Source organism: Scleropages formosus, chromosome 23 (genome assembly GCF_900964775.1).
Source record: "Scleropages formosus chromosome 23, fSclFor1.1, whole genome shotgun sequence".
NCBI lineage: Eukaryota > Metazoa > Chordata > Actinopteri > Osteoglossiformes > Osteoglossidae > Scleropages > Scleropages formosus.
In genome coordinates this window covers 3,919,760-4,060,956 of record NC_041828.1, presented here as the reverse complement: position 1 = coordinate 4,060,956, position 141,197 = coordinate 3,919,760, and the positions used below count along the sequence as shown (strand labels likewise).

At 44.8% G+C, this 141,197-nt stretch overlaps 9 protein-coding genes across 16 annotated transcripts; 4 read left to right on the top strand and 5 right to left on the bottom strand.

The window, feature by feature from the left end:
* Positions 1–17,407: 17,407 nt before the first annotated feature.
* On the top strand, positions 17,408–20,154 carry cart4 (cocaine- and amphetamine-regulated transcript 4). Its single transcript, XM_029248520.1, has 3 exons — positions 17,408–18,129; positions 18,761–18,841; positions 19,782–20,154. Exons 1-3 carry the CDS (start codon positions 17,968–17,970, stop codon positions 19,887–19,889), a joined length of 351 nt encoding a protein of 116 aa, XP_029104353.1. The 5' UTR covers positions 17,408–17,967; the 3' UTR covers positions 19,890–20,154.
* Positions 20,155–26,697: 6,543 nt separating this feature from the next.
* jtb (jumping translocation breakpoint) lies at positions 26,698–31,723 on the bottom strand. Of its 4 annotated transcripts, XM_029248030.1 has the most exons (7): positions 31,583–31,723; positions 31,111–31,252; positions 29,734–29,884; positions 29,406–29,446; positions 28,793–28,878; positions 27,789–27,868; positions 26,698–27,490 (listed from the first exon to the last, which is right to left on the bottom strand). In XM_029248030.1, the coding sequence occupies exons 3-7, from the start codon at positions 29,820–29,822 to the stop codon at positions 27,334–27,336; spliced, it is 453 nt and encodes a 150-aa protein (XP_029103863.1). In that variant the 5' UTR covers positions 29,823–29,884; positions 31,111–31,252; positions 31,583–31,723; the 3' UTR covers positions 26,698–27,333. The 4 variants fall into 4 exon arrangements, 3 of the variants coding, with proteins under 3 accessions (XP_029103863.1, XP_018615340.1, XP_018615339.2); XM_018759824.2 differs by lacking the exon at positions 31,111–31,252; XM_018759823.2 differs by lacking the exons at positions 31,111–31,252; positions 31,583–31,723 and having other exon boundaries at positions 29,734–30,692.
* Positions 31,724–36,200: 4,477 nt separating this feature from the next.
* Positions 36,201–41,351, top strand: LOC108938853 (zinc transporter ZIP1-like). Its single transcript, XM_018759816.2, has 3 exons — positions 36,201–36,647; positions 36,827–36,957; positions 39,968–41,351. The coding sequence occupies exons 1-3, from the start codon at positions 36,524–36,526 to the stop codon at positions 40,697–40,699; spliced, it is 987 nt and encodes a 328-aa protein (XP_018615332.1). The 5' UTR covers positions 36,201–36,523; the 3' UTR covers positions 40,700–41,351.
* Positions 41,352–42,299: 948 nt separating this feature from the next.
* On the bottom strand, positions 42,300–44,274 carry LOC108938882 (zona pellucida sperm-binding protein 4-like). Of its 2 annotated transcripts, XM_018759851.2 has the most exons (9): positions 44,052–44,274; positions 43,765–43,952; positions 43,598–43,695; positions 43,364–43,521; positions 43,097–43,289; positions 42,875–43,022; positions 42,730–42,805; positions 42,536–42,652; positions 42,300–42,454 (listed from the first exon to the last, which is right to left on the bottom strand). In XM_018759851.2, exons 1-9 carry the CDS (start codon positions 44,266–44,268, stop codon positions 42,351–42,353), a joined length of 1,299 nt encoding a protein of 432 aa, XP_018615367.2. In that variant the 5' UTR covers positions 44,269–44,274; the 3' UTR covers positions 42,300–42,350. The 2 variants fall into 2 exon arrangements, with proteins under 2 accessions (XP_018615367.2, XP_029104117.1); XM_029248284.1 differs by having other exon boundaries at positions 43,598–43,952.
* A 944-nt stretch (positions 44,275–45,218) lies between these two features.
* Positions 45,219–54,158, top strand: hdac1 (histone deacetylase 1). Its single transcript, XM_018759819.2, has 14 exons — positions 45,219–45,356; positions 47,344–47,456; positions 48,529–48,646; positions 48,869–48,943; positions 49,639–49,777; positions 50,370–50,511; positions 50,646–50,738; positions 50,939–51,047; positions 51,802–51,942; positions 52,131–52,239; positions 52,370–52,500; positions 52,828–52,974; positions 53,153–53,198; positions 53,402–54,158. The coding sequence occupies exons 1-14, from the start codon at positions 45,305–45,307 to the stop codon at positions 53,427–53,429; spliced, it is 1,443 nt and encodes a 480-aa protein (XP_018615335.1). The 5' UTR covers positions 45,219–45,304; the 3' UTR covers positions 53,430–54,158.
* Positions 54,159–55,108: 950 nt separating this feature from the next.
* Positions 55,109–60,545, top strand: tdh2 (L-threonine dehydrogenase 2). Of its 3 annotated transcripts, XM_029248386.1 has the most exons (9): positions 55,109–55,234; positions 55,680–55,923; positions 56,695–56,737; positions 57,208–57,278; positions 58,057–58,206; positions 58,351–58,523; positions 58,714–58,804; positions 58,937–59,206; positions 59,906–60,545. In XM_029248386.1, the coding sequence occupies exons 2-9, from the start codon at positions 55,773–55,775 to the stop codon at positions 60,049–60,051; spliced, it is 1,095 nt and encodes a 364-aa protein (XP_029104219.1). In that variant the 5' UTR covers positions 55,109–55,234; positions 55,680–55,772; the 3' UTR covers positions 60,052–60,545. The 3 variants fall into 3 exon arrangements, with proteins under 3 accessions (XP_029104219.1, XP_029104218.1, XP_029104217.1); XM_029248385.1 differs by lacking the exons at positions 56,695–56,737; positions 57,208–57,278 and having other exon boundaries at positions 59,909–60,543; XM_029248384.1 differs by lacking the exons at positions 56,695–56,737; positions 57,208–57,278 and having other exon boundaries at positions 59,906–60,538.
* A 592-nt stretch (positions 60,546–61,137) lies between these two features.
* On the bottom strand, positions 61,138–67,027 carry txlna (taxilin alpha). 2 transcript variants are annotated; one of them, XM_018759928.1, is made up of 11 exons: positions 66,966–67,027; positions 66,040–66,192; positions 65,673–65,930; positions 65,509–65,600; positions 64,479–64,649; positions 64,203–64,397; positions 63,924–64,043; positions 63,067–63,141; positions 62,765–62,857; positions 62,581–62,676; positions 61,138–62,119 (listed from the first exon to the last, which is right to left on the bottom strand). In XM_018759928.1, the coding sequence occupies exons 2-11, from the start codon at positions 66,182–66,184 to the stop codon at positions 61,820–61,822; spliced, it is 1,545 nt and encodes a 514-aa protein (XP_018615444.1). In that variant the 5' UTR covers positions 66,185–66,192; positions 66,966–67,027; the 3' UTR covers positions 61,138–61,819. The 2 variants fall into 2 exon arrangements, with proteins under 2 accessions (XP_018615444.1, XP_018615445.1); XM_018759929.1 differs by having other exon boundaries at positions 65,673–65,927.
* A 3,614-nt stretch (positions 67,028–70,641) lies between these two features.
* On the bottom strand, positions 70,642–82,175 carry LOC108938915 (importin subunit alpha-7). Its single transcript, XM_018759919.2, has 14 exons — positions 82,064–82,175; positions 79,430–79,563; positions 79,050–79,145; positions 78,698–78,809; positions 78,475–78,569; positions 78,250–78,381; positions 77,717–77,805; positions 77,154–77,253; positions 75,689–75,852; positions 75,517–75,595; positions 75,283–75,408; positions 74,941–75,068; positions 74,063–74,241; positions 70,642–73,941 (listed from the first exon to the last, which is right to left on the bottom strand). Exons 1-14 carry the CDS (start codon positions 82,065–82,067, stop codon positions 73,754–73,756), a joined length of 1,626 nt encoding a protein of 541 aa, XP_018615435.1. The 5' UTR covers positions 82,068–82,175; the 3' UTR covers positions 70,642–73,753.
* An 18,889-nt stretch (positions 82,176–101,064) lies between these two features.
* LOC108938881 (zona pellucida sperm-binding protein 4-like) lies at positions 101,065–102,901 on the bottom strand. Its single transcript, XM_018759849.2, has 8 exons — positions 102,670–102,901; positions 102,400–102,587; positions 102,237–102,334; positions 102,008–102,165; positions 101,745–101,937; positions 101,526–101,673; positions 101,377–101,452; positions 101,065–101,306 (listed from the first exon to the last, which is right to left on the bottom strand). Exons 1-8 carry the CDS (start codon positions 102,899–102,901, stop codon positions 101,191–101,193), a joined length of 1,209 nt encoding a protein of 402 aa, XP_018615365.2. The 3' UTR covers positions 101,065–101,190.
* Positions 102,902–141,197: the final 38,296 nt, after the last annotated feature.

Below are 141,197 nucleotides of genomic sequence, written 5' to 3'. Positions count from 1 at the left end.
ATGTCTTGCCCTCACTTATGGATGCTGGTGGCACAAGGACCTCCATCACCCCTTCCTGTCCCCAGGGGAGGGAGCACACAAGCAATGTGCTCAGTAAGTGCTGGATGGCTGTTAATTAGGGTGATCTTTGGGAAGGATGTGCTCCCACTGTTGGACCTGCAAGCCCCTGCGGCAATCCCTGCCCCAGGAACTGAGATTCCACATGTAGATCCAACCTCCCGTTGCTGGCATGAGTGAATGTCCCTTGGCACCCATCCAGCCAGGCCTTGCTCTCCTCCTTGTCTTGGGACACAGAGCTGTCAAAGCCTCCTGCCTTTGAGAGGTAGACCTCAGGTCTGGAATGCGGTACACACCACGGTAACGTATGGAGAGGGGCGGTGGCGGTCTTGGTAAGGCGATTCCGTACTGAACATCCTCTCGGTTTGTGATGCTTGTATCTCCCAAGGTCACACCCCAAAGTCAATGCAGTCATCGAAGGGGAATCTCAGCCCGACAATTTCTCACCCACACTACTTGAGGAAGACCCCTGTGGCGGTCCAAGAGGACTGCGTTCCCACTGTTTCCTGCTGACCTCATAGTAGCAGGAGAGGATGTGGGCTGTCCTGCTACTGCTGGAGGTGGCCCATCCTCTTAATGTGAGGATGTGAGAGAAAACAAAGACACTGTTGTCGCTTCCAAGACCAAGACCAAGGCCCTTCGCTCAAAGTCAAATTATGCTTTAATTGTGGCTGTAGGTGGTCCTGCTCATGTGACCCAGGTTCATAACCCACCTCCTGCTGCAGTAGCCTTCATGAAGTTACCTACCCTGAATTGCTCCAGTAAAAACTAAATGTATAAATGGGTAAATCACTGTAAAAGCTCACCATCGTGAGTCTTTAATGTAAACATTGATAATTCAAGCCATAATGACTGACTTTATGAGATGTTGTGCTGTTTTAACAATTCAGATTTCCAGCCTTCTAGCAGTAGCAACTTTGGCTTTGTTGGAGCAGGAGGTTTGACTTTCCTTGTGTTGTGTTGTAGAGGAAAAAGTACCTGGTAAAAATTCCATGGCAAAACATTTCATTTTATATGCGCATGGGAAACAAGTCACATCCGTGAGTCATTGTGGCAGAACACTTTTTATTAGGCGTAGCAGTGAGGCCCCATGTTTGAATGAACTTAAGAGTTGTGTTGCGGGAGGACCCCTCCCCCATCACACCCCGCCAGTCTCAGCCCTGCCTGTCCCCGCCCCCTCCCTCGCTCTCCCACGCAGCTTCATCTCCGGCAAGCCTGGGCTGCATGCTGAGCACTTCCACTCATCTCCCACAGCCCAAGCCTGGAGACACCATGCGGACGCAGTCCCAACGCCTGCTCTGCGTCTGCCTGTCCTGGAGCCTGTTGCTGCTGCAGGTGCTGCGCACTGCCACCCAGGGTAAGTGTCCCACCGCGCTGTTTATCCTCAAACTAAACACCCCGGCTTGGAGGATCCCATCCTTGCACAAGACTGTTTGGAGAAGGATTTTTTTTCACTGAAGCATTTCAGCTGAGTTAAGCTTGCTCGGTGTGTGTATGTGTGTGTGTATGGGAGGTAATCTAGCAGTGTTCCAATAAGGTTTGGATGCTTTTTTGCTCATGTCAAGATCGTTACCTGACACCTGAAATTTTGCTCGGCCAACATCCGATGAGGACGTGTGTATCGTGGTAGAGATGCTGTCCTGTTTGCTGTCTGCCGTTCACATGTTGGTGGTTAGAAGGGCTGGGATGAGTAATTCCTACTCAGGTTCTGCTCTTTGTCCTGCTCCGAACGAACCCCTCTCAAGTGTCTGCCCTGGGGCAGACCCAGGTGTGTATGCGCGTCCGTACCATTTGCTGCACGCCACTGAAAGTGTGATTTCTAGGACAACAGGCTCTTGTGAAAGTGCAAAACTTGGACGCAGAACTGCTTGAAACATAAATCGTTCTTCTCGCACGCTTGGCTTGCACTTGACGGATTGATGCCGGCCAAAGGTTGGCTGGAATTTGGAAATTATCTACTTGTAAATCTGTCACTGAATTTGCTTCTTGCTCTCACACCCCGTTCCAGTGTGGAGCAGGATGGATCTGAGCCATACAGAAGTCCAGGGCTTTAAATGAGTCTCCCAGAAGATCTGCACTGATCTTCTCCATTAAGAAAACATGTCCATTAAACAAGCCGGTCATCTTTCATCACCTGCTACAGCTTTGTCGAACGTACTGCTGTAATAGGTGCTTTAATGTGTGATGCTCTAATGAAGGACTGCGACCTTCCACCCGCAGAATTTTGATTTATGTCTGAATGTCTCATGATAAGGTGGCACAGTAAGCAATTCTGATGCTTCACAGCTCCTGGGTTGTAGATCCACAACTCAGTCTGCGTAGAGTTAGCATTGTCTGTTTTGTGTGGGTTTTCTCCCAAAGTCCAATAACATGAGTTTCATGCGAAATGGTGATTCTGAAATGACCTTAGTGTGGGTACGTATGAGTTAGACTGGCATCTTGTCCAGAGCGTATCCTGACTCATGCCCCATGTTTCCCAGATAGCCATGCTTCCATGGACTGCCTCGACCCAGAAATGGACAAAAGGTTTTTAATGGTGAATGGAAAGATGGTCTCATGATAACTGAACCAATGGCAGAGAAGAGAGTCCGACCCGTGAAGGTCATTTCACCAGATTTGTATTTCACATCCAAGACAAAGGAATAGGCCCTGGAGGAGAATAACCTGTTTTCATTGCATTGTAACCATTTCAGTGTCAGCTTGTGTTTCTGTTCATGGTATAGCAGCACCCAGAAGAGTGTGTGTTCACTACAAACTCTGAAGGCCAAAGAGACAAGGCCTCGTTGACCTATGCTGAGGTCCGGAAAGTGTATTGTTTTGATGTCACTCTAAGGAGGACACAGCGGAATCACAGATCATTGCTTCCTTGTCTGTTTCAACTTGCTGCAAGCCAAGATATGCCAAACCCACATAACCCAAGATTCTCAAAACGGATCGGATGTCACAGCTGACAAGAGAATGGAAACTGCGGGTGGAGGGGGTTGGTGGACCTGAGCCTGAGAGTCACATATGACATGCGGGGGCTGCTGTCCTGGAAGTCATGCCTGTGTTAATACAAGTGGCGTTTGATGAGAATGCTTCACCATGTTCTCACGCTGCAAGTAATGGACCCATGCAGTATCTGCAGGGACATGATAGTGTCACAAGAAGAGCACTTGAGTCTGAATCGGATTTAATTTTCCTGACTGTCAGGGCCCTCCACTCCGCACACAGTTTCGGCATCTAATTATGTCAACAGTGGAGTTTCTGGATCCACAGGGATCATGTTGCGTCTCTGCTGCAAACTCTTGCTTGCATTCCTAGAGATGTAAGGTCTTGTTTTCATTATGTGGAGGATTAAGGACAGAAAAGAAAAACACTGAAATAGCAGAGCTGAAGGTCATTGATTCAGGACGAGGCCTTGGTGAAAGACCACAAAGACTGATGGGGTCAAAACGTCACACATGGATCAAGCTCTGCTTCTGTTTTCCATGAGTTGCTGTCCCAGCTTGCCTTATCTCAGTATCCCTTCCTGTGTCTGCAAACTGAGTTCAACCTGCCATGGTCTCTAAATTTATTGGGGTTACCTTCAATGGACTGAACCACTTCCTCAAGGAGCCCAGACAGCATGACCCCTCAAGGTTAAGAATTTGACCAAAGGGTTCCAATAGATGACTATTAAGGTCATTTTTTCTTTCTGAAAAAGAAACCTAGTTTATTTCGTGTCATCGGAAGGAAATGAGCACAACCTCTTTTCCTTGTAGGTTGGATGCTGGAAGTAGGATAGTTTGTGGGTGACCGGATGGATGTCTTTTTAGAGCTCTAAGTTCTTGGATGAGCTCTTTTCCTCTGCTCCCTGGAGGTCACGGTTGGTAGGTCAGAGCAGATGGAGATCTAAACGACCCTTTAACTGCTGTGTGTTGTGGGATGACCTTCATCTCAAGGGGCTTCCATTTCTTAGATGTTGGACAGCCAAGCAGGGCAAAGACCATGGGGCTTAAGTTAGCATCTGCAAATTACTCATCTGTCATTGTGGAACAACAGCAGTAACTCACAGATGATCTTCTGACCAGTCTGAGACCCAACCCATGTTTCCACTGCCTTGAGCTTTGCTGCATCTTGGGTGACCTCTTTGGATCCCCATGTCTTGTTCCACACATTGAGACCCCTCATGTCAAGAGAATTGGGTCTGTGCCAGTTCCCAGGCTAAGCCTGAGTCAGCATGAGCCTGACTGTACTGTGTTTCACTCACTGTGGGACGGGGTGAACTTGGAGTCACTGGCAATCTCTGCTTTACTCATCAGCTTAGCAAGTTTTATCATGATTCCCTACTGCATAACACAGTTCTATGCCAGCAAGGAGTTGAACAGCTGGAATAAAATATTGCATATCTCTACCATTAGGAATACGTTGCTGGCTCTGTTTTGAAATTAGTTGGCGGTAGAGTAAATATCATAGTCTTGAATGTTGACAATATGTCTCTTATGTTCTTACTAGGCACCTCTTACAGTACATGTAGTCCATTGATGTGACATTCTCATCCACATTTCTTTGCTTGGAGACAACAGAGCAGAATAACAGACCTGACTGGTAGCTTTTGGGGTGGAGTTTGAGTTTCTTGGCCAAGCTTGGCCAAGGGGTAGCGTCAGTCACCAATCAGTCAACCAATTATAGCCAATTATCAAAATAGCATATATTACCACCCCCTTTCCCACTCCTCCCCTTTTCAGGTTCACACCAAGAATTCCAATCTCAGCCATCAATTGACCATAAAACAGAATAGCATAAAAACTAGTTAGCATTAGAATGTTCCTTGTGATAGGCAGGTCTCCAGTTTATGGGTGTGCCCTAATTCACAACCGATACTTCCAGGATAAGCTCTGGACCACAGGAACCTAGTATTAGGTCATTGATAATGAATGAATGATATTGTTATTCCTTTCAAATTCTTTTGTAGCCATAGCACTGTGGAGTTCTATCTTTGTTCCTCGTATTTCTGTCATCATCTCTGTGGGACTTTCTCTTGGCTTCATTATTTCTGGAGTATTATGCATGTCTGAGTAAATATGTGTCCTGTACAGGCTTTTATGTTTTTCTAAGTGCATTTCCAGTGCTGACAGTATCCTCACAAGCCCTTGCATGCAATTTCTTGGAATCTGGCTGGGCTGTAATTCAATGCCCATCAAGCAATAGCGGTTAAGACTGACTGTAACTTAGCAGTATGACCTTGAGCTCAATAACATCCTTGATGACCTACAGAAACCTCTGCTGTCAATGTTTAACCTCTGAACTTTGACCTCACAGACTTGGATGATGATGATACGGTATATGAGTATGGGGGAACTCCACTGCCAGACTTCGAGTCCAACACCACCATTGAGTTCACCTTCTTCAGTGAGTCCAGGGGTTGGGGGACCTTGTGCCATGTACTGCAGCCTCTTGGTCCTTTTCCCTCCGCAGTCCAATAATCAGTTTCTTTCACCAGGCAACGTCAGCAACTTCTACGATGAATTCCACAAAATCTTGTACGGGACTGAAGATGTAACACAGAGAACAGAAGAAGTGGAAGAGGAAGGACAGGATGCTGGCTGGGGACCAGAAAGTGGGGTATGATGCCCTTTTGCTCCGTTTGCTGCTTTCCATGGTCATCATTCAGAAAGGCTGCATTTGTCTCAGTGTAGACTCAGCATTTCCACGTTAATTTTGCATCTTCTCACTAAGGCCAACCTTCAAAAACTTAGGGCTAACTTTGCTGGAGGTTCATTTAGTCTAACTGCATCCCTAAAGTCCCCTCTGTAACTGCAGCGGAATATCTACTCTTGTTATTTCCATGAAAAAACTTTCTCCACTTGTTTCTGGGAACTGATCTCCAAGAGGGACGTTATACTCCTACACATGTTCATAACCTCTTAGCAAACATTTAGCATTATTGAAGAATCAGTTTTTCCTTTTTCTCATCTGGACTTCAAAAGTCCGAATGTAACTAAAGGGTGTCACAATAACCCTATGCTATTTCAAACAGGAAATGGCTCCAGTTTGGGTTTATAATGATCGCACGGCATCATCTGGGCAGGAGGATCTTATTAAGGTTATGGATTCCTCTGATGGCCCCATATGGTGTGTCTCAAAATTGCTGTCTGGGAAACTACCCCTGTTTCTAGAGAACTGCATCAAAAACATTAACTCCCAACAGCTGATCCAAGCTGTGTGTCTGTGAGCGAGTGTGTAAGAAGGTGATATGGTGTGTGTTATTCCCTTCAGATTCTTCAAGGGAAACATAAACTCAATGGGACATTGTGTTAATTCTTCTTTACATATGTGGAAAATCCCCAACTGCAGAGAATTAGACCTCCGTGGTAAATATTAGTAACATTGGTTTCTTCTACACAAACAGCACATGAATCATCAAAACGTTTATCGTGTCTTAAATGCCTGTTGTTCACTGTTTTCTGCACACAGTATATAACAATCCAATAGATTTAACCATATTAACGCCTTTCAATGTAGAGCTCAAAAGAGCCGAAATTCACTAAATTACAGCACTGATCACAGACTGGATCGATGGTACAAACACGTACAGCCCCGAGGAAAGAAAGTCATTGGGCACCATTAACCTGATGGCAGTATCCTTCATTTTCAGAATATAGGCTAGAATAAAAGTCATAGTGCTTAGAGCTGCCACCATCCATTCCAAGGACCCAGGTTCAGCTGTAGTATCCTTGATTAAGGTAATTACCCTGCTCTAACCCAGTTATATCACTGTAGCCTAATCACTGTAACCTAAGATTGGAGAAAGTTACCAAATAAGATACAAGAACTTCCCATCTATGAAAAGCTTGTGTCCTTTTTTTTTATGTAAAACCCTTCAAGACCGTGCAGGTGAGCTCCAAATCCTGCTTAGCCCCAAGACCCCCAGCACAGGTGTGGGGTTACGTGAAATTGATCGGACTCACCCTGTTGTGAGAAAGGAAGAGATCAGTGACAGTGATGGCATTCAGCGCTGGCTTTGGTGATGTCACCACCAAGATATCCAAAGGCAGATGTGACTCAGAGCGAAATGAGGGTCCTCCATTGTTCAAATTACAGTTTCCCTGAAACATTTCCTAGCTTCCAGCATGACCGCAGCGCAGTCTGACAGAGCTGTGTATGGCAGCGTCGGGCCACACGGCTTCCGGTCACATCTTATCACCGCAGCAAGAACAGTTTGGCATTTTCCACACTGACTGCAAAAATGGCTACAGCAGAATTTTTTTCCAAACATCTACATTCTTCTTACTAATTCTCGGCTGGCTGGTAACGTAATATTAACGCTCTTTCAAGGAAGATGTCCTGGGTGCAAATCTCCTTCCTGCTACAGTACCCTTAATGAAGGTACTTACCCTGAAGTGACATAGTGAAAATTACCCTGCTGTGTAAATGGGTAAAGCAGTGCTAGTGGTTTACCAAACCTTACATTATAAGTTGCTTTTAAGAAAAGTCTCGAAAAAGGAGAACTTAATAGCAACAGTCATTTTCAATTGCTTTTATGTGTGCTTGCAATGTTAGACCTTTGTCGTATATTAGCAGTCATTTTTGCAAAAGTGATGCACAGAATAAAGTAGAACAGAGCTGAATTAAAAATGTACACTACTCTAGCTGGAAGCTTCTGCAAAGCCCCTAGGCAAGACAATGCAACAAAATGCAATACAGTATGATGTCATTTTATTCACTGTGATGTCATGTGGTGTCATGTGATGCCATTCTCACTTGACCCTGTTGGTCTTGTGCTTCCCCCAGGCCTCAGGGACGTTCCCTCCCAGCATTCTCCTGGGTCTCAGCCTGATGGCGCTCTGGCTTGGCCAACACCTGTGAGCAGGTCCCATAGAACAGCACGGCGGAGGTGGGTTCAAACCCCTGTGAAGGGGTTTAACTGCCAGGGGAGGGGGATTGTATAACCTTTGTTCAGCTGGTTCATTTCCTGAAGCTGAGATCTCAGGAAGAGTTAAAGTGACCTTCCAGATGGCAGGGTATAAACACACACACACACACACAACTCCCTTTGCAGGTGCTGTAGGAGTTAACCTAGCAGTCTTGTCATCAAAAGGCTGCAGTTTCAAACCCCAGGAGGAGAATCAGGGCTTTACTCAATTGCCTCAGTTTTAAGTCTGGATAAATACCCAGCATGCACTTGAGAATCAGCTTCTGGACTTTGTATGCTGCCAATATCTGCTGAGCAGATCTCAACTGCTACACTCCCTTTGCAGATCCAAGTAGGAGCACCTGGGGGGTAGGGTTAGAGGTGGGGGTGGGGGTCCGTGTCTGAAACACTGGGAAGGGAGCCAGCTCCCGTGTTTGGACTCAAGTTGGATCTTGGCCAGGTCCTGGATCCTGGCGCAGCCATGCTGATGTAATCAAGGCCATATTTAACCCATCAAATAAGAGTAAAAATCTCATATCATCATGAACTTTCCAAAAAGACCGTTAACTCACATATCCACAAATAGCTGGACAAAGTTGACATGCAAATCTCTGTTCTGCCAAATTAATGATATTTTTGGAAGTGCTTACATTGGTTATGAAAACTGAGCTTTTTAAAGACATGCAAGAGAGTTTTGCACATATATTAATGGAAAAAAAAATAACCAAAGTGGTGGAAACTGGTGATAACAGTTTTCAGGAAGGAAACCATCATATTGAGAACAAATTCCATTAATTCACTTTTGTTACAGTACAGGGGAGGCTTTGTGCACAATGGAACGTTGGGTGATGTGGACATCATACTTATTTTATTTACCTTCTTGTAAAACAGCCAGACAAGTAGTTAAGCATTTGAACTAAAGAGACACACCAACATAAGTGTGTTTTTGGGGTCTTTTTTCCTTCCAGATGTGTGTCACTATGACGGCGGCAACAAGCTTGGCCTGTTGGGGGCTCCGAGGTGAATGGGTCACAGGGACACCAGGACGCCCTCTGGAGTAAACAGGATCACACATGCATCTCACGGACGGGGCCAGCCAGTTGGCCCATGTCACACCGCCCTGCCCCGACACCCCTCACACCCCTTGCCCTCCCCGTCCTATTACGCTCCTCGTTGGGTCTGCTACCGTTCAGCTTCTCGGGATGCTTCACCTATCCGCGATGACCATCCCAAGAGAAAGACGAGCAAAGAAACAGAAACAATTATCTATTTTTGCCCTTGTCGCCCCAGAAATGCTCTCATTTTCTTCACGTGAGCCAGGTTATTACCAGCCGTCACTCTCTTCTTCGATGATCATCAGTGTGGCTCCACACATGTGACTTTGGACCCCTCGACTTGCTCCCGAACTCTGAAATCCATCCCCAGTCATCATGACGAAAAAACCCTGCACCACTGCTGTCTCCTGGACTCAGGACTCACCCTTGTCTCCCTTCAGGAGTCCACAGCAACAATGCTGTATTTATTATCTTTCATAAACACTTTTATAAACACTTAAACATCAATAATCTCACCAAAAACAGCAATGACACAGAGCCTCTCACTGCTACCGCATGTAAATGTCACTACACTTATAAAAAAATTTGCTTTTCTGAAGAAGATGTACTCAGACAACTTTATATGCTGTATAGTCTTTAATAAATATTTTTAATAGAAGTGTCTGATTTAATTTATTTTAAGGTGTATTTTCAGGGAGGGGGTGCGGTGGCGCAGTGGGTTGGACCACAGTCCTGCTCTCCAGTGGGTCTGGGGTTCGAGTCCCGCTTGGGGTGCCTTGCGACGGACTGGCGTCCCGTCCTGGGTGTGTCCCCTCCCCCTCCGGCCTTACGCCCTGTGTTGCCGGGTAGGCTCCGGTTCCCCGTGACCCCGTATGGGACAAGCGGTTCTGAAAATGTGTGTGTGTGTGTGTGTATTTTCAGACTGAGGTTCAGTGTTACGATTTTATAGCATCTAAAAGATGCAATAATAATATGAGCTGTAATAACAGAGCACAGCAGGTAATTCTTTTATATCTGTGATTCATTGAAACCTGTTCTGTCATAGCGCTTTCATGCTATTTTTATTTACTACCTGAGGGGCAGCAGGGGGCAAAGTGATCAGTGCTATTGCCTTACAGTCGGAAGGTCCCAGGTTTGAATCCCTGGTCCTGCTGCAGGACCCTGGATCAAAGTACTTATCCTAACCTGATAGAGTAAAAATTCCTCAGGTGTATAAGTGGGTAAATAATTTTAGGCTGCTTGATATGTGAATCTTCAAGCTATTTAAGACAGCTTTAAATGCAGAATAACTGTTTAACCTAAATTTAACAATGGTGCCTCAAACACTGGTGTAAAGAATGTGATAAATTTGGTTAGACTTTTGTTCACGTTTCATATGTTACAACTTTACATTTTCGTGTATAAATGTATACATATATAGGCTACATGCACACACTATATGTGTGTGTACATATACGTATATATAAGTCAATTTAGACACAAGGGGAATGGCAGCAAAGGCATCAAAGACAAGGAATTGGGAAAATGAAGGAGATCGGAGGACGTGGCCAGAAAGGGTTGCGATGGACTTGGTGCAGCCCTGACTGATTGTCTTAATGGATCCGGTAGCAAGAGAGGGGCACTAGTCGATGGAATGGAGATACCTAGAAGCTAATGGAGATGTGTGAAAAAAAACCTGCAAAGCATTATGGGAACAAATTCTGAAAGCATTTAAATGCGCCGTCAGAAGAAAGCAGGTCATGGAGATGAAACAAGGGGTGAATCGTGAGAGGGTAATGGGCAGTGCAGTAAAGGGCAGAGAACTATGAGAGCAACAATGAGGTAAGGAAAGACATGGAAAAACACAAAGCATTATGGGAAGAATGGGGGGTAGAGATGCATTTCTGCTCTATATTAAATATGTTCTGGCTTCTGATAAAGCCAGTTGCTTATTAAAATTCATTATTATTATGGCAACTCCTTTCAAGTTTTGTGCTAATTCCATTCACTGCTGATAACAAAACTGCTGTAATTAGTGTTGCAGAATTTTTAAAAAAAAATCTCTTGTGCTGATAGCCATTCATAAGGGGATCGTTTGGTAGAAACCAGCGCTAACATTTAGTCGGGAATTCAGGAGCGACAGCATTGCTTTGGTGAAAACCCTCTGGGTTTGGTAGAAATCTGCAAGCATCATGCTCTGCTACATAGTGTCTGGAAACATGGAAGCCATTAGATGCAGCTCTTTGCCGTTACAAGCCTGAGAACATTCAGCAAACGTTTCACCACTGCAGCGTGCTGCCCAAAATGTTTCTGAGAACTGATCGCAATCACTCTGCTCTGTGGGAAAAAGAGTTCTGCTGTAGAAACGTGTATTTTGCAAACAAAATGAGATATGAAGAAGTAAAGGGCTGTGAAAATCCCAGGAATGAAACGCATTTGAGAAGGGTTATTTTACAATGACCACCAACTGCCCCACCGTCCCTCTGTATCTACATATGGCGAAACTGTCTGTCGGACCCTCAGCCACTCAGCTGAGGGCAAATGCCTGTGTTGTGCTGCCTGCTTTTTCTCCCTCTTTTCCTACTTCCTGGGCAGATGCTGCTCCCAGATCACACATACACAGGTGAACATGGCCCATTTTGGGAACATGACTCAGCTGCTCTCTTGGCTCTTGAGCAGAAGCTCTGGGTTGCCATGTCAGCGCTGGTCTGGGGAGACAGGAGTGAGCAAACTGTCCTCCTTTCAGTCTGCTTTAGTACAATTGCCTCTCGGTGACTAATATGAATGAGATATTCCTATTTTGTTCAGTGACTAATATTAATGAGGTATGTCTATGCCACTCAGTGACTAAAATTAATGAGATATGCCAGTATTACTCAGTGACTAATATGAATGAGATATGTCTATTTTACTCAGTGACTAATATTAATGAGGTATGTCTATGCCACTCAGTGACTAAAATTAATGAGATATGCCAGTATTACTCAGTGACTAATATGAATGAGATATGTCTATTTTACTCAGTGACTAATATTAATGAAATATGTCTATGTCACTCGGTGACTAATATTGATAAAATAGCCCGTATTACAATGACTAATATTAATGAGATATGCCAGGGTAACTCAATGATTAATGTAAATAAGATATGTCTATTTTACTCAGTGACTAATTAATGAGGTATGTCTATGCCACTCAGTGACTAAAATTAATGAGATATGCCAATATTACTCAATAACTAATATGAATGAGATAGTGACTAATATTAATGAAATATGTCTATCTCACTCAGTGACTAATATTGATAAGATATGCCAATATTACTCAATGACTAATATGAATGAGGTTAGTCTATGCCACTCAGTGACTAAAATTAATGAGATATGTGAGTGTAACTCAATTATTAATATAAATGATATATTTCTATTTTATTCAATGACTAGTTAATGAGGTATGTCTATGTCACTCAGTGACAAATATTAATGAGATATGCCTATCCTACCTCTGCATCACTGAGTGAGTAATATTAATCATATATGCTTGTCCTATTACTTCGTTCTTAGAGATTAATATTAACAATATATACCTACCCTATAACTCTGCCTGTCGGTGACAGATGTTAATGCAATATACCTGGTCTACTTTCCTCAGTGATTTATATTAATGAGCTATTCCTGCCCTATTTTAGTCAGCAACTAATAATGAAGTAAAGCTGCCTCTCTTTGACTACAAACTAATCTTCCACTGCCTGACGTACATTCAGCCCCCTCTAACTGGCACTAATAAGGATCACAATGAATCCATTTTCACTTCTTCTCCAATAAAGATCATTCTCAGTTAAATAAGTACCGCATTCAAAATGAGTGAACCAATATGGATTTTTATAAATTTGCCATAATTAAAATTTGCTTATGCAGAGTTGACAGCACAGTAATTTGGTGCCACATCTTTGTATTTTCCAGATTAAATTAAATGCATATCTGTTCTTTATGTACAAGATATTGCCGGCACTAAGTACTGGGCCATTGCATGAAGTGAATCATGTCTTTGTTCTGCTGAGGGTTTTATTTTTTTGCCCCAGTAGCCATATTTGTCACTCTTAACAAAAAGGTCAGCTGAACACAAGCCCAATGTAACGTGAACTTTCAAGACGGCATCTCTAACCATGTCCCAGTTCAACAGCACCTAGAAGATGCCATGAAGATATGATTGTGCTGTGTTTTGTTTTGCCCATCTCATTAGGCAAAGGATTGAGTGCCATTGCTTTTCTCCAGTAAGAGCTATCGCAGCCAATGCTTATTAAATAAGAACATCTGTAATGTTTTTTTCAGTGCAGTCGATTGCATTTGGAAAGGCACCGACGATTCAGTCTCCAAATAAAATGACCAACATCCACCAACAAGTTTCTCCATGATGTAAGTGACTGAGTCTGGCATCAGCAGAGGGGCAAAAATCTGTTTAACTGCACCCTCCGGACATGTCCCCACTGCCACGCTGAAACTGTCCCCCACGGCCCCACCGTCCAAAGGCCTGACGGACACCAACTATTTGAGTCCGAGGTCATCGCCTTTCGGTTTTAAAGTTGGAGAAATTTTCAGTGCGCAACACCACGTGATGCCGGTGTCAATGCTTCACCTACAGCCGTCAGGGGACAGAAGCGCTGGGAGCAGGATGTATTTGAATAACAAACAGAATAAGGTCAAGGATGACACAGAGACAGATTTTTTATAGTAACAGAGATAAATGGAGATTGCACAGCGGCATTCATTCCTCGTCCTCAACGCCATCGTGCACATCTCATCCGTATTCAGCGTATTTAAATGAGTTCTCCTGCCATTCAAGCCCAAAATGTTATTTGAAATAATTTCTGGAGATGTATGCAGAACGAAGGCCAACACACAGGGGGGGTCCGAGCTCAAAACCGTGCACATAATTATAGTGGTGCTCAAAGAAGTTTTCCAGAACTAATATCACGACTAGCAGGCTGCAGGGGGTGGGGGTGGGGGGGGGGTCTATTATACCTTTGAGTGTTTTCAGCAATAGGGTCGGGTACCCGAATCACCGGAGTAATACATACAGACACAAAATACTGCAAATATCACCCACTGTATATCATAATTGCGACTTAGTGCAGTTTTACCACGGTAAGCATTTAACATTTACCGAAGCGGTTTATTTAAAGTTTGCAGAGCACGATTGCCACCCTTCCACCTAGCGTGGTTTGAACCCTCAGCCTTTCGGTGCGCAGTTTTAACCAGTTTTCAGCCCGCTGCCCTGGGATGCATTAAAAGGACGGAAGATGAAAGCTCTTTGAAAGACTGTCGGGTTGAAAGGCGCTCGAGTCCAGCGGGAAGTGTGTCGGAAGAGGCGGTAAATGCGAACGCCTCCCCAAGGGTCCTCCTTGAGACGTGCAGAACTCACTATCACAGTGCTTTCTGGGCATCGTGACACTTCTGGCACCACGGTGGGATGACAGTCACTCTCTATGAACCTTGCCGTATTATTATTATTATTATTATTCCCGATGCTTTTCTGCCAGGTGGACTCAAAATGTTATTGAATGTTAATTAATTGCTAATTAATTAAATGTTATTTGCACACAAAGCTTCACACACTGATGTACCCATTCATACAGCTGGGTAATATTTACTGTATGAGTTCAGGGTAAGTACCTTACTCAAAGGTACTAGAGCAGGAGGTGTGCTACCTGGAATATTGAGCAATCTTACTCATTTTACTGTAATTAGAAAATATTGTCCCCCCACACTTCTCCTAATGGTGTTTCTGCCAAGATTACTTCTTTCTTGTGTGTATGAAAGCAATTTCTTCCCCCGATCTTTTAAACTCCGCTCAAAGAGCCCCCTCATGTATAATGCCCCTTTAGCCCGCATCCAAGAACCAGTCCTGGAGAGGAGCTGTTTTTGATGTGAAAGCCATTGGACTGTGAACGCCCCCCCGCCACTGCATGCTTTAGATGCCATTGCTGAGGTGGGCCATGACTTTAAACCATCAGCGGATGTCATTTCAAACCAACATAACTGTATGTATGCTTGCGCAAATAATTTGTGTCACTGTGTAAGAAGAGTGTGCTATAAAAATAGATTAACTTCAGTTGAATTTGTATTCCATCCATCCATCCAGTCAGTGAACATACTCCATGTGCAAAAACTGGAACACCTGACCCTGCGCTGTCCATGAGGATGTTGTCAACTTAATGAGATGTCCAACAAGGGCGGAGGCCGAGCCACCGTGGGGTCCAAATGATGCCTGACTCACGAATTCCTCCGTGGCCTTGCTCTGACACGCTGTTCATGGACGTCCATAAAAGCGGGGGTGAGTTGTGGAGGTGAATTTTGAGCGAGGCCGCTGCCACGGAGCCCCGGAAGGGGTGAAAAATGAAAAAGGACCCTCCATTTCCAGGATGACTGTCTGTTGCATCAGGCCTTGGAACTGATTCGTTGGCCCCCCGCACTGATCCCCCATCAGCTCAAGGGGGGAGGGGTGATGCTGGTCCTCATATGGGCGAACGCTGGATGTGGGCTTCCCGATTCTTCAGCGGAATGAAGAGTGCGGTGCTGACCATCAGGCCACGGTAAGCCCAACGAGGTGCAAAGAGAACCTCTGAGTTCACACCAATGCATTTCCTCCTACCAATTACTTGAAAGTAACGTAAATTTGGGAAGCTCAGCACAAGTTCCATTTTCCCTCCAATTTCTGTAATTGCTATAGCCATTTTTTTGCTCATCATTAAGATTCTTTTTAACAGCAATAATCACTGGACCTCTGGTTGCCCCTCACTGATGCTGTATGGCAGGAAGAACCAACTAAGTGACTCACAATCCAGTACAGCAAACAGGACTTTTGTAAACTGTTTATTAAAGACCGTCAAATTAGAAGCTAATAACTATCATTTTAACGCAATCATATACAACATTAAAATCTTATAGCTAACAATAACTGGCCGCTAAAGGAGCTGAAGCCAAAACAATGGAAAAGGCAGTTGGTAAGAAAGTGAGCTAATAAAAGTGTGAGGAGCCTGTCAATATTTACTTCTCTCTGTTAGTATCTTTCATCACCTTGGTTTCATTAATCCTTCGCTTCTATGTGTGCTGAGTGGGTTAAGGCAAATTCCAGCATTGTCAAATACCCTGGACCCTCTGGGAGAATCTTCTGGTTTAAAAAAATCCTCTGCTCAAACCAGAGTGCGATTCGTCGATTAAAACCCAGCCTCTATTTTAAGCGTTGAGGAACGGCTGCGGGAGAGCAATTTTCAAACTTTACTCGAAATAAAAGTCCGGAAATTTCTATTAAAAGAAGCTTTCGCTAGGTGACGCAAACATGCTTTGTTCACGCAATTCCCACAAAGAAAGATGTTGTCTGAATTCAATCTGCTTTTTTAACAATCTGTTTCTTAAATTTAGGGCAGGATTAATTGGAAAAACATGTATGTTTAAAATACCTCGGAGGCCTTCTTGCAGCACGGGGTGGGAAATTCGTACCGTTTCTATCCCATTCAAGGGGATGTGGATTATGACTCGACTTCTGTCCTGTTTCAACGTTAAAACCCTCAGAGTTTCGAAAGTGAGCCCTAATACACTTCAGATGAGCCCTAAAGCACCGACAAGACGGAGAACAGCGATGAAAATGCCAGCAGTGCAACTGTCCATGTGTCTCCGTGTTTGGCGCTTTGGAGAACATCACCCTTAGGAATCAGAGCAGAGCAGTTAAGAAATTAAGAGCAGATGTTTGCAGAAGATCATCGCCTTTGCTGAGAAGGGTTTGAGAAGGGTGTGCTATGAAACAGAGCATAAAGTCATCAGAGTTCACAGTGTATGGACATCTCTCCTTCTGCTGTTAGTTTTGCAGTCCTGGTAGACTCTTCCGGAGGTTTCCAAACGAAACGTGGATCTGCCGTGTCCCCCGGACAGACTTAGGAACCGTGTGTAGAAGATGCCTGGTCACGCAGTCGGAGGCAAAGTTGAGGAACAGCAATCACGCTTGCGATTACGGCCAATTTCAAATCTAGACAAAGACGGGAGGTAAGGGGTCCTATGAAGAAGGGCGGTGACTCGGGCTCAAACGATGAAGCGGAAATGGAAGAAAAGCATCATCGCAACTCCAAAGAAAGGTCCCCAACGAATAAAGTGTGGCCTGTATGTACTGTGGAAACTGGTAACCAGAGATCCTAGAAAAAGCCACTCACTCTTCATCAACTGAAAGAATATATGAAATATAACATTGATATGATTAGGGCCCATAGGGAAAACTTCAGAGGCCCACGACTGCCAGTGCTTTTCAAAAACAGAAACCCTAGAAAACACAAATCAAAGCCACGTTACGCCAATGTAGACAAGTCATGTAAAAAGTGGGTGTATAATTTTACGTGCACTTTTAATATACGAAAGCAAGAATTCTTTACGGCGATGACATCTGGGGCCTTTTTGCACCGGAATACACCGGCGGTATCTCTCATAACCTGTTTTTCTTTTTTTTTTTTTTTTTCTAAATTTTTTCTCCGAACAAGCAGTCGACTATCTTCGGGCATCGTTCCTCCCGCTCATCCCTTTACGATGACCTGCCCAGACTTCACGCTCATCACCGCTACGGCCAGCACCACCTTCAGCTGCGGACAGCGATGACCGAGCGATGACTGAGGGATGACCGAGGGATGACTCTGGCCACCTGCGCACGGACCGAGAGGGACCTGCTCCGTCACGTCGGAAGGCAAACGAGGTCCAGGCATCTGAGCAGACCGAGCGATGGCGTCACCGGCGCGGCCCTGGGTGGGAGCGCGCGCCTCGACTTCGGTATAAATAGATAAAGTTTCCAGGCAACAGCTGGGGGATGCAGTCACTGCACCTGGAGGCTCGAGAGCGCGGAGCGCACGGGAGACACACGACGAGAGCGCGCGCCGAGCCCCGGGCTGTCACGTGTTGACGGGTCCGTAACGACTGCGGTGTCTCGAGGCGGCGGCGCACGCGGACTCCTCTGCGCAGCACCATGGAGCGCGTCAAGGTGAAGGTGAGAGCGGCCGTGTACCTGGGCGTCTGTCTGTCCGTCTTCTCGGCGCTCTGCCGCGGACAGGGTCACGTGGCTTCGGACCCCGAGCCGTCTTCGCAGGAGGACCCGCCTCACGTGGGATACATGGCGGCCAGAGAGCTGGTAAGTCGGAACTGAGCCCGGCAGGCAAGCAAAAGTAGAACCTCATAATAATAATAATAATAATAATAATAATAATAATAATAATTAGTGTTTTATTATTGTTGTTGTTGTTGTTCTTCAAGCCTCCGTCCAGGTAAGGTACAATGTAAGGGTCGAAAACAAGCAACGTAAGTAACTAAAATAGGATACATGATGAAACACACGTTCCGATCAATTAAATACATAATAACAAAAAAGCAAACAAATGACTCGGTGAAAATTTTTTTTAAAAAAGTAAAAGTAATTTCCGAAACTGTATGTGAAGCAGTACAACACAGTAAAACCAAAAAAAAAAAAAGAAAAAAAAAAGAATGGTTCCATTTCTAATGGACCGTGATTGACTAGCAGTTCAGCGCTCAGACTGATCAGATTCATTTAGAATCTATTGTAATATTTCATATTCGCTCTGCGTATCTCCGCACTGCTTATCGCTGAACTACGCTCTTTTTTTTACATGAAAAAGTAGGAAAAAAGGTTTTTTTTTTTTTTTTTTTTTTCGCAAGAGAAAATGATGGGCGAATGAAATCCGTCCGTCTGGGGAGGTGTGTGTTTCGCTCCTCAGTAAGTCACACACTCACACACTCTTCCGCAGGCGGAGGCGCTCGGGGGTTTGCTGGAGGGAGAGCAGGACCACCGGATATTTTTGGAGAAAAAGGCCAGTGTGATCCCGCGGGTAAGAGCGCATCATCATCATCGCCGCCATCATCATCATCATCATCATCATCCTCATCCTCATCCTCAACCGGCCGTTCGCGTCACTCCGTGCGCACTGAGCGTTTAAAGAACTTCGCGCATCTCTTATTAGCCTCAGTTACTCTGTTCACTCCTGAAATGTCTTTCCTCGGACATTGTGACGTTTGAACGCACGGCAAGTGAATTCAAGCTGAGTGTCTTTGAACTTCATCTTCCAAACTTCGCTATGGATTTCATTCCCCCCCCGGAAACTTTCCACGTACCTGTTGCGCATGCATACTTGCGTCATTCGGAACGCCGGCTTAGGACACATTTTGTCCACGTTAGTCGGGCGTCACCTGGGGGGACGAATTTTGTCCATGTTAGTTGGACATCATTCCTGGGGGGGGGGGGACATTTTGTCCATGTTAGTGGGACATCATTCGGAAGATGCATTTTGTCCATGTTTGTGGGAGATCACTTGAGGGGACACATTTTGTCCATGTTAGTGGGACATCAATCGGGGGGGGGGGGGTGGGACATTTTGTCTATGTTAGTGGGACATCATTCGGAGGGGGGGGGGACATTTTGTCCATATTAGTGGGACATCATTCGGAAGATGCATTTTGTCCATGTTTGTGGGACATCACTCGGAGAGGGGGGGACATTTTGTCCATGTTAGTGGGACATCACTCGGAGAGGGGGGGACATTTTGTCCATGTTGGTGGGACATCACTCGGGGGGGGGGGATATTTTGTCCATGTTAGTGGGACATCACTCACGGACACATTTTGTTAATGTTAGTGGGACATCACTCACGGGACACATTTTGTCCATGTTAATGGGACATCATTTGGGGGGGGGCATTTTGTCCATGTTAGTGGGACATCACGTCTTACACTGTGCAGAAGGGTGACAGCGGCGCGACTGTGTTTGCGCAGTGCGACGTGGGCGAGCGCTGTGCCATGAAACACGGGCCGCGCATCGGACGCCTCTGCGACTGCCTGCGAGGAACTGCGTGCAACTCCTTCTTCCTGCGCTGCTACTGATCCTCGGACCGCAGAGTCCACCTTCCCTTTGTCCTTGTCCACTCCTTCCAGCATCTGCTCTCCGTGACCCGTCCTAATAAACGAAAACCATCCGCTGGTCCTCCCCGTGTAGCAAGTCTGGCTTTTGTTCTCTCTGCATGTGCAACTTTGTCTTTATATTGTCTGATGCTCCTTACCTCACGGTACCATTGAATGTTTGGTTAACCGATTTATTTTTGTTTAGAAAATAAAATTCTAGAAAGCAGAATGTCATGTGTGAACTGTTTCCGTGCCTTTCGTTCCGATGAAAAAAATGTGTCAACTGAATAAAGTGTGAAGATTTTCACTCCACGGCACAGTGAGAATTTCTTTCGCTTTTTCTCCGAAAGTCCATAACAAGCTGATATTGTTCAGACGAAAAAACATTATTAACACGTTATTACAGCTGTTTCGCATCCGATTATGAAGCCGGAGGCACCAATTTAACTCCGAAACATGTTCAGCCGGCCAGATAACATAAAAGGGCTCCCAGATAGGAAAGGTTGGGTGGAATTTAAATAAAAATCAGGTCTCATGGGCACGTGCTATCGGCTGCTGGCTGAACTTTAGGACGCGCAGAAGATTCATTATTCTGCTGATAATAGGGCAGGAGGTGAGCTCAAAAAGGCGCCTTTTGTTGCCGGGCTCGGAAAGTACCGCGTTTGACCTTCGCGCGCAAAAAGCGGCGGGTTGGAGGTCCTCGTTGGAGAACGTCGTTCAGATGCAGACTCCATTTCTGGAGACGGTCTTTAAATGAAGTGTCACTCATCACCCCTTTGTATCGGACTAAGGCGTAAAGGCGCAGCATCGCCTTCCGCGGGTGGCGTAGCGGTTGCAGGTATAGCCTCGCACTCGCAAAGCGGCCGGATCGCATCGCTCTCCTGCCGTAGTGCCGTTGCTCGAGGAACTTACTCTGAATCGATGAAGTAAGAACACCTTGGATGTGCGTCACATGGACATTAAACCAGTCTAAAAACAGACCTGATTATTCTAGAAGCGACGGCAAGATTAGGCCGGGACGTCTTTAGTGGCGTTTTTACATAACACAAGATATCCCTGGTGGTCGGCAGGGTTCCTCAATACGCAACCAAGTATCATTTCACAAAGCGTCCGCTTAAAATTTAACTCCGTTAAAGGAAAATGGTCGATATTTCTCTTGGGGCCACTTGTCAACCATTTGGTAGAGTGCAAAAAAACATTAGCAAATTAATTGAAAGGAGTTAAAAATAAACACTGAGGGGATGAAACAGATTTGCTTGAACGTGAAGGACCCTCATTGTTGCACATAATATCATATTCCATTAATAGGTGTCGGTGACTGTAAAACGCAGCGTTTCCTTAGAGTATTCCCACATTAATTTCAAAACGGGTGCAACTTCAGAAGGAGAAGTTACTGGAACGTAAATTCAAATATGTGCCATTTAACCTTAGTGTCCAGATATAGGCTGGCAGTGGCTGCCGGGACACACGGATTAGTTGAATTAGAAGTGTTAATACGCTCCTTGGCGAGATCTGGGTGAACTCGACTGTGTGGGTCTCAGGATCTACAAACCATCTGACCCAGGAGACGTTCAGCACCTCGGAGAGCACCTCGGAGAGCACCTCGGGCTCGCCTCCGGCAGTTCTCAAGAGCCGTTGTTCTTCAGAACTGTTGGAGTCGCATCATGGCAAAAGTGCTCGCGCTTCTGCTCGCACTCGTGTGTGCGTTACACCTGCAGCCAGGGCTCCGGGGAGACGCGAGACCAGCGGATGACTTGCAAGAGGAGACCAACGAGAGCGAAGAGCAAAAGAAAGAACTGGTCAGTTCGCACTGGAATTCAAGGTTTTAGCGGCCAGGCTCTTAGAAGATGTTCTTAGCTCACGGAACTTTCTGGAATTCGTTAAAGAAACTTCTCGCACCATAATAATGAAAGAGGTAGATATATCACAGCTGCAGACTTTTAGATGGCGCTGCATTATGCACACACATCCGAAAACTTAGGTGGCACGGTGGCGCAGCGGGTAGCGCTGCCACCTCCCACTGTTCGGACGTAGGTTTGAAACAAGTTCAGGCCGTGCAGAGGTTGCATGTTCTCCTCGCGAACTGCACTCTCTAAATTGTGCGTGTGTGTAGCTACCCTTGCAATGGAATAGCGTCCACTCAGGAGTGTACCTCCAACCTTTTTCCGGGATGGGCTCCGGACTACCGCGACCCTGACCAGGACAAATGATTAGCAAAACCAATTGATAATTACACCGTTGCCACTACTATCATTTAAAGTTCAGTCACAGCCGTGAGCCCTGTTCTACATACACCACATTTTACACCTTTTGAAACACACAGAAATGTGGAGAGGAGAATAATCCCAACGATAATAATAATCATGCAGTCCGAATCTGCTCCTATTTGATGGCTCAGTCAGCGACCCGTGTGTAACTTCAACCGCTCTCATCATTTGTGCGTTGCAGTTGGATGTTCTTCGTAACGTTTTGGAAGGACTTCAGAAAAAACGACTGTCCGTATTGCAGAGAAGATACAGGCGCCTGCCCGGGGTATGCAAACGCCTGCGCAGAAGACTAATAAAAATTCTGGTACTATATATATATATATACAGTAAATACATGTGTTTATCCTTAATTATAGTTATGGGTCCGGTGCACTGAGGGGAACTTTAAGGAGATACAGTGACACCTAGTGGTAACTCACAATAGTGGAACTTCCTTTATATTCTGCAACGTTATTTTGTGTAACACAACAGATACAATTACTGGAGTGTAGGACAATGGGGTCCAGATAAACCCCCCCCCCAGGACAAAAACCCCCTTATAACAAGTAATTTGCGTAATTCTAACATAACGTATTTATTCGTAAAAAACTAAAGTAATTCTGATTATTTGTACTGTATGAATACTTCTCTGAATTGTAAAATAGCACATTTGTTATATAATGAGACAGTAAAAAGGAAGGTATTAAATACGAAATTTATTACATGACACTGCAATAAGGAAAGTAAAAGGAAGGTATTAAACACAAAATTTAATACATAATGACACTGCAATAAGGAAGGTATAAGCATTGTATTGTGGCATACATTAAAACTTGCTTTATAAATTTACAGCACATTGTTTCATAACATAAAATTTGTACAATCATAAAAAAGTATAATTAAAGGAACTTCATATTGTATCTTTAAAAAATAAAAAAAAGCAATATTAAAAACATCGCGTGTTAAGGTTTATCTAAATTTAATTTGCTACCACCTGATGCCGTGTCCTACGCCATTCAGAAATTCCTCCAAGGTCTTCTTCTCATTGAGATAATCCAGGCATAAATTCTTCAATTGCTGTTGATGGGTTTTTGTCATTTTTATTTTTTAATGTAATGAAAAAGGTTTTTTTTCTCTACTTTACACTTCAACTGAGAAGATAATGTTTCAAAAGAGGGGGTTTTGTCCCACTTTGTGCTTCAAAGGACGGGGTTTTGTCCAAAGGGGTTTTTGTCCTACACTTGTAGGACAATACTCCCTCAGGACAAATAATTAACAAAATTTTTATTCTTCTAATTTGTAGTTTATGAACACTTCTCTGAGTTGTAAAATACTACCCTTATTATGCAATAACACTGCAATAAGGAAGGCATTATAAGTATTGTATTGTAGCATGCATTAATACTTGCATTTTAAATTCACAGCTCACTTTTTTACAATGTAAAATTATTTGTACAATTATAAAAAAATCTGAATTAAAAGAACATCATATCATACCTTTGAAAACTAAAAAAGCAATATTAAAAACATAACTCAGTGTTAAGGTTTCTTTAAATTTCATTTACTACCACCTGATGCTGTGTCCTACACCCTTCAGAAATGAACCAACCCATAGAAAGATTGTAATATTTTCTAGGATTACTTCAGTATTAAATTACTTAATTTATATTTTTAGTTCCAATTACAATGGTATTAAATGGCATCAAAGTGCAAAAACAGAAAAAACAGGGGCTTTTGTCATTTTTTATTTAATTAAGAAAGTTTTGTCCTACTTTGTGTTTCAAAACAAGGTGTTTTTCTCTGGACCCCGGTCAGACCACCACTTAGAGTTACTAAGGAGGGAAAATCGGGTAGGGTGTTAGTTCCAATCAGAGGCATCAATTCTACTTCAGCCACCATGAAGACCATTGAGAACATAAAGGAGACCCTAAATTGTGTACAGAAGGCTACTTATACACTAAGAAGAGCTCAAACAATACACGAATATGTTAGGAATGTTCTCAAAGGAATGCATTTTCTTGCAAAGGTTGCACTGCTACAGATTTGGAGGTAAAGCAACTACTTTCCGTGACTGAAACCTCTCATGTCTTTTCAGTGCAACGTGGGAGATTTCTGTTCGGTGAAAAGAGGAGCGCGACACGGCCAACTGTGCGACTGTCCACGGGGTTCGAAATGCAACTACTTCTTTCTCAAGTGTTTATGACCCTTTAATTGAGCTCACTTTCGTCCCACAGTACGAAAATGCCCTTTTGGTGTGACAAGGGATTTGTCCCACTAAGTGCTTTCACTTTGTAAATGAAGGAATTTGTCTATGTCAGTTAGTTACAACAGTGTAGATGATAACCTTTGTAAACACAATATTTAATTTTTTAATAAAATGTACAGGCCTTTAATAACCAAAAGCTGTGTTTTTACCTGGACACGGTTGCACAGAATACATTTAATGTTTTGTCAAATTTCCTTTAGTTAGCCACATTTGATTTACCACTGCATTTTACCGTTATACTTTGCGGAGTTGGTTAACGTAAATATATGACCGGTTAATTTCATTATTAGCCTGAGGAAAGTATTGCCGAAAACTTTCGATCATGTCGAGTTATATAAATGGTATATGTCATTTCCATGGTAACAACTGAAATGTCAAATCTGCCCATAAATTATATTTTTACATGAGCAAAGACTAAAACTACATTCTACACTACTGTTTTATTAGGTAAAGAAAATTGTAATTGTAGGAATTGTCTTAACTGAGCTATGATGTTTTCTGAAACCGTGTCCTATGTTTCATCACGTTTAGACAAGAAATGACTTACACTTTACAGGAAAATGTAAATTAGTGTAATGAACCTATTCTTCCCCACTGCCTTCAGTAGTCCTAAAAAAATCTACACAAGATTTCACATCACAGTGAGAAATGTTCAATATGGAATTTATTCTTAGTCCTTGTTTCAATGCCAAGGATGTCAACCAAACTGTTACATTCCAGCTTGTTCATAAAAATATATCTACAGTAGAAGATACCAGTTAAAACCTTTTTAAAAATTACATTTTCAGAAGGTGAAAACAAGTGATTTCACGTCGTCTCCTTAAACGCACAAAAATCACTTAACCTTTCATTCACTCAAGTAAAAAAAAAAACCACACTAAAAACAAAAAAAAAAAAAAAACACAATGCAACAGAATGCATTTTCCATTATCTGAATAACTCATTAAGAGCTTTGGAAACTGGACAATGATTAACTTCCTGTTTAAAAAAAAGGTACCAAAATTTTACAGACCATCTAAAACAAATGCTTCCTTTTCCCTAAATAAAAATAAAGCCAACATTATTAACCTGCCGTGACAATACTGTTTCCAAATACTAATTTCACCCATGTTCCCACTGAGCGAGACAAAATCAGTTGATTTTATTTTTATGTTCATATGGTGCTGAGCAGTAGTTTCAGTTCAGCAGTGTTTATGGAAAGTAATAAATGAAGTGTATACATATCCAAGTTGAATTTTTGTGATTCCAAAAGACAGCATGGCACATTAGCTGGGTGACTGGTAGGATGGCGATTGCGGTCGTGTCAAATGCCAGAGAGGCCTCAGAGTCCAGTCTCAAGTGCAGAGTTACCGTTCAGTTCCAAACTCTTGGGCCAACCAAGTTTACAGGAAATCCTAACAAGTCAAAGACAGACAAAGTGGAAACTGCTGCAAGCCACCTGGTCTGGGATACAGGACATCGGTCCTGTTTACCATTTAACACGGTGAAATGAAATCACCACCTGTTACTGTTAAAACAAAGACAACGCTCAAATAAACATTCTTAGTTTTTTGTAGCAACATAATCACTTACATCTAAGTCCCTTTTTCATGTTCAGCTGTTTAAAATCCCAAAGCAAACAATAAACAGCTTAAACGGGCAAAGAGGAGTCAGAGAAAAAAAACAGGCGAGAAGCCAAAAGAGGGTATTGATAAGCCTCTGTCCACTAAATTTGCTCAATTTGCTGCTGAAACTATAATAAAAAACTGCAGACAGAACTTCCTTCCAGGCTGCTTCATGTCTCTGCTTATGTTTATGATGATCTTGTCAAGTTTCATAGACAACAGCACATGCCTGCCATGTCCTTAAGAAGCCAGGCTCTGCTGAACATCACAATCAGGCTTCACTTTGTAAAAATTAAAAGCTTGACACTTGTACCATCCGAACCCTTCATTTCAAAATTTCAAAAATCCTTTTTGGAATAAAACTGATGGACAATTAACAGTATTCACTGCGGCTCACCAAAGTATTGACTGCCAATAGGACATAAGAAAAAAATCAGCACCTCATGATATCACATCTACAGGAATGGCAACTTAATACTGTTCACTAAATGAAAAATGTTGCACATCACCTATTTCAAGTGATGGTACATGCAGACTCGTCCTTTACAAGTAATACTTCAAACAAACTAGTCCTTTATAAAGATTACCCCTTTACCTCAACTCCGAATAAATATATTATATTCGAAAAGAATCACTACTTCTGTATTTTATTTTTAAACGATGAAGGTCAGACTTGCTGACCTATACCTGAACGATAGATGAAAGATTAATTTATTTTCTTTTTTTTTTTAAATACTGGCATTTCCAACAGAAGAAGTTGTTCCAACAGAAGAATGTAAAGTGACGACACATTGACAAAGACCCTCAGACATTAAAAAAGTGCCCATTCCCCGACGATATCGGTAAACAGAGGAAATGAGCACTTGCACACGACCCACAGTCTTTCCTTTCGCTTTTCCTCTGACATTTCCTGGAGAGCTCTCCTCGGCACAGGGATGTCAATCTCTTCTTCAGCTCTCGTTACGGCATTTCGTCAAAGATTCAGTCTGCGGAGGTTCACTCTTGCTCCGTTATGGCACACAGTTGGTCTTACCCATAGTTCTGTACCGAGGCTCGGTGTAATCCCAACCCGGCGCCCTCAACCGATTGATGAGTTCACAGAAAAACTAGTAAAAATATCCTTTCTCAACGCTGGATGTTACATTTTTTATCCAGTTTTACGAGAGCAGATACCTAAAATTTAATCCATTTTCGCAAACTCAAATCTCATTTGGAGTCCATTGTTGAGTGAGGCTCAATCCGGGTTCATTCACAATGCAGATGACCTGGTCCTTTTCACCCTGTAAATCAGAAGCAGGTGCTGTCCTCACTTAGATGGACTCGATCTGCCTGCGCACCTTCTCCGAAGCCTGGCGGTCCAGGGACCGTTGCCGCAGAACCACAAGGAGGGCAAAGATCACCGTCAGGCCCATCACAAATCCTTCAAACTTCCAGAAGAGTCGCTCTTCCACCACTGTGGAGCGACAGCTGTGGTACAGAAAGAAAAGTAAGAGAGCTGAAATTAAGTGAGCGTGGATGGTGCGAGCCACCATGAATCACTACGACGGTCGGAAAGCGAAGGAACTAAACTTGTGACGGTTTTTTTTTTTTTAAACACACAAAACCTTCAGCTCCTCCAGTAAATACCACCTAGACAAGCTAACAAAACCATCAGCAGTTATTTTTCTGGGGGGAAACTACCTGAATATTGTTAATAATTGCTGGTGTTTTTGTTTTTTTTCCCTCCTTCCTGTGGATGGATGTGAGTGTTAACAAGGACAGTCACCTCTTGTACTCATCTTTGTTGGACTTCCCGCAATTGATCTTCTCCACGTATCCAGTGGGGTTGCAAGCAACCAAAGACTTCTAGAAAGACAGAGAGGAAAAAAAAAAAAAAAAAAAAAACACTTTTCACACCAAAAACTCATGCTTCACTCATAGAAAGACCCCCTGCAAACATTTCAATCAACAAGCAGCTGGAAAAATGTAAGAACAAGCTTTGTGAACATTAAAGAAATAAATCTGGTTAAGAATAACTTTGGAGGAATCCCACAATATGAGATTACACTCATTTTGTACATACTTTTAGATTATACTAATTTTTACATGCCTCTACATCAGTGTTCTGTACACTGCTTCCATACTAAAACCAACTACTGCATATATGTTCCCTCTTACATATTTAAATGGTTCTCATAAGATGAATAATCTTACGTTTGTCCAAACAGAGCCGTAATATAGCGATCAAATGACATCACTTAGTGTCAGACATTCATTAGTAACGATTTACAGCGTCTGCCGATGCTTTGCAGACTGATAGACACAGGCAATGACCTTTTAAACTGAATGACTTTACATCATAAACACCCACGAACCAAATTACAAACTCCGAAAATGGCTGAAAATAAAGATAAAAAAAAAACCAGGGGAATATCATGCGGAAAAATAGCTTTCATTTTGATATTTCAATGAATTTTATGTTGAAATATTTCTGTGTTCAGCACCTGATTCCTTCCCCCGCTAAGAAATACTGGTATCGTTATTCCCTTACAATGGGCTTTCACCTTCATGACACAATTAATCTTATTATTTAAGAAACGGATGCATTTATTTCATAATTTGTGTAAACAAATCAGGGAAAAAAAAAAAAAATTTAGGACCGTTTCCACACGACTGCTAAAATCTTGCTCTGAAAGATCCGGTTCTAGTATTCTAAACTGCTACAACCGAGTTGACATGTTTCCCTAGCAACAGCAGGAGGTTGGGTGCCGCAGGAAATCAGGTTCTTACCGACTGGAAGGTGCTGCACTGGGTACACTCGGTGGAAACCACAAACTCCTCCACTTGCCAGCAGGGTGTGGCCACAGTTTCCACCACTGCAATACAGACCCAGCAACGCATAATTAATTAATCACAGCAATTCATAATTAAGTTCTACATCTCAAGTCCAGAAGAGTTGCTACAACCTTGAAAAAACTATCCAACCATCAGCAAAAATATCAACTTGAGGCTTTTTTTTTTTTTCTCCACAAGACCCTTTCTACCCATCCATCTTCAGTAACCATCAACACAAAGAGACGTCCACTCAGTATCCTATCTGGGGCAGCATGGAACACAAGGTAGAACATACCCTAAACTAGAAGCAGGATGGTATGACAACACAACCGCCAACCCAATCTTTCTAATAGGACTTAGATCACGACTTCCATATCAGTCACTTTCCACGTTAGTAACGTCAGTTTTCAGTTTCTGCTCCCTAGTAACCCTTTAATAAACAATCATAAAGATGCGTATTAGGATGTATTCCAAATCCATTCCATAACCTCTAACGTAACTTCCTCTCCTTCGCAGACAGACAGACACAGGCTCCGTAAGCAATGCGCTGAAACAAAACAATTCTTACCTGATGCCTTTTCTTCTCCCAACAGAGCTGCTCCAAACACTCTAAGAGATAAGAGTCAGTTCAATAAAAAATGTTAGACGCCGCAATGTAAAGTACGGGAAACGTCAAAGCAAAACCTCGTTGAGCTGTTGAACGGCAGGTCTGAGGGTTGCTGTCACAAACAGACTGGCGTATACAGAAAACAAAAAATTATTTGTCTTCTTAACACACGCTACGCCTGATCAAAGAGACCAAAAGAAACACAGAACCATCACTGCCACAGACACGGGAAGGAAATCAGATTCACCTGTATCTGGGAGGACCCAGAGAATCATAGTTATGGTCTCACCTGAGAGAAATGAGCCCCCAGAAAAGCAAATGCAGGGCCAGCGTTCGGGGTCTAAGGCAGCACACAGAAATCCTGCAGTCGCTCTCCATCCTGCAGGGAGCTACAGCGGGGGGGACGTGACCCTTCTGCCGCAGCCAACGTGACAGAATGCCTGCGGGGGAAATACGGCCAAGTAACATCACAAACAATTGTGAACGAATTAAACTATATTATTCCGAGTAAAAAATTCAACTCTGTTGCAACAGCGCACGACGTCACACGCGTGACGAACGCATATACATACGTAGCTAAAACAACTCAACAGGAAAGCATGTAAATTAGTAAATACATAAATAATAGGTGAATAACTAAGCAAACACGTTTTAATGCAAGAGAATGAAGAGTGGAGGGAAGTGAGGTGTGATACTGACTAAGTGACATTGAGCTTTGTTCGCAACAGGTCATTCTCCACCCCTACAGCACGAAGACTCATTGTAGAGCCTGATGGCTGCTGGAAGAAACGACCCCGGTAGCTCCTTGGAACATCACATCTAGGCCAGGCTCTTGCCGAAAGCGCACCCGTGTTTAAACAAGGTGGCGGTCGGATGCGAGTCGCTGTCCGTGATGGGAAAGAGTTTATTCGGAGTCTTTCCCTTAGTGATCTCCACCAGGGAGTCCAGCTTCTCTCCCAGGACTCAGCTAGCCTTCCTGATGAGCTTGTTGATCCGATTTCCATCACCTTTGGTCAAGCTGCTGCCCCAGGCTTCCGCTGCAGAAAAGACTGCACCACAACAACCAAGAGGTACAAGAGTCCTTCATCCTTCAAAGGATCTGAGCCTCCTCAGCAAGTAAAGGCAATTTTGTCCTATCTTGTTGCGTCCCGTAGTCACCATACCGACAGCTGATATTGTAGTGATTAGAACCGTTGCCTTTGGACCCAAAGGTTCAAGTCTCACCTCCTGCTGTAGTTTCCTTGAGCAAGGTACTGATCCTCAACTGCTCCAGTAAAATTACCCAGCTGAGCTCTATAGGTTAATAACTGTAAGTAGCTTAACATCGTACGTCGCTTTGGAACAAAGCGTTAGCTAGACGTAAATACAAACTAAGGATGTCCGCCAAGAACACAAACACGGAAACGCTTCGACACTAGAGGAAATAAGAACCCTCCTGAGAGCCTCTAATGTGGTATTACACCTTTCGCCATCATTCGCACCGAGGAACAGCAAGCGTCACCACCCAAAAACCTCTAAAAACCCAAAATAACTCCCTATCAGAGATCTACTTCATTAAACTTGTAATAAAAAGAAATCTCACCCTGTCCCCCATTCACCTACTTTACATTACATTACACTACCTACTAAGGTAAAGCCACTAGAAGTACGTTACAAACTGTATTACCAGAGACATCCGCATATCGTCGCTGTTCGTCGCACCTGCCTTTAGGTGGCGCTGTTTCCCCGACACGGACTGTAACCTGAAGGTTGCTGGTTTAACCTCCACTGTTGCTGCATTACACGAAGCAGGCACTTACTCGAAATCACTACAATAAAAAAATATTAAGCTATATAAACGGGACAAATTCTGTACGTCAGTATAAGATAAAACACATCATAAAAACTGATTCGAACGTCTGGCACAGGCTGAGATAAACACAGATTTAATCATGATTTGTATTTTCCTAGACCGAGTGTGAAACAAACACAAGACACCTTTTTTAACAGGACATAATATAAAACAGTATAAATCCCAGTAAATTTAAAAATTTGCCCCAAGCTCTCGCAGAAGAAGATCTTGCGTGATCGTGTTGAATTTCAGTTCAATTCCTGGCGAACTAGCCACCTCCGATTGTGGAAAAACAATAAAACTTCACCTGGTTGCCCTCCGTCTTCACGCCGATAAACTCATCCGAGACGCGCTGCTCCGCAGAGCACTGACATTAATAAGAGCGATGAAGGAAACGTGAATTCGGACTAGTAGCTGACGAAAGCTTCCTCTAACGCCGCCATGTTGGGATGTGATGAAATGAAAAGGGAGAAGAGAGACGCCGTAGAGCGAGGAGAGCGGCGGCGGGGCGCAGATTTCATGAGCAACAGCGACATCTGGTGGCCAGTGGCGTAAACACACTGTCAGAGGGCGCAGAACACAGGCGACTGGGGGAATCCAAGCTTCGAGTTTCAACTTTATTGTCATAGATACTACAAGTACCATGGACGTGTGTCATGAAAATCTTCCTGAATGCTTCTCCACACACTATGGGCAAGGACAATAGGAATACTGCACAAACAAAACAATGACAAACAAAACAGTGTCAATGACAGTAAATACAATAGGCAGCAATGACAGCCATACAAATAATCATGGTAACAGTAGTAACAATAATGGTAACAGTCAGAACTCAAAACGAGAGAATGAGAATGCTTAAAGTGATGGTGTAATTTACAAATGTGCTTGGGTGGAGCAGTCCAATTCTAGTTACTAAAGGTGGCACATTGGTTAGTGTTGTATAGTCTTACAGTAGTGGGGTAAAAGCTGCTCCTGCACCTAGCCGTGCGGGTTCGAATAGACCTGAGCCGTTTTGCAGATGGCAAGGAAGAGAAAAGTGACTGTGACCTCTTATTACGCACATTGTCTTTTTGAGGCAGCATGTGGTGTAGGTGTCCTCGACTGCTGGTAACTGTGTGCCCACCCTCCGCAGGGCTTTCTTGTCCTGTATGGAGCAGCTGCCACCCCAGGGTGTAATACACCCTGTGACGATGGACTCCAGATTAAAGAACTTTTTATTATTGACACAAAACAGCAGTAAAAAAACATTAGCAGCAAATATGACAACAGTATTAAAATACACACACACACACACACACACACACATTTTCAGAACCGCTTGTCCCTTACGGGGTCACGGGGAACCGGAGCCTACCCAGCAACACAGGGCGTAAGGCCGGAGGGGGAGGGGACACACCCAGGACAGGACTCCAGTCCGTCACAAGGCACCCCAAGCGGGACTTGAACCCCAGACCCACCGGAGAGCAGGACTGTGGTCCAACCCACTGCGCCACTGCACCCCCCCTAGTATTAAAATATTATATATTAAAAACACAGGCGCCTGGGGAATAGAGGTAAAAGCTATAGGTTCGGACAGCTGGTGGTGGGCAGCATGGTGGCACGGCGAGTAATGCTGCTTGTCGCCTACCGTCTGGGTGGTGTGAGAGGATATGGGTTTGATCCCTGCTCAGTCTGTGTGGAGTTTGCATGTTCTCCCATGGGTTTCCTTCCCACAGCCCAAAAACATGCTGTTCAGGTTCCCCTATAGTGTGTGAGTGATAGAGAGAGTGTGTTCCACTGATGTATGGATGAGTGACCCAGTGTAAGTCACATTGGTGAATAAGATGTGTGGACTGATGAGGCTATATAGAGTTTGTTGGAAGTCACTTAGCGTTTGCTAAATTAATAAATGTAAATATTGTGGTTAGAGTGGCTGCCTTTGGACCCAAAGGTTGCAGGTTCAAATCCCACCTCTGGTTAGAGTAACCCTGAGCAAGGTACACACACACACACTTTCCAAACTGCTTGTCCCATACGGGGTGGCAGGGAACCGGAGCCTACCTGGCAACTCAGGGCGTAAGGCTGGAGAGGGAGGGGACACACCCAGGACAGGACATCAGTCCATCGCAAGGCACCCCAAGCAGGACTTGAACCCCAGACCCACTGGAGAGCAGGACCTGGTCCAACCCACTGCACCACCGCACCCCCCCAAGCAGGGTACTTTCCCTGAATTGTTCCAGTAAAATTACCCAGCTGTATCAACTAGATAAATAAAACATTGTAAGTTGCTCTGAAGGAAAGTTTCTGCTACATGAAAATGTTGAATGATTTGCAGAGTGTAATAGTTCCACTTCCTTTTTTATTCATGGACTCCTAGATAGTAATAATGTACTGTTTGAGCGCACTATAAAGTCAGGTTTCTTATTAGAGAATTTGCGTTCATATGAAATTTGGTAAATCATAAATCAGTCATATCAACAGTTTCGGCCAGCCCGAAAAAGCTTTAATTTCCTGCTGTTTCCTTAGGTCCCCAGTTTATTGGATGTGGTGTACTGGCAGCGTCTGTGTGATACTTGCCACAACCTGGCGATCGTGATGTTGTTTGTATGCGATGACTGTAAGATCTCTCCAGTAAAGCATTTTTACTCAGCATGTCCTCCTTGCGTCCTTGTGCAACATCTTTATTCTGTTCCTGCCTGCCAAGAGATTCCCATCAGTTACCAGGTCATATAGAACACCAAAATTCCACATTTTACTGGAAGGAACTGGCTAATGCAGACATGCAGATGGCTTTCACTTGTCGTTGTATGTTTTCATGTTGCCACGTAAGCTTATTTTTCTTTAATCCTGTTATTCACTTATGACAGATGTATTTTGTGATAATTATATTTCCCTGTGAAACTTCATCAACTTACAGAACTCAGTGAGGGCACACAATTTTCACCTGAAGTCTTCAGTCTTTCAGTCTTCACATGCAGTAAAAATGCACTAGAAAAACAGAGTAAGGTTTTTCTCATTGTAATGAATTCGCAACAGAGACCACAGAGAAGTTGGGCAGAGGGAAGCTCTTCTGACTTCAAAGGATTCTGGCACCATTTACATTTGCATTCTGAAACGGCTATTGTTAAATTTTATGTTCTTGTAGACTTTTTTCAAATTGTGTGACTGGAGATATTGGATATATTTCATATTTGAAGGTTTGAAATGGTGGGGACATGTTTTAACATTTTACACTCTCACTTTCATTAATTCCTTCTCCTGGTCAGGGTTGCAGAAGCCTATCCCAGAGTAACTGGGACAAGGTAACAGGAATACACCCTGGACAGGATGCCAGTCCATCACAGGGTAGCCACCCATAGGCACAGTCACACACTACAGGCATTTCAGAGTGTCCAGTTCACCATAAACTACATCACTTTGGATCGTGGGAGGAAATCCTCCAGTTTAAACCATCCGGAGGAAACCCACACACACACACGCGGACATGCAAGCTCAACAGAGGCTGAGCTGGATTTGAACCTATACCAGACACTGTGAGGTGGCAGCACTACCCACTGCAGCAATATACAACTCGACAAATTTGCTATATTACTAACATCATCTTGTGTCATCCTGAAAGATGAGCTACGTAACTCTTGGTGCAGACAAGTCCAAAATCATTGTAATTCATATTTCTAAATAGGGACAGCTAGTTGTGTGGTGGTTAAAGCTGCTTTAGACCAAAATATCGCAGGTTTGAATCCCACCTCCATCTGTACCCTTGAGCAAGGTACTTAACCTAAATTGCTGCAGTAAAATTACTCAGCTGTATAAGTGGGTGAATCATTGTAAGTATCTTAACGCTGAAAGTCACTTTGGAGAAACGCCTCTGCTGAATGAGTGAATGTAAATTTCCAGTTGTAATCATACGGGAAAGATATTTCATTTGTTTAAACTATCCGTTATGCTCCAGCTGGGATTTTGCATTTCATTGTTTTGCAAATGAGAGGGGGGTGCAGTGGTGCAGTGGCGCAGTGAATTGAACTGGGTTGAACTGGGTCCTGCTTTCCAGTGGGTCTGAGGTTCAAGTCTCGCTTGGGGTGTTGCCAGGTTAGGCTCTGGCTCCCTGTGACCCTGTATGGGACAAGTGGTTCAGACTGTGTGTGGCAAATGTGAAATTAAGCATACACTTTATATGGATTATATAAACACCTTTGCATTCCCTGCAATAACCAGAAAAAAAAAGATATCAGTTTAATTAAATTTGCTTGATTCCAATGGAAAAAAAATTAAGTGAAGCGTTTCAGCAAGTCACGTGGTTCCCGCCGGATTTTCCAGTGTTTGTTACGAGGATCTCTCTTTCTCACGCACACACACACACACACACACACACACTAATGTTCTTCCAGCGTTTTATTTTCTACTAATGCATTACTTATTTGACAATCTGCCAAAAGCCAGTCAGATTCCATGAACCCCACAGCTATTCTCCACGCGCTGTCTCTACTCACTCACCTGTTTTAAAATGCGGATATACAGCTTCACAAATTGTACCTATATAGATAAGTAACAGTTTCGAAAATTACTTAATTTATCTTTTTCGGAACATTTAATATAAATTACTAACCGCTCCAATCCAGGAGTTTAGTAGACATTTCGAAGAAACCAAACTATGGTATAAATTACGCCGTTTCCCTTAATTCCCGCCAAATTTACTTCAAGATGCCATTTTCAGCAATGCTTTTCCAAAACACAACGTGACGTATAAATGCCATTTGAAATGTGGTAAATGACTCTTTAGAGGGACAATGCTACAAAGTAGGCTCACAGGAACTAGTGGAACGGGAAAGGCGGACCCCCTTTCCGAGAAGTTGGACTCAGTTTTTGGACCGGATTCAATAATTCCTGTCAGTGACCGTAAACCCAAAGAATCTGATACGAACTCGGTATAAATAGTCACGAAGGCAGTCTCTCCCTCCCACTTTACATCCCGCTGCGCATCCATTCACTTTCTCAACTCTTTTTCACTTCGTCACAACTATGTGAAAGACTATGAAAATTGTTATTTTTTTAAAAAAAAAAAAATAGCTGGGCTTCACCGAACAGCAGCTCTGCTAAAAAACGAGGGAATGGGTTTAAAAATCCTTTGAATGCGCCGCGCTGGAAAGGCGTTCTCGTGCCACCTGGAACGAGACCCCGCGCGGAAGAGACGCCGCGACGCGCGAGGCGCGCGACGAGCGCGAGGAGCGCGGAGGACCCGGGACTGTGTACGTGCTAACTGTAGTCCGGGATGGCCGCGCTGGCCCTGCGGAGCCTGCTGGGTCCGCTGGCCCTGCTCTTCTGCGGCACCCTGCTGTGCGGATTTGCCGCGCTTCTGGCAGTGCGCGAGGCCGAGAGGTGCATCACGCGCCACGGTAAGGGGGACCAGGCAGGCGTCGCGGATGACGTGCTGCTCTGCACAGGTCTCTCAATGAGACAAAACGTTTATTTTAAACCGCTGTCCACTTTGGTCTTCCACAACCACCTTTATCATTTGAATTTGTTACACGTTGTCCTGTCGAAAGGCTTTGCGCGATGTGTGTTTCCTGCTCAGCCACCCGACGCAGGGTCGTCAGCCTGACCAACTGCTTGGGCGATGGGATGTTCCTGGCCATCTGCTTCCTCGACCTGGTGCCACAGTACCTGGCGGAGATGAAGGAAGGCTTCAGAAACCTGCAGATCACCGTAAGCCGAGGTGCCAAGAGCGGGGGTCTTCTCGGAGCACTCGCTACTCTCCGTTGTCTCAACCTAATAATTCCATGTGTCCCTTTCAGTTATTTTAGATGCTGCCAACATTTTAGTAGCTTATCACCAAGGCTGTAGATGTAGATGACCTTTTAGAATAGAGATTCATAACCATTTCTGCAAGGAATATGCAGACACGTGTCAATAATAGAATTGTTTGTCCTTCATCGGGGTATAATTACACCTGTAGAGTAGTAGTTAGAGCTTTTCCTGTGCAATCTGAAGGTCTAGGGTTTGAACAACACTCGTGCTGTAGTACCCTTGAGTATGGTACTTACTGCATCGCCCCAGTTACAATACTCACCTGCATAATTGCATAAGTTGTGATAAAAAAAGCTGCAAATTGTACAAAACTAGCATTAAGCATATATTTTATCAATAGAACATCCTGCCATAGTAGAGGTAGGAGCTCAATTTTTTCACCAGTCATTGCATTCTTAAAAATGAAATTATATTGATCGCATTATCCGTTGCCCTGGATGAAGGAATACGCTAAATGAACCTCAAAATAAAGGAATACTGAGATTTAATGCCACTTTGAATGGTAGATAAATATGTTTGTCACTACTGTAGATGCTGACAGCCTTCAAGACTAGTGTGAAGGTTGCCAGCCCAGTCCTTGAGCCCCAAAGCTTTATGAATCTTAAAAAAGTAATTTCAGTTTACCACATAACCACCAAGGGGGTGTGGTGGCGTGGTGGCGTGGACCACAGTCCTGCTCTCCGGTGGGTCTGGGGTTCAAGTCCTGCTCTCCGGTGGGTCTGGGGTTCAAGTCCTGCTTGGGGTGCCTTGTGACAGACTGGCATCCTGTCCTGGGTGTGTCCCCTCCCCCTCTGGCCTTATGCCCTGAGTTGCCGGGTGGGCTCCGGTTCCCTGCGACCCCGTATGGGACAAGCGGTTCTGAAAATGTGTGTGCTGTAATATCCAATAATTAACTTTGAAAAGCAGATCAGAGCTGAAACAGTCTATTTTTCAGAATTCTGGGTCCAGGATCAGAAACCTTTGATACACAGGCACTAAAACTAGACATGGAATCTAGTCACAACTGTTTTGCGTCCAGCACTTCCAGAATAGGCTTGGGTTCACCCGATATTTGCACCCTGCTCAGTACAAGCGATTTTTGACACTGGATAGATGATTCTGAGAAAGAGACTGGAGAAGAAATAGAAGTCACTCAGGTCACATGCAAGAATTACAAGACTGGCATATTACACATTGGGGCCCCTTATGCCTTTTATCCCTAATATATTTAAACTGAACATATTTTGAATATGAATATAAAAAATTAGCTGATTTTATGGGGCATCTTCAGCTTATTCTTACAGTGGGAAAGAAGAAAGAGAGAACTTTTGGAAAAATATCTGTGATGATGATGCTATTCTGCCATGAGAGCATATTAAGTTGACCTGTGTGGCTTAGAATGTTTTAAACTAATGAGACGTTCGCTGGAAGATGTTTTAATGTTAAATTGTACTTAATGACTAGGTGCATTGCTGATCAGGACACCAAGCGGTGGGATGATGGTGAACTGTGTGGGAAGTTGACACCGTTACTTAGTAACGGTTGGTTAAACAAACATTTTGCACACATATGAGAGATGCATCAGTCAGAAGAGCACACTTTTTTTTAGATGATGACTGTGAAAAAAACATTTTCTTAAAGCTTCCAATCCCATCAATCTCACACACACACTTTCTGAACCGCTTGTCCCATACGGGGTCATGGAGCCTACCCGGCAACACAGGGTAGAAGGCCAGAGGGGGAGGGGACACACCCAGGACAGGATGCCAGTCCGTCGCAAGGAACCCCAAGTGGGACTTGAACCCCAGACCCACTAAAGAGCAGGACCTCGTCCAACCCACTGCGCCACTGCACCACCACACCCCTGCTCCCATCAATCAGTTTCCTTTTATTGGAAAATAAATCAAATCAATTTATATTGTATCAATAGAACATCCTGCCATAATAGCGGTAGGAACTCAATTTGTTCACCAGTCATTGCATTCTTAAAAATTAAATTATACATACACACACACACACACACACACACACACACACACACACACACACTTTCTGAACTGCTTGTCCCATACGGGGTCACGGGGAACTGAAGCCTAACCCAGCAACTCAGGGCGTAATGCTGCAGGGGGAGGGGGACACACCCCATCGCAAGGCACCCCAAGCACGACTCGAACCCCAGACCCGCCGGAGAGCAAGACCCGGTCCAACCCACTGCGCCCCCCATTTATGAATCAGTCAAGTGGAATCAATTTTCTATACTAAAACGAAAATGTAATTCCCAGATGGTGCAAAAGAGCAAGATAGTGTTCGTACAACCTTGATTTATAAAAGGTCTTGTAACTGTGTCCCTCCATTTTTTTTTCCACCTGCACACAGCATCTGATAACAAAATAATTATACTGTACCATTTATAGTAATGGGAAGAGATCTTTAGCTTATGAAAACGCTAACATTGTTTTTCTAATTATTTTATCTTCAGTGTTGCATATGGCCATTGCTGGTACAACACAAGAGAGTTTGACATACAGATAAGCCATTTGTCAGGAAATTAACAATGAAATTTGGCAAAGTAGCAAATTAAATTGGCCAAAAATCTGATTTGAACAAGGCATTTCTGTAACATACTGAAGATCCCAATAAAGCTTTGTTAAACTGTGTAGTATTCAAGTGGATATAATACCTACAACTGAACTTACAACTAACAGTTATACTTTTAAAATCCCTGAAAATATTTAAATTTACATTTATGCATTTGATGGATGTTTTTCTCTAGAGTGATGTGCATTACAGACTGCTATTCAGGCACTGGCAGGAGCACTTAAGTGGAACACATTGTCCAAGACATGTGTGCTGTAGGAGTTACGAATGTAGGTGAAATTGCTGGGGTTTTGTGACGTTCCTCTCAACCTCCTTCTGTCTGTTTTTCCAGTTACAGTTTCCCTTGCCTGAATTCATTATGGCCATGGGTTTCTTCCTGATCTTAGCCACGGAGCAGATTGTCCTGGCTTACATGGCAAAATCAAAGTTCTCCCAGGTGGACAGACAGACCTTTGTGATGAATTCAAGCATCATATCACATGGCCAAAATGAGCAGAGCCCCCGAGGACTGCAGCATTCTGTTGAATTGATAATAAAAGGCCACCATGGGCGACAAGAATCACCTGGGATGGGACACTGCTTTCTCAGCTTCCGGTCAGCTATACACTGCTTCATCCTGGCCCTCGCGCTATCGCTGCACTCTGTGTTAGAGGGACTGATGGTGGGGCTACAAAGCAATGGCCAAAAAATGTGGAACAGAAGTGCAATGCTGATCTTCAGCAAGGGTGTTGTTGCCTTTGCCCTGGTGCTCCAGTTCTCCCGGTGTCACCTCCGTCCAGTGGCCATTGCCGGAGGCCTCTTCACGTTCGCCATGACATCTCCACTCGGTATTGGGCTGGGTAGTACCCTTGAAGCTTCAGCCTCTGGCATCAAGCAGCATCTAGCCTGCTCCACCCTGCAGGGTCTGACTGTTGGCTGCTTTATCTACATCACCTTCATGGAGATCCTGCCTCATGAGCTGGGCTCCTCCAAGAACCACATGTCCAAAATCACACTGTTGCTCACTGGCTTCGCAGTTGTCACAGGACTGCTATTCATCAAAAATTTTATGGTTCTGCTGTAGGTGGTGGACACTGATAACTTACCACCGCATCATCTACCTACATTTACACAGAAAAATTATATGTATATATATAGTGTAATTTGTGACAGGTAAAAAAAAAAACCTTTGATACTACAGTAATTTGATCAAACTGTCAGGATTTGTGCACTTCCTTAATGAACATTTTAATTTCAAGAATACTGCCATGGTTAAGAAAACACATTACATGGATGTAATCATGTGAACCCAGAAGCAAGACACATATACCATTCTTGGTAGTTACCAATTCAAGTTGCCCTGCTGAAGAACATTTGTGCACTATCTACTGCACCAGCCAAAAGGTCATTTCATGCTACAGAAACCACTTGGAGGGCAAGTCCTGCCCATTGTCACTTGTATGGATACAAAGCTGGACCACTTAAGCTGAGCACAAGTCATTTACATGCATTTAGCAGAAGTTTTTCTCTAAAGCAACTTCCAAGGAGCTCTAGTGTTACATTTGACACACCTTCAAAGTAGTAGGTCAGCTGGTAGTGTAGTGGTTAGCAGTACTGCTTTTGGACCCAAAGGTTGCAGGTTTGAGCTTCCCCTCTAGCTATAGTATCTTTGCGCAAGGTGCTTACCCTAAATTACACACACACACACACACACATTTTCTGAACCGCTTGTCCCATACGGGGTCACGGGTAACCGGAGCCTAACCCGGCAACACAGGGCGTAAGGCCGGAGGGGGAGGGGACACACCCAGGACGGGACGCCAGTCCGTCGCAAGGCACCCCAAGCGGGACTCGAACCCCAGACCCACCGGAGAGCAGGACTGTGGTTCAACCCACTGCGCCACCGCACCCCCCCTTACCCTAAATTACTCCAGTAAAATTACCTAGCTGTCTGAGTAAATAATTGTAACTTCAATGCTGTAAGTTGCTTTAGAGAAAAGTGTCAGCTAAATTAGTAAATGTAGTACATCTAAAAAGTACATCGTTAACTTACCCACTAAGTCACTTTAGAGTGAAATGTGTAAATCCAGACCCCTGCAAGGGTAAGGGGGAACCATCACTACATGTGTAGCCAGATTGTGACATGTATGAAGGTTCTTAGTGCTCTTGTGGTAGAACAACCTCCTTCAGAACTGCTGAGTGTCTGCCTTCAAGAAGGGTCTTAAAACTTCTGCACTTAGTGCATGTCTGTTAAACCTTTATGGAGCTGCTCCTGTAATACAAGTTGTGTATTTACATTAAATTCTAGGAAGGTAATTAGGGATTGTTATCATTAAGACTGAATTTCATCTACTTGAGGTAGAGTGGCTCCTCTTGGAAAAAGGATGTCCATCTCCAGATTTCTGGAAATCCCATCCAGACACTTACAGTATTGCCATCATCTTGGTAGTATGTACCTGCTAAATGACACATATGAAGTTGCTGCATGATGTTCTATGGCCTTTGAAAGAACTGAAGGCAGGAGCACAAAGCAACTTTCAGTGCTAGAGGACCACAAGGAAAGGTCTAGTGTAAGCTGGTGTATGCCTTTTCACACTGAAAATGGCAATGCCCTAGAATTTTACCTCTACATTGATGGTAGTCAATTATCACAAAAGAGAGGAAAAAGGACCAAGAAGGCAAGGTCACATGCCAAGGAAATGACTTTATTGTCAAGAGGTCTCCCCTGCAGCAGTTTAATGATGTCGCAGCCACCAAATCACAGCCAACATGAAGGCAAACAGCCCTATCACAGTTGACACTGCCACTGCAAGCCCACCATAGCCAATGAACTTGGGTCCTAAGGGAAAGGAGAGAAAAACAGGATGCAACAAAAAGTTTGTTTTAGGAATGTTGTCTACCCTTTGCAAAAGGTGCTCACCTTCTGCCACAGACTGCATTGCAACTGGTTTCAAAAGCTCAGCTGTCACAATTACTTCATGGCTAGAAACCACAATCTTGTCAGCGTTTGACTTCTGTACTGCACCAATATCTCGCCCTAGAAGCAAGGGGATGGCAATTAGGTTGTGAAGTGCAGAAACTAAAATTAAGTGATCCAGCTGGAGTTGCACCAACTTCTCCTGAAGCATTTCTGTTCACAGTTCTCCATAGCAGAGGGATGGCACACAGCTGTACTGCAGTGGATGAACACCTGCCAATGACATATTGATTAGTACAAACTACAGTTTTGGTCACTCCAATTTCCTGGAAAAGGCTGTACCCGCTCTTCCAGATGGTGCAGGGAGGCAGGATGCACAAATGTGAACATCTTGAAAATGAACCGCTTGTAGTGGGTTGGGAAGGGAAGCCTTGAGGAACCATCCACTGGAACCAAGGTGGTCAGGTATTTATCACCCTGGTAGGGGCACCTATAAAATAGCTAGTGTTAGTGACACTAGTCAGCCAACTACAATGGCCAACTTCAGGATATTTTCCTAGTTACCCATTGACTATGAGGCTCCACTGGGGAAGGCTGAGTGGATCTGATGTTGATGTTGCCCAGCAGTTCTCCAGAAGCAGGATAATGTTGGGGTCAGTCCTGTTCAGGATGCGCACCTCAACATACACAGGCTGCTGTAGCACCTTGGTAACTGGATAGTCACTATCCTGATAGTAGGAGGTGTAGGCAGAGACTTCTGCATGGAGACAGGAAGGTGCAGTTACCACAGCTTCTCAGTAGTCATCACAAGATGTAGAGACCATGTTGTACCTTCATTGCATCCTTTTGTAGTGCACTGGCCATTTGCTAGTCTCAGCTCTACCCTCAGTGGTCCAGGAGCAGCTACAGGAGGTGGTGGAGCAATGGTGTACACATCAGCTATTAGGGAAACAAGCTCAGAGCCTAAATACCTGCAGTGGAAGGACAACCTGAAAAGGAAACATGTATTCAAGTATCAGTGTGCAGTACAGATCACAGCAAGGCCTCTGAAGTCAGACAACTTACTCATATGTTGAGTCCCTTGTAATAGAACCCAGAGGTCCAACACCAACTTCATATGAAGAAATAATCCTGTTCTCATATATAATGTAGTCCCCAGCCACCTGGAATAGGAAGAAAGCTTTACATACAGCTCTTTTGTACAGAAGTTGAAAGGACCATGCATCACTTACAGTTGCAGCAGTGCCACATGCTGTTACTGGGAAAATGTAGATGGCAAAGGAATCAGTGGAAACCACAGGACTACAGGGTGGTTCCTTCCCTCCCAACATGGAGAGGGAGGTCAAGTCCAGTTTGGGTACAACTGAGTCCTTAGACACCACAACCACAAATTGGCCATCCATAGTGCACTGCACAGTCACTAGGAAAACAGAGAAGAAGCTCTTAATATCCAAGAAAAGCTGCTGAAGTTACACTTAAATTACTAGGAGATGCCTTGTACCATTTGTTTTACACTCACCTGCATTCCCATAGTAACACTGCTGGCCATCAAAACAGCAACCAATTGCTTGACACTGAACCCCATTAATAGCAGGATCCCCACATGGAACCCTATCATAAACCTGACATTTATCCAGGTCTAGGACAGGATCTCTAGGAATCATTTTCTGTGCAAAAGCTGCCAGCACCACACTTAGGAAAGCAACAGCCCACCAACAGCTGCCAAAAAGCTCCATGTTGAACTATGCAAGGCAATAAAAGACTAGGCCACGCGAGCTCTTTTAAACACCATGGCAGAGTCATTAAGTCAAAGTCGTTAAGTAAACATTTAGCTAATTAAAACATTCCGGTCTCCATTGAAGATGTATTAAATGTTATGTGATCACATAGAGAAGTGGAAAGAATATTGACAAATCTGGTTGTAATTGCAGTGTACTAACACAGTACGTTGAAGGAAATGTCTTACTCGGAGGTTGTTTTTGCGATAGCATTTAGAATTACCTTTTGAAAGACTTGTAGTGGAATTCTTCCACTGGGTTTGCACCTTTTCCAGTGCTTTACTTCAGCACATTTAAGCAATGTAAGAATAATTACTAACTTACATGCACAGATACACAGACAGACTGGTAGAAAAAATGTAGTTCATCCATTTAAAGTCCGGCCATTGTTGAGTTTCACTTAATTAATTGTGTTGCATAAATTAATTTGCTTGATGGTATATGAGTATATGAATCACAAAACTTTGGTATATGGTTATTCCAGTGACAGTGCTTCTATGATTTATTTTATATTGAAGTGTCTGGGTACCCCTTCTTATTTGCAAAAGTTATGTATGAGTTTATGCACGATTTGGATTATACTGAACACAATGCTTAATGGATACTCATAAAACCAGTGCACGTAAAGCAAAATAACTTTTAATCATTTTTATTTCGATCAGCTCGACGTACTAATATTGCACACGTATACTCAAACAAAACACAGCCCACCAGGGAGACTGACACCAAAACCCTACGTTTTGTTCCCCGGCCCACCATCGCCCCCTTGGCGAGGAGGACGAACGCGATTGGTGGCATCGTGGGCAGAAAAGCAGCGCAACCGAAAGCCGCGCTCTGATTGGTAGGGGTTCTTCACCGAAAAGCGATCCAAGCGAAAGCCGGGCTCTCATTGGGGGAGTGGTAGCGATGACGTAACCGCCAGAGCCCACAGTAATTGGCGTTGCTGCGCGGAACGGAAAGCCTGGTGCGCAGAGCCTGTGTTTGTGCAGCTAAAATGGCGCTCACTACTCAAGGAACAAAGAAAAAAGTTTGCTACTATTACGACGGTAAGGCTAAAGTTGCCGCCGAATTCTGTTTTACGGTGATTTGTGCAGTAGTAATCGACGAGCCGTGTGGGAGGGGAAATAGTTTTTTTTCTTTTTTTTTGTCCTGGACTTACTCGCTTGTTGCCGGGCAGGATGATGCTAAGCTAGGCTAGTTAGCTTTGTGGCGGCGGAACGACGGAGCATCTCCTCATAATGACCGAGTGTGTCGTTGTGGAGATCAGCCACAAATGCAGCGATTGTCCCTCACCTCTGGGACCCCGTCAGTCCTGCCGAACATCACCGCTAATATATAATATTTCATTATTTCTTCATCTCCCGGCAGTCTGCCTGGTTTAACGCCTCAGTTGGATCCCCCCTCCGACGATTGATTGTAATTCGACTAACTAAGCAGCTGAATTTTTTTTTTATCAGAAAAAATATCAGTGGAAAGATTAGTCATAATATGTGTAGCTCATGCATTCTTCTTTTGGTGGTTTTGGTGACGTCAATTCAGTCCTCGACTTTCCATTGAGTTTGGGTCAAGGGTTTAGCAACTAACTAGTCGCCTAACTAACCCGCCCCCTGCAGGCTGGTGGCGGTTCTGCAGGTTCCCCAGGGACTCCCGGCTTCCTCTGCTCACTAGTCGCCTTGGTTTCACTAGATTTTTGCTCTGGGAATCGCTATTGATGAATTGCCTTGCTGACCTTTATTCAGGTACACTTGGAGGTTTGGGCCCTTTTCTGCAGCTGTGTTTTACTGTAGTATTTCAGGGTGAGGAAATTGATCAAGGGTAGCAGAGGTGCGGGGAGCGGGGCTCGAATCGACAACCTTTAGGCTACGAGCCCATGTGTAATAGCGTAATATGTGAGCAGGCTAAGGAATGAATGAATGAAGGAAGAAGGTCCAACCAGACCCCTTCGCGCATCTACTTCTGCCCGCCTGGTGGTCCCGTGCACAAAAAGTGAAGTGCCGAGGTTCTCGGTTCTGGCTCCGTTGTGGTGGAATGACCTCCCCCCTCCCACTCAGAACTGCTGAAACCCTGTCTACGTTCATGAAGGGTGTGAAAACTCACCTCTTCCAGACTCACTTCGCTCAAGATCTCTCCATTTCACATAAGGCGTAAACGTTCATGCACCGTAACTTTGTGATCATCCCCAGATGAGCCTTTGCACAGCCGCTACTCCTGTATTGTATGTGAATGTTTGTGTACCTTTAAAAAAGGAAGGAAAAAATTGCAGGGAGGTGACCAGGATTTGTCTATTCCGAGTTTTATGCACCTTCTCGTTGCGATGTTGAACATCGGTGCATTAAGTGGAAAGTCACAAACTAGGTTTACTTAAGAATCACATGTCAGCAGCCATGTCTCTTTCTCCTAATGTAATGCGCAAATTGTCTTTTCTCTGATATGCGAGTCGCTTTGGAGAAAAGCATCTGGTAAATGAATAAATATAAATTTAAATGTGATTATGGGGTTTTTGGCAACTCCTTGTGATGTGGAGCTGCTTTGTTGCGACAGCGTGCCCGTTAGTAGTGTGTGTTTTATTTTACTCATTGACCACGTTGGTTTTACCTTTTGGGGAAATTGTATCATAGCTCCCGATGAATTTCAAAGTATTTTTCTTATTACGCTTACATTCGCCGAGACTTCCAGTGGGACTTCTAGCTTTCTACTGTATTGCCATCATGTAGCTTGATTGCTTTTATCGAGTGAATTAATTTGCGTTGTATTTCTAAGGGGGGCAAAACCACAAAAGTCCACCAGGGACTTTCTCCTTCTCAAGTGTAATGCCTTAACCACTATTTATCGTTGCTCCTTGTTAATTGAATTGTCGGAATGATGCCCTTTCACGGCCCACAGTTAAAAGCCATTGGCAGATTCCAGCATCGAGCTCATTTTCATTCTTATTAGCACCACATTACTGAAAGTGCATTGATTAGCAGCCTGTGATCTTGCCAAGCAGTTTGTCTACAGTCCCATTGATGTACTTTTGTTTGTGTCCTTAACAAGGTGATGTCGGAAATTATTACTATGGGCAAGGCCATCCCATGAAACCTCACAGAATCCGCATGACTCACAACTTGTTACTCAACTATGGACTCTATAGGAAGATGGAAATTTACGTAAGTATGAGTTATTAAATTTGTTAGTGGCAATTTTATTGCTTCCTGATGCATGCACGTTCTGCTTTTGCTGTGTCTCGTATGCAGGACGTCAGTATTTGTGCTCATTTGCTACAGATATATTCTGTTCATATCAGGTCAAGTGGGTTTTTATTGTCATTCCTCTATATAGCTTCTATGCAGTGGAACGAAATGTTGTTTCTCCGGGACCGTGGTGCAACACAGAACAGTACCCAAGACCACATTAAGTGCAAATACACAATAGTGTGAGACGAGTGCAGGACAATAAATATATAGAACAATAGACACGCAGGCCAGTAAATTCACAGGACATGGGCTGTAAACTGTAGTGTAGCAGCAAAAAATTGAGTCCCATAATAAGTGTCATCTGCAGCTTCATTTTTACAGATGTGTTTAATGCTGGTCTATTTATCCAAAGCAACTTGCATAGGCACTTTTACATGCAGGGACCACCCTGGACGTTGAACCCTTGAGTACCTCTTAGTTAGGGCAACACGGTGGCACAGCGAGTTGCTGTCTCACAGCCCCAGGGTGGTGCGAGAGGACGTGGGTTCGATCCCCGCTCAGTCTGTGTGGAGTTTTCATGTTCTCCCCGTGTCTGCGTGGGTTTCCTCCGGGTGCTCCGGTTTCTTCCCGCAGTCCAAAGACATGCTGTTCGGGTTCACCCATAGTGTGTGAGTGACAGAGAGAGTGTGTGTTCCACTGATGTACGAGTGAGTGACCCATTGTAAGTAGTGTATCTAGCAGTGTAAGTCACCGTGGTGAACAAGGTGGGTGGGCTGATAACACTACATAGAGTTCATTGGAAGTCGCTCTGGAGAAAAGTGTCAGCTAAATAAATAAGTGTAAATGTAATGTAGATGAGGTACGCCAAGGGTGCAGGAGGCAGGACAGTTATCATGGGCGGAACATTAAGTCAACCGTGGCAGTGTGATGGGCTGCCTTTTGCACCTGTGGTGGCATTGTCCTCTGTTTGTCTGACCTGTTTTGTGAGAGCGGAGGGCTCTTTGTGGTGGTCGCTGATAGGCCCCTCCCTCTCCCCGTTACACAGAGACCCCACAAGGCCAACGCAGAGGAGATGACCAAGTACCACAGCGATGACTACATCAAGTTCCTGCGCTCCATTCGTCCAGACAACATGTCTGAGTACAGCAAGCAGATGCAGAGATGTGAGTTTTTCTTGGCAGTGAAATGATGTCCATACCCCCTCCCAGTCCTGCTCTCAAATTATTAGAAACAAACTTATTACAGTTGTAAAATAGCTTATAGTTTGAGACTTTATTCGTTTCAGGTGTATGATCATGATATGTTTTAACGGTAAAAGTATATCCTTTGATGTATGAAACGCTGAATATGGATGTTTATTAAAGTGTCCCCTATTTTCTCCGCAGTTAACGTGGGGGAGGACTGTCCTGTTTTTGACGGATTGTTTGAGTTCTGCCAGCTTTCAACAGGAGGCTCTGTCGGTAAGCGACTGTACAGTTCGCAATTTTTTGTTCAGGCTGCACACCCAGCAGTTCCGTGAATGGATTACGGCTCAGAAACTAACTTGGACACCGTGATGTGGAGAAATACACAGTGGAGGCAACGCGTGAGCCTCCTTCCTTATCTCAGTTCTCCATTACACATGTCATCACACATAAGACTCATCTAGGGGGTGACAGCTACATTTTCCTGTATTTTATGTATTGTGTTTTTATAAAAAAAAAAAGCTTTCTGTAGCATTTCATACCTGCCCTTTTTGTTAAAGTTTATTGTAATTTTCATTCAAGTCACGCTTTAAAAAAGTGACATCAAATTATGAACAGGAAGGCACTTGAAACTCAGAACTTGCCTTTTTAATTTGTTCATTTATTCATTTTGTGTGTCTGTTGCTAAGGAATGAAGTTCATGTGTTTATGTGTTAACTTGGGGTCCAATAGTTTTTTAAAGTTCAGGAAAATGTAGTTTTCCTGTTTGCCTTAATGGTCATTGACATATGGATTTGCGCACGGTTCTAAGGAATGTTGGTAATCCAGGGAAAATTAGTGTATTTTTTCATGCTGAGTAACGGATCGGAGTCCCTGTACCATTTTTGCTGGTCAGTTCTCCCGCTGTATAGTCGCATCACTTCTTCTCCTGCCTGGTAAACGAAATCTTGCTTTCTCCCTCATTGCTTCAGCTGGAGCCGTGAAGTTGAACAAACAGCAGACAGACATCGCCATCAACTGGGCTGGTGGGCTCCACCATGCCAAGAAGTCCGAGGCTTCCGGTTTCTGCTACGTGAACGACATCGTCCTGGCCATCCTGGAACTGCTGAAGTAAGTGCTCTTCTCTGCGGCTGGGCCAATGCAGAGGTGTTTCCCTGGTGTTTCTTGTTTCGAATGTGTCTCAGTACTCGGCATCAGTCCACTTTGTCTTCTGGCCGCGCTGCACTGGAATGGACTTTTTTTTTTTTAATTTTTTTTTAGCTCTTATATCGATCAAGGATTTCTGCTTCAGGCATTTTTATTTAGCATATTTTATTTTGCAGTGAAAAGCCTATTGTTACCTTGGAAGAGAGAAATAATGGTTTCCTCTTTGCCGCACATAATTCACTGCTTGACCCTCAGCGTTATTAAATTGAGCAGAAGCATTGTACATTTACTTGTATCGTAAGACATCAGATATTTGACAAAATATGAAATGATGCTGAAATTGTATTTGCACAGAGAACTCTGTTGTACGAACCCGAGCCTGTAAAACCTCTAAATGGATGCTTTTGTACTGATGAGCTGGTATTTTAAAAGGATGTATGTGCCAGTTTTTTTGAGGACACAGAGAGCAGAAATGTTTTGTCCCTTGTAAAGAAGTGAAAGGCAGGTGAATGTTTTTTTTTTTTTCTGCAGTCCATCTAAATGCCCCCTTTCTTAGATACCACCAGAGAGTTCTGTACATCGACATAGACATCCACCATGGCGACGGCGTGGAAGAGGCCTTTTACACCACAGACCGTGTCATGACTGTGTCCTTCCATAAGTATGGAGAGTACTTTCCTGGCACAGGTGATCTTCGGGTGAGTGTCGCTGTGAGAGGATCAGCAGTCCTGAGGGTCATGATGGTCATGATAATGAGGTGGTTTCTGCTGGGATGTGTATAGGTCAGTTTAGTGTAGGATGCAATTCAGACCCATTTCCTATTGCTTTCCAGGACATTGGAGCTGGGAAGGGGAAGTACTACGCTGTGAACTACCCTCTTAGGGACGGAATAGATGACGAGTCCTACGAAGCCATATTTAAACCTGTGAGTTCTTCTAAAACTGCTTCTTGTGGTTCTGTTGACTAGATGACCAGATATCAACTGAGCCTTTAATGTAATGTACGTTTGTAGCTAGAAAACTCCGGTGCCGTGATCTTATGGTTCAGAAAACTTTTCGGAGAATGCACTGTGTGGTGGTATCGTGTGCTGGACTGCGCATGAGCGTGTGCTGTGGTCTCCTGCAGATCATGGCCAAGGTTATGGAGATGTACCAACCCAGCGCAGTGGTGCTGCAGTGCGGCGCCGACTCGCTGTCTGGGGACCGACTTGGCTGCTTCAACCTCACAATCAAAGGTGCGCTCATGTCCGCTTCCTGCCCTCTTTGGTCTGTACCTTCTGAGCTTTTCTCAGGGTGAAACCTTTCGTAAGATGGGGAGTTTGATAGGCTTGTGGGATTGGAAATGGTCAGAAGTTGTCTTATTCTGCTTTAGATCTTTTGTAATTGCAATACTAATAGTAAACTTTATGTAGCACCTGTAAAAGCAGATTGCATAAAAATATATAGTATATAGGATACAACAGTAAACTGTACTGTTTAACAGTTAAAAATCAGCATTAAAAAATCAAAATGACAAAATGGTACAAACAGAAAGTTAGAGAAATGGTGAGAGGGAAAACAGTGTAAAAATGTCATTTGAAATCAAATGTGATTTTCAGCCTTGATGTGAGTGAGGGTGTCTAGAGTAGGGAGTCGTGATATTCTTCGAAAGGAATTCCGTGCTTCGGGGGGTGTAGCAGAAGAAAGCCTGGTGTCCCCTAGAGTGCAGGCGACTTCGAAAGATGTGTTTATTTAAAAAATAAAAAATTAGATGAGTAAAGACTGTAAGGTGGGAAATGGAGTACTCAAAGGTCAAGTTGGTCTTATCATATAGTTATAGTGTGAACGCATAACCTAAGATGGTTTACTGCTCTTTGGACTCCCCTCGACTGGTTCACATTCCCACACGCAGGAATTGGGTCCAGGGATACGCGTTTGGCTGTGTAGTGTGACAGGTGGGGGAAGAACACCATGAGAGGGGCTCTTGATGATTTGTGCTTGTTCTCCCAGGTCACGCTAAGTGTGTGGAATACATAAAGAGCTTCAATCTTCCCCTGCTCATGCTGGGAGGAGGGGGCTACACCATCAGGAACGTGGCCCGCTGCTGGACCTACGAGACTGCTGTTGCCCTGGACACCACCATCCCAAATGGTACATCTTTATTACCTTTCACTGTAGTTTGATTCTGTTGTATTTGGCATTTTCTAAATGGCTTTAAAGGTGGCAAAGAATGTTGGTGGTGGGGGTGGGAAAGGGGAAGGTGCATGGTTTTTTGAGTATGTCACCACTTTTAAAATGTTTATTTGATGTAAACTTATCTTGAACCTTGCCTTCAACAGAGCTTCCGTACAACGATTACTTTGAGTATTTTGGTCCGGACTTCAAACTCCACATCAGCCCCTCGAACATGACCAACCAGAATACAAACGACTACCTGGAGAAGATCAAGTAAGCAGTTGTCTGTCTGCTGACGCTGCCAGTTTTCAGGAGATGACATGGATCCTAGAGCTTCAGGAACTGTTATGTGGATTTTTATCCTTGATTGTGGGGTGTAACCATGCCTGCCTCTCCTCCGTAGGCAGCGTCTGTTTGAGAATCTGCGTATGCTTCCGCACGCCCCAGGCGTCCAGATGCAGGCCATCCCCGAGGATGCTGTGCAGGAGGACAGTGGCGACGAAGAGGAGGAGGACCCCGATAAGCGGATTTCCAGTCAGTGCCCTACCCCCCTCTTACTCGTTCTCTGCTTTTTGTGCCTGCAGTGGTCCTACCAGCCTAAGTAGGCTTGAGCTTTCCGTTACACTCTTTGCGTTGATAGTGTTGTTTATTGTCAGGAAGCGCTGTCATACCGATGTACGTTCTCCATCTTATTTGTGCCTTGTAAAGCTCTTTAGCAACAGTTAGCAGTTGCAGGGTATGCTTCAGAGCCCAGTACCAACTTCATGCTCTGTTTCAGTACAGCTCTCCTGTGTCCCCTCAGTGGGTTGTCGTGGATGAGGAGGTAATAGAGGGTGTAAATTATGTTTGTCTGTCACCCAGTTCGCGCTCACGACAAGAGGATAGCATGCGATGAGGAGTTGTCCGACTCGGAGGACGAAGGCCAGGGTGGCCGCAGGAACACTGCCAGTTACAAGAAGGCCAAGCGAGTGAAGACTGAGGAGGAGAAGGACGGAGAGGAGAAGAAGGGTGAGAACGAACATGTTCTGGGGGAGGAGTGAGCCATGGTGCTGTGAATTCAGAAGAACCCGACCTGAAACGGGATTGTCAGTTACAGATGATGAACCATGTGACCCAGCTGAGCTTCTATTAAATATAAATTTAAAGGTGATTCTTAATCTTTTTTTCCCCCCTCTTCTCTTCTTAGATATTAAAGAAGAGAAAACATCTGAAGAGAGCATGGACACAAAGGAGTATGTCAATGAAATCTTCTTCGTATATAAGGAAATAAAACAATATGTAGTATTTATCTGTTAGCTATTTAGGTTTTGGCAACATATACGTCTGATTCCAAGAGTGTAGCGTTTTTATAAACTCACTTGAGATTGGATGATTATAAATGCAAGATTAAATTCAAAAGCATCAGTCCCTAAAGCCATCACTTTTCTTGAAACAGAGCAAAAGAGGAACTGAAGACGGCATGAGAAGCTCAACAGTGCACTTCACACAGATGCTCAGTTTGGCAGTAGAATTGGACCCCTGACTCCACCCTCTGAACAACACTGCAGCCAACACAAGGGACTGTAAATTATTTTCTAAAACACATTTTACTGTTTGTGCTTCAAGAGCTTGAAATGGTTTGAAATGACATTGACTTGAGTTAAATGCTTTTTGTTTTGGTTTGGATCTTCACATGGTGTATTTTTTTCCTGTTTAAATGAAGTGTAAATGTCTTCTGTTTTTTTTCTTTTCTTTTTTTTATATAAAGGAGTATTCCAGTATACACAGGACTAGCCAATGGTCACAATGTTGAGTTCACTTTAATGTTAGAGTTCTGGGTAAGTTATTTAAATCATGGACAAAACTCAGTTTTCAGCATTTCATTCTGTGTTTCGTCCCATTTTTAGTCTTTTGATAACAAGGAATCCGGTTACTGTACACGGCATTCTGTACCTCTTTTTTAATGTTCTAGTGTTTTTATCTTATTCTATTGGATTTGAAAATACCCCATTGGGAATTTACTTCCAGCATTGGATGGATTTTCAGTTTTACTGAATATTTGAATAGGTTTTCGTGGTTGTGAAATGCCCATTTATTAAAGAAAGAATTTGGTAAAGAAAAATAAAGAACATATCGGTCAAAAAGATGACCTTGTCAATTTTATCTAACTGTTTTATTACAAATATTTCCTCAGTGGTCAGCTTGTTCTCCAACATGGATGTGGGCCATTTAAAGGTTGGGGATGTGAACCTGGATCAGAAGGTCAGAGGTTTAGTTGATGGGCTGGTAGGGAGTGGGGGTCTCTGCTGTTCTCTAAGATGTTAGACGAGTACTTACCTGAGCTAAGCATTTATCTGAAGCTAGTTCTGCAAAATACTCTGTTTTTGGTAAGTCAGAATGCAGGTTAAGCAATTGGTGAAATGGTTCCTCTAAACCAAACAAGGTCTTCGTGTCCTTAAAAAGCAAACAACGTCAGAGGACAGAATGGGATTTGTAATTTGGCTGAAGGATGTTCTTAAAATTTGGGTAAAGACTGCTAATTAAGAAACTCATTGTACACGACCCAAGACTCGATGTACGAGACCCATAAAACAGGCCGTTTACGGGTCTCGTACATTGACATTGAGGTTCCGCCAACGTTGGAGAGACTGGTGGCACTGCTAGATGTTCACCAAAAATATAAATTGTCTTGTGCTACTTTGAGTACGTTTTCATTGTAATGATCTAGAGCAATGGTGAGATGTGAAGAAAGAACCATACTTTGTTTCTGACAGACTGAGTCAAGACAACTCATTCAGAAGACCACTTACTCTAATGGTTTATATGTGAAGGCCAATGAAGTGCTTGTTTCATTCCTATGTAACTATGCGTGTTTGACTCCTATCATGTTCTACCCCTGCTTGTGGTCTTCAAATAAGTCCAAGTCAGCTAAACCGCCACGTACAATACATAAGCGTGGTGATGAGTTAGCATGTTTACTTTGCAAGCTGGACCATGTAGTCCAGCACAAGGCGGTTCTACCGTAAACTGGTGACACATTTTGAAAGGACAAAAACTTCAAGTCCCACTATACAACGCGCGTGCAGTTCTCGCCGCCAATAGGAGTGTGGGCCACCGCATCTGTGGCCAATCAGAGACGAGCCATTTAACTCTTACGGTTAAAGGGTGTAAAACGCCTATATCAGCGCTATTCGCCAGAAATTTGGGTCTGCACGTGCCGCGTGTTCGGTCTTCATTCCAGCGTCGGCGGGAAGAGATTTCTCTGGTTCTGGGTGTCGGCGTTTTACAGGTAAATACGATTGTACCTTAATCTGGGCGGGACTGTACCACAGTTTTTGGATTAGTTGGGAGTGTGTTTTTTTTTTTTTCTTTTTTTCTTTCCCCCTCCACTTGTGAAAATTTCTAACATTACACAACATAACAATCGGCAATGTTGTTGCGACAGTAACAGTTACGCGGATAAAATCTCACAACCTGAAAAAAGTTACTAAAGCAAAGTTGCAAATGGAAGCTAGTGTTATTAGTATAAAAAGTGGGTTTTTTGGGGAATTTAGACAGTAATTTGCGCGGGTAAGTCAGTGAGTTTGTAATTCGGAAGGCATTTGATTTGAATGATGGGTATAGAAACAAGGGAGCGAAGCGGCTCCACTGCGATCTTACTCACTCACTCACTCACTGTGTTACATCGATGTGTCGAACACGTGTGTTCACTCCGTCCTCCTTGTTGTCATCAGCTCTTGCAGGGGGTCTGAGGAGAGAAGCTCAGAAGGGAGAAGCCGCCCGCGTCGCTCTGTTCCTCCGCGCTCCGACACTCGGATCCCCTCTCCATGCTGTCGGCTGTGCGGCTCCGATCGGCGGCGGCGGCGGCGGCTCTTCGCGGGGGTCGGCGGGGCAGCGCGGGTCTCCCGGGCGGCTCCCAGCAGCACGCGGCCGCCCTGAGCTGGTCCCCCCCGGAGATCCCCCGGGTGCTCATCACTGGTGGGTGGCCGGGGGGTCCGCAGCGCAGCGCCTGTCCCCTGCAGGTCGGGCTGTTTTTTTTTTTTTTTTTTTTTTTTTTTTTTTTTTGTTTTCAGTCTCGCGAGCCCATTTTTGCCACTTTGTTCCATGACAATGCCCGCGGGGGGTAAACAGGGGTCCGGGGCATAATGAGACCCCCGCAGCACAATGGCCACCGTGAAAGGCGTTTTGTCCAACCTGGTGGTCTTCACAACAATGGAAAGTTTTTGAGTTATTATATCAGAAAAAGTTGACAGCTTTTCTGAGAGGAGTGACGTGTGTGTCAACATGTGGCCCTGCAGGTAGAGGCTACAAAAACCATCCCTTAGATGGTCTCTCCTCCTCACCAGAGGGGGCGAATTGGGACCTGCTCACTTACAATGATTTATCTGTATTCAGACCTGGGTAATGAAGTGGAGTAATTTGGCTAATTTAGGCTAAGTACCTTGCTGGAGGTGAGATTCAAACCTGCGACCTTTACATCCAAAGGCAGGGAGCTTTAACCGCTTTGCTAGCAGTTGACTTCGTTCAGGATTCGGAGATGAAATATGGCAGTATCATGCAGTACTTTTTTATGGTGACGTCCATCACTGCGCTTTTTGAAACACCATCCAGGTGTATTGTGATGAGAGCACTCCCACCCAAGCCCAGAAGACATTCGAGCTCAGATTTCTGATGTGTGGATGTTACATATGTAGCGTGTTTATGAAAATATCAAATGGTGTAACCTCTTCTTTTGACTTTTTTTAATAGGCGGTCTTGGACAGTTGGGGGTTGGTCTTGCTCAGATGTTAAGGTGTGAACATCAGAAAGGCTTTCTGTTGACTTTGTTCTTGGGTTTGGTGTGTGTGTGTGTGTGTGTGTGTGTGTGTGTGTGAACCTGGTTGTTGGATGATATGATGGCTGTTACCTGCAGCCTTTTCCCCGTTTTCTTTGGGTTGCTGTGCGTTTCCTTCCTTCCTTGAATGCCGATGAAGTGGTGGACTCTGAGTTCTCCTTTGTGTGTTTGCGTGTCCTGCTGTGCTGAACCCTACCTCATACCTGGGGATAGATGGATGCTAACAAACGGCGATCATCTCGGGAGTGTGCTGCCTTGCCGCGTCACCCTGCCGTTGCTCCGCCTCCCGCGTTCTTGTTTCCTCGTCCCTCGAGGTGGACGTGTTTGCATTTCGGTGGCGGCTGCTTTTCGTCGTGGTCTTTTCCGATCGTTCGAATGTGTGAGGACTCATTGCCTGCACGCTGTGTGTGTTTCTCTGTCGATCTCAGAAAACACTATGGGGTTGACAACGTGATCTTGTCGGACATCAAGAAGCCCTCGCCGGAGGTGTTCAACAGTGGTAAGTGCTCCCTTTATTAAACGCTCCCGGAGAAAACGGACAAGACCTTTGATGCCGTGTTCTGAAGTTGTAGTGTCGTAAATGGAAAAACGGCGTCCATCATTACTCGAGAGCTGAGGGGACGGGGAAATGAATTTAGAGTGAACATCACTTCTGCAGTCGCAGTCTGCTGTTTTAACGCCTCCAGGATGATGTTTTTCCCTCGTGAAGGCAGGTTGTGTACTTGAGTGCATTTCATAGCTGCGCACCCAACTTTTCCTGGAATGCGTGAATGGGTCTTAAGTGAAAGGCGATGGTCATTGCTGTTGAGAGTATTAGAAGTAAACTTCTTGCTCGTGTGTGTGTGTGCATGTGAAAGAGTGTGTGTAATTGCTCCCTAATGGGCTGGTGTCCCATTCTGGTTGTACCCTGCCTCACTCCCCATGTTTGTTGGGTTAGGGTTAGACCACCATGACCCTGCACTGGAGAAGAGGTTACGATACATGGAAATGTACGTCGTCTGTCTACCTCCTCAAAGTCTCCTGGTAGAGCAGGACCTTCTGCTGTCACCAGGGTTCAGTAGAATCCTTGACTACCTGCAATGGTGATGACCATTGATTGCCATCCCCTTGAACTGAAACCAGTCAAACCAGCAGAAGACGCGTTAACCACCGACATCACCAAATGGGACCAGTGCTTTTTTTTTAAAAAAAAAAAAGAAAAAAAAATCATCTGTAAAAACAGAGTAAAGCCATTTTTAACTTCTCCATTCATGCTGCTGTCCTCCTCCTCCCCACAGGACCTTTTGTGTACGCGGATGTCCTGGACTACAAGAACATGAAGGAGCTGGTGGTGAACAACCGCATCACCTGGCTGATACACTACAGCGCCATGCTGAGTGCCGTGGGCGAGGTGAACGTCCCGCTGGCTCGCAAGATTAATATCACCGGTACGTGTCTCCTTAACCGCTGCCCGTCACTCCATCCCCTTCCTTCTCCCAGAGGCCTCAGGGGTGAGCGGTGTGTTTCTCGGCCTCTTTTCCTTCTTCTCCATCCCTTCTTGACTCTGCCGTCTGTCCATCTTTGGACCCCAGGTCTCCACAACGTCCTGGATCTGGCCTTGGAGAACTGCCTGCGCCTGTTCGTCCCCAGCACCATCGGGGCTTTCGGGCCTTCGTCGCCTCGCGACCCCACCCCGGACCTGTGTGTGCAGAGGCCACGCACCATCTACGGGGTGTCCAAAGTTCACGGGGAGCTGATGGGAGAGGTGCACTTCCGGTGTTCTTGTAGGCTCTGGACATGACGCATTTGGTCTAGGGGTCCTAAAGGGATCCTCAGGCTGACTTGAGCCTTGCAGGATGCTTCTGGGTGTTTGCATCCCACGTTTACCTTGTTTCTTTGTCATTCCTCTCTCCTTGCAGAGCTCCACTCTAACCTGTGCTTTGCTTATTTGCCAGTATCTACATCACAAATATGGACTGGACTTCCGGTGCCTGCGCTACCCAGGCATCGTCTCGGCGGACACACAGCCCAGGGGGGGCACTACAGGTAACGCCACGGTATTCTCGTCAAGGAGTATCTCGGAATCACCGTGTGCCCACACGCACGTTTTGTTGCGCGGTCATCTAAGCGTGTGTGACAGTGTGAACCGTAAGTACTCCTCCCTCCTCTCTGTGCCAGACTACGCTGTGCAGATATTCCACGCCGCGCTCACCACTGGCCATTTTGAATGCTACCTGCGGCCCGACACCCGCCTTCCCATGATGCACATCAGCGACTGCCACCGCGCCACACTGGAGTTCATGCAGGCACCCGACCGGCAGCTCTCGCTGCGCACGTACAACATCGCAGCGGTGAGCTTCACCCCTGAGGAGGTGGCCGAGGAGATCCGCAAACACCTGCCGCACCTGAGGGTCACCTACAACCCCGACCTGGCTCGGCAGACCATCGGTAAGTCCAGGGATTGCCTGGTTTTAATACCTACCCGAGGGGTCGTTCTGTACTCGTTTGTCGTCACATGGGACCGCGGTTACTTTGGTATATAATACGCGAGTTCCTCGGCTCACAAACACAACTGGGACCGCAACTGTGTTCCTAAATTTTTGTTACTCCAGTGTTACTTAGGTTAATAACGGTATCCCTGAATGATAAGCTGAGTTCTATAAAAGTAAAGAGTTAACTTAGAGCTATATTAAAACAAGAAATTAAATATTTTCTCCAGACTCCTATTTATTGATTGCAGATATTTAGGACACGAATCAATGTTTTTCATCTAACTGATCACCGACAGTCAGGAACAAACTGTAAACACTGTGGGGGGTGAGAGGAAACCAGGTGGTTCATCAGTCCTGTTTTTTTAAGTGCTCTTTACTGCCATCTGGTGGGAAAAGGATGTAAAAGAGATGTGAGGCGAAAACTATTAAGGATAAATAATCTGGAAAAAATGTTGTACCTTGAAAAACTCAAGCGAAGCGTTCATAAGGCTAGAAATCTGTGACCAGGGAGTTCTCGACATGGTGGAAAATAGTGTGCTGAGATTTCCTTTTACGGAAATAGGTCTGTTATTGTCCCATGCGATGTCCGTAGGAGTGCGTGAGCGGTTTTCCAATCCATGGCAAACGGACCCATTCGTGTGTGTGTCACCCACAGCAGACAACTGGCCCATGCGCTTCGACGACAGCAACGCTCGCAGGGACTGGGGCTGGAGGCCTGCCTACTCGCTCCCGGACCTGGTGGTGGACGTGCTGGGGGCGCTGCGGGAGCAGAGAGCCAAGGCGGGGCTTCCCTGCAGCTAGCGGTGACTCCGAGGGACTCGCTCCTGGGGTCTGCGCTGGCGGGGATGGAGGGGGTGGGGTTACTGTACAGAGCAGATCAGGACTGTTACACACAAACGCCCGTTTCTCCTCCTCGGCCATCTGTCACATCACACGTCGTTTCTCCATCTTTGCCTTTTACTCGTACTTGAGAATCTCACCACCCCCCAGTAACCAAGGTAAGTTGAAGCAGTGTTCAGACGCACCCGTTTACTCGTGCATTATGGCTCAGCGTCGGTCCTCGCAGGGAGGGGTTCGAGCGGTTGAGGTCAGCATGGTGCAACTGTTTCTCTGCTCCGAAGGATGACAACTGCCCGGTGTATTAAAGAACGACAACGCAATCCTCTCCTTGAGCGGCCAGCCTCTGCTTGTCAATGTTCCTTTGCAAAACAAACCAGTTACTGCAGCAGGACCAGTAGGACTGCTGTAAAAACTTTTTTTTTAGGGGGGTACATGTAGTGTGCAGAGCCTGTACTTGTCTCTAAAAATGTTTTCCAGGGTTATTATACAACTGAGGGTCAGCTGAACACTTGTAATTTCCCCTGTATATCAACCAGATTTAAGTCAACATGACACAATAAAACTGTTGAAACTTGAGTACTTTTTATTGTAGAGAAATGTGTAGACAGTACAAGTACAGTACCACACACAGGCAGTACTGTAGTCTTTGGTACCTTGTTAATACTTGTGAGCTGCAGTTTGAGGCAGGGTTGGTGTGGAACAGAGGTTGTCACGGCTGCAGCAGAACGCGCGTTTACACCATGTGGCTGTGAACCGACAGCCTCGTTCAGTGTTGATGTGACAATGTGTGTGATATTTACCTTCAGGAACTGGGGAAAAAAAAAGTGCATGACTATAGGTTGTAAAGCCCAATGTTTGCAGTTTCCTTACAGAAACCCTGCTGCATCATCCACTTAATGTTACGTGTAATAAAACAAAGTGGATTTATATAAAAGCCAAGAGTTGACATGGTGACAAAAATGAGCAAAGTGGGATTTAAGTTTTTTAATTATTTAATATTATAGACTGCATCATTTAGGAAAGTTAACAGCTGTAGATCAGGCCACAAAAGAAAAAGCAAAGAAAATTAAAATATCCTTAAGTTCCATAATTAAAAAAATCTAAATGATTTGTACTTCATAGGTAGAAACGTTACAATACATGTGTCATATAAAATATAAACAACCTAAAGTTAGGTGGCTTTTACAACACAAAGTGATATGCGAGAGTAGGAAATGAAACGAGAGAAGTGCACCTGCCCTCCTTCCCGAAGCTGACAGATCGTCTGCTCCGTTTTTGCTATCCAGACTGAGAAAATGATCGATCAGATTGACGACAGCGTTCAAACAAGCGTTTCCTGAAGAAGAAGCGAGCAGGTCAGCGTGCGACCTGCAGCGCCGCACACACCCGTTAAGGCAGCAGATGGAGCGCAGTGCTGGGGGGGGAACCTTCCTGCGCTTCCCACTTGTGTGGCATGCAGAGGGATGGCAGCCCCCACAGCGCGCACACATACACCTTCATACACATGCAGTCAGCTGCTCGTTTAAAGGGAGAACAGAGGAACCCCACACACACTATGGTCGTGTTTCCATAATCGGTGCAGATGCCTTGCACCGACCAACAGCAGCTTGTTGCCGTGCAGGGAATGCTGGGATGTGTTACGGAATGGAATAGGGGGATGGGGGGAGGGAAGCGATGTGGGGTTGTTGCCCTAAGGGGACAGAGACACGTGCCCACAGGAGGGCCCTGCTCACTCCTGGGCCGTGACAACGCTGCCCTCTGGCGCCACCTCCAGCTCCGATTCGGCACTGCAGTGACAGGTGGGGGAAGAGGGCGGAGCCTCAAGGGCTGGACTGCCGGGAGAGGCTGCTGGAATGGAGTCCGTGGGCTGTGGCGCTTGCATGGCCCCGCCGGGCCCCTGACCTGGACCTGCCACGCCCTGGACTCTCTTGCTGAGCTCGTTGCGCTCCGTCTGAAGCGCCCGGCACAGCTTCTCCAGCCGCTGCACCTTCCCCTGCAGGCCCTCCAGCTCTTTGTCCCGCACTGTCTTCTGCGCACACACACAGATAGTGCCATCACTAGTCTGTTTGCACATCCTCCACCCAGCATCACCGGGGCCTGTACCTGCCCCGTCCCCTCCCCCGAACGATCTCATCTCCGCTCTCGGCTTCCACAGCGGCGCACAAGTAGTACACTGTCTCCCACACCACTCATACAGCTTCCCCAGTAAATGAGGTCATTTACCTACAATTATATAGTAGTTGCTGGGAATTCACTGCAGAAAACAAAGGGAGCTAAACTTTTTTCCCCTCTTGTCAACCAGATATAAAGGCAAGAGAGAGGTGAGCTCTCTTCAGTGCCACTGTTCTACATACTTTTTTAAATTAAACTAAATAAAAACAGCTCCTTCAGACCACACAGACTACTGTAGTGTCTCCACACACACACACACACACACACACACACACACACACACACACACACGGGGACAGTCCACCAATGACCCATTACCTCCTCCGCCATCTCCAGGAGCGCCTTGTTGCTGCTCTCCCATCTGGAACGGTACATGGTGGTTTCCTTCTCAAGCCTCTTGATCTTCTTGGTCATCTGCAAGAGCTCAGGTGTGAGATCCGCCCCATGTTTGAGGGACGGAGAATTGAACCGTGACGGCAGGAAGTACCGGGTGCGAGCTCACCTTCTCCATCTCCTGTTTAAATGTGGTAAACACCTCGTTGCTTTTGGAAAGTGTGTTCTGGAATTCTTCAAACTTCTCTGTGTATAGAGAGAGCTGGAAAAGAAACACTAATGAAAACACTTGGAGATAATGAGTATTATTATGCGCCAAATCATTTATGATATGTTGCAGCTACAGGTCATTTTTTCACAATCACACAATGCAGGTTAGCTTGAAGCGCTGGGCGTTCTGAGCCAACGGTAGCACCGTGAACAGACACCCTGCTGTACAACGCCAAGCTCCATACAGCGGTTTCTCCTCACCTGCTGTTTCAGGTGGACCTCCTGTTGCTTCATCAACTCGCACATCCTCTGCGACTCGACAGCTTCCTTCAGCAGCTGCGGACAGAACGGCGGGGACAAAATGAGAGCGGTAACGCCCCCGAGAGGAGTCTGGCAGGAGCCACAAAGTGCTGCATTGACGGCTCCCTTCACCGAACCTCTAACTCACAAAGAGAGACAGGATTTCTCCTAGAACCTCTGGGAGCACAAAGTCCTGCTCTTGGGTCAACCTGCACAGAACACCATCACCGCTTGTAAAATGAGAAGCTTTTCCTTGGCTCCATAAAACAGTATCAGCATCTAAACCAGCATTTCATTTACATTTATTTATTTGACACTTTTCTACAAAGCACCTTCAAATGAACTCTATGTAGTGTTATGAACCCACACACCTTATTCACCACGGTGACTTACACTGCTAGATACACTACTTACAGTGGGTCACTCATCCATACATCAGTGGAACACACACTCCCTCTGTCACTCACACACTATGGGTGAACCTGAAAAGCATGTCTTTGGACTGTGGGAAGAAACCGGAGCACCTGGAGGAGACCCACGCAGACACGGGGAGAACATGCAAACTCCACACAGACTGAGCAGGGATCAAACCCACATCTTCTTGCACCACCCAGGCGCTGAGAGACAGCAGCGCTACTCGCTGTGCCACCATGTCGCTCGGCCAGCACTGGTCAGCAGGGGGCTTAGCGGTTAGGAGTTGGACTATTGACCACAACAATGTCAGTTCAGGTGCAAATGATCCCAGCAGCGGACAGAAACTGGGCCCCAGGGCAGTGACCCCTACAGCTGTCTACTCCTCTCTCGGGGGGACCACTCACAAAGTCCTTCTCTCTCTGGTGGCGATCCTCCGACTCCTTGAGTAGCTCCTGGGCCTGTCGCAGCTTCGCGTCCACCAGCTGCTGCTGTAGGTCCTTGTGCTTGAACACCTTGTCAATGTGCTGACGGGGGGAGGAGAAGAGCGCAACACTGCTGAGCAACGAGTCAACATTACCCCGACAGAATCGAAGGCACAGTGTTTAAATGCGTGTGATGTATTTGTTAGGGCGTTGCAGCGGCACCCTCTGCAGGCAGGCAGGCCATTGCTGCTAACCGCTCACCTCCTCCCGCAGCTCGTACTGCTCGATAAGCTTCTTCAGCTTCTCGGCCAGCTCCATGTTCTCCTGCCGCAGCGCTGCGTTGCGCTCGTTGTGCTGCTCCATCTGCGCCTGGATGTCGTTGAGCGTCACCTGGAAATGGGAGGTGACCTCCTTGCGCTTCTCCTCCTCCACGCGGGCACGCTGCACCCCATCCTCCTGCAGCGGACACCAGACACACCCGTCACCCGAGGGAGCGCTCGCGTCCGGGTCGCCGTCCGAACCGCCTCGCCCGCGTACCTTGAGTGTGCGGTTGTGCCTCTGCAGCTCCCGGCACAGACTCTCCAGCTTGCTGCGGGCCAGGATGGCCTTGCTGTGCTCACTCCGCAGCTGGTCTTTCTCCTGGATCAGCTGCGTTTGCTTGCGCTGCAGGACCCGCATCTGCTTCTGGGCGTTGCGGTGCTCCTCCAGCTGAAACACAGCCTGCGGTCAACATCCCTTTGCCCTGCGATCATACCGTCGAGGACCCTGAACGGCCACGGGGAAAACGTTCAGCTGCACTGCAGCACAAACCTGCATTTCCCAGCTCGCGCTGCTTGGCAAGACCAACATTCCAGAGTCGCCAGCAGCACGGCAAGCATCACTGCCGTCCTACGCATTCCTCCGAGACGTCTGAAAGAACGCAGACCCTCGAACAGCTGGCCAACACAACGCCTGTGTACATCAGACCTTGCAGTGTTGCCCTTCGGCTGCCTATATGAGGCGGTGTGTAAAATGCAGCCCTGAGTGCTGCTCGTGCGAAAGTGCGATGGATGCGTTTCCTTGGCGCTACAGGAAAGGACACGACCTCTCCAGGTCGAGGGAGGATACCATCCTGTGGTGGCAAACTAAACCCCTGAACCCCTAAATTACTGCGGTAAACATCCCTTTCCTTACACGTCAGTATTTGCCTCGGAGAGGCAATTACATTTAGTTTTAAGTTAAAAGGTACAGGGTAATGTTGAATCAAGACGACCAACTGATACTCTGTGTAGCACCTCTTTCCTCCAGACACGACTTTGCACCGGGTAAGGAATCCCACACAACCTCTAGATAGACCATATCGAATTCGGACCCGGATCCCGAACAGGAGCTGTGTGGGAACAGCGCAACCTGCCGCGCTACTTCCTTTACGTAAAGCTCTCACACTTAGTTGGGACTGAAAGCGACAACGCAGTTCAGTCCAACGCCCGGCAACTTCAGTGCTTCGTAGGGTTTCTGCAACGAAGCCGCTGTCCATGCTTGCGGTGCGTTAACCGCTACGCCCCACCCGTGGCGCCCCTACACTCACCAGTTCTGCGTACTTCTTGCAGAGCCCAGCGAGCTTCTCCTCTGGCGTGCTCAGGGTGTTCAGGGTTTGCATCAGGAGCGTGATCTCCTTCCCTGTTCAACGAGACGGTGCTCCTTAGACCGCGGCACATGCTCTTACTACATGGTCGTCTCGCAGACACTCACCCAAACCCTTGACCTTCTTCTTCTCCTGTGCTTTCTTCTGCTCCTTGTCCGTCATGCTGCCGTTCAGCTTGGGCTCCTCCGACTTGCCGTCATCTTTCTCCGCGAGGCCGTTAAGCTCAGTGCCATCCATCACGGGCCTGTCCTCCCCCCTGCCGCCATCGCTGTCCCCAAGGCAATAGGTGCTCAGGATGTCCTCCAGCTGTCTGCTCAGCTCCTCTGCCACGTCAGCCGAGCCTGGTAGCGCTGTCGCTTCATCTGCTGCAGAAGTGGGGATTGATTAAAATCCACATCCAGCTACCGGACGGAGACGTCGTGCACCCCGCACCCCCCACGTCAGGCAAAGTCCCAGAGCAGGGGGGCTGCTTACCTCCGGTTTTCACCTCGGTGTCCCGCTGCAAGTCGGTCCCCTCCGGGCTCCCCGGGACCTCCTGAAGCTGCCCGGCAGAGCCGTCCCCGCTCGGCGACTCGGCGCTCATCTCTGGCTCCTGAATCTCGCTGTCCTGCTTCTTCATGTCCAGCTCTGAGAAACATGGGACAAACACGAGGTGCGGCATCCAACAGGTTCAAGGCAATGATGACTTGACACACACACACACACACACACACACACACACACACACACACACACACACTTTAAAAGTGGAAGTTACCCGAGCACCGCTTACTAAAAGCTTATAAGAGCGACACGCCTGTAAACTGACGTCGGACGGACAAGTTCTCCAGGTTTTCAGCTCCTTGTCTCTTGCCGAAATGGACAGTGGGACAGATGACAGGAGACAACAACAGGGGACGACAGGAGACACGCGAAGACACGGTGCAACACGCGATTCTACTCACTCAGTCGCGCGAGGACACGAGGCGCAAGACGAGACACGAACGCGCGCGCCCCCCCAGAGTCCCAACCAAGTCTCGCGCGCTGACGAGCATCGCCGATCGTGACCGAGCGCGCGCGACTCCGCGGACAAACTGTCAAGTTTGCGGGCCGAAGCGAGGCCTTCGCACAATTCGGGGCGTCATTTTGAAGCGACGAGGTGCTCCGTAGCAGCGCGGGAAAGTCGCTGCGCGCGCGGTGAGGTGAGGCGAGGTGAGGCGCTGTGAGGCGCTAAGGAAACCGAGCGCAGGCTGAGGCTCGCTATTAACTAGCTGGACACACGCCGACGAGTTATAAAAGCGAAACTAGGGTGCGAGCAAGTCGGGAAATCACGCGCACACACAAATAAACACGAGCACGGAAGAACACTCGTCATAAGACGTTTCTTCGTTACGACACGGACACTTCAACTGAGTTTTTACCTCAGCTCTCCAACAGCCACAGTAAACAGACTCCAACTGTCCGCTTTCCTCTCTGCCAACTGACACAGGAAATACCCGGAGTGGCGCCCTCTCTGATTGGATAATCAACGATGACGTATAGACGTCCGGAGCAGGATTTTTCTGCATGGGTATGGGAAATGTAGTCTTCTTTGTGGACAGGAGCGCTGACCGGTGACACTGAACTTAATTTATTACGTTACATTTAATTTAGCAGGCGCTTTTCTCCAAAGCGACTTCCAATGAACTCTATGTAGTGTTATCAGCCCACACACCTTATTCACCAATGGTGACTTACACTGCTAGATAGTACACTACTTACACTGGGTCACTCATCCATACATCAGTGGAACACACTCTCTCTCTCTGTCACACACTATGGGGGAACCTGAACAGCATGTCTTTGGAGTGTGGGAGGAAACCAGAGCACCCAGAGGAAACCCACACAGACACAGGGAGGACATGCAAACTTCACGCAGACTGAGTGGGAATCGAATGCACGTCCTCTCGCACCACGCGCTGAGACAGCAGCGCTACTTGCTGTGCCACCGTGCCGCCCTAATTCATTAGTTCTGATCCCTATATAAATTAAACTGCATCAGCTTTAATAAACATATACAGCCTACTGTAGCCCTAAATGGTGATTAGTAGCACATTATGAATTCTATTACCTCTCTAAGTGAAATCTTAAGCAGTGAATCTTTAATGAAAAGTATATACTTTAACACAACATATTCAAAAAGCCACAGACTATTTCTCTAAAATGTAATAGCAGAGATTACAGAAAAAGCCAAAAATAATGAGTGCAATTATCTTACAGCCCATAACAGCATGTAGCTATGTGACAATATTAATACAGGTTTTTGAACTAGAGAACCTCAGATAACCCCTGCAAGCCCTCATGAAAGTGACATCACACATTTTGCTGGTAACATGCTCAGTGTTGTAGAGATACTACTGAACCCGTGCCATTTGGTTGAGTTCGTAAACACTGGGACTCGTGTTACGACGGCCCAGTCATGAACTTTCAAAGATATGTTTTTCTGATTGCTTTCAGTTGTGTTTTCTTCACCCATCCATTTCTGAAAATTCCTTTGTAAAGAAGACCTGTAGTGATCCGATTTTGTGTGGTCAGCCAACAGCAAAACACACCCCAACAGGAGCCCATGACCACCTAATACATCTGGCTTCCAGTGTTCACAGCCTGTTAGGTGTTCCTGGATGTCACTGAGTAATAAGATGATCACTGCATGTTTGTGGGATTAACTGGGTCAACAACTGGCACTGAACAGGAGATTGTGGAGACAATGTTTTTTTTTTTTTTTTAAACTGTCTAACCCACCACTAAAAACCAGCAGTATATAAATAGGTAAATAATTTTAAGTAGGTTAGGATACAAACCTTCCCTTATAAGTAACTTAGAAGAAAAGTGTCACCTAAATCACTATATAACAAGGTAACCCAACTTCCTTAGAAGTTTCAGCTTCCTTGTAATTTTACAACTTTCAACAAGTACCTACACAGTGGGAACTAACCCTTATTTTTGGTAGCTCAATATTTTTATTACATGACGACTAGTCCTTACTGACTGCATGTGGTGCAAGGGGTTTTGAACATTTATTCAGAAGTTGTAGTCAACCACCTCTAAAAGCTTGCAGGTTTAAAAAAAAAAAAAAAAAAAACCACATCATCTGCAACAGGATTCATTTTTATTGTTCATAATTTGTAATGCTGACAAAATTTGTATTCCCATTTGTTAATCATTCAGCATTTATGTTTATCAGTGTTCATGTTTGTGTATCATGTTCCGTATGTGTACATCAGTTCGTCGTCTCTCATTCATACTGTCGGTAAAGTCAAGTCAGTCGCAAAGGAACATGGGCGAGAGCAAGACATCAAAATAAATAAAACTAGAAAAAGGAAGATATCAGAGGACCAGAACAAAGTTTATGGGCTGTCCAGTTGTTTAAATAGAAGTTTTTTTTTTTTTTTTTTATACATATTGATATGATACAAACATTTTGAAATGTAAACATAGTTGTGGTCAGCGCTAAGAACTCGTAGACCATCATTAGAAATTTTGGATCAAGACAAAAAGATGGATCTCTCTGCAGTGGATTAGTTTCAAACCTTACAGGATCCAGGACGGAAGACAAGTTAGAAGAAAATTTTCTTTAGACAGCAGAAAGTCATAGACATGAGACATTTTCAGCACCTCCCAGAAGTCATTGCAACTACATCATTGGGGGGGAGAGAGGGACATTGACATTTGTGTAACAGACTACACAAAGGTGAATTTTCTGGTAAGCCTAAAGAGCCAGTATTTTCAAGAGACTCATGTAGCTGTATGAGCTTAATGCCTAGTCTGAGCTGTGTAAATTCAGAAGGTAAAACACACAAAACCTTCATCACTGCCTCCTACATGCCAAGCATAGCACACCGTAGACCATGCTACTTTGACATGAAAAGAATTAAATAAAGCTGGTAATTTAGGAAAAAAATGAACCAATACAAGTGGCCTTCTGGTGTTTTGACATTAAAACAGTCAATTGAGTTGGGTCATTTCAGTGTCTGTGTGATTTTTTTTTTGGATAGTTATTCTTGGTGGAGACATGAGGCTAACAAGGACCATCAACCATTTGGCTCCTGAGTTCAAGCTTGGCAGGTGATGTCCGTGAACATGTTAACCCCAAATGACCAGGTTATGCAAATATGCAACAGTGTTTCATGAGTCATCCTCTGCAATTGGGTAACTAAAGAAGACAGACTGCAATCCATGCAATTCTCTACGGGACATGGCACAGTTTGGGCAAGGCCTGACAGAGGGGCTCTGACATGCAAGAGCTTGCATTGTTGCATATTTGCTTCCAGAATATTACATTTTTATACATGGGGAGGGGGGAGAAAAAAAAAAAGGAAAAAAAACTGAACACAAACACAAACAGTATTGGCTTCGGTCTGGCAAATGTCAAAAAAAAGACTAGCCCAATAAAAATAAATAAGGAAATAAGAACAATTCCACCTTAAATGGTTAAATAATTCCTCTATTCTGACCCAATAAACGAATTTAGTGCACAAACAGTAAAGAATGCTACCGCTCTTTATAGAAACTGTAGCAGGTGATTTCAGGTAAACTTTATCATCAGGTAAGGAAATTAAGCAGCAATGCACATATGTTGTGCACATTCAAGTAAAACACAAGAAGTCATAAAGACAGATGATGCAAATCACCCTCAAGTCTTTATTGGTCGGATTGGCACTTTAGTGAATAAGAGTGCATTAATTGCTTTTTTAATTTGTTTGATCCACTCTTTATCCCATTGGTCTTGTAAAGAAAATTATAAAATGGAACAAGATGCTGAAAGAGCTTGAAATGGCACGTCCTCACTGTCACTCTCACACCATTAAGAGTTCTTCACCAGCTTCTCCCTTCTTTCAGCCCTGTGCCTATTTTGCAGCTCTTGTTCTGGGTAGCTTACATTGCTGCTTGAAAGAAAGAGACAGACAAGTCCGACAAACCTAATTGAAATCAAATTACGTTCATCAGGAGGGTTAAAAAAGAAACTATACAGAGATTGCCATACACACTATACACACTGGTTCAAAAGGGGTTTAGGGGAGGGGGAGAGGAAAAAAAAAAAAAAAAAAAAAAAAAAAAAAAAAAAAAAGTATAGATGGGTGGCTACAGTAGAAGAGCCTCACTCCCATTTTGCATAGTTAGCACAGAAACCTCAGCTCATGGTGGCAGGTTTGGAATCAGGACCAGGAAGAACTCTTTGCTCCAGGAGAAGGACCAGGCAAGGGGAAGCGAAACAAAAACAAACCGACACTTCACACTATAAGGGCAAACGTGCAACTGAATTTACCATATTCAAATAGTGTCATTTTTGGATTTCACTGAAAGGGGGAGGGGGCTTAAAAAAGAAAATGGAGGGAAAGCGACACCACACATTGTGCTTGTACCAAACAAACAATCAGGTGATTCATCTTGTCTGAGGCTCTGATGTTCCAAATTATACCCCTCAGACTAGTCCTTCTGTGGATACAAAGCCGTACAACTCTGGTTCTGCTATTTTTAAATCATTGTTAAATAGAATACTGTTTCTGCTAATAGTAATACAAAAAATTCCAATGTGAAATAATTAAGTTTCTCCGAGAGCCGCTCATAGGGCATCGTGACAACACTTCTATCCCAGAGCTTGCCGGTTCAATATGGCTGACAGTAGGGAATTCTGGGATCGTTTAACCCACGGAATCAACTTGTCCTCCAGGGTGCTGGCGAGTGCTGGGTCACCAGCATTTTGGTTTGGTATCGGCAACTCAAACAGAAAAGAGGGGTTAGCAAATCAACTGTCTAGCTGCAAGCGATCGACTGGCAAGCTGAAAAGGGAAGGTGTGTACGCTCCCTGGCTCACGAGGCACGTCCATGCAGCAGCCGGTTTGACTTGTGTGTGGAACCCATCGACTGCAGAATGAACGCCACCAGCTCTGAGGCGAACAGAGCACAGGACAGTTCCTTTCACACGAAACTCCCGTCAGTCAAAGTCACATCAACCAGTGTTTGAACCGTCCACCCCGTCCCGTCCCACCCACTCAGAAAAGACCCCAACTGCTCAATCTCACAAAGCATCCACTGACTCGAGTCTGTATGGTTGTGAGGTAGAGAAAAAAGCTTCCATAATACCAGGAGATATGAGGACTGCACTCCCTCTGTAATACAAAATCCAAGACAGTCACAGTTTGAGAGGTAACTATGGGAACACTACACTAAACCTTTTTTAGTACAGGAAAAACCCTATTTTTTTCCCTTTGTAATTCCCTGATACGAAATACCTCTCCCCCCTCCCCTGAAGTCAAATAATCTCAGAATATGGCAGAAAGTCAAGGCAAATCTATATCAAAGAACTTAGAACTGGTCAAGGGCGGGCAGACAGACAGCTAAAGGTTAAACAAGGAACAGAACAAAAAGCCAGGCAAAGATGTCCCTTTGAGGACAGATTATGGAAGCAATTTTCCTCTTTTGTGTTGTGTAAACCTTGCAAGGATAAGTGTGTTATGTGTCTGCTGGTCTCCTATGCATGTGTGCAACTGGTGTGTACAACTGGTGTGTGCATTCCCCCCCCCAGTTTTTTTTTTTTTTTTTTTTTCCTTCTCTGTTATATCTGTCACAAAACAACTTTCCCCTCACCAAATCTTGGCTGCCTTCAGCAAGACAAAACAGGAAAATGATATATTGAAGGGGGGAGGAGAAGGGAGAAAAAAAAAAAAACTACATATGGCAAAGCTTTAATCAAGGGAGAATAAGCAAAGAAAAAAAAAAAAAGTCAAAAAAGCAGTGGTTTGCATTAAAACTACCTTATGCAACCGTGTTCTTCATTCATATTCAGATAACGGCTTGAATGCAACACTGCTTTTGGACTAAGAATCAACAGGTGTCCTGCATTCAAACTCTTTCATTGCACCACCACTAGAGTATTATGAATGGATTCAGTGGTGAACAGCTCAATTCCACTCGAGGTGGTTTTCCTCAGCCCCATATATTCCCTACGGCTCTATCCTACATGGAGGCTACAAGCTACATGAGAAGCCTCATACTTTAGCAGTATAGTTAAGTGATTCTGCAATGAAAATGCAAACAAAAACAGAAGAACCCCACACAGTAATGGTCTGTCATCCTTACCCATTTAAAGGTGAGAAACTCTTGGCCTCGCTGCTCACAGGAATTAGTCTTTCTTATATACGTAGGTGGGGCGATGTCACTGTCGCCTCCGCATGTTTTCCAAGCAAAGAGTCACGTGACAGCTGGTAATATGCAAAACCATGCAGGGACCAACGCACTAAAGCTGGGGTTGGTGGGGGGTGGGGAGGGTACTAGAGCCCCTGGATTACACACTACTGCCATTTTATTTACACTGGGTAAAAATATGGGGGGGGCACAACTAGCCACAGAACCAATTAAGACTAATATGCATATATATTTCAATTAAAGAACTTTAGTTTTTCCTTATTGAAGGCTGTGAGGGCCCCCCCCCACGTGTACCCATTTATGAATATCTATGAAATGGATTTTATACCTTCGGTTTTTATGGTTATTAGTAAGACAGCACACAACAAATATCACTAGTTATTACAGCCTCAGTTCAGGTCACTAACCTATTTATATCCTTTTAAAGTCAGACATTTATGAGATATATACAACCAGCTCCTTCGAGCTACCGAAATAACCCGATTCACCTGAAACCCCGGCCCCTGAATAATAATTGTAGCACTGAAAAAAGAAAATCAAGCAAAGAAAAAAAAACAGTACTGGGGGGGGGGGAGAGGAGCAAGGCATGGTATCTTACAAAGGGAGGGGGGGAAAAAAAAAAAAAGCTTCAGTGTAACACATATGTTTAGCTCTTTTTTCAAAAGTCTTGATTAATGTTCCTATGAATGTTTAGTAAGTGACGCTGTTCAAAAAAATATATCTTTGCTACTTTGTTTACTAAAAAGGGAAAAATGCTTGATAGCATGACAGTTTTCATAATGCTGGAATGCTTAAACCTCATGCAGCCCCCCAACCCAAAAAAAATTCTAACCCAGAAATAATAAATAAAAATAAATGCATATATTCAGCTGAGGAACAAAGGTGGTGTCCACTTTATCTTATCTTAGTGGCTGGGCCTGCAGTGCTCATCCGGGTCGTGTCTGGCTGGTAAACATCTCTCGGTTCCCGGGGCCTGGCTGTGTGACATTTTCTGATTGGGTGGAGAGAAGGTGCGATGGGGTTACTAGAGCTGAAAGCCTTCCATGGGTGCCTCCTGTTGGGAAAAAAGGAACTGCTGCTGGGCCTCATCCACCGACGGTGCCAGGCTGGCATCATCCTCTTCCACGCCAAAGTAGCGCTCAATGAGGTCAAATGCCTTCTGGTAGATCTCCTGGTTCTCATGGCTCTGCAGGAACTCAATCTTATCTAAACCTGGGTGAGGAACAAGAACCATGAAATTGATTTATATAGGCTATCCCAAGGAGAAAAAAGTAAAAAGGTCTAAAGGTCTTTGGTTTAGAGATCTACTGGGGTTCCATGCAAAGGAATGTACCGTAGGCCTCCTCAATGAGACTGCAGTAGGGGTTGATACCACTGCCACTCTGCTTCGCTTCATGCTCCCCCAAACGCAAGATGTTCTCCAGCCCATTAAGGGCCACCTGGACGATTTTGGAATCCATGACTGTGAGCAGGTCACACAGGGGCTTGATGCAGCCCAGATTCACCAGGTACCTGTGGAAAGGTACAACGGAAAGGAGTGCGTTAAGATAACAGTACCTGGAATCAAACTAAACCCCATTTGGCAAAGTCAGCCTTGAAGAACTCTACACAGTAACGTAGACCCCTGGTGCAACTGTTTGTGTCTTCCCCGTGCTAAAGTAAAAGCAGTGTGTGTTGCAGAGCAACACCAGAACTGATCACCCTTTGGGGATGACAATTCACATGCCACTGACTAAAATGTGACTTATTGGTATATCTACTAAAATCTGATACCAAAGATTGTAGCTGCAGAATCTGAGTCATTACAATTATGAAGTTATCTTCAGAAGTTCGGATTGTATACAATTACAGAACGCTGTAATCTCTAGACCCGAGGTCCCTTTCGGCCATGTTTATAGCTAGGCTGAAGATGGAGGAAAGGAAAACAAACGGAGAACAGAGGACTTGGCATCAAAGCAGCATCTGAAGATTATAGTGATTCTGAAGACCAGAAGATGGTGTGGAGACCTCAGGCATTCTTTCACAACCTTTACAGCTCCTGTGGTCTGTGCCACATAATTACAATAACATTCATTTTCTCTAACTTGAGCAGCTTTGACAGCTTTTGTATGTTCAAAAACAACAAAAGTGGATAAATGACCAAATGTGCATTAAGTACAAAGGCTGTACCTTGTTTAGACTCACGCCACTCATAACCCTTGAAGTGCTCACCTGATCTGCTCAGGTGTACCACCTGACGTTGCATTTGTGATCGCCCATGCTGCCTCCTTCCTTGTGCGGAACTCTGCCTTCTGCAGGATGTCGATCAGCACAGGGAAGATGTTGGCATCTATTACAGTCTGGAAAAGTATAAAAAAACAATTCAACCAGGTAAAGGTCATCATGAAATCTAAGGTGGCCAGAAGCCAATGCTGAGCACCAAATGGGCGGTTCAACTTGACAGGGATGTCTCCACAATACCTAGTCTCTAAAGCAGTCTGAGAATGGTGGGGGGAACACGGTAGGACAAACTGTATAAAATAATGAATGCATCGCTTAATCGGCCCGTGGTACCTGTATCTGAGCCCGATTCCCTGCTGTGATGTTGGAAATGGTCCAGCAGGCCTCTTTACGGATCGACTCCTTGGAACTGCTCAACAGGTGCAGGAGACAGGGTAGGGCGGAGCAGTTCAGCACCACCTGGGCCAAAAATGGAAATATAGGTGATTGGGAGAGATTTGAGGATCCTGAGCACATTCCCATAAAAGTAAGCTACTCGCTGCACTTGCACCAAATGCGAGAACACACCTGTGTCTGGATGTCATCCCCTGTGACAATGTTCCCCACTGCTCGAAGAGCTGGTGACGCCACCTTGTGGTCCGTGTGCCTACATGCCAGATGGAAAAAGGAAGGGGCATCAACATCCACAGAACTGTACACAAACATCAGGTAAAAACACATTTATCGACTGACTCCTTACATCAGCAGCTCCACCAGACGCCGGCAGACACCGGAGTCAATGACTGCTTGGATCTTCTCGTTTGGCCCATCGGAGAGGTAGGACAGGGCCCAGCATGCATCAGCCAAGAGGTCTGGGTCGCTGCTGAAGAGTAAGCGCGACAGCACTGGCAAGCAAGGTGACACCTGTGCAAAAAGTGTTTTAAAAAAAAAAAATGAAAATGAAAACAGACTACAAAAAGGTCAGAGAAATACCACATTGATGATGAAGAGGGTTCTGTGACTTAAATACAGGTGGTCCTTATGATCTTATGCGAGATTGAGCTGAGCAACACTGAACTTGGACAGAATGTATGGCACTTGAATGGTTAAGTTGAATGTAACACTAAGCTGACTGCTGACCAGGTGCTCCTTACCAATTCCATAAGCAGCTAAGATGTACTGGCAAAAAGGTGTTACTATACCGAGTGACTGGACTCAGAACTGTGCGTCTCTGTACCTCTGTCTGCTGGTGAAGTACAGCTCAAAGTAAACAAAAGTGCACATTACAAAGCAGGAAAACATCTGCTACATGAACATATAAAAATACCAGGAGCCTGGAGAGCTCCACGAAGGGGCTGAACTATGGGCCTTTTTGGACGGGAAAGAGTGGCGCAGCAGACTGTCTCTTGGCTGGGGGGCTCCTCTACATGCCTGGAGATTCTAGTGTATTTATGACCCGTGATTTAAAAAAAGTATGATAAAGAACTGTGGTTAGCACAGAGATTCCTTTTTTCTTACCCCATCCATCACACTAAGTTCAAATGTCTAATACAAGCATTAAAAAAAAAAATCATAATAAAGTTGAAAAAATCATTTATCTTGAATATGAATCTTGTATTCATCTTGAAGTGCATACAGGTGTGTGTTGATTGAAAACAAGAGGTTTTACATGGACATACAGGATGGAGGCGCAGCATTTTCTTCACTGCAGAGAAATGGCATGTATAGAAGCCATAGGATTTAATATGTTCACCTTCTCTCCTTCTTTCACACCTTCTGCAGTCTTTTGAAAAAAATGTACGGCAGCTTGTACAGTTTACAACCCACCATCTGTTGCAGTGCAATTCGAACTGGTAAGCTAGCTTTCCTTCAATGAAAAAATACAACGGCAAAGTCTGTTAAGTGAAGACTGCCAAGTCGGGGACCTTCTGTATTTTAAGAAAGTTAACACGTGTAACAAAACTTGGTTAATAAGGACCTGATGCAAACAAACCCTACAGGCACTTCAGGAATCTGTGCATTCATGTGAAACAGCAACTACTAATGAGACAGAAAAGCACATCTTGCAGAGCTTGTCTAGATGTACACAAAATTTAAAGCAGAAAAGTATTCGCAAAACTGAAATGTCTCCATACTGACATTAACCTCACAAGTCAAACATTTCCACTTGACAGCAACTAGGTGCCTGTTTTACATGAGAAGACAGTATAGCAGGTACAGGTTACCTTCTCAAAGTCTGGTGGTGGACTCTTCCCCCGGCACAGATTGGACAGCGCCCACACTGCATTCCTGGTCATTGTCAGCCGGGTGGACTTGGTCAACAACCTTTGGGGGGGAGGAGAGAGGAGAGGGGAAAAAAAAAAAAAAAAAAAAAAAAAAAAAAAAAACACATTAGTAACTGTAGCCTTAATTCTTAATCCACATTCAGACAAATGCAAAAAGACACCAATACAGTCAGAAGATGAAGCACTTTTACCCTTACAACAGAACTGTTACATGTCAAGGATTTTTTTCCTTAACATCACAAGCTGTGCTCTTTATTATCCCTCAAGTTCCTAAATCTTATGGATTGGGAGGATTCTAGGAAAACAAAACCTTCATGGAAAAATCACGATTTCACAGAAGGCTAGAACAGGTTAAGCAGAAACTTGCTATACACAACACTCATAGCAGAACTGCACTGGCAATATGGATAAATACCAGAGGCCACACGCATCCAATGAAACTGGTGTCCCAAGTGTGCGCGTATATATGCGCTTGCACATGCGCAAAGGTCTTTAGCACTCACATTAGAAGTGGTGGGAGGATGTTGCAATTTAGCACGTAGTCCCTGCATACGGCACTGTCTCCTGCGATGTTCCCAAGAGCCCAAACTGCCTAGGAGAGACAACGTTCACAGGACATTTCGTAACTGCAAACCACCTGTAATGGCCAGCGCACAGCTCAATACACATGGATTCAAGAAGTAAAGACAGGCCCACTACATCATGCTGAAACCCAGTGGATAAAAGGTTCTGAATGCATTTCTATAATATCTATGACGTTATCCAGGTCCCACTCACAAACATGCTATCATGGAATGTCATCCAAGTTACATTAGACAGACAAAAGCATTATTAATCCTGACAGAAATATGTCCAAGAGTAGATAAAAACAAATTGCTTGATCTCAGCAGGACATGACAATAAGTAATAGATTGAGATCTTTAAAATACATTGTTTTCATAGAAGTAAACAGTACCATCATTCAGTCTGTTGATGTAAATCTCTTTGCAAACTCAGTGGCATCAAGTCTGATTCACAGAGGAACAGGATGGGATACCTGTTCCTGCACATCTTCGAAATCGGAGTTGAGCAGGTCTATGAAGATAGGCACTGCTCCAGCTTCGATCACGATCTTGGTCTGATGGGATGTCCCCGAGGCGATGTTGGTCAATGCCCAGGCTGCCTCGAACTATAGACAGACACAGAATGCCTCAGGTTCCAGACCTGCTACCATGAGCTGCCATCCCCCATTTGACACAATGTCACAGGCGCTTTGTCTCACCTGTAGTGTGCAGTTGTTGCTTTTCTTTAGGAAGTCCACAAACCTCTCCACAACCCCGGGTGTGCTGATGACCTCGTCGATGGGAGGATTGGGCTCTGTAGAGGAAGATTCAGACAAAACTGCATTAAAAGCAGCGGATTAACTGGTTCAGATGCCACTAACACTCAAAGTGGAAGAAAGGGGCACTTAACCAGTGAGCTCATAAACTTAAAAAGTTATATACCCTTTGACAAGAGTTTTCTGAACTTCTGCGTTGTAGCAAGCTGGAGTTCCACATCTTCTGAAAACAACATTTCAACCATGTCCCTTGTGATGACCCCTTCCTGAAATGACACCTACAAAAGATGACACACCGTTGTTGATTTGGAATGGTAATCAACTTATGCCCTCAAAAGAAGCAGATGACACTGGAGCAGCCACATGGCTAACACCAGTCAACTACACTGACGGTGTTGGACACCCTAAGGGGTTCAGAACTTCAACAATGAGGTCAAAACCAGAATCTGACAATTTAATGAATTAAAAAAGGTTGGGCTTGCCTGTTCATACTCCCCACTGAGTACAGAAACACTCACCCCTGTGGTGGGGGAACTGAAGAAGGAGTCCATCACTGGACTGTCCAACATGCTCGCCTCTTCATTCAGCATCTCCACATTTCTCCTCTTGAAAAGCTACCAACCAGAAGAAGTGACCATCAGGACACACACATCCACCAGACAAGGAGCTGGAGCCTTCCCCATTATTCGTTGTAATATGGTAGCAGCGAAGGAAAAAAAAAAAAAAAAAAAAAAAAAAAAAAAAGTGAATGACTTCCGAAAAAGCTGCTCAAGCCCAACAAGACAGTCAGGCAAGCCCTAAAGTGGGCCGATGGGAAATCCAGAGACGTGTAACCCACTTAAAGGGCAGACAAGAGGAGGGGAGCTACAGGTGCCCCAAAGCTACCATCTCGCTTTACCTGCTGCTCCCGCTTCTGCTTTCTGAGCTGGATGCCCTCCTCCTCCCGCCTCCGCCGCATTTCATCCAGGTTCAATGCCTTGTTCTTGTAGCGGTTCATCCTGTAGTTGTCCTTTGCAGGGCTTGTTGTGGTTTCTGCAGCAAAATTAAATGTCTCATCTCAATAGAGCACTATATAGCTGTTGCAGTTCCTTACAGTTCAATACGAACAGGAATGGCAACTTGGATCCCAAACTGATTTCATCTCTGGAAGTGACAGAAAGGTACACTGCTCCTCTGACAAACCCAATCCTTCATTCTGTCTGATTAACAAAACATCAGCAAAGATGAGAGTTGACCAACAACACTGACAACCAGACAGTACTCCACCTCAGCCCTTTCAGACACACAAGATGGGAATGCATGTGCCAATTGGCCTTCTCCAAAGGCTCTGAATGGGACAATCCGGACAAAACCCACCTTAAATGCAGCGGGGATTATGGGATGTAACAGGCTGGCTACAAACTGTACAACTGAGAGCAGCATTAAATCACACAGAAAACGGTTAAAACAGAAGAAACTGTGTCAAGCGTGTTTAAGCCATGGACACACCGCCTGCTGCTCTGCATGTACATCCCCATACTCCCCGCTTGGGGGCAGATGCTGACTCCCAGCCCCTCCCGCAGCAGGCAACAAGCATGTTGTTTTGGAGGGGGGGGCTGACAGAACAAACGCGCTTATTCAGGAGCTAATCGCGGTGCACAAACTGCCCACTCTCAGCATTTGTGCATTGCTGCACACCTCATGGGTCCTGAGTCACTGTGGACGGGGGGGGGGGCACACCCCTGGAGCAGTCCCAGAGGCTGGCATCCAGGAAAGCCAATACCAAAGAGGACAGGAAAAGTGCAAGAATACCATGGTAAAATCAATATGGTCATTACACACAGTACAAAGCCTTAGGGCTTTTTGGATGGTTCCATAGTTTCTCCAAATCCAAATTTCAGCACATCGATAAACACCACGCTGCAGGAGCAACATACGAGACGCAACACTTCAGGAACATCATGTAGCTGAAATCACATTAAGAGAAAAGCTTTTTTTTTTTTTTAACCTCTCCAGGAACAAATGCTGGGTGGGAACAAACCAGCTCCGAGTCCGTGTCCTTTCTGCTGTTGCCAGATGGCAAAGCCGAGGGCTTACGAATAAAAATGGAACCGGGCTGCTTAATTTGTTCCGCTACGTTCCTCCGCCAGGCACGAGAGGAAACGATTACATTCCGTTATATACGGGTTCCGGACCTAACGTATCAAAGGAACAACGGAAGGGCCTGTCCGCGGACCCGAAGGAGCCAGCCGATCTGAACGTAGCGCCTTGCACCGTCACGGCGCGGGACTGAGGAAGCAACACGCCTGGTGTCAGCCAATGCACTTAGCAACAACCCCTGTTATAGTGCAGCGTCACATGGGCATCACAAATAGAGCAGTGACCAGCGTCACCCCCCCGGGGACTATTTTGGACAGACAGGCAGGCAGCAATGACTTGGCTTCATCTTCATGAGGAGAGGTAGGAGCCACCTGACCGTGTGTGTGTGTGTGTATATTCTACATACCTACCATTCAAACATACTTTACACAGCAACCCTGTTGGTTACTCCACTTTTAAGTCCATTTACCCTACGGATTAACCCCCCAGAAGCTTTTACTGCTATTTAACACAGCTTTTAAAGAGTTTATCAAACGCCTCGATTTGGATGTTACTTCATTATGACAATTACACGGTAAACTAAAACTGGTCTGATGAATGAGGATCAACATGGATGGAGAGGACTCCATATGTCCAGGCCAAGTTCAACACCTACAGACCCACAGGATCATTGACGGAGCTAATCGCCATTTTAGACAGATACCCAGATTTACCACAACTTTACCCCCGATGCTGCCACTGCACTGGGTCCAAAAACCAGATACAAGTTTGTCCTAGAAAGAGAGAGAGCGCGCACTGTCTTCCTTCATCCTTGCTGCTCAGCCCAGTCCCACCATCAACTTGTAGTGTTGTGTGTACACAACCGGTACTGACACACCCTGGCCTGTGCAGTGTATTCATTCAGGGTCCGCTAAACCGGGCCGAACCGGGACACCGACCCGTTACCGTAATGATTCCACGGCACGGGTGTCCGCAGCGCACACTCACTTACTGTCTCTCTCCGTTCAAACACTCGTGGGCTGGAACGTTGCTCTCGTGCTGCACACACGCGCCTCACTACCAGGCTCCGAAGACAAGTAACGACGAAGAGGAGCAGCGAGTATGTTTCAGACACGGACGCTCACTTTCGTTACGTAGCTAGTAACTACTACTACTACTAGTACTAGCCGCTCGTCCAGGCACCACTCGTTTCTACTCGCGTCGCGGCAATTTACTCCACCCGCAAAGCCCTGCGTGTCAATACATTGAATTTGCGAGCAAGTCAATCCACAGGCGCGGGTTCGAGATGCAAAACGAAGGTGTTATTTAGCCGGCGAGCCGCTAGCTAACGCTAGTTAGCTGTTAGCACCGACGGCTCGCTGCCAAGCGCGAAATGAGCGCGGTTTCCAAACTAAACCATCCGCTTATAACGCGACGAAAGCCGCTAGTTTTAAGAGCTATGCGCACAACTCACCCATTGTTCCTGCTCTATCCGGTGTATGTCGGTAAATCGCAGTACTTTCCTTCCCTTTGATATTTAAACGCTAATCCCGGTTCGCTCACTGCGTTCCAGAAATTGCTGTCCGCAGACAATATGTCGGAGAAGTACGGCGACGGCGGAGGGACAATGTTAATACAGTCCGGGAGTTCCGCCTCCAGGGCGACAAACGCGTTGTGTAATTATGCACAGCCTCCCGAGCGAACTCGGCCGGTGAAAACAGTGTAAATCAATGCCATACATTCTCGGTGAATATAACGAAAATGTAGCGAACTGTGCTGCAACGCGCGTTGCAATTATGCGTCGAATAAATAGGGGAACGCTATGTGTAAATACGCCTCCACACGCCGTGGTGGTTGAATTTCTGGCATTTTTATTTAACGTTTAATTTTTTTGAGCTCTTAATATTTCGGCTGTTTTATAGTTAAACTTGGCTTAATAAAGTGGTACAACTGTAAAAAAAAAAAGAAAAAAAGTTACCCCAGCCACGCCAGTAAAGAAAAGCGCAGAATGAGGCTGTGATTCGAAGCGCTTGTTTTGTATGAAACGAACGAACAAAGTGTCGCAAACGGCCCTTTTACTCGCGATAAATTATTATGTTTTTGGTAAGTTTTGTTCTGTCTTCTAATTTTTTTTATTAAGGCGGGTGGATACTGTTCCATGAGGGTGTTTTTTTTTTTGGATCACGATTCACGTGGCCCGATTCTTAAAAAACATACAATTTTCCAATTATCACAATTTTTAAGGGTAAAAACATGGTATATACATCTCTGCGGCCTGCTTAATGTTGGCACTTTGTGAAGCTGGTGATCATGAACCAATTTCTTATTTCTCTCCGTTTATGAGTTAAAAAAAATGGTCAAATTATTAAACACGCATAGTAGGAAAAGAGCTCAGAGCAACAAGGAACACTGATCTCTAATGAACACTGAAACCCAATCAATTAACAAAAAAAGGAACATCAGTGAACATTAGGTATTAATTGTTTATTAAAGGCTCCGGACTGAACTGAGAGCTATTGATGATGGGTACCTGGATTTTCACAGCAGGAGTACAATTTGGGTGCCACCTGAATGCTACCCAAAAGAGCGGGACCCACGTGTGGCTCAATGAAAGGTGGGAAATAAAGAAATGGAGGGAAAATGGGATCCGCTGCAGCAGGCCGCAAAAACACAGATGGAAAACGTGGTGAACGGCTGAGTAATCACGCAATAAACTGTAAAGAAGGGAAGAGGTGTCCTGATGTGAGAGTCATTGCTTTTAAAAGAGTTTCTGCAGGTGGCGGAGCTGGCAGCACCGGGGGTGTCCTGCTGGTCTTTGTCCACCATCCTGCGGCAGTGATGCCGGACGACTGCAATCTCCCCAGCTCAATGTGCATGGGCAGCTTCGCAGTGGCGGGATTAATTGCCGCTCAGTGACTTCATTGCGCTCACGAGCCGTTTATGAATCCAAATTTAATCTGATTGTATCAACACCCTCATCAAGAGAGGCTGCTGTTGGTCTTGGGCAAAATGTCTGCTGGTGCATTTGCACAAAATGACCACAGGGTGTCGACATTGTATAGAGCTTCCTCTTGAAGACCCAATAGAAACTTACTGTATAGTAGGAGCCAGACACTGAAGGAGGACATGAACATGAGTTTCCATCTGTCACTGCTCAGAGGGAACAGATTATTAAAAAAACACAACAGGGAGAGACAGCAGATGCATTCAAGACTGCAACATAGAGTGACTCAGGTGGTACACACATCTTGCGCGTCTAGCATACAGGTCAGGGGTCGGATTAAGGTCACGGCATTTTGCAAGTATCTATGTTTCAGTGATATAAAAAGACGGAAACTTTTATTTTTTTCATAAAGTGCGATAAGAAAGCAAGCGTTGCTGCTGCCAGTTCAGTTTCCATGTCCTGCTGTGAGTGAGAGTGGCCGTTCGACCGGGTTCAAGTTAGTCTGCTGAGCGAAGCTGGAGAACACCAATTTGAGGAGGCCTGGAGCAGCAGGTGGTTGTGTCTTGAATGAAGTGACCGGAAAGTTGTGGAAAATTTGCATAAACCCTAGCCTTCCGCATTTTCGGCCCTTGGAAGCGTGTTGTCAGCTTGAGGTAAGGTGCCAACGTGAACTCGTTCTGAAAACTGTGTAAAGGCATAAAGGTGTGAAAAAGAGTCCTACGGAGAGAAGCCTGGACCTATCAGGTTATATAATAAAATGAAACCTTAGCTTCTTGTTTCTCAGCAAGGGATCTCTACTTCAGAGGCTTTGGTAACTCTTAAAGGAGCCTTAGAAGGAGAGTTATGTGATACTAAACCAAGTTGCCGGGCAAACTTACAGCACCTCGGTGTATTTCGGTGACGCAGAGCCAGCATTAGGGTGTGTTTACTGAAATTGTTGGATTTTTACATTGGCCGATAAGGCCTCGGTGGTGCGCGGTCAGATTAATGATGGCTATATGTGATCCTGGATACCTGGAGAGCCACGCAACCTTCAGCTCTTTCCTAGCGTTCATGGTTTGGGAACGGCCTTGAGGGTACATGGGGTAGTACTGCCCTCGCTGTACCAGCAACTCATGAGCTACTGACATGATGGTGCACACCTCCTGCGACCCTCAGAGGACAACGACAGCCCTGCCGTACCCTCCGATTCAGGCCGCAAATCCGAGGCCAGGCGGAGGCTGCGGAGGCGACGACTTGCGTGGGACACCTTAGACAGGCATTCGTTTCCCTCGAAAGGTGTGCCGTTGGCTCGCTTTTCCAGCCCTACTCATGAAAGATTTCTCCCTGGAAAGCAGCCGCAGGGACCTTCCCCAACGTTGCACTTTGTTTTTGTCAGCAGTGCATTCTGCCCGCACCAGGAAGCGAGGGGATGGCCAGATACCGTGAGATTAAACCTGAAGACTAGTCCATTTAAGTCAGCTCACGGTACACAAAAAGCCTTCAACCTAAATCCTTCTGCTGGTCCTTATCAAAACACTGCATGCCAAGAGTCATTTTAATAAGACATTTAATTTGTGAGGGAATTTTTCTGGCTTGGCCTGGGGACAAATTTTTGCTCGACTGGAGATTGTGCTCATTGTGTTTCGCTGCTGCGTTTCATGTTGTTTCTGCGGTATGATTGTGGCTGCTGGGGGAAAAAAAATTGAACTGCTCTTAACGCCTTGAACAAACACAATTAATAGCAAATGGCAATAAAACGCTACATGTACAGAAAGCACTTCTAAAATTAAAGTTATTCAGAGAGGAAATTGTCATCATCAGGCCCCATCATTTGGCCTCAAATGAAAACGGAGGGAAAATGACACACGGAAAACTGTTACGCTAAACCGTAGCAAAACTGCAGGCGCAGGTTACTCAGAGGTCAATGTCTTTTATCCCTTTCTAAATATCCATCAATATTTTGCTATCAATCAACCAATTAGTAAACAATAAATAATTTTAATGTAATTCATTTCTTTAAGGAATAATAAAGGAGTCGTTGCTTACAATTTCTCAAAGATCTAAACGGAATGTTAATGCAAAACAGGACATGTATAATAAATTTCAGTTGCAGGACAGATAATATTTGTTCTCTGTGTGTGTCAGTTTATTATGTAAATGCTTATTAAGAATGAAAAAATCATGGATTAAGGGATTGTTAATGAACTCTGCTGAATCTGTCCTCATAAGACCAGTTGACTGTGATTTTCCTCCCTCCTTGTGGGAATTCCTGCCAGATTTACTTTAACCGGCCTTTTGAAAGTCCGGAAAGAGCAGCGAACTGAATGGGGGAACATGCAGTTTTTCTGTCCCGTAAGTGCTATCTGTAAGGTGGAGCGCACCCTGGATAGGATGCCACTCCATCAATCTTTTGCAAGTTAATGTTAGAGTTATTACTGAAGGCCGCAAGCAACATGACATTTAATGCCTTGCAATTATTGTTAGAATGTTCAGATTCGAATCCCAGGAGAGACCTTGAATGAGGGAATTCACTGTTAAATTATTTAACTTCAAGAATAAAACAAGGGATAAAACTGATAATCACTGAGACAAAAAAGTGTTATGCAGCAAAATATTTTGACTAATAAACCATTGAGACAGTTTCTCTCTCTCTCTCTTTAGTGGGATGAGGCTCAACATTTTTATATACTACATATATTATTACCTGCAGTATTTTTTTATCTGACACACTATTCCAGAACAAGTTGCACTTTAATGTTCATACACTAAGCTACTTACACTGATTTACTTGTTTGTGCAGCTGGATGTAGTTCCTTGTGTGACTGTAGATAAGTACCTTGATCATGGATACCACAGTAGGAGTGGGGATTGGAACCTGGGTCTGAGGAAGTGCAAGGTGACACTTTAACCCTTACCCAACCCCCGTCTAGTATGGGAACGTAATGTAATGCTGCTTTTCAGATCTCCGAACACCCGAGAAGCATTCCAATGTACAGCTATCCTAAAAGAGTAACGATGTGGTGCTTCTCAAGGTTTCAGCCTCCCAAAATTATTAGCGAAATGGATTTGTCTGTTGGGAAAACAGCTTTGGACACCAGTTGTGGGAGAGGCCAGTGTAATCACGTTTGAGATTGGGGTCCGAAGAAAGGCATTACTGGACATCCGGAAAGCACGCGACGGAGAAAATGTACGGCACGAGTGGAACTGGCACACTTCCGAACTCATTTCTGCTGTAGACATGCATGAGCCGCTGTGTTGAAACAATAGAGTTTGCCGGTAATGAGAATGTGCCGACTGCTCATTATGCTTCCAAAAAGGATTGCCGGGGTGTGTTTGAACCTCATAAAGTATTTCATTCTCTCACTAAATCATGACTGTGAAAGCACTGAATAAAGGCCTCTGGGTAAGGATGAAGGGGATGCAATACATCTTTGTTAACTAAATGGAGCCCCCCCCCACTGCCATGTCTTCTCCACTTGATTTTACAGTCCCATTCAGTGGAAACCTTGAGCCAGGAGAGCCATTGTGCAAATGCCTGGTTTAGGCAGAGTAAGATATGTGTGAGGGTGTTAAGTCAAGTGATCTGGGTCTCAGGTTCATCATTTTTGATCAGCTACTTGTGATGGCCCTATGGGTCTCAAATAGTTGGTGAATGTGGTCCTGGGGTTAAGGACTTTGTGGGATTGGTCCTGCAGTTCAACACCTCCTGAGTTTGGTCTTAAGCCTTTGTGAGAGTTGTCCTGCAGTTGAAGACTTCAGGTGACCTGGGGCTGAAGGTTTTATAAGCCTGCTGTAGAGGTTGAGGACTTCCTGTGACTGGTCTTGAAGGTTGAGCACCTTATGAGTCTACATTCTGAGGTTGAGAACTTTGTCAACCTGGCCCTGAAGCTGAGCACTTTCTGAGCTTCTTTATGAGCTTGTGCAACTGCTCTCGAGGTTGAGCACTCAGTGAGTCCATCCTTTGCGAGTCCATATTCCCCTACTGGAAAATTCTGTCCAACTGCTAATGGATTGTCTGGAAACAAACTCTCACCAGGGGATGTTTTACACAGTAAGAACAGATCCAGTTTGCTATTGTGTCTGCTGCCTGCCATTCTCCTTTTGGCCGCTGGGCAACCATGGCAGCAACCTCTGACAGATGGGACCTTGGTGGAGTGCTGAGGACCAAGAACAAAGGCTCAGGGCAAGAGTGCTAACTCAGCCCATGGAATAATTCAAGAAGCGTCCAGAAGAGCAGCTACCTCTGCCTTTTTCAACACTTTGCAGCAAGGAGATGGAACACCGCTATTAGGTTGAATAACAAACAGCATTCGTCTCGTCTCGTCTCTCTCTCTCCACACCGGCGGGTCTCCTGGGCCGCCGAGTAGGCCAGGGCCAACGACTCCTGTCTTTCTCCAGCCATGCAGAGGAATCGTTGACTGTGTTCTCTGGCTTGTGATGTGGAACACGTTTCAGTTCTTCGGTCACATGGCTCAAGAGCATTCACCGGTGAGCTCTGCCTGTTGGGGCAGATTTTTGCCTTTGAATCACGGATCATGGAACCCCGTCCACCTCTCGCAGGCACTAGTGTGAAAGACCACTCTTCGCTGGGGCTCTTTTCACATTAACCTTTCTTTGAGAGCTCTTTATCTTCAAACATGGCTGCGGGATGGTCAGCGCTCTGATTAACTCCTGCTTCCTGAGAGCCTTGGTGTACATTAAAGGTTAGAAACCTTTCATGATTCTGCTAATGCCAGCACATCTGCCTGTTTCGATAACACCGCTCATTGCACGAGGATTCAAAGCTCTTCACAACTTTCCTGTTATCTTCAAAATGTAGTCTGTTGAGGGAAAAACAAAATTAACGATAACTATTCTCTTGCGCCTAATGTTTCAAATGGCTGAAAATTCAGAGATACGAACCTTTTAATTTATTTATTTTCAACTGCAATTTCTTCACATAGCTGTCTTCTAAAACTTCCGTCTGTAGTGGAGCGAATGCGACCTGCGTTTGCCTGCCGAGCCTGTAGATGGCAGTAAAGTGCACCTAGAGAGAGCAGCGGTTTGCTTTGGGAGTACCGTGATTCAACTCACTTCCAGAGTGTTTACAGCTTGTGTCTGGTCTTCCTGAGAACAGGAGATCAAGAGCAGGATGAGGAGCGTTGCTCTTGTTTACGTTGGTTGAGCTGTCGCAATGGCTTTGGGTAAAAGGTTTGACAGGGTCGCTTCGGATAGGACACCAGTGCACTGCAGGGCAGACACATACACACACATGCAAAGTGTAATTTAGTGTTGTAAATCCACTTAAAACACACGCCTTGGGACTGTGCAAGAAAACCATTGCTGAACTTTAACATTGAATAAAATGTGAACGTTCTTGATAGAGCAGGAGTTGGGCATCTCAGTGTTCCTCAAAAAAATTACAATGGTATAAAGTGCAATAGGCAGGCAAAGAAAATTGGAACGGTGACCACGTTTGCTGTTATGCCGACTGTGTGTACACACACACACACACACACACACACACACACACACACACACACACACACACACACACACACACAGCTTTCTGGGCTAGGAGGCTCGGAGACACATATAATGTGAAGGACTGCAGAGCAGAGGTGAGGTGTGTAACCCTGCAGCAAACTCCTGAGAGCCTCTGGCCCCAGGACAGCTGGAGAAGTTGTGCCATTAGCCCTCACCTGGCCCGCCGTCCAGATGTGTTATCGTCAAACTGCCCCGGGGCCAACATCTGTCAAAACTTTAAAGGGAGCAGACAGGCATCATGGGAAGACAGCAGGGGGTCGCGGCCTCTTCTCGACCGAGCTGACAAACACCGTTAATAAACACAGGAGTGGCAAGAGAGGACATCTGAATTTGAGTGACTCGTGACTGGACGCACATGGGAAATCAGAGCGAGGAGCCGCCGCCTAGTTTGCGAGCGAAGCGGAAGGCCTGGCTCAGCGAACCTCATTTAGACGCGAACGCTCTGGGGATTCTGAGATCAACAGAACAAATCCGTTCAGACACATATGAGGTCTGATTATTTAATAAGTGTGAACCGTTTGTGTCATGAAGTGAGCCAGTGGCAGATGGCAGACAGTGGCTGGAAAGTAATACCACGCTAATCATTTGAGAATGGAATCTAATTTGGTAAAATATTAATAACCTGCATTTAGACCAGACGGAATATTTATATGACGGGAGGAAATTACTTTAAAAAATTGATGTAAGAACACATTGACTGATCTAATTACTTTGCCTTTGTCCTGCTCAGTGGTTCTTTGAAATGAAATGTGAAAGAATAGGGCTAAGAAGCGTAGCCAAGAGGAAACGCATCTTTTGGTGCTAAGCAGTGCACGCGAAACTCCCGCGGTCACACGTTCCACTTCGTCATCGGAGCGTTTCAGAGGATGGGCTACGGTTCGTGGATCGACATTACGCTCGACTTGAACCCGAGCGTGGCACTTGGTAATGGAAAAGTGCCACTTGTATATATGATGGTATTCCTGTCCCCGCGGTACCTTACTCAACAGCAGAAAGGGCAGAAGTTGGTACAAGGGCTGAAGAGAGACTTTTAACGTAAAGAAGGAGCCCTACTCTTGCATCTCTGAGAAATGCCTTACCCTGAATTACTCTAAAAAAAAATCCATGCATTCACTATCTGGAACCGGCGGTGGTCCAGAGCATTATCTGGAAGCACATACTGTAAGGTAGGATACACCCTACATTGGACTTCAGTCCAACACATGACGAACATTATGGGCGATTTAGAGTCACTTCCCGAAACACACCTTTGGAATGCAGGAGGAAATTCCAGCAAACTGCACACAGACCGAGCCAGATTTAAACCCACGTCCGAACCCTCAGGCCAGAAGCTGTGAGGTACCGGTACTATACACCGTGCCACTCCAAGACCCGTTACGCCATCTATTGGACACCCTTTACCCCGGCAATTTTCTACACTGTTTCATTCCAAGGAGTTCAGCCTTTGGCCAATTCAGAAGTGGGTGGGGCACAACACGTCGATTGTGAAAAATTTGAAAAAGATCATAAAGCTGGATGGAGGGAATCATAGCAGAGAGGATGTAAAACACAGAGTTGTTTTTGGAGAAGAGATAAGAATACAAATACGCTGTACGCTGAGGGATGGGAATTTTCAGTCGACACCTGGCCTTTCAACCAAGACGAGGTAAAACCCATTATGTGAACTTGTGTGAAAATCCTCCACTATGTCAGCTGTCCACTTCGGAGCCCCCCTCCCCCCCTCCAGACGCCCCTCCGTGCGACATTTAAACGGACGGCCAGCACCCATAACCCCATGCACAGGTGTGAGCCCTGCGGCAAACTGCAGGCCACACTTCAATTCGCTGATGTTTGCTTCGCGTGGCAACACGTTACCACGTCCTAAAAAAGATTCTAGCTTTCTCCATCCCATTATTCGTAGAACTACACCCAAATTGCCGTTTACACAGATGCGTCCGCAAACATCCTGCTAAAGCTGGATGATTTGGGGAAGGTCCACAACCAGGCGCTTCCCCCAAGCAAACAACAGCTGCACTGACTTAGACCTAAATTACAGTACTATGGTAATATTTGATTAGGGAACATAATTAGTCCGGAAAGCCGATTCATTTTTAACGTCCCTGATTGGAGGGATTTACTGATGTCAAGCAAATCATATGCCTAAGTACTTGGATGTTGCACGCACGCCATGTCGGTGAATTGGAATTCTGAGCCGTAGCTGTTAGTCTGCGTAATCTCCTCCTCGAGTTCTGGGACTTGCTGTGACACATTCGTCAGGGTGCTTTGATGTAGCAGGGACAGGGTGACGTAGGTCTGCGAGGGAAGGGCCGGGCGCAGAGGTGACACCCGTAACGCACCATGGGTAACACAGCCCACCTCTTACGCGCCTTTCTCCGTCAGCTGCCACGGGAAGTGCAACGAAAATCCGCAGCCTTGTCACACTGGATGCCGCCTATTTATATTTACAAGACATATTTGTTTTCTTCCCCCTGTGATATTATAAAACACTATGTGGTTATTTACATTCATTTGACAGTTTCCACCAAAGCAACTCACAATTGTTTACCTATTTATACACACACACACCATCTGAAACTGCTTGTCCCATATGGGGGTCGTGGTGAGCCGGAGCCTAACCCGGTAACGCGGGGCATGGGGCTGGATGGGGAGGGGACACACCTAGGACGGGATGCCAGTCCATTGCAAGGCACCCCAAGCGGGACTCGAACCCCAGACCCAACCGAGAGCAGGACCTGGTCCAACCCACTCGCCACCATGCCCCCCCTCCCATTTATACTGCTGGGTAATTTTTACTGGAACAATTTAGGGTAAGTACCTTGCTCAGGGGTACTACAGCTGGAGAGGGGATTTGAACCTGCAGCCGTTGGGTCTAAAGGTAGGAGCGCTGCCCTACCAGCTGCCTCTACAAACTGAATGCACTTTGGGACGAAGAAAAGAGGAATAAAGTGGGATTTCGTTCCATTCTGAGGGTGCCGTAATGAACTTCTCCGAGGACTGATTAAGGTGAACCGACTTGCACTTCCCACCTCCGCCTGAAGAGACGACTGCGGTGAAACGCCGGTCCGATTGAGCGATCAAGTTTGCGTCTTTGGCTTTCCGGAGAGTTCTGTTCCTCCTCCGTTTCATTACTCCTCTGGAGAACTTGGCACTTACTGGCTCCACCTTTTCTAAAAAGCGTTTAAAAGGTCAGCCTCTCAAACTGTGAAGGACTCTGTCTCGGGCGGCAGTTCTCCGGTCAGTTAACCTTTAATTTGAGCAGCCTTTAAATACAAACACGTCTCCTAGACTCCCTTCCTTCCTCGGCGCTAATGAGGAAATCCTTTTTTTTTGCCATAAGTCATTTCTTTACGGGAAACACAAAGCGAAAATGCATAAGAATTACACATAGTATTGGTGACATTTTATTATAGGTTAATTTGCTCTTCACAGACCAACCTTTTGCAGACATTACAAATTAATCAGGAGAGCAGTGATTTCACTGCGGAAGAAAATTTAGCAATGGAGGGGGTAGAAGAATTTGCTGTATTTTTCAAGCAGGTATGTATTGGTATTTTAATTAATTTGTAAGTATAAAACATTGTCAGCGGAACTGAATCGTTGCTTTTTGTACATGTATTATTAATAAAATATGCTGCACAATACACATTAGCTGCGCATATTACAAACATAAGCAAAACTGGTCTGTTTGTAACTTTTTGGCAAAGGCAATTTTGTCTAAGTCACTATCAATAAAAGCTTAATAACAATAACATTTCACAAATTACTTACAGTTTAGGTTCTGTAAAAAACCTTGAATATAACTATAATAAATGGAAATACTTTGTAAGAGAAGCAGCTAAGTAATTTTACTGCAGCAGTTCAGGGTAAGCACATTACTAAAGGGTATTACAGTCAAAGGTGGGACTCAAACCTGCAACCTTTGGATCCAAAGGCAGTAGTGCTAACCACTGCACTACCACCCATGTACCTTCTCTAAACCACTTGTCCCATATGGGGTCGCGGGGAGCCAGAACCTGGCAACACAGGGCATAAGGCTGGAGGGGGAGGGGACACACCCAGGACGAGACACACCCAGGACAGGGCACCAGTCCATTGTAAGACACCCCCCGCAGGACTCAAACCCCAGACCCCCCAGAGAGCAGAACCTTCTCTAACTCACCGCACCACCCTGCTGTGCTACCAGCTGTCCCTAATATTAGAAAATAAATTAGTGAATAAAATGCAGTTAAATTAACATGAAAATGGTTTTATCAGCAGCATATTTTTAAACTAAATTATTTCTAAATACATGAAGCCCATATGGAATTTCCAAAATAATTAGTGATCATTACAACAAAATATCAAGCAGCACATGCATTGGGGCTGGGGGCAGCAACCAGGTTTCAGATGGCTGCGGCATCTGTCGCAGGAGCATGTCAGAGTTATGACTTTTGGACTGATGATGGAACCCAGCGAACTGATGTCGGAGCCCTGGGCTCCCGGGACTCTGTCTGAGGAAAGACATGAAAGTGTCGACAGGAGAAACGTCCCCCTGCTGGGGCTTTGACCACCGCTCTCTTTCGAGTCCACTGAGTTTCACTGCTTCTCAGCTACAAGTGCGGAAACAAGACAACAATAAACTTTTTTCTTGATGCATCATCACATTTCTGCAGAAGAGCTTTGGAAAAATCAGCACTGATTTGTGAAGAAGGAATAATGCGCCCCGTACCTCGGCAATAACAGCAATGATGATAATTAACCACGACAGCCTCTATTAGTATGCAAACATGAGCAGACAACAGTGGTTAAAACCCCCAGTTACTTTGGTAGAATCATTTTTTGTTGAGCAAAGCAGAATACTAAGGAATCTGGACCCTGGAGCAGCTGCTGAGGGCTCAGTTGGGTTCTGTCTGGACATGGAGGAGAGGAATTCATTTCTGCTGGCTTTAAGTGTCTGAAATCCCTCTGCTGCACAGGCCCGGCGTCTGATCAGTATGGGGTAATACGGAGCTCCACGCCACCGCCACCCCCCAATCCTGACACCATTCTACCAGGTGGCAGAACACCATGGGAGATAATAGGGCCTGCGAATGTCATAAATAATGGAAAAAGTACTGGAAACTCTGCCCCGTCAGCACACCTGCTTCTACAGGGACTTAAAAAATTGTTTTAATCTCCATTGGGTGCCCCTATACCTTTTTTACTCACACACACACAAAACCCTTCAAACAGAACAGGAACACAAAAAAAAAAACATAAAATGCAACCATTCCTTTTGTTTATACAGAGAATATAAGGATGAAATTCAAAAAGCTGAAGAGAAACAAGTTTCGCTTCTCTGAAGTGATGCCTCCTTGCAAGAAAAAGGAAGATAAAACGAAACCTCGAAAATCTGCGAAAATAGACTGAACATAGACTGTAAACCATAACAATTTCGGGTGAGGAATTTGGTCAAAGAATAGAAAAGAGAAAAAAGTTTCGGGAAGACTGGGACGATATGGGTCAAGAAAAACGGATGCGGGCTATACTAAAAAAGCAGTTTGATATTAACTGATATTCCTATTTGTATAGAGGAAAAAGATGAGATGTCCTCCTGCTTTAGTGACAAACATGGACTCGTCTATCCACACTCTTCTGAGCGCTTGAATCCATTCAGGTGGCCAATGGTGCAAATGACACCCAGTGTCTCAGAAGACCAGGGTTCAACCTCACTGCTCTTCGTGATGCTTATTTCCAGTGAACAGTCTTAATATTACCCCTCTCGGTACCTTCCACCTCGACAACAAAAGTACAGCAGTTGACTAAGAAAACATATGCCTGATCCTTTGTGCTTTACTTATGCAAAATTCTGTCAATGTGGTATGTTCTGGCTTTTTAGCTTTGCGTGAAACGAGTCAGTCGCTTCCCTTGACCATGAGCCGGCTGGGTGCAGCACTAATCTCCAGCTGGATGTCTTCCCGATTCCATAAATTGCAAAAATCATTAAATTAAGAGGATTAACAGAGGGCTCTGATCTTCTCGGACGTAATGATGACTGATAGCCAAGCGAGCTACAATCAAGGTCCCCCTTCTGTCTCGGTGATTAACAGAAATGCGATTGGGCTTTCGAGTCCAGGGGTCGCTGGGCAACTGTGTGGTGTGTTCCATTCCAGTTAATGTGGTTTGAGGAGTGTGCCCGCACACACACACACACACACACACACACACACACACACACACACAAGCATCCTGAAACGATACCCTCTACTGGACGTCCCCTTCTCAAACCTCTCTGGTCTGCAGTATCTGATGACTCCATTAATACTTCAAACAGGATACTGGAGAGTCAGATCCAAAAATTAATGAGGTTTATTGTTGATGCTCTCCTGCTCTGTGGAAGCTCGCATAAAGTGGCACTTGGGGGTACGTATTAATCGGCCCCATGTCAAAGCCATAACAGCTCTGAAGAAGGGAGGTATGCCTTCGTGGGAAGAGATGATTAAAGAGAAAATAGGCGTCTGTAGATGGAGTGAGCGCTCAAATCGGGTGGCATCAGGCCCAAATTGGAGACAGAAAGCAGAGTTGCGTCAGAGCCACTGTCTTGCAGTCGAAAAACCCAGGTCTGAACATCCCCCACTATAATGCTCTTGGTCAAGGCGCTTACTCTGAAACAATACTGCAAAAACTACCCACCTGTGTAAATTGGCCTATCATTGTAAGTAGCTTCAAATACAACCTGACATTGTAACTCCCCTTGGATAAAGGACTAATAATAATAACAATAATAAAATTCATTTGGGAGCACCTGGCAGGTGTAACAGCATGTGAGGCATGTTGCCATTTTTTCATTTTTTCCACGTGGCGCCTGGCCTGCGTGCTGGCCGGAGAAAAATTCCAGGAAGGATATTTCATTATGAAATGTTCTCCGGGAAGCACATGAGGGCAATTAGAGCCGACAAAAATAAACCAAGCGGGTACAACACTGTTATGCCTCTGATAGACACTTGCACAAAGCGGCCCGGTACGCTGTTAAACAACTAAATTAATCACTTCTGCAAATGATGTCAATAACTAATCACTCGTGTTTCCCCAAGTGGTGCTTTGACTGGCGCCATGCAGATTGTTTTCCGGTTCTGTCAGAATGGCGGCACAATTCGGCTCCTTTGCCCAGCTGTTCTGTGCCACCATTCTTTCCATCTAGCCAGCAGCTTGAACTTCAACAAAGAGCCCTCTGAGGGGGGTCTATGTTGCGAATGAGCTCAGCAAGCGCTCTGAGTTCATCGCCTCGCTGTCCTCTAATCAATGAGGGGAGTTTCGCTCATCCCAGAGTTACACGCACTCCATCCCTCCACTCTCCCGTGCCGTTAATCTCATCCGCTCCATAACACGACTGTGCTTTAATTACAGGTGCAAACCAGGGCCCTTCACCCTCTTTTAATGCACTGGGCACTATGGGTAATTCTCGCTCTTTGCTCTGCTGAGCGGGGTGATCTTTGCTCTTAATTGGTCCCCCAGAAGAACATTAGTCATGGAACGAGGCTCGTTTGTCAGTCTACCCAAACCCGGCCTCCACAGAGCTCTCTTATTACCTGGAGGTGACGCTGTGGACCCAACGTGGGACGAACATTTCATTCTACGAATTCCTCCGACTCTCCCCATTCATTCCGTCTTGGCCCTGCTCACTCAAACAAAATCAGATATCAGCCGAAGTAATTTGCTACCTTTGGAAACGGCGGAAGCCGATCTCTGATGATTGAGTCCTGCAGCGAATCAGAATTCCTTTAGAAGTGCTGGGAAAACGCATATTTGGCCGGACCTGCGACGTCCATAATGAGGAGAGCAACAGCAAGGCAGCACCTTGTTTAATTTTTTTTTTAAAAATGTGCCTGCTGGTAAAATTGGCTGCTGTTCCCGAATACCTAAAGGAATCATGGAAACTGCCAATTGTGTGCGAACAAGGGCAGAGTTACGGTGAAGCCGCTGTATCACTAGGAAGAGGGGATTGATGGGTAGTCAATTGACTGTCACAAGGGGAGCTCACCTATCACTGTAAACGGGGAGATGCTGCCAAATTGGGCACCGCGCTTCTGTCTATAAAGAAAAATTGTGTATTTTCCGGCACTGCAGCCCGCTTACCGCGATTATGGATGACCACTTGCCACTTAAAAATAGAGATTCAGCATCATGTTCTGTATCTAACAGAGTGATGAAATTCGTCCTTCGCCGTCGCTTTCGCCGTCACCGGACACAGATGGATGGCAGTGGCGACGGTGCCAAGAACCCTCTCTCCTGGAGCCCGTCCACGCGAGACGCCCGTTCTTGCACAAACGAAGGTCAAGATGGCAGCACCTTCCCGCCAAATACTCTTTTTTTGTCTTCCTAATTACGTCGTACAATTCAATTTTGGTTTGTGCCACTTGCCGCTGCGTCCGTAGACCATTAGCCGTACCCACCGTGATGCTCGCCTCCCCCCCCCCCCGCAGAGATTGCAATTACACAAACAGCAGCCTTAGAAAGGAGGAGATGGCTGGCTGTGACAATATTGCTATATAGCTGGCTATGCATCGTCGCTGCATTTGTAGCGAGCTATTTAGGAGTCCCGCAAAATAGGAGATGCTCCTCACTTGTACACAACCCACGTTTGGCTAAATTTCACAGGTAGTCCAATATTATTTTCAATTTTCAGTTTAAAATCTAATTAGACTACATGTCTTTTTCCACCACTATAAAATAAATCACTGCAACAACACAATCGCCACCCCTCAGCGATACTAAGGGTAACACCGCCGTAGATCACGGAGCCAACGTCTGCGGCCTGCACAACTGATGTCCACAACGATTAGAGATACAAATAATTAAGGAACATTAGGTGTCACAATTATAATTTGTCGACATTAATCATGACTGGAAGGGGGGCGGGATGTTTTGTGTTTTTTGTTGTTATGGAGTGCATGTTGCCAGTGGCAGCATAACACAAATTCCAAAAACCAAAGTGGCACATTGCAATTTTTAAAAAATATGAATTAAGCCCTGGGTTAAAAGTGAAAGGAAAATTAAGTTACCTAATGAGGGACCAAAAATATTCAGCCTAAAAAAATTTCTGCTAAAATTCATATAAAGCAGAAAATACCACATAAAATTTTTTCACTGTTCTGATTTTCTGAGCAGACATGAACTCACCGGAGGAGGAAACTGCATTAAATAAAAAGCCTGACTGAAAAGAAAAATAAGTTCTTGTTTATCTCGTCCCATGACAACCTTCATTTTCGGTTAACAGGACAGCATTCATTTCTTAAACAGAATAATTAACCTTTCAATGACAACGTCTTTCGTTAAAGATAAATGTGTGTGTGGGGGGGTGAGTTCTGCCAATATGACCACATAAACCAACATGTGTGATCATAGCTATACATGCAGTAAGACTGCATAAATAAGGAGGGACAAGATTTCATGAGAAAGTTGTGCTCTCTGCAAGCCCATTTTCGGAGGATGGAGGCTTTATAGAGCATCTGCAGGCGAGAAGGAAACATCTCAATTCCCAGCTGTGCGACTCAGCCACTCGGGAGTACAGTAAAAAACCCACACTGTAGCATTACGGAGAGTTTACCGCAGTAATGTCCCCGCTGCACTGCCTTTTGAGCAAATAACTGTGTCATTAAGGGTTGCCTGGGAGGCCCGTTGAGAGGCATTTAAACCACACTGCACAAATTGTGAGGAGGAATTCTACAGGAAGCTGTGTGCTGTACCAGCGCTTGAAGAGTCCTGTGGTGGTGGGGTAGTTAGTGATGCTGGAGTGTCCTGGTGTCGGAGCACGGCAGGCGTCACGGACTACGGTGGTGCGGCGAGGCTTGTGGCAGCAGATGGCTGGTTGCTGCAGACTTTTTTTCTCCCCTTAGACAGTGGTGGTGGGTCACAGGAACTGTTCCATAGCTCCCTTGCTGCACATGGTCAAATTTGATTTGCCTGGTGCTTTGTCTTTCGGGGTGTGGGAGGGGGGCAACTTAATGGAGCAGCAAGGCTGACAGAAGCCTGGGGGGGGGGGAGGACACCTCGAAGAGGCTAACGTGTGGCAGGTAGCCGGAGGATCGCGGTGCATGAGGGGGACATGAATCCACGGCGGGAAGGTCTCACATTCAGCTCTCAGCTGGGGGATGGGGGGACAACAAACTGCAACGCAGCTCTGCCAGGTCCCTGCCCTGTGTGACAATCTTGCTCATGGACCTGACTCCAAAGTTCTGACGGAAAACCCGGGATCGCTGCAGACGTACTTAAACGTTCACATCTTCAAAACAAGCTACCAGCAAAGGAAACTCTCGAAATGTTTAAAAACCATAATTTTGTCACGATCGATATTTTTATTCGAAGCGGATATAGTCCGGAGACCTTTAATCCTGACTTTAAGCATGCCAGTGCCGGGGCATTTCAGATTTTACTGGGCAAAGTCACAGTCTGCAATCTGATCTCGCACAAAGAGGACGGAAGCTATTTTTGCAGCGTAAATTCACCCCAGCAAAATAACACTTATTTTGGGATCCCCCCCGCAAACAAAAGATTTCTGATTCTCATATGATATCCTCGAAGCAAAGGCTTTGAATCTTCTCTGAAAACAGGATGGGGAGAAAGGAGACGCACACGTATAACTGCATTGCGGGACAGACTCAGATCTTGGGGGCCAAATTGCAGAACAACTGGAACAGTTACTTCACACTACAGACAGCTGGTACCCTAGTAGTTAGAGCTGCTGCCTTTAGATCCCAAGGTTGTGGGTTCAATACCCACCTCTGGCTGTAGTACTATTGAGCAAGGTACTTCCCCTGAAGTGCTCCAGTAAAACTACCCAGCTGTATAAATGAGTAAATAATTGTAACACCAAATTGCTTAGGAGAAAAGTGTCAGCTAAATTGATGAATGTACTGACAGGTATGAACATCCTGGGGCCCTGATGTCTGAAGACCCCTACTAGAGGGTTACTTGAGCAACCTTTACATCTTAAAAAAAAAAAAAAAAAAAAAAAGTCCTACTTGACAGTTTCACTGCTTCAATTTACCATAGTTAGCAACTGAATCTGAACAGTCACACCACTGATATTCACATTTATTCCTTTAGCTGCCCCTTTTCTCCAAAGCAACTCACTCTACCCATTTACAGCTGGGTAATAGCCACTCATTTCTCATACTACAAACATTGAGTTATGAATTTTTTAAAGATTCAAAAGATTTCCCAGTTAACTGCACTTTGTTGCAGAGTGAAAACAGCCTGCATTTCTTCTATAGAATAGAAGAACAGAGGAGCCCTTGGTTTGTGCAAGGGAAGTTCTCAGCACTGTCCAGCTTTCCCCCCCCCAAAGGTATTTTATTGTTGTGATTACATCAGCATTTTACAGGAACTGCTAAGTAAATAGAGGTACCCCTCTATGTGTGTAGGCAACCAGATGCTCTCTACCCTTTCCCTGCTTTGTTCCTCTACGGTACTTGAAACATGTCACACTGAATAGGTTCCTGGTCCGGACTTTTAGTTTATGGCATCATCAGAACCTAAACTAAATTAAAAGCATTAAGTTTCGTGACAATTCAAGCTGCCTTAGGAAATGTGTGTACAGGCCAACTGTAGTACTTGTTTAGGCCTTCAGCAGCTACCACATCTTAAGTTCAGGTAATTGTTAAAATTGCTTATTGTGTAGTTGTAGTCAAGAGAAGTTAAGACCATGTAATTTAGGTCTAAGAAAGACATGCCAATACCCATTTCAGCACATGGGCTGAAATGTGCCCTCTGCCAGGATTACAGTTCCTGTGCTATAGTTGGAATGACTGGTACATGCTAAGTACACAAAGCTAGTACCACAAATGCAATTCACAATAGTGTCAGCCTATGTGTACAGCATGGTCCAAACCTAAATTAACTACCAATACAATCCTGTTGATCACTAGCTGGGCCTTCCAATGCCAGCTACAAAATTATACACTAATAATCACAAGGATTTGTGATCAGTAACCGGTTCCACACAGCCTGATGGACAGATGCTTACTGAATAGTTTACAAGAGCCAAGTACCAGACAAGAAAATCATGTTGATCACCTTTATTGGAAAGGCCAAGCACCACACAACTTGCCATTGGGTTACAGTTCCTTAACCCAACCATGGAGAGGGATATAGATATCCATGCAGATAGGTTTGTCCAATTAACTTCTGCCTTACAGATGAAGGGCTGCATAGCGGAAGCTAGGAGTTGTGGGCGCAACAAACACCACTTCCCGACTGGAAACCACAGTCTCAATAGAGTTGTTCTGTGCAATTGACACATCCCTACCTGAAAAAACACAGTTAAACCATTAAGACAATGAAGGGTTCTTAATCTAGTTGTGTGAACTGGTATTTACCCTTTCTGGAGCATCTCTGCTGGCAACTGTCTGTGACAGAAGGGTGGCATACAGCTGTACTGCAGTGGATGAAGATCTACCAAGAAACCAAAAAGCTGTTACAAGAGCAATGTTTCGAGGATCATTAGTAGCAGTTTGCTATAGAGTACCTTCTCTTCTAGGTGTCGCAAGGAGGTAGGATTCACAAATGTGAACATCTTGAAGATAAACCTCTTATAATGGGTTGGGAAGGGAAGCCCAGAAGAGCTATCCACTGGAACCAAAGTAGTTAGGTATTTGTCACCCTGGTAAGGGCACCTGGAAAGTAGATGGTGTTAGCAAGGTAATAGCTTAACTCAAGCACAGGTTGTACTAGCAGTTGTAGTTACCCAGCAACAATGAGGCTCCACTGAGGTAGGCTCTGAGGGTCAGGGGTTGGTGTTGCCCAGCAGTTCTCCAGAAGCAGGACTATGTTGGGGTCTGTCCTTCCCAAGATGCACACCTCAACATACACAGGCTGCCGCAGTACCTTGGTAACTGGATAGTCACTATCCTGATAGTAGGAGGTATAGGCAGAGACCTCTGCAAGGAGAGGAGGAAGAATTACCACAGCTTCTTTCTGAAGAAAGAAGCTATAGAAACTACATTTTACCTTCATTGCATCCTTTTGTAAGGCACTGGCCATTTGCTAGCCTGAGCTCTACCCTTAATGGTCCTGGAGCATCAACTGAACCAACAAGGGCAGACCCTTCAACATTAACCAGCAGGGAAGCAACTTCGGAGCCAAAATACTGGCACTGGAACAGCAGCCTGCAAGACAAAGGCAACTGATCATATGGTGCCCTAAAGCAGTCTTGGAACTTCCAGAGTGGTTCACTTACTCATAAGTACTGTCCCTTGTGATGGAGCCTAGGGGACCAATGCCAACTTCATAGGAAGAAAGCAGCAAGTTCTCATACACCACATGGTCTCCAGCCACCTGGAGAAGAATTGGCATTACTCACTGCTTACTAGTAAAAGTGGTCATAGTTCTGCTCAACTTACAGTCATTGTTGTGCCACATGCAGTCACTGGGAAGTTATAGATCGCAAATGAATCAGTGGTTGCCACAGGGCTGCAAGGTGCCTCCTTTCCTCCCAGCAAGGAAAGAGAAGTCAGGTCCAGCTGGGGTACAGTAGAATCCTTGGACACCACGACCACAAACTGACCATCCTTTGTACATTGTACAGTCACTGGGGAAATACAAGTGTCAGCTATACTGAAGTATCCAACCAGGACTGAGATAGAGGATGTCAATACCAGGAAGTTACTCACCAGCATTACCATAATAACACTGAAGACCATCAGAACAGCACCCAATTGCTTCACAAACATCTTGAGTAATTGCTGGAATCCCACAGGGAATCTTCTCAATGACATTACACTTGTCAGATATCACCATAGAAGGTTGCTGCAAAGAAAAGGGGGTCTTCTGGGCAGAAGTCACAGCAAAGAAGAGGACCAGAATACTCTGAAGCCCCCAACAACAGCCACACAAAGATGCCATAGTGAGACTAGTGAGAAAGCCAAGAAAGTGATAGAGAAAAGGAGGAGTCAAGTCATTTAAATACCTCCCCGGTGGCTCGTTAACAAAACGAGGTTTTCATTTAGACCCAACACACACCTGCTTGATTGATGTAGGCAGCTTAATACCTCTTTCCAGACAGGTGGTAATAATAACCACTGTGTTTCCCAGAACCTAACATCAATTTTAGATATGTTGTTTTAGATTAAATGTGGCAGTTTTAAGACTTTTAATTCAAAAAAGAGTCTGTTTACAATTGAAAACTTGAACCATGCCATGAACCCAGCCTGTAAGAATATATATGATTATTCCCCACTTGTTATTGTCACCAGAGAGGCAATGTAAATATTTTTTTTTAATTAAGCTAGTATTTTTATTGCACCACATTGTGTTGAATATTGTGGTTTATTGACCTGTTTGTATAATTTAAATTATTTAAAAGCAAAAAATCATTTTTTATGCTGTGTTAAATTTAATTCTTATTAGCTGTCAGCAATTCTAAGCTCGGTTTGGTGAAATATGCAATATAGGGAGAATGCGTCAAGGTGGGTTGCACAAACATGCTTTGAGGGCCTTGCACTGTGCAGGTAGAGCTCCAAAACAGCAGCTGAGGGCTTTGCACTACAAAGTTAGAGCTCCAGCACAAAAGATTAAAGCACAGAGGGGGTAGTGAGGCCACAGGTGAGTCTCGGTTCACCTGCACAAATCACATTTTATAGTATTAGGCTGACCTGCAACCAAGGAAAGAGTGAGATCCTTTGAACATACATTCATAACATAATAAACACGCCATCTGCACTCATTCAAAATGCAGAATGGCACTGTTTAATGAAAATAGTGTTTCATTACAACGGAATAAAAAAGACTAATATTATCTATGCCTTGCAGATGTCATTGCACACCTTCTGCCCTCAAAAGTCGCCTGTACTGAAGCATTTCCTTAAATTACTCATCCTGTTCAAAACAGCCTTGCATCATTTTCTAAGCATCCTTTACATGTGACTTGTTTGCTATCTACTCCTTCTGTTTGCAAGTTTTCATAAGTTCATTTTTTTATAACTCAAGGCCCAGCTCCAACAATAGCACTGACTGTGTCAGCCTCAGATTTACTAAATGAGTCATTGACCTACACCTCACCCCGACACAGATTTCAATTTCTGCGTCATCCATTTATGGCTTTTAACACATGAGGACCATATCCAATTTCATTTTTAAAAATAGCACAGTAAGAAGAGAAAACTGAAAAAATAACCATTAAGGCCTGAATATGATAATGACTGATGTAACATACAATGAAAAATCGAAATATATAATTTCTCGTTTTTATATAATTTGTGGCATAGTGCTGAGTAGTAGGAGGAGCAAGTGAATGTGGTTAAGGACATAAACTTGTAACTGAAAGGTTATTGGTTCTAGGACCCGTTGTAGTACCCTTGAGTGAGGTACATACCCTAAATTTCAGTAAAAATACGTAGCAGTATAATGGATAATACCGTAATCTCCCTTATTATTGAACTCATTTCTCCAAAGTAACAATGTCAGGCTCATTTAGTAATTCGCATGCTATAATTTATTTCTCTCACACTTTTCTCCAAAGTGACTGACAACAGTAAGGTACAGTTGACCCTTGAGCAACACAGGTTTAAACTGCGCGGGTCCACTCATACACAATTCTTTTTTTCAAAATTTCACATTTTTTTTGGAAAATTTTTTGGAGATTTGTGACAATTTGAAAAAACTTGCAGATGAACTGCGTAGCCTAGAAATATCGAAAAAATTAATAAAAAGTTAGGTATGTCATGAATACAAAGAACATATGTACATACTAGTCTATTTTATCATTTACTACCATAAAATATACATGTAGTACATATAACATCTACAGTGTTTTGTATCATCTATGACAATATTGATGTAGGTGCTGACAGACAGACGATCCATCTTGTAAACAGACGACGTGAACTTACTTATTGATAAATACAATACAGTACTGTAAATGTATTTTCTCTTCCTTACGATTTTCTTAACATTTTCTTTTCTCTACCTTACTTTATTGTAAAAGTACAGTATATAATACATATAACGTACAAAATATGTACTAATCGACTGTTTATGTTATCTGTAAGGCTTTCGGTCAACAGCAGGCTATTAGTAGTTAAGTTTCTGGGGAGTCAAAGGTTATATGTGGATTTTCAGCTGTGCGGGGGGTTGGTGCCCCTAATCCCTGTGTTATTCAAGAGTCAACTGCATTTACAACGATTTACTCTTTATATAGTTGGATAATTTTTACTGGACCAATTCCAGGCAAATACCTTGCTTAAGGTTACTACAGCTAGAGGGGGGTTAGAACCTTGGTCCTTCAAAATGAAGACAACAGCTTTAACCACTACTCCACCTGCTGCCCTGCAGCTTGAACTCATTTAGAGAGCAGGGCTCGTTTTTGTTTTGGCAATTTGCTGAATTCTTTGTGTTTGCAGAAAGGTTTTCTGCTCAGGGCAGCCTGAGGAACTCAGAACTCAGAGCGGCTGAGAAGCGAGCGACGGCGGCTTTCGCTTTGGTGCTGTGCTTAGAGATTCCGGAAGACAAGGGCTTTGCGCCTCGTCCATAAAACACGAAGCTCACACGCATTAGCGGTCAAAGTCCCACTCTCACGCTCAGCTCATTTGATGCGTGTGAATGAAGACCCCCGCGAGACGAGCACTTGTGAGGAAACAGCGCGGGGAGAAGCCGCCGCTGGCATTTAACTGCAAACAAAAAAGCGGCGGGAAACCTTTGGCTGTGCGCGAGACGTGGGACTAAGCAATCAATCTCCCAATTCAGCAGAGCAAAACACCAGAGGAAAAAATCAACAATAAACCATAAAAGCGAGAACTGTCGGAAATGTGCTTTCTGGAAGACAGGAAATAAAGGAGAAGCAGTAAACACCCACCAGCTTTCACCTTACTCTTCCTATCTGCAGTCTTTGATCAAGAGCCTTGTACAAAGATGAGATAAAAATGATGCTTTGAGGACCATTTACACGTCTCTTTATGGAGCGAGACGAAGGCGTCGCTTTTTGAATGACAAAAGCTGCAACCACACTAAGTGTTCCGCACACCTTCCGTGCTCCTAAACCCTTGTTCATTTGAACAGGAATGCAAGGAAACTCATGGACACCTCCTTCACCATCATTGCCTTTGTCACCTCTGTGACCTCCATCATTTTGTTTGCCTGAGAGCCGCTGCCTTGCACTTGAATGACCCAGGTTCGAATCCCATCACCTGCTGTAGTACCCTGGATCGTGGTACTTACCATGAACTTCTTCACGTGGCGGAGAAGTTGAAGAAAGAATCTTTCTTAGGAAACGCCTAAGAGTTCTGGAATTCTCTTGCAAGTGTCATTTTAAGTTGCGTTACATTTTCGTACCACAATCTTATTTTTCCTTTTTTTTTGGTTTTTCTGAGTTTTCCCTCCTTCGTAGGCCCTGAAAATTTTGCAAGCCTTAGGCCCATAGTATATAATGGGAAATCCAGCACTGTACACACCATGAACGTACTGGCTTGTCCTTGTACCGCACACAGAAATACAAAGATAGGAGTGACAAGGATAAAACACAACGCCTCAAACTGTGGGAGGTGTTACTGTGCACTCTGGTCACACCGTGGCCTACAGATACTTCTTACAGACTCCAGCCAATACCAGTGTGTCTGTACCATGTTAGCATGCATCTGGTACCTCAATTATTACTTATCAAGTAAAGCTATGTTGAGCCTTAGGTTCGGGTCAAGTCCAATTTCATATCAGAAATCGAGAATCATTCCAACTTTTTAGAAATGGCAGACAGTTTTTTCGAAAATTATTGCAACCATGGGAACAGGAGCTCGATACTCTAGTTTTAGGGGCGACACCACCCCCTGTTCCCATCAGGTAAAGATAGACAGCCAGCCCGTGCAGGGGAACATCTTTTGGCCCGTCTTTTCCTCCACACTAATTCCCCCTGGACAGCTGGGCTGCCGATTACCAAAGGAATTGAAAATTCCTGCAGACGTATCCAGCGATGACCCCGAGCACCTCGAAGTCTGGCCGCTGTTTGCTGGTGAAGCAAAGCTTGTTATGAAGAGGGCATTGAAGAAGGTCCCCGGGAGATGTCAGTCACAACAGCTTCCTCTTGCAGAAAATATTTAAGAATTCAGCACCAGGTTGTCTGCTGTCAGGACGCCTCTTGATGGCAACAATCTGCCATAAAGGAGTTTTGTCAGAGATGTTCTCTTGGCATTCCGAGAAGGAGAAAACATTCACGACTCAATATTCATCGCATAAAAAAACAAGTGTATTCACATATTTCTAAAACACATTTTAAGGATATATTTCTGCACTGTTCACCAGTTATTTGGAAAAGTACTTTAAAAAGTAATTGCAGGGGAATATAAACGTTGAGGAAACTTTTACTGTAAGCAGTATCCTACTTTTATTCTAAACACTATGCTCCTTTTCCACAACGGCTAAAGTTACGCCTCTCTACAAATCAGTCATAAATATACTTTCTGTTCCGTTTCGGATTCACTTAATATTATTTTCATAACAAGGTCCCTGTTGCAACCTATTTCAAGTATCCTAAGCTATATAGGTAGTGTTAAAGTGGTCGACTGGATTCCAGGATAATTTAATTAAGATTAATTATTGTACACCTGTGTTGTTGTTATTATTATTATTATTATTATTATTTAATTTGATTTGTTCAAAGTGACTTGCACTGGATCCAATGCATTTTAAGCACCGAATCTCTGCGCAGAAGCACTCAGTCTCTGGTGGTGCTGATGTCTGCTGTGCCTTGACAGCACGCTCCGCTGCGGTGGATGAATGTATTTGTGCAAAATAACAGCCTACCAGAGCCGCAACTCAGGCCATTAACGAGTGATGCGTCTGCGGAATCTGCCCTCGATCTCCCTGCAGCGCGCTGATCAGCAATCGGTTTTCTTATCACCGGGGCTGTTTAATCTTAGACACAAGTGCATTGTGGGAGATAATGCATGTGGCATGGGAGACATTTGCCGCAGTCAACATGCCTTCCAATTTCTCACCTGAATTTTGTGCCATTTAGAATGAAGAAGGTGCTCCTTTTCTCCTCTCTGTGGGCTGACATTTACCTGGGAATTGAAGGACTTCAACTTAAAGACACCGAACATAAAATAAAACACGACAAAATCGGACACTTTAAAACAAGCGCACTAAGCGGATGCGTATCGCTACTCGTGCTGTCATTGAAATAAATGGGGTTGTTGTTTTTTTCCGACCTACGGTGTTAATTATGAAAGATTTCTGAAAACAGCTGCTGTCTCTCTGCTGTCAACAGGCCCCAGGATTAATGTCCCCTAATGAATAAGGATGGGCGCGGCGCAGAGGAGCTGCAAATTACTGCAAGCGCCGCCTTAATGAAATTCGCTGAGTGGCAGCGGTGGCCTTGACAGCAATCAGATGGGGTACAGTAATTTCTGATCCGTTAATTACCGACTCAATCACAATCCACACAACGTGGCCTGCGATAAATAAATAAATAATGCATCTAATAAGAGCAGAGCCAACGCGTCAAGTTACACCTGGGAGCACTGAAAAGCCGCAGCTGGTGTGACGGTATGGTGTGTTAGTCCTGCAAAGTGGATCAGACCGCCTGGAGTCAGCCAGACAAAGCTATCTGGAGGTGGGTGCAGCGTGAAAATTAGATGATATATTGTTCTTTTCCTTCAGATGAGTTCAGAAGGGCACCCGTTCTAAATAACCGGCAAAATCTGGCAACTGAGCTTGGTGATCTTGACTTGGAGCAGTTCAGAGAACAGAGGGGCCCTTAATTCCTTAACTAACTGTTACTTAGTTAAACTAAAAGCCGTATTGAGTTGATTCAGCCTGTCCTCAAAAAGCCCAAATCTATTCATGAACGCAACGGAGGAAGACAGATTTGTGCTGTGAATCACCCCGCAAGAAATAAAAAGGGGCGTTGCAAGTGCGAGAATTTTTAATTGTAAAAATGTTCCTACTGAATTATTGAAAGTCCATTCACACACGCACAGATAGTCTGAGACTGCTTGTCCTGAGCGGGGTTGTGGTGAACCGGAGTCTAACCCAGCAACATAGGGCGCAAGGCTGGAGAGGGAGGGGATACACTCAGGATGGGACGCCACTCCATTGCAAGGCACCCCAAGCAGGTCTCAAACCTGAGACCCACCAGAGAGCAGGCCCTGGCCAAACCCACCACACCACCGTGCCACCATGCCCTCCTTAAAGTCCCTTCACTTCTGCAAAATTAAACTGGCACCAAATGTCTCTTACATGGATGCCACGCAACAGTAGCGTAACATTACATTCTTCATTGTAGGCTCCAGAAAAGTTGTTCTTAGAAGTTCCACTTCAGATTATATAGGAAAGAACTTGAAGAATAAGGAGTACCTTCACAGAATATGTTATTAATGCATGCAGAATTAAAAAATTCATGTTGTTCTGACAGGCAACAGCTGAGCCACTAATACTGTATATTACAATACAAAAAAAAATTAGTACTCCTACATCAGGGGCGTCCCATTTTTTTGGACAAGGACAACAACCACTATTGTTCACTGGTTCAAGGGCCACAGGTGAAAAAAATTACAGTTAAAATCACAGTAAGTGACATATTGACTCTTAAATCTTTCTTTGCATTGAGAAAATACTTATTGTACAGTATACAATAATACTATATACAATATTTATTATATTGTGTATTGTGTATATATAATGTATATATGTAATATTATATACAGTATGTATACTATATACACAGCTATATATTGGGTAGCATGGCGGCACAGTGAGTAATGCTGCTGTCTCACAGCACCTGGGTGGTGCATGAGAATGTGGGTTCAGTCCCCACTCAGTCTGTGTGGAGTTTGCATGTTCTCCCCATATCTGTGTGGGTCTCCTCTGAGTGCTCTGGTTTCCTCCCACAGTCCAAATACATGCTGTTCAGGTTTCCCCATAGTGTGTGAGTGACAGAGAGAGTGTGTTTCACTGATGTATAGATGAGTGACCCCTTGTAAGTAGTGTATCTAGCAGTGTAAGCCACCTTGGTGAATAAGGTGTGTGGGCTGATAACACTACATAGAGTTCATTGGAAGTCACTTTGGAGAAAACGATCTCATAAATAATGTAAATATACAATAATACTGCTGCATTAAAATCACTATGGTTAAATAGTTTGGAATCACCTAGAAATGGGCATGTTTTTGATAGAAATTGATACTTTTATTCACCAAGGTAGCATTAAGTTGATATGATAATCAATACATTGATAATGTCAAAACATTATTTCTATTTCAAAGACAGCACTCTGGCCTCCTGCTTGTTCACCAAATAGGTTTTGCATAGCTTAGAAGTATGCTCTGGATCATTGTTCTGCTGCATTTTACACATTTACAAATTTGCAATTAGTAATGTCTTGATTATAAGTTTAAATCAGTTTAAGGGTAGCTTGATAAAAAGTATTAATTAAAAAAAAAGAAAAATTTCTGAGTAATTCTAAATTTTTGGATGAACAGTACCTGCTCTAAGAAGACATACTATTATTATGTAATTTATCTGGTATATAGATATTCACTGGAAATCCTAAAGGCTGGTCAATATGATCAAACCATAGGCACCAAACTGGGTTTTTTTCTCGGGACATATTGTTTCAGCAACCCAAGGCAGCCGCTCTAACCACTATAATAGCATGCATTAGGATTCAACCTTGCTTTCAATTGGCCTTTTTTAATTCATGGCTCTCTTTTTTCTGTGTCTTACAATAACAGTACAAAAAGCTTTTGGAAAAGACCTTGGCCTCCGTTTGGAAACCTTGGTGGACATGGAGTGAGAGACTTCACACTCTGAGCATTATTACTTTTATGCACCCTTTTCTTGTTGAGATAAGCCTAAGGCCTAGTTTGCCAGTTATAACCGTTTGTCTTTCTTAGATATTCTCTGATACATTTACATTAGGTTTAGAAATATTAATTTAGATTTAACTCCATTTGCTGTTTAAAGATCCCTCTTCCTCAAGACCAGTTCTTCATCAGAAATTTCCCAGATTGCTCATTATGGCAACATATTTGGTCAAGGGTTCCCATCAGTACATTTCAATGTTTTCTAAAGGTTCTGTCTGAATGGCTGCATAAACCCTCCTGATTTGCCTTGGTACTAGCAGCACAAGGAAACCATCATTTATAACCTGCCATAAAAATCCTGATGTAGCTTGTCTACTCCTGTCATATCCACAGTTAACAGAGCGAAAGGATCGTAAAAACAAGCTCTGATTGCAAGACGTTCTAATCTTTATGCTCCTGAAGCTTCCCAGCTGTCAGCTGTGTTTGAAGTGACAGCATCAAATTCATGTAAAGCCCCTGAGTCACCTGCAATGCATATCATTTTTCAGTTCGCCCATAGGACTGGGTCCTGGGGAACACCATCTAATGCGAAAGATGGGAAAGGAGGCTGTTAGAGCTACAAAGACTGGGTGGAGGTTGTTTCTCAAAAGCAACTGTAATGATCAGGTTGTGCATTACATACTGAGATCAGGTGCAAATAATCCACAGAAGCTGACATGGGAAGAACACGCGAAAATGTTGGTCCAGTCCTAAAAAGAGAGACATATGGGGGTGTACATTATTTGAAGGAGGTTGTGAGACACACAATGTGTTTTGGGTGACAAGGTGCCCTTATTGTCAATGAATTTGAAGCACTGGAGAATAAAAATAATTCAACAACAGCCATCAGAGGGCTCTATACCACAGATCTTAGCAAAGCGACCTCTGCGACATTTCAACATGTCTATTAGCGACAACTGTTGAATGCCTTTGTAACATCTGTCAGTGAGAGCTATTGATGACCACTGCGACATATGTTATCGACAGCTATTGAAGACCTTTGGAATGCCGGTTAGCAGCACCTATGTCAGACCTTTCCAACATGTCGTGATATGTCTGTTAGCAACGCTATTCAGCACCTTTATATTGCCTGTTAGCAGCAGTCGGGTTCAGTTCAATTCAATTTAATTGAGTTCAATTCAATTTATTTTTAAAGAGCACTCTTCTGGACAACGTTACTGAAAATAATCAGAAATGAGAGATTTCAACTTTTGAAAGCCTTTGTAAGATTTGCTAGCGAAAGGGATTAAAGAACTCTGTAACATCTTTTTTAGTGACAGCTACCGAAAACCATCATAACATCTGTTAGCAATAGCTACCGAAAACCGTCATAACATCTGTTAGGAATAGTTACCGAAAACAAAGCAATAGCTACTGAAGACCTTCCTATTGTCTGTCAGTCACAACTATTTCTTTGTAGCATGTCAACATATATGTTAGCAATAGGTAGCGAAGACCTTTGTGATGTCTGTTGGGGACATGTTTTGAAGACCTCTGTAACAAATCTCTAACAATAGCAATTAGCTGTGACAAGTATCTTGGTGCCACCTATGCTTCCATAATTCCAGCCATTTCCGTTATTCACGGGTGGCTCAAACCTACAGCCTTATGCCTGCCTGTGGTGCATTGCTTGAAAGACACTGATAACAGCATTAATTACATTTTTTGAAAGTCCCCCAACGCTCTCTTATGGACGCCATAAATCTAGAGCTCCTTTCTCCTTCAGGACAAGAGGCAAACAAAAGGCTCCGGTGAAAAGATGCAGCACAGCGTTTCCGACGATAGTTCTGCGATTAAATGAAGCCAACAGTGGGCATTTTTTGCACTACTGTTCCAGGCTTATTATTTTTTATCCTCAATCCCCCCCAGGTTACACTGGTTTATTTGTAATAACCGAGGTGCATTCAATTTGTTCAACACATGGTTTATGTAAGATGTATTGCAAAAATCTGGGGAAGGTTCAAATCATAATAATACTGCGGTGTATTTCACCCTCCCCATATATCTCCCTTTTTTTCTTCTCTCTCCATCCTTGAGTCCCGTAGCTTGATAGACGAAAAATAATGACCTCATTTAACTGCCACAACGGGATGAATGCGGTGACCCTGTCTTTCTGCTCCCCTTTTCCTCAGGATGCTCGGAAAACTTCCAGTTCAGGCCAACGGTTTAAAAATTTGCCCTCAAATGCAAAGTGATGCCTCCGAGATGTATTCCTCCCCCTGATGAAATTAAACTTCGGCAGAGCTGTGAAAAATACTGCTGTGGAGAAAGAAAGACCGAAAGAAAGAAGGGAAAGCGAGGACCTGAGGCAGGAAAGCTGTGTGAAAAGCAGCGACTGATTACAGTGGGCTGATTTATAACAGGGGTGCAGAGAAGAAGTCAGAGCAGTCTAGCACCCTTCAGGATTTTATCACCATCTACACTGCCATGGCTAAAGAGCTCTATTAGCAGCCCTACCTCCATAGAAAGGTCCATGAGCAAAGTCCTTGTTTCAAAGAGAGACAAAGAGAGCAATTGTTCATAAAGAGCATCTCTGATCGATGATGAGCGGAAGGACTCCCTGAGAGTGTTCTTGCTGTGGACATCTGTGAGGAAGCAGTTTGTAAAGGCTGGTGATTCATGGAAAGCCAGAACAGGCGTGTCGCATTCATTAAAAGGTGCCTATGTCCTGGATATGGGGGAAGTTACAGTATGTGAACAACTGCTCCTTACAGTCTGACTTGGAGATATGGATCATCGTTCCAAAAGTAACTGAAGTGACATTCTTGCACCGGTATTGACCATGCACACTGGAGTATGAGGGCCCTTCTATAGCTTCATTAGCAGAAGTCTCTATGTTCCTTCTGAGAAATGCCTGCTTCTTGGGTAACTGGCATTTTACTGAAAGTATTGAAGGTCAAGTATCTATTTCAATGTTAAAACCCCAGGGCTTCATTCTGGGTCTCAAACCTGCACCCTCTTAGTCACCAGGCCAGATCCTTAACCGCCACCTTGTTGTCATGCTAAAGGAACTGGTGGGAGTGAGGGAGGAGAGACATGGGAATACATCAAGGCTGGGGTTTCTAATAGGTCGTTCATGCTCCATATAAAGTACTCCCGCTGTTCCTTTAAATATAGAAACATTAATTCACCTCTGTCACCGCACAAAGAGACTTGAACAAGGAAGAATTAATATGCTCTGGCCGTCAGCAGCGGGGACGGGACTCTCCGTCTTCGCTTAAATGGCCTGCTGTGGATTTCAAGGAGTCACAGTGTTCCCGCACTGACATAACTCCTTTCAAGCAGAGCCAAGCCCCCCGTGCACAGCAGAACGTGTCACCTGACGTAAGTGTCACAGCATCTATGTGGATCGCAGCCCTCAAAGATGCTCAGGCGGAGCTAAAGGCAGAAGCTTCCAGCTTGCTTTGTTAAGATAATTTCCTGTTTTTTTTTTTCACCATTAATGGCAGATGGCCTTTTAGGACCAAACACACTTGGACTACATTAAAGTTTACATTTATTCATTTAGCTGACACTTTTCTCCAAAGTGACTTACAATGTTAAGGTTACAATTATTTACCTGTTTATACAGCTCGATAATTTTACTGGAGCAATTCAGGGTAAGTACCTTGCTCAAGGGTACTACAGCCAGAGGTAAAGTTCAAACCTGCAACCTTTTTTTAAATTTTTTTTCAAACTTTCTTTAATAAAGTTATCAATAACACACACAACCAAAAGAATGCAACACCTGCAACACCTGCAACACCTGCAACACCTGCAACACCTGCAACACCTGCAACACCTGCAACACCTGCAACACCTGCAACACCTGCAACACCTGCAACCTTTAGGTCTAAAGGCAGTTGTTCTAACCACTACACTACCAGCTGTCCCCAAAAAAACATGGTCACCCCATCATTTTCCCCCTAAGTGCCCCCAGTGGTTGCATGCCCACAGTTCATATTTTTTTCCCAGAATGCAACTGTTTGCATTTAGGAGTTTCCCTCCTAAAACAGTAACGCAAGGTCATTACATAGCCCCCCTGTCAAAAAAACAGCAGTGTCCCCGCTGCTGCCTGCCCCACACTAGTGTCCCAATGTCCCAGTTTACAGATTGGTTGAAACATATAATCAGTTCTGGCATAAAATAAAGTATATAACATGTTGAAAAAAAAAAGAAAAAGTACTAGCACTGACACAGTTGCGCAGCAGGTTATGCTGAAACCTCGCAAAGCTGTGGGTTTGAATCTAGCTGAATCAGTGATTGTGTGTCCTCCTTGTGTTTGCATGCGTTTCCGTAAATTGTCCGTACTGTGTGTGTAAGTGAATGAGTGTATGTGATTGCCCTGTGATGGATTGCCATCCCATCCATGCTGTGCCCTGTCTCATTCCGTATGCTCCCAGGACAGGCTCTGGACCACTGCATCCCTGCACTGGGTAAGTGGTTGACAATAATTTAAAAAAAAAAATCAATATAATTATTTAAACATTTTAGGAAACAATTAACTACCCAGGAGCCCAGTCTACAAATGTACAATAGAAATCTGTCATTTAATAAACACATTCAAAAAGCTCAATATATGGTACCCATACTGTATTCTAAAACAGTGGCAATAATCCACACATTTACATAGCAGAAAATGAAAAGAAATGGAGGAAAGCAAGGCAAAGCTTTGCTCCTTATTTTACAGTTGTTCAGCAGCACTAATGTGGCTCATACATCACACCAATTGCACCCTGAGCCATTCCAATTGACCTACTGTAACTCATGGAGGCACAGAGCTCTTTCCCAAGATGCTGAAATCGAAGTTTCTCTTGCCCATATCTAACTTTTCATGGAGTAGTGTATACCATGTGCTATGTTTACTTTGCCCTTCCAAGTCACATGAGGGACAAATATCCAACAGTTACAGCAATCTATTGATTTAAAAAATTCTTCCATTCCTGGCATTCCTAGTTTGGGTGTGGATACCAAAAATTTGGATACCAAAAGCCCATCTCCCCCTCTTTAATGGCAAAACTATTAATGTGTTCCCAGCCCATCCATAGACTCCAAACCAATTTTCTCAAATATCACTAAAACACTGTAAAACGTCTATATAACTATCACCCCATGATTTCATCGCAATATAAAAACACATTTGCGTTTACCTTTATTCGGTCAGCAGACACTTTTCTCCAGTGCAAAGTACATCCGAGAAAAAATACAAAGTACATCACACCAACAGACGGAAAGATTTGGACGCAGACACATGAATCGTATCATGAATATGAAAGATGTAATGATGTAATCAATGGGTATGTTTCTAGTCAGTACTTTTTGGAAACTAATTGTGTTTTCCTTATGTCCAACAACGGCAACAAACGTTCCATAATTAAATTTATGTTTAAAAAACATGAGTGCAGACCACAGTTTAAAATAAACAAACAAAGCAATTTACTGTAAATGTACTGTACTGAACTGTTGCCATACTTGCCAAAGGAAGAGAAGAACAGTTGATGTTGTGAGTTGCGGTGGGTGGAGAAGGGAGGGGGTTTGGCAGTCATTCTTGCACTGCAACTGAACAAATGTGGAAACAAAGTGAACATGAGACAAGAAATCAATAAGAAACAGATGATGGTACACTACGACCAACTATAATACATTACTGCATGTCCACTTCACTTGTGTCATATCTGAATTTCAATTTTTTTTGGACACACTTGAGATAAATTCCGTAATGCTGATTTTTAATTACAGAAATCGAAAATTTGATTTCCAAAGCCAAAGGCTGTTATACTGATATTTCAGATAAAGAGGATTTGTAAATCGAGGGATACATGTGCTTTTCCTTTTTTAAGGACAAAAACATGGTTTCCACATCTTTATCTTCTGTGTTATTTTATTTTCTGGCAGCCTCTTCACACCTGCAACATTGACTCCATATTTTGTTTCGCCCTGTTGAGTTCCTGGCTCAACTGGACACTAGACCATGTGCATAATAGCTCTGCCTCCCGGTGTTACTGAAATATGCTTACATGCAAACACAAGAGCTTCCCGTTTCAAAGATCCCTTTCAGCATTCTGACTGTTCAAAGCGAGAAATACATGTAGCTGGAGCTGAACATTTTTGCATCTGAACAACAACCGCATTGCTCCGCGTATGAGAAATGAGTAATGAGCATAAGGCAGATATGAGTGGAACCTGCAGGAATAAAAATTATTGTTGGGCAATCCTTCACCGCGGGCGAGATGAAGCGTTTCCTCATTACTTCCTCGTTAGTGGCTGACTAATTGGAACCCATCCGAGTGCAAGAAACGTTTACATTAATTTTATAGTATTATTTAATTATCCTTTCGGCATGGTTTGCACAAATCAGTTTTTTCTTTAACCTTTTCCTGTGGCCTGAATGCTTACAGCAGCAGCTCAATTGAAGCGCGCTCACTCACAGATACGGGAGGCATAAAGCCGCAGCCAGTGCTCTATTGAGTCTTCTCCCAATTGTCTTGCGACTTCCAGAATGACGGATATATTGGCGATTTAACTGTCATCTCATCCCCGGTAGCGACTGAGGCTGAAAACAAATGCCAAGTCCACGGCTGTCCTTGTCGACTTGATAAAGTGCTGTTGTGTTTCACTCGTCAAACGCAGCCGACACCTGAGGATCCGGGTGAACCGGGGGTCAGGTGTTGGGGTGTGTGTACATGCGTGTGTTTCTGCGGGTGATCGGGGGTTAAGGGGGCTAGTCTGGCTCAAGCGACATAATTAGTCGTGACAGGAGAGAGAGGCAGACAGCAACTCCCTCCATTTGCTTTGAAAAAAACATCCGTGTTTAATTTTCTCCCAGACAATCCACAAATAATTCAGCGACTGACAACTGGGACTGGGCTTGGAGACATTGCGAGGCTGCATTAGCTGCACCATGCCAGTGAACCAGCAACTCAACAGAGGAGAGTTCTTGGTAAAGTCCAATCTTCTGCACCAGATGGTTATTGCGTCCAAATATAGCTTTTTTGCTTTCAGAGTCACGGTGCATTATACGAGAGTGAATTTTGCATGTGAAAACGAAGTTGGCGCCCTAGCTCGCGTTCGCGATCGGCTGGCTGACTCTCCCAAGGGCCGCCTGCAGAGGACTGTCTGCTGTCAGTGCTCCTGGTCCTGCTCTGCATTCAAACTAAAAGCTGAGCCTTCAGCCGCCGGGGTTAACGCAAGTTTGTCCGCATTCAGCTACTTGTCCCTTCAGCAGAATTTCACCGAATTATGTCATCGCTATTTTTGAGCTAATAGAGCTATCGCTGAAGTTCTTGGTTTAACAGAGCAATTCAATTTGAGTACATAGCTCAAGTGAACATGCTTTTCTCAAGGGGAACTCCTGATACTTGAACCGTGAACCTTCACACTACAAATCCTGGTTATTAAACACTACAAAACCTGCTGTACCTGGAACACAGTGGTGCTTTGGGTTTCAGCCACTGTGCTGCATGACAGCATCCCACCAATACTGGCTCACTTCTGCTACTGCAAGGAACCCCTACTTCTGGATCTTTGGCATCTGGAGGAACATGCATATTGATAAAGTGCGTATCTCTGAAATGCCATGCCTCTCCACACTAGTATATTGAGGCTTAAATGCTCTGGCTCCACTTTGAATCACAGGTCCCAGAGGTAATGCAGAACTCGTTATGCCAGTGGGCTCAATATGTGAAATACAACTAAAAAAAATAACATATTTATGCCACATCCCAAGCCACAGTCTAACTATAACTAGTACTTTATTTTCAAGCAGTTTGCACTCGAGTAGCCTTTGTTCAGAAGACCACATTGAGGCCTGCGGATGTATATGAATGGAACGTGTGTGTCAGTACATTAAGAACCTCAGCAACAGCTCCGTCTGTAAACTTGGTAAAGTTTTCTAAAACTTTTTTCGGGAGAAAACACACACTGAATAGTAAGAACTAACTGGTGCCACTGGTAAGGAATGCCATAGGCTAAATGAGCTGCTGCTGAGACTCGAATCAATAATTCAGCAGCTTTCTGCTCCTGCAATGGACGAGGAGAGAGTTTCTCTTAATGTTTATGAGAATTCGATATGGACACGAACTTCCATTTCTGGCCTTTTCTGATTTCGCTTTTTTGAGTTTATTTAATTTTCTTCTGTTACCTGAAACTCCCCAGAATATCATTTTTGAGACTTTTTTTGCATTTCATGTTGGTGAAAACTGGACGTACGGTGTACGCTGCCACATACTGTTAAGCGTTGCATGCTAAACAGCCTTCTTTACTCATGTTACCATGTCTTTCCAGTTCAAGCTTCTGTCCTATAGTAAACTGCTGCTCAGGTCTGTGGGCACCTTCCTCAAACCGTGATGCAAACATCCTGATAGCTGCAGATTTTTTTCGGAAATGTAAAATGTTTCAAATATCAGTTTGTTCTTTAGTCCTTATTTAAAATTATTTTTGCTCCTTTGCATTCTGGTGGCTCAGTCATGCGGTGAAGGGACTGCAGATACGATCCACTCTTCTGTTCTCAGATGACAAGTATCTGATGCATCCCCGGCGTGCAAAGTGTGAAAGTATGCTGCGAGCGAGGCGGGGAGGCCATACGGAGCAGAGAAACCGTCTCCAGAGGCCTTTGCGTGATTAATTTTGCTTTGTCCAGTCGTGCACCTCCCTTAAAAAAGGCACTTGATATCAGAGCCATGCTAATAATCTCACTTGTTAAAGAATTTTATTGATTCACAGCTACAGAGAGCAGTGCTTTAGAGCATGATCTGGGGAACTTGTAAGCAAACAAGATTCTGCCCCAGAAAAACAACATCAACACCAAATAAAAAACGACTTCACATCGACATCTATCAGGGAACAATTTGCTCTCTGCATCTTCCATAGCTGGCAGCGACGCAAAGCTTAGGGTCTCTGAAAAGAAGCCAGATGAAAATCATCAATGTCGCTTTTTTCGGCCCCGCTGACTGAAGGTAGGAAAATTTGGTAACTTTAATTAAATGGATCATGTGGTGCTTTGCGCAGTTAAAGATTCCCATTCATGTTTCTTCTCCGGCTTTGAGTGTAAGTGTTATGTAAGTTTTCGAAGCTGATACTGTTGTCCTGTCTCGCAGCTACAGATCTAGATCAACAAATAGATGCTGAAGATACTCAGTTGCTGTAAATGTAAGAATATGTTGCTAAGGGTGCGCTTGTGTGTGTGTGTGTTCTAATCCAGCAGAGTAGTGTGCATATGGAGTTAGCAGCCCAGCGCCTTGTCTATGTGCTCCTAACCGGTCCAGAACAGTTTCGGCTTCCCTACACATCCTTCTGAAGACCCACAACCTGCGCGTGCTCCTGTTTTCCCCATCTCTGCACCTCGCTGCTCTCTGATGTCACGCTGTCGGGGGGGGTCGAGCTCTTAAAAGTGTGCCCCCGACACACAGCCGTTTGACCGCCGACTACTCAGGGGTGACGGCAGGTATAATTGGCGGAAGGTTCAGGAGGGGGGTGGCACTCTGATGCTCACCTGGCGGGGGTCCTGATCTTAAATGCCTTCTCTGGATCCTAACTGTGCTGCCCCTCTTCCCTTTGCAACGCTGTGGAGCACGATCTGTGTACGGTTCGAAAGGGGGGTGGGACGGCGATGTTTCTGTGAGCCGGTGCACCTCAGCAGGTCCGAACCCGTCGTCTCCCGTCAACCCTTACGGCTCCAATTAGCCGAGTAACCCTGCTGGGACCTGTCACATCCACAGTGGGGCGTGTCGGTGCCTCACCTCGGCTCCCGCTGCCTACCTCCGCATTATTTATACGCTCTTTCGTCTGCACAGCGCACAGGGCTTTCTGCAGGCTCGTTTCACTGTTCTGAATCTGGATTAAAATCAGGCTTCTTTTCAATCCGAGAGCAACAACATGCTCGTTGCCGCGTTTTCGCTGATTTTGAAATGAATTGAAATAAACCACTATAGGATGGGATATGCAATCTTGGTTATAATGGCAGACAATAACCGGAGCTGTTTGGAAACAGTGTCTGTGAAATCATCTGCGGATGACCATCCAAGACACAGGTGCCTTCTATCGGTTAATGCACAATCTGGGTACGGTAGCTCAGTATGTAGCGCTGTCATCCCACAGCCCTAGGGATTGCTCCAGGGTCGGAGCCGCCCGGCTCCTGGCCAGTTCTCCTTGGACGGAATGTGTCTGAGGCCGGCTGGTTGCGTGGGAAGACTCACCCACCCAGATGGTCCTCTGCTGTTTACTCGAAGATGTACGCAGTGTGTGTCAGCACTTCTTCACAATGTACACAACGTGACCCGGGAGCAACACATCGACCTGAGTGTTCCGTGAGCCGGACAAACGCGTCCGTGAGCAGATCTCAGGACTCCGTGTGCCTGCTGGTCAGTCAAACCAGATCCTTCCGTGGAGAACATTCTGCTCAGCCTTTGTGCGCAGGACGTTTGGCCTAAGGCTGGAAACGTCAATGACGTTTGCTCAGCATTCTACTTTTTCATATCTCTAGCAGGTAGTGTTGCAGTTAGTGCTGCTGTATTTGGGACTCAGAGGTCACAGGTTCAAATCCCACCTCCTACTATAACAGTGTTGAGCAAGGTACTTACGCTGAGTGGCTCCAGTGAGAACGACCCACCTGCCTGTGGAACCAAATAACTGTAGGTAGTCGAACACTGTAAGGTGCTTTGGAGAAAAGCTAGAAGAGTAAATCTGATAATACTACAGAAGTGAGGTATCTTTATATTGTACTGGGACAAGAAATGGGGGTGTGATGGCGCAGTGGGTTGGGCCGCAGTCCTGCTCTCCGGTGGGTCTGGGGTTCAAGTCCCGCTTGGGGTGCCTTGTGGCGGACTGGCGTCCCGTCCTGGGTGTGTCCCCTTCCCCCTCCGGCCTTATGCCCTGTGTTGCCGGGTAGGCTCCGGTTCCCTGTGACCCCGTATGGGACAAGCGGTTCTGAAAGTGTGTGTGTGTGTGTGTGGGACAAGAAATTAAGAATTAAATTAAGTTTCAGGGGTTGTCTCATCAGGGTAAGATTTGGCCTGTGGTGTGGCTCAGAGTTCATGGTACGTGAACCTCAATCCACAGCTTGGAAGCTGAAGGAGAAGAAGAGGGATCCTTTCAGGCGTGTGTCCAGGGAGAGGAGGCAGAGCGAGGAGGCAGCGAGAGCCGCAACGTGCAGAGGAGAGAGATGGGAGCGTGGAAGCAGCGAAGAGCAGAGTGGTGCAGTGATCTGTAGAGCGGGATGAGAGACTTGAACTTGATCACAGGAGCACTTGGAAGCCCTTGGAGAGCCTGTAGCGGAGCAGAGAAGCCATGCAAGGGCAGCACTGTGAGTGAGCTGGAGAACGAATAGTAGATAAAAATGAGCTCGTCTGCATGGAGTGCTCTGACTCATTTTGGCAGGGGTTGAAATAACATAAATTTTGCTAATGTAGTACTGTTTTCCACAGCTTTAATTGAGTGGAGAGAAGGTCGTTTGCACACATTACATTTATTTATTTAGTCGACGCTTTTCTGAAAAGCGGCTTACAGTTTTTCACCCTTTTACACAGCTAAGTAAAGCAATTTAGGGTAAGTACCTTGCTCATGGGTACTACAGCCGGAGGGAAGATTCAAACCTGCAACCTTGGGGGTCCAAAGGCAGCAGCTCTAACCGCTACATTACCTCTTGTGTGCTGGTTACTGCTGCTGCTTTCCATTCAAGGGACCTTAGTTCAAGTCTCACTCCTGCTGTGACACCGGTGATCAAGGTACTCTGCCTGAGTTCATAAAGTGACGATACCATGCCGAATACCATAAATCAGCACGATCTAGCATTTTAAGTCACCCGACGCAGAGGTGCCGTGTTCCACAGGGGAAAGAATACTGTCTCTCAAATGGCACAAATCACTCAGGTGTTTTTATTAAAAAATAAATGACATAAAAGAGGTTGAAAGGAACCGACCCCATGACCAGGAAAGAGCAATCAGGCTAATCTCCTCTGCATTTAGCAAATATTGTTGAAAAAAATAGTCAGCGGCTCTCCAAAGCACAAGAGGAAGGCGTGACGAACGATCATGCTTCTGTCTGATATTAAATATTGATTTGATGAGATTAACCTGAGACCTTCGGTGCTTCTGCACGTGCTGGGGAGTGGCAGGGGGCGGGGGGCGGGGGGCGGGGGGGGGGGGGTGGTGATTGATCATGCGGCCCGCAAGGACGACCGGGGCTGAAGTTCATGGGAGAAAGATGAAATGAAAAAGAAAACAGAAATGATACCACAGAGCGAAGCACATTAAAGGACATGCAGGACACTGGAAAGTAAAACCTTGGTGGCTGCTGACAATACCCTTTAATACATTACAAACACCTCGCCACCCTTTCCTTGTTTACGTTTACATTTATTCATTTAACAGACGCTTTTCTCCAAAGCGACGTACATCTCAGAGAAATTCCTGGATTTTTTCGATTTATGGAAACTTTTTCCTTCTCAGTAGTTCTTTTGCTCCGTTGCCCACTTGTTTCATACCCTTGTCCTGTGTGTGAAGACAATAGCTGTAGAAACGATTTGAAATCAAAGAGCTGGTGTGGAAAGTGGAGTGTGCGAGGGGGGCCACTGTAGGACACCAGGGAGGCCAACGGGAATGCTGGTCGGAGGAGGACGAGCGCACAACGCTGAGCAGCGGGCCGGTGTGCTGTGATGTATAATGGATCCACCGGGGACGCCAATGCGGGTCAGTGGGACTGTGATCTGATGGAGGACATTAATATTTCAGCACCTTCGCCAGCACGGCCAACCCGTGAATTATTTATCTGTGCTCTCCAGATGGCGGCAGAGGAGAGGCGCCGTAGAGCATGTCATCTGCTTCTGCGCTTCCCACTCACGCTTGCTATCTTTCTCATGGACGCTTCTCCACACGCCTCTTCTCATCATCCGACATCGGCTACGTTCCACGTTCCTGCTGCACCCCATCAGCACACTTACAGTCGATCCACCCCCCATGTGTCTTTTGGCTGCCTGTAGCACACCTCTACCCATGATCACATCTCCCTGTCCTCTCTATTAGTAGGTGGCCCAAAATGTCCACATTCACCTTCATGTCTCTCCTTTAAACCACTCAGCTCAGAAGACTTTTGGCTGTTGAATGCCTTTCCATCCATCCATCCATCCATCCATCCAGCCATCCATCCATTTATCCATCCATCCATCCATCCATCCATCCATCCATCCATCTGTTGTCCCTACAACCACCAAAACATGACTTGCTGTTTTAGAAATTAGTCTGTAACATTTGCTTAGCATTCACAAACGTGCACTCACATTGCAAAATGTAGACTCACTCAAAATATTTTTCCGCTGTCATGTCTGTAAACATCCGAGCGTTGAGTGTGAGAGGCAGCTGCATAGCTCCAGGAAACAGTTTGTGCTGATGATCTGGAATTTGCGTACATTAAGCAATTTTCACATCGGTTTTTAAGTTTATAAATCCCAGCAATGACTTAGATTTGTGTGCAAGATCAAATCTGTGTTATTTGTAGTGAAATATGTGCCCACGGATGATTTATAAATGAGGCCTTACAGCTTTTCATCTCCGGTCCTGAAGGGTCGAGTCCAGGAAGTCAGTGTTCCAGCCCAGCAGTGAACCATCCGATTCAAATTACTATCTACGCTGAACACATTTAAGTTCCTTTCTGAGCTCTTAGGAGTGAGAGCAGGACTGGGGAACCTCCCGGGTGCAGTCCTCCAGGACCACAGTTGAATAGCCCCGCCGTAAACCATTCTGTCCGCAGGGCTCGTCTGCCGACCTCTAATATCCTTCCATCCTCGGACCAAAGTCCCTCATTAAGGAACCGCTCTCTCAGTATCCGTTGATGCTTCTTCTTTCTTTAGTTACTTATTGATCATGTTCTAATTGCTTCCAAGGGTGTGCTTGGACTCGGTTATTACACTAATAAAATATAGGGCTTTCTCCCATCTGCCAAATGAGGTGGACAAAGCGTTGGTCAAGTTCAGTTTCCCTTCCAAACCCACTGTTTTCTCTCCTGCTGTGTCTTCAAACCCACAAAATCTTTTGATTTGGGATCAGATTCAAATGTGTTTTACACCTGTGAGACTGTCTGCGATGCAGCACCAGGTGACTGTAATTTTAAGCTAATTCCTCGGTGGATGCATCTTTTGGCAGAAGGATGATGTCACAGAATGAGCGTCCTCCCAAAAGCAGTATTTTCCCCCAAAACCCATTTAGCAGTGCTGTCCCATACTTCCCATCATGCATTGCTTCTTTGCTGCTGGCAGGGATTAGCCCCCCGTGCATAGGACATGTACAATGCACCATAAATGGGTAGTTTGTGGAGGAGGATGGCAGTGGCCCCAGAAGGGCCTCACCCTCCCAAGCTGTCCCCTGTCCCAGAGACCCACAAGGGGCCCATCTCCATGGAAGAAATACCTTCCGACATCTCTTTTGCAAATCCTGCACTGAAGATTCAAGACAGTCAAAAGACGTTGGGAAGCTGTGCTTCAAATTCACAATTTTGGCACACACACACACACACACACACACACACACACACACACACACACACACACACACACACACACACACACACACACACACTGTCTGAAACTGCTTATCCCAAGTGGGGTTGCGGCAAAACGTAGCCTAACCTGGCAACACAGGGCACAAGGCTGCGGGGGAGGGGACACACCCGGGACGGGACAATTGTGGCATCCAATTTTAATTTAATTGTAAATCGAGGAAGAATTTTATACATTTATAATTCCCCAATAAGTTTCCATCAGTTTTCCTGAACGCTACGCTGGGCCTAAATTCGCGAAAAGTGTTTGTGGGAAATTTTTTTTTATATCATGTCACATTTGGTGCCCTGCACTGTTTTTGATTAAAATCTAATTGTATATGCAAATACGGAGAGAGGCATAATGTGCAAGCCTCACAGGAACAAATAAACTTCACACCTCATTAGGCATTCGAATCATTCAAACACAAGGCCAGTGCTTTGACATTGTAGCTCCAACACTTCAGGCATCTTGACGGAGGGGAGAAAACGCCCCCATCAGGGCCGTCACCGCTGCTGAATAAATCATATTCAGAATTTTAATCTATGGACAGGATGATGGTTCAGCTCCTGGCTGCTTTATTGGCAGACACTCCGCAGAAGTGTTTTAATAACGTCATACCTCCGTACCCCCTGTCCTCTGCCTGCTGCAAGCGGGACACATGGCCCAGGAAGTGACCGCAGAGGTGACCTGATGGAGATGGGTATGGTGATGTGTTGTGCAGCCATGGTACGGGTCAGGGACTTCAGCTTTACATTCTGTTTACACCACGGTGAGACGGGTAGAGGGAACGGAAAGAGAGCGGAGCTGAGAGAGACACTTACAGGAATTGCTGAAGAAAAATCTTGTGGAAGAAAACCGTCAAATTCAGATTTAAAGCGGAATCGCCATTTTCAGTGGTTATTATCAAAATTTATTTATCGCCAAACACCTTTCTTCAAGGTGACTGGCACTCTTAGATTCGTACACTTCACTGCTTACAATGATTTACCCATTTACATTGTTGCCGCTGCCATCGAGTTATAGCGACCACCCACGTGGCTTCCAAGGCAAGGGAGGAACGAAGGTGGGTTGCCAGTGCCTTCTTCCGTATGTTGAGGAGGAGCTATGCAGGGAGAAACACAGAACCACCACGCACCCTGAGCGGGACTTGAACCCCATCCCTACCGAACAGTGAGGCACCAGTAAAACCCACTGTGCCACCACATTTATACGTATGAGTGATTTACTGTATCAGTTTATGGACGGCATCTTCATCAAGAGTGGAACACAAGGAGTGAGGATTAAAATCGGTGTCCTTCAGTTGCAAAGCAACAGCTCTAATCACTGCACTACCTGTTGCCCCATGGATTTGTGACCTGAAGGTTGCTGGTTTCAGCTTCCCCTGCTGTAGTACCTGTGATCAAGGTAGTCAGCCTGAATTTGAAATTTTTATTGGAATATAACTATTAGAATGAGGTCAGCACTGAAATGATTAAATAATATTATGGTCAGCAACCTTTCATGACATGCAAAGCCTGCGGTGGAAGGTAGAAAAATCGTGACGTGAATGGAAACCGAGACAGTTTGAATGCAACAATCGCAGGGTTGGATCTCGGCTTTTGACTATGGAGATCTGCGATATATCTGCAGAGGTACAGATGGGGGAATCACTGCACATTGAGCTTGCCATTCCAGAAGGAAATGGAGGCATCATTAGCATGTGAGCATCAGTAAACAGCCATTTCTTAGGGGGAAATGTTTATAAAGACGTCTTCAGACTGAAGGAGGTTCTGGAGAGCACTCTGGGATTGCTGAAGAGCAAAACTGAAAGAAAGACAACCTTTCATTAAAATATGGGCCAAGTCATCGGATGGAACAGCTTAGTCCAGCCACTTCTCTTTAGGAGTGTGAGTCTGACCCCAGCTTGACCCGATTCACAATTCATGGTCGTATACATACAGTAAGACATACCGTAACCATAGGCAACAGACAGTCTGACACTGGCGGCGAGCCTAGTCTAATACACTCTGAAGTGCAATTGCTGTTAGTCATAACCACAGACTTGCACCTGAAAGCTGTTATGAAGTTTATTCTAAAATTACACTATACATCAGCTATAGCGAGGAAGTAGTGAGGAGCCAGACTAGGAGCCAAACAGATAATGTGTCAGGACCGTATCGCATCTTAGACAGGGATCAAAGGGCTGAAACAATAGTTGCAGTATTATTCCTATTGCTTCCACACTTCCAGTGCCATTTGGTACCTTTCCATTTCAAAAACCACGTACTTTAGTTTGAAACATTCAGCCTTCATTTAAGTGGAACTTCTGTCCAATTTTAATACTTGGTTTGCACAACAACAAAGTACTTAGAATTATTTCTCCATTTATAAAGCAGCCTATTATAACTGGAGCAATTCATGGTAAGTACCTTGATCCAGGGTACTAGAGCAGGAACAGGATTTATACCAAGGACCTTGGGCCTGTAAGGCGATGGTAATAGCCTTCCCCCACCACTGTACGACTAACTACCCCATAATAAAAGAACCCAAAGCAGAACACAAAGAACACAAAGCAGTGTAAAACAGTTTAAAATCAGTGTCTTACTGGCAGAGGTTGTTTATTTGCGGGGTCACTGTAGTTCAGGGTTGTCCTGCCTATGGAGGCCATTTTCAGAGTGAAGGTTAAGATGAAGAACGCTAGGCACCAATGAATGAACAAACTGTCGTGTTGTGAGAATTTACAGCATCTGAAATTGTGAAATTTACAGCTACTTGGACATGTAGTTTATATGAGAAACAGGATACATGTTGATCAGCAAACCTGAAAATCATGCACCAAAATGTCACGGAAATGGCAGCACATGTTTAGGTTCTTCTGCCTTCCTTCATGCTGCATTCTTCTAAACCTATCTGAGGAGTATTTTTCGGCACAGACTTTAAAGTTATAAATACCATCGATACCATCACGAAACTACCATCATGATGACTACAGACCAGTGGCTCTGACTTGATATGTTATAAAAACCTTTGAGAGGTTGGTGCTCGATCACCTCAAACCTCTTTTGAGAGACCACCTGGACCTCTTGCAGTTTGCTTAGAAAGCCCATATCAGAGCAAAGGACATCATCATCTACATGCTCCACAGGGATTATTCCCACCTGGAGAAAGCTAGTAGCACAATGAGGGTCATGGTTTTGGATTTCTCCAGTGCCTTCAGTACCATCTTGGCATTCCAGTCACTGGATTGGTGCTTTTGGGGGTCCTTCACACCAACAGCCATTCGCTTCCATTATATCAGTCAAGTTCCTATTAGCTCCTCAACGTGGTGATGCAGGGAATTGCACTGAGTACCTTGAGTCATTGAACTCCTATCCTATCCTATCCTATCCCAGATGCCCAATGCATAAGGATAGAGGGGAAGGGACTACGCTGGTCCATTGAGTGTTTCTGGTAAAAATGACTACATTGAAGCACCCATGGAATGGTTCAGTGAACCATAAAAGGGATTTGCATTCTTGTATCAACTAGATTTGGAGAGGGTCAGTGTCCTTCATGACTAGATTGGTGAACAATGTGATACTGTAGTGCTTTATATTAATTTAGTGTTTCTTTACTATATGTTGCTGTCTAGGGAGCTCACTGTACTTCAATATCCTCAGCTGGGTCACAAAGAGCCATGAGGCCTTGAAAGACCAATTCTAGGTGGAAACAGTGGAAAAGTGAACAAGAAATCATACAGACAAAGAGGATAGCTGCCATGCCTGATTCTGTGAACAAAAATGAAAAAATGATTGCCACAAGAAGGTAAAACTTAATTTATGTGATTTAGGAGCAGTGCTTCTTTATAGAGGGCTGTTAAGGGGATTGGGCATCCATCTTCAAAGCCTCACGTTGAAGGATGCGCAGGACCATAACACTGAAACAGGAGTGCACCCCTCCCCCCTCCCCCCCTTCCCTGGAGCCACGGGTTTGGGTGCAAACTCATTAAAGCCAAAAAAGAGGGGAAAAACGCTTCCTCTCACAGAATGCATTTTGTGTAATGTGCTTAATTCGACACAAAACCAGGCACATAAATCACAGGCGGCGTTGCACAAACAGAGTGAGGGAGGGCTGGGTGTTGCGGGGTGGTAGGGAAGGCCTTGGTGGATGTTTTCCAGATCTTGTAATTGGCTAAACCAACCCCTTCCGAGCCACAGCGTCGCAGCGAAATGGCTGCAGAAGCGTAATGGGAGCGTGGCTCCACGCACGCATCCCATCGAAGGCGCTCATTAATTTTTTCAAGAAAAGCTCACAGCGATGCTGGCTCTTCTGGAATGTTCCGTGATCCTCTCGCTTGCTCATCTTCAAATATGTGCAGATATGCTGTTGCTTTAACATTTTTTTCTTATGGCTACAGCTGTTTTCAGGCATCGTTTCATTTAATTATTCATCTTTGCATGACCGTGGGGGGGGAATGTGCAACCAGTTTCGGAAGGAGCAAAACTGAAGTGGAAATGTAATAATTTCAATGTAATCCTGTTTACTGCAGCATGCCTGAAATCTGCTGGAAATCGTAAATAAGTGTGTGAACTTTGACCTGTCTCATTACCATGAGAGTATGAGATATGTCATATGAGGATATCCATGCTTTTCAATATGCTGTGCATCGTCCCTATAATGCAATGTGCTGTTTTCTTGTGTGGGTCTTGCATTTATGATACTGGACTCAACTTTGAATCAGACGTTTGAACTTTGACCTTAAACACAACAAACTGCTATCCATCTACCAACAGTTAAATGATAACTTACTGATCAATACATATGAAAGAGCGAAATTAGAGCGGTGTGAGTCTGTCAGAGGTGTCATTTACCAGTGTAGACCCAGCTGATTAAACTGTTTACTGTCTTCGCACACAGCTGTCTGTTCTCCTTAATGGGAAATGACATAAGTGAAACGTTAAAAGCCGCATAAATCTCTCTGGAATCTTGTTTAGCGGCTCCTCCGGGCAATTCAGCCTTTTCTGTATGACTGTGGGAGCATTTTACAATTTCCAGCTTCAAACTCATTCTCTGAAAAAAGAGAAGTGCAGCACACTAACAAAGAAAGTGCACTTTAAAATCCTGCTCCCTGTGGAATAAGAGCACAGCACAGCACAGCAGCACTGAACTCTGCAGCCTGAAAGACCTGTGACTCAGATTTATGTTTGCCACGAAGTGGGTTAAAAAATCTAAGATGTGAAACTTAAACCCTTGTGAACAGAAACTGGGCAAACGGCAGCTGTTCCTCAACGCTCATCGTGCGACTGAGCTGAAGTGTGGGACAGTTCCATGCTGTGCTGTGTTGTGCTTTACCATGTTGTTGAGAAAAGCACCATCAGCTGGGGGCTTTCATTGCAGATGGCACCGGCGGTAATGAGATGGAAAGCCGGCGAGGGCCCGTTTTTCCGGTCACTAGTTGCATTTCTCTCCTGATGGGTGATGGCTGTTTCATGGGTGGGTTGGGGGTACATGGACACCTCTGCCAGCACGGACATGGCAGTTCAGCTCTTTGGTCCAATCGGCCAGGTGGGATCACCCCAGGAGAACGTCAGTGCCAGCGTTTCTGGGATGTTGGCCGCAGACCTCTGGCAAACCGTGTTGCTCCTCCGCTGTGAACAGAGCGATTCGGGCCGGGGTTCCAGATGCCCAGGGCAACAACATTTTGCCGGAAATGCTCCACAAGAGCATGACAGCAACCCACGAATCTTGAGTATGTGCAAAAGACAGAGGTCAGGAATGCTTCTGGAAATTGCACGCGCCCTCAGCCGTGCCCGCACCCACCAACCCTGTCAGCACACAGCACACAAACTGCAAATTGCACAGGCGTACCGCCACTTCAACAGGGCTAAGACAGAATTAAAGACCCTTGTCTCTCTCCCATTGGCGCGGCTTGTAGCCTGGCCTTTTTCTGTGAAGAATGTATAACAAATCCCCCCCCTCCCTCCCCACCCCAACACACTTAAGCACTATCAGATCAGTGAGTTAGTCTGGAGGGTTAGAAACGCACTCATTGGTAAACTGACTGGAGGGGGAGAGCTGAGGCCTGGGACCCCCATCCCCTCCAGGAACAGCTTCTGATTCAAAGCTGTACACCAGTCGATACACGAGTTATGCCACTGAATATGAATCCCAGGCCGTATCGATTCTTCCTGTAGGCAGCAGTACATATCGACTGCTCACTTAGGCTCTGCTGAGCATTTTTGCTTGTACTTCAAGTATTTAGTATCAAGATGATGCACCGATACCGTGGGAAGACATACTGTATGTACATCCTCACCTATTTATAGCCCAATGTCGACTACTAAAAGCAGGGGGTTTTTCTTGTTATTTACATGGATGGTGATTTTTCCCGGGCAGACATTCATTTTTAGATGTCTTTGAGGTGATGGACGGAGGAAACGGATACCTTACAATTACTGAATGGCACAGCAGAGGATTTTATCTGAAGCAGCTCACGCAGGGTACAGTTACAGGTACACAAAGAGGGATATTTCACTCATGCATTTTGCTGGACAGTACAACAGCATGGCCCTGTGCTCGATATCAGACCAGCAACCCTTTACACCCCTTTTTTTTTTTTAAAAAAAATACCATGCCAACTGCAGACTTTCATAAATGCAGCAGAACTACAAGCATAATAAAAGCGAATGCTGTTGAAGTGGAAAGCACAGCAGGATATAAAATGTGTTCTGATTCGATTATTTAATCCCAGGTAGATTTCATCAAAAACGATAAATATAGAATGGAACCCAAAATGTGGCATAACCAGTTTCTCAGAAAGTGTAGACTGAGGGTTAATGCGAATATGTTTTCTGAGCTGTGCTGTCATTTTTAGCATCGTTGCTAAGTGGCGATGCATTGCCTCTTACCTTTGAGGGTGCATCCCCCATAAGATGTACCGTCTCCTGGAAAACCTCTTTTGTTGTACAAAAATAGAGAATCACTGGATTTTTGTGGTGTGATAATAATAAACTTGACTCCTCTGCTCAGTCGGGCTGCTTCAAGGAGAGCTATAGCTAATGTAGCTAATGACCTTGCGGAAGTGGGGTTACTCGAATATATCTGATCCCATATTTTAGGCAAGGAAGCAAGCAAGAGTACATTAAGCCTTCAGAGATGAAATATAGTTGACATCTAAAGTATGCATTATTGACTGTGTCCCATCAAGCAGTGCTGCACTACTCCCCTCCTTCAGGGCTTTGCAAACAGGTAACTAAGTGCAAAGAGATATTCTAATTAATCATTCATTAAGTGCCTGCAATGTAAGCATTTCAAGGGGGTAATCGAGGAGTTCCTCGCAGTGATGATGAGCCAGGACAGCGGGGGATTGAACTATGGTACTGCCAGCAGCAGGACTGAAGAGGTCTCGTAGCATTAGCGATTAGCAGTAGGGAACACTAAAGCTGTTCTTCAGTCAGGATGAAGACTCATATCTGAGGATGAAGAAGCAATGTGTCAGGCTACAAGCACCAAACACAACAGCCAAGGATCATGAGGCCCACAGCCCTGTGAAGACACAAGCAACTGGGGCTTCGGAACAATCTGGAGCCCATTTGTAGTGGTTAAAGCCATAAGGAATTTGTGTCAGGAAGTTCAGATTGGGCTTCTGTGCTTCTGAAAAGGGCTGTTAGCGGGTTTCAGCGTGGCTCTTTCGGTCACAAGTGAAAACAAGCTGATAGCTGCAGAGAAAGCAAACAAAACAGAAAAAAAAAACACGCTCCAGGGTGCTCGGCTTCCGTTACCATCAGACGACAAATAGGGGCGGCCTGTCTTTGCTACCCAGCCAAATGGGAAGTGTTAACAACATCATTAATTCAAGGCCTATGTTTCAGAGGAAGAGGGCCCACAGAAGCGAGAAGAAGCATGGAACCTGCGTGAAATAGTGTAGTTATTTCTTTTTTCCGAATGTTTGGCCCGGAACCAGATGAAGTTGAAGATTAAAATAGCTACAGCTGTATTGTGCATCAGCCACATGACTGAAAACTCAAGGACTATGGGAAGGGAATGAGAGATGTTTTTGAGCATCACTGGATTCGGCATGAAGTTCAGCTCTGAACATGCATTACCATTAAACCCACTAGATACTTCCCTTAATGACCACTAAGCTGTTTTAGAGTAGATGATTGTTGGGAATAAGACTCACCACAGGTTACCTCCGTCAAACCGTCTATCATGAGGAAGACAGGTGCACATCAGGGGTAGATGCCCTGTCAGGTAATGGTCCCATTGCTATACCTGTTCAACAATGAGGGAGAGGGGGATGGCCTGCGCAATAATATCCCAGTACCATTTCCCAAAGCTATTAATTCCTGACAAGATGTACCATTCAGTGCTGTCCATCTTTCAGCCAGATAATAACTGAGGGGCCAAGGCTCCAGAGAGGAGCTAAGGTGGGTTTTAATAGCTTTCCATGTTGCAATTCAACGCTTGCCAATGAGAGAAATTGGGTGCATTATATTCCTAATTGGGTTATTGAGTGACAGATATGCAACACAAAGCAGACTATCAACAAGGTGTGAGCAGGAGGGACCTCACAAAAATGTCTGACATGGGTACCACTTGAACACATAGCCTGTTGAAAAATGTTGTTGAAAATTAGGATTTGCACTGCCCACTGTCCTCCAGAGCCAGCCAGTGTGTTTCTTCATCTAACACTCCCACTGAGGTGTAGCACAAAGGTCAAGGTCAACATACACCATCAGGAGGAACACACTCTTTCTCTGGTGATGAAGGTGGAGAAAGACAGGATGACACAAGAACTGAGGGGAAAGGAGATAAGGGAGCAGATGATGCTGTGAGTGGATGATGCTCTTTGTCTTGGGACAATTCCACTGAAAGATGGCCTTTTGTTCAGGGGGAAATGGAAAAATCAGAACTACATATTAGTTGTCAGGGCCTAATTCACAGTCATGGATAAAAAGAAGTGTTTGAAGATTACTTTGAAAACTGAAGGCCCTTGGTTCGAGTCCCCACTCCTGCTGTAGTGCCCTTGAACAAATTACTGGACTTACCCTGAAACAGAACAGCAAAAACATTCTATATACGGGTAAATTGTTGTGAGGCTCTCATTCAAACAAACATTGTGAGTTGTCTTGGACAAAAGAATCTGCTGTATAAAGGATAATGGTAATAAAAAACCAAAACCTTGAGTCAGATGAAGCAAAGACAATACATGCTTCAACTCATTGAGGCTTGCCAGTGCAGCAGAAAACACAAAAGAAGGGGGGAATATATAGACATGCCACATTGTTTATTAAGTACAGTGGAGTCACCATTGGTAGGAACAGATTATTGTCTAAGTGTTGGTCAAACCCCTTTTAAAGAAACAACTGCAAAATCCTCTTCAATGTGCTGCTATGAAGTCGTACAACAATATGAAAAAAGTTTTTTTGTGTGAAGGGAGTTTGATTTTTAGACTATAACATGCAGTATTTTGTATCACTCACCGGAAATTTAACGGTGATAGTGACCCAAATACTTGTTAACAAGTGAAACCATTTCCAGTTGTCTACATGACATTGATATAACTTTGAGGCTATACTTATACACAACTAATTCACCAGCCTGTGAGAAATGTATTAAAAATGCATAATTTAGCTCTAATTAGTTTATGGCATCTTTGTAGTGTCAGGATTGTAGATCTAAAGATTCAAACAAAAATTCAAAAAGAGGAACTTCATTTTAATTTCCATCAAGCAATGCAACTGTACTACTACTTCTGAACTATTTAGACTCATATCTGGTCCTGCTGAGCTCAGTTGTTCACATATATCTTTCTCTTCATCATATTCCTGTTCTTCCTTTTCATAGTTCTGTATTTCTAAGGTTGCTGAATAGTGTCAACTGTCTTGTCTAGACAGTCAGGTGCCTACTCTTCAAACACCAGTCTGAAGATATACCCAGTGATTCTCATGTCTCAAATTCTCTTTTTAGGTTTTCCAGTAAATTGTACTGCCATTGACTTGAATTAATCTCAAAACAGAATTTTTCATGAAACTAGAACCATCGGGAAATATGAAAAATATTTCAATAAACCAACATAACGTTTGCAACTGTAATTATACACCGTTGAGACATGATACTCACGTCCTTGTCTGGAATTTGTCTGCTATTGCTCTTCTTATATAAGTGCATTTTTGTGATCAGATTTAATCAGTTCAGTGTGCTTAGCAAGTAATCATTACACACTTTGTGTGGCTCAGCAACAACTTGCCATATCCATCTCATCAACCTACAGATACAAGTGATGGGAATGAACAGGCCATTCCTCAGTGGAGCATTAAACGGGCTTGGTGGGACATATGACCAAGATGAAAGTATTTGAAGAGTAGGAATTCTTTCAGCAGTTATTGAATTGGACCCTTTGTGGGCAAAATTGGGCAGGGTGTGGTGGCGCAGCGGGTTTGGCCTGTGCCTGCTCTCTGGTGGGTCTGGGGTTTGAGTCCTGCTTGGGTTGCCTTGCGACAGACTGGCATCCTATCCTAGGTGTGTCCCCCCCCCCCCAGCCCTGTGCTCTGCATTGCCAGCCTAGGCTCCAGCTCACCACAACCCTGCTTGGGACAAGCAACTTCAGTCAATGCGTGTGTGTGTGTGTGTGTGTGTGTGTGTGTGTGTGTGTGTGTGTGTGTGTGTGGTCAGCATTGCAGGAAATGGCATGCAGCAGTGCTTGGGATCACAAAGTCAAAGCTTTTCCCTGTTCCACTCAGTTCATAGACATTCTTAGTGCATGGCCAGTGTATATGAGCAAAACAGTGCAGACAGTATTCATATTCTCTAGCAAGGCTGTCATTAGCATTACGTTCTTATGCAAAATCGCTCAAGTGTTACTCCTTAATTTTGACACTGAGATACAGCACTTTGATTGAGAAAATAGCTTTATATCCCCAAAGCAGACTGAGCCATTAAATAATGTCATCGCTTCCCAGCACACATTTCTATTCCTAACAATTCTTGGCTGTTGTGTGAAAAGTATGAGGAAACTGTATTACATTTTGCAATGGATCTCTGGAGTGAAATTTTCCTGTTAAAGAAACCATTGCAAATTCATGATCAGACTTATGATGCCGAGGGAACAGAATTTCATTGTCTATAACTCCTCAGCCAGAAGATTTGCCCTTCCTTCTCTTTCTGATGGGCATCCCTTCCTGAGTTGTCATGTTGGCACAAGTTTCCAGTTTGGGTCCTAAATTCTACCAAAAATATATCCCTCCAGGAAATGTTGCTTTGCTTGGTTAGCAAAGAGTTACACATATTAATTTTTTCCCAAAAAAACCCAGTTTTCTCAAGATTGAAGTCATGAATTTAGGTACATTTTCATTGTTCAGTAATGTTATTTCTCAGGAAAGAAAATGCGATTGTTTATTTTTTCATCTGTAAAATCCAGTTTTGCCAAATTGTTTATGTCATTTCAGCTATGGGGTTTTTGGTCATCGCAGTGGGTTTGGTTGGTTTACGCTCTCTGGCTGCTCTGGGGTTTGAGTCCTGCTTGGGGTGCTTTGCGACAGACTGGCGTCCCGTCCTGGGTATGTCCCCTCCCCCTTCAGCCTTGAGACCTGTTTTGCCAGGTTTGGCTCCGGCTTGCCGCGACCCCGCTTCGGACAAGTGGTTTCAGCCACTGCTTGTGTGTGTGTGACAATGGGGAGAGCAGAAAGGCCCAGACGTCCCTGTCCCTCGCAACTTCCTCCAGCTCAATCGGGGAAATCCCCAGCCACTCTTCGGCCCACTGGGAGATATAATCTCTTCAGCGGGTCCTGGGCTGACCTCGGGGCATCCTCCCAGTTGGCCGTGCCTGGTATACCTCCAAAGGAAGGTGCCTAGGGGGCATCCTTACCAGATGCCTGAACCACCTCAACAGGCTCCTCTCAATGCAAAGGAGTAGCTGCTCTACACCGAGTTTCTCCTGGATGGCCGAACTCCTCACCCTGTCATGAAGAGTGAGTCCCACCACCCTGCGGAGAAAACTCATTTCAGCCCCTTGTATCCACGATCTTACTCTTTCGGTCATTACCCAGAGTTCATGACCATAGGTGAGGGTAGGGATGTAGACTGACCGGTAAATAGAGAGCTTTGCTCTATAGCTCAGCTCCCTCTTCACCACTACAGTCTGGTACAGCGACTGCATTACTGCTGCTGCTGCTCCCAGTCTGCAACCAGTCTCACGCTCTCTTCTCCCCTCACTCGTTAACAAGACCAAAAGACACTTAAACTCTTCCACCTTGGGCAAATTCTCTCCCCTTACCTGAAGAGGGCATGCCATCCTTTTCTGTGCGAGAACCATGGACTCAGACTTGCAGGTGTTGGTCCTCTGAGCAACTGCAAACTAGTACCAGCTACAAACTGTTCCAGTGAATGCTGGAGGCATCCATGTGACGGTGCCAAAAGGACAACATCATCTGCAAAAAGCAGATACATCACCTTCCGGTCCCCACAGAGAATGCCCTTCTGACCTCGGCTGCGCCTTAATATCCTATCCATGAAAACCACAAACAGGAGAGGGGTCAAGGCACTACCTTGGCAGAGTCCAACACCCACATTGACCAGGCTTGACTTAATGCCGAGAATGCAGACACATCTCTTGCTCCGTGTGTACAGAGACCGAATGGCCTGCAATAGTGGCCCCAGCACCCCATACTCCTGAAGCACCTCCCACAGAATTTCTCGGGAGACATGGCCTTCTCCAAGTCCACAAAAAAATTATCAGTGAGAGAGTGAAAAACTGGTCCACTGTTCCACAGCCAGGATGGAATCCCCATTGTTTCTCTTCAATCTGACGTTCAACTATCGGCTGGAGCTTCCTTTCCAGTACCCTGGCATAGATTTTCCCAGGGAGGCTGAGAAGTGTGATACCCCGATGGTTGGCACACACTCTACTGTTCCATTTCTTAAAGATTGGGACAACTATCCCATTTTGCCAGTCCAAAGGCACTATCCCCAAGGTCCATGCAACATTGCAGAGGCATGTCAGCCATGACAGCCCCACAACATCCAAGACCTTAAGCACTTCCGGGCGAATCTCATCCACTCTCGGTGCTTTGCCACTGTGGAGCTTTCCAACTAGCTTAGTGACTTCCTCCAGGGAAATGGACTCTAATACCTCGGAAGCCACTGGCCCTGACTCCTGTAAGGGAGGCATGTCTCTTGGGTTTATGAGTTCCTCAACATGTTCCTTCCACCTCTCAACAATGACCTCATTTGAGGTCAGAGTTTCTCCACCTTTGCTGAGCCAGATGGTTCTCCAGAACCTGTTTGAGGCCAACTGAAAGTCATTTTCCATGGCCTCTCCAAACTCCTCCCACCCCAGCTATATCTAGTTGGTATCTCTTAACCTCCTGCACCAGTTTTGGCACCTTTCCCCCCAGTGAGGTTACGTTCCATGTGCTAAGAGCCAGTTTCTGCTGCAAGGGTCCATGTGCCACTTTTCCCCCTCCTGCTGCCTGAAAGACATTGCATCCAACCCCCATGTTGGACCTTGCAGGTGGTGGGCCCACATGGCCCCCCCACATTGCCTTTTCAGGCTGAGCCCGACCGGGTTATGTGAACTGCCCGGCCACCAGGCGCTCGCCCAGGAACACCACCCCCAAGCCTGGATCCAGGGGTAGGTCCTAGTGACTCTATTCTGGGCAGGGTACACTTTGTACTCTTAATCTCTTTCATGGGGATTTTTGGATCGTGTTAGTCTGGACCCTCACTCCAGACCTATTCACTTTGGGAGACCCTACCAGGAGCACACTGCTCCGAACGATATAGCTCTGGAGATCCCTAGATCACATAAGCCCTTCTGCCATGACAAGGCCCTGATCCAGGAGGGGTGAGAGAAAAGTTTTGGACACAATTTTGTTGCCCTTTTAGCATACAGAGATGGCAATTCATGGGCTCGTGTGAATAAGTCACAGGCAAAACTCCAGAAATGAGGTCATTATCATTAACGAAATGCAAATGAAAATTTTCTCCCCATTCTCTGTTCTCTTGCTACAGATTCAAATTGAGGCTGACATACTTTGCAGTTGGTTGTTATTTCCTTCAATCTGCAAATTTTTTTTCTCTCCCTGTGCAAGTCTGAAATATAGATTAAAAACCCGGCATTTTTGAAGACTTCAGAGATGAATTTGAGTTATAACGACTTTAACCTTGTGTGGTCATGAATGAGAAAGAAACTCAAACTAGATAAAGGAAAACCGTTGATCGTGATACAGAGAAGGGCTGGAAGTGGGGATACTGATCCTATCAGGTTTCACATCTGAGGGGAAGCTGAAATTAATGCTGCAGTAAAAGAAATAGCTTTGAAGTTGATGTTTCAACAGACCTGCATTCAGGCCCAAGGGTTTGAAGCACCCTGTAGTTCCCTCTCTTTTTGCAAGGAAAACCCAGTCTAGCCCCTCACCTGTAAAGACTGAGTGCTGCCCGGAAAAAAATCAGCCGCCTTATAACAATATACCTCATCCAGCAACATATCCTGGATAGTTTTTTTTTAAAAAAATCCAAACAAAACCTGTCCTTGTACTTTGAAGGAAGTCAGTCAACATCGTTTCTGAGGCGATGACCGCCAGAGGTGCAGAAACAGCGGGAGACCAGCTCAGAGCTTCACGAACGGAGGCGTCGACACTCACGTCAGGTTTTCAGTCTGGATGTCTTCAGAACCTCATATCGCTCCAGGAAACTTCTGGAGGTTCTTTGAGGCTCATGCCCTTGTAGCTCACCTCTTCCATGCAGGTGCAGCGGGAAGCTCACAGGGCGCTGCTTGTGAAGGACACTGAGAAGTGCCTGCCCTGTAATTTTGGGGATTTTTTCTACCCTAAGCCACAAATCATCTCAAGGCAGGTGTCATTGCCTTTTTGGATTTTTTCTCTTTGGTGCCGGAGGCCAACATCCTGACTAAAGCTGTGGTTTGACATCTCTCAGCCTCCCGTCTAGCCTCTTGGGGAGGAAGTCCGTTTTAATCTTCCTTGAGTCGTCTTTAACAGATTAATGGAGGCTTCAGTTCAAGCCCCCTACTACCTGTCAGAGGCCTCTCTCGCCTAGGCTGCTTTCTCAGGTGACCTCTGAGTGGTTATCAGGGTTTTGATGTCTGAGTGCTTTACTCTGTTCCCCCAATTTCCTGGCAATGGAGAGAATTATACCTGGAGGTCAAAACAAGGCCATCTAAGAGCATGAATCCCCTGGGCATCCTCCAGATGAGCATCTATCTATCTATCTATCTATCTATCTATCTATCTATCTATCTATCTATCTATCTATCTATCTATCCATAGTACTTACACTCTCTAGTCATTACAGCAATATAGAGATGATAACCTACAGGTGGGATTCTCCCTCACTCCCGACACCCCATCACCATCTGATCATAACACTGTGCATGGAATTTTAAGTACTGATTAATGCACTCATCAGCACTGTTGTCCAGGAGAATATGAAACATCACCATAGAAATATGGGATTGAAGAGCAGGTGGGGGTGCAGGTGGGTGTTGTATTGTTACACAACAGTAGAGGACTGTTGTAATTACCCACATATACACCTCCCCACCTCAATCCTCTGTGCAGTAATCACAAAGATCTGGGCTGATACAATCCCCTTTTTTTAAAGTTATGCAATGCATTTAAAAATGTAGGTTGCTTCATTATATTAAAAGAACATCAAGTAATTAGAGCGTATTAAAAAGAGGAGCAGGCATTCATACAAAACAGTATTAACATATTAATTTGGCATATTAACAAGGACACTTCACTGCTTAACCCATAACTTCTATTAAATCAACTTATTAGACAAGCTTAAAATCTGCACAACAGCACAAAACACGATGTTACATGACAATGGGGCTTTCACATGAGCAGCAACTCATAACTTGTGGCTCTTCAGTGGACCTGGTCAG

Excerpts from the sequence above, each read along its gene's own strand:
- LOC108938882 (XM_029248284.1), bottom strand. The coding sequence starts at position 44,268 with ATGGAGCTTTTTGGCAGCTGTTGGTGGGCTGTTGCTTTCCTAAGTGTG. Across the intron at positions 43,522-43,597 it reads ACAAGGGACTCAACATATGA|GTTGTCCTTCCACTGCAGGT; the intron begins GTAAGTTGTCTG and ends TTTCCTTTTCAG. Across the intron at positions 42,653-42,729 it reads ACAGAAATGCTTCAGGAGAA|GGCGAGATATTGGTGCAGTA; the intron begins GTTGGTGCAACT and ends CCTTGCTTCTAG.
- txlna (XM_018759928.1), bottom strand. The coding sequence starts at position 66,184 with ATGAAGAAGCAGGACAGCGAGATTCAGGAGCCAGAGATGAGCGCCGAG. Across the intron at positions 64,650-65,508 it reads GCAAGAAGTACGCAGAACTG|CTGGAGGAGCACCGCAACGC; the intron begins GTGAGTGTAGGG and ends GCTGTGTTTCAG. Across the intron at positions 63,142-63,923 it reads ACCAGAGAGAGAAGGACTTT|CTGCTGAAGGAAGCTGTCGA; the intron begins GTGAGTGGTCCC and ends TTCTGTCCGCAG.
- LOC108938881 (XM_018759849.2), bottom strand. The coding sequence starts at position 102,901 with ATGGCATCTTTGTGTGGCTGTTGTTGGGGGCTTCAGAGTATTCTGGTC. Across the intron at positions 102,588-102,669 it reads GTGTTATTATGGTAATGCTG|TGACTGTACAATGTACAAAG; the intron begins GTGAGTAACTTC and ends GTATTTCCCCAG. Across the intron at positions 101,938-102,007 it reads TACAAAAGGATGCAATGAAG|AGGTCTCTGCCTATACCTCC; the intron begins GTAAAATGTAGT and ends CTCTCCTTGCAG.
- LOC108938915 (XM_018759919.2), bottom strand. Across the intron at positions 75,409-75,516 it reads GGGATGACATCCAGACACAG|GTGGTGCTGAACTGCTCCGC; the intron begins GTGTGTTCTCGC and ends TTTTTGGCCCAG. Across the intron at positions 73,942-74,062 it reads TCTCATTGAGGAGGCCTACG|GTTTAGATAAGATTGAGTTC; the intron begins GTACATTCCTTT and ends TTCCTCACCCAG.
- LOC108938853 (XM_018759816.2), top strand. The coding sequence starts at position 36,524 with ATGGCCGCGCTGGCCCTGCGGAGCCTGCTGGGTCCGCTGGCCCTGCTC. Across the intron at positions 36,648-36,826 it reads GAGGTGCATCACGCGCCACG|CCACCCGACGCAGGGTCGTC; the intron begins GTAAGGGGGACC and ends TTTCCTGCTCAG. Across the intron at positions 36,958-39,967 it reads TCAGAAACCTGCAGATCACC|TTACAGTTTCCCTTGCCTGA; the intron begins GTAAGCCGAGGT and ends CTGTTTTTCCAG.
- tdh2 (XM_029248386.1), top strand. The coding sequence starts at position 55,773 with ATGCTGTCGGCTGTGCGGCTCCGATCGGCGGCGGCGGCGGCGGCTCTT. Across the intron at positions 58,524-58,713 it reads ACGGGGAGCTGATGGGAGAG|TATCTACATCACAAATATGG; the intron begins GTGCACTTCCGG and ends CTTATTTGCCAG. Across the intron at positions 59,207-59,905 it reads CCTGGCTCGGCAGACCATCG|CAGACAACTGGCCCATGCGC; the intron begins GTAAGTCCAGGG and ends TGTCACCCACAG.
- hdac1 (XM_018759819.2), top strand. The coding sequence starts at position 45,305 with ATGGCGCTCACTACTCAAGGAACAAAGAAAAAAGTTTGCTACTATTAC. Across the intron at positions 47,457-48,528 it reads ATAGGAAGATGGAAATTTAC|AGACCCCACAAGGCCAACGC; the intron begins GTAAGTATGAGT and ends CCCGTTACACAG. Across the intron at positions 49,778-50,369 it reads GCCATCCTGGAACTGCTGAA|ATACCACCAGAGAGTTCTGT; the intron begins GTAAGTGCTCTT and ends CCCCTTTCTTAG.
- cart4 (XM_029248520.1), top strand. The coding sequence starts at position 17,968 with ATGGAGCGCGTCAAGGTGAAGGTGAGAGCGGCCGTGTACCTGGGCGTC. Across the intron at positions 18,130-18,760 it reads ACATGGCGGCCAGAGAGCTG|GCGGAGGCGCTCGGGGGTTT; the intron begins GTAAGTCGGAAC and ends ACTCTTCCGCAG. Across the intron at positions 18,842-19,781 it reads AGGCCAGTGTGATCCCGCGG|TGCGACGTGGGCGAGCGCTG; the intron begins GTAAGAGCGCAT and ends GTGTTTGCGCAG.
- jtb (XM_018759823.2), bottom strand. The coding sequence starts at position 29,912 with ATGTTACTTGGCCGTATTTCCCCCGCAGGCATTCTGTCACGTTGGCTG. Across the intron at positions 28,879-29,405 it reads GGGAGAAGAAAAGGCATCAG|TGGTGGAAACTGTGGCCACA; the intron begins GTAAGAATTGTT and ends TCTGTATTGCAG. Across the intron at positions 27,491-27,788 it reads AACAAAGATGAGTACAAGAG|CTGTCGCTCCACAGTGGTGG; the intron begins GTGACTGTCCTT and ends TCTGTACCACAG.